We start from the raw sequence: 106814 nt of genomic DNA, 5'->3' as shown, positions 1-106814 counted from the left end.
GAGATAAGTAAAACACATTCTGGACCACAAATCACTCCACATTCTCTATTGTTCCCTGATTGGACCGTATTTGAATTACTGTGCAGAGGTTTGGAACAATACTTACAAATGTTCGCTATCATCAATCTTTATATTAAAAAAAAAAGGGCCATAAGGATAATCCATAAAACTGGTTACAGAGATCATACAAATCCACTATTCTTAAAATCAAAAATTCTAACATTCACAGATCTGGTTCATTTTCTCACTGCACAAATTATATATAAAGCAATAAATAACCTGCTTCCTGACAATATTCTAAAAATGTTTTCTAAAAGGGAACGGGGATACAATTTCAGGGGGGAATTAAATTTAAAACATCCTCGTATCCGTACAACATTAAAAAGTTTTGCATCTCTGTGTGTGGAGTGAAGCTGTGGAACAGACTAAGTAAAGATATGAAGCAATGTCAGAGCATGGCGCAGTTTAAAAAGCGGTTTAAGGATATGGTTTTTACAGGGTACAGGGAAAAGGTAGAGATTTGATAGGGTGTTCTTGTCTAATATTTTCATGTGTGTGCGGGTGCACGGGTATGTTGGTATGGGTGGGTGTGTGTGTTTGTTTGTTTGTTTGTTTGTTTGTTTGTTTGTTTGTTTGTTTGTTTGTTTGTTTGTTTGTGTGTGTGTGTGTGTATATATATATGTTGTGTATCCTTGAGGTGTTAGAAAATGTGTATATGTGTATACGTATGTATGTATGTATGTATGTATGTATGTATGTATATATATATATATATATATATATATATATATATATATATATATATATATATACATATATATATATATATATATATATATAAAAAACATTACACATAACATATAATGTAATTGCAAGGAGGTATTTCTCTAGTCTATTGATACTAGATAGTGGAAAAGGGGTGGGATTAAACAAGCTTATGCTTCTTCCTGCTCCTTTTTGAACATGAACGTTATTTGGAGTTGTGGTTGCTCGTTTTCCTTTTGTTTTGCTTTGTTCATTTGTCTCTTTTAATTGTATTTTGTTGTACTTTTTCAACATGTTCAAAATAAATATTCAATCAATCAATCAATCAAACGTTGCCTAGCAACCGGGCTGCCTAGCAACCGGGCTGCCTAGCAACCGGGCTAGACAGTTGGAAACGTTTCATACAGCTTTGTTTGACAGAAATGAAGGACAAAATCTTTTGTTCATTTGTTTGTTTGTTTCTACATGAGCTTTAATTTGATAAGTATCTGAGGCTGACTGTGAAATCATGATTATTGGGCTTCACTTCTGAATGTTAACTAGAAAAGAGTAATAATTAAGCAGAACCCCTTCAAACTCACTTAAAAGTATGTGAAGAGAAGATTCCCCCTGGTGGAAAAAAAAACAAACAAACAAAAAAAAACAACAACAATTAGGGAACAGTAAAATCCAATCTCTACAGCCTTAAACAACAAATAATAGTAATAAAATAATATCTAAACCACAGAGAAGAGTATACACTAGAGCAGGAGTGTCGAACTCCAGACCTTGAGGGCCGGTGTCCTGCAAGTTTTAAATATCACCCTGGGTCAACACACCTGAAACAAATGATTAGTTCATTACCACAGTGTAAAATCTAATTAGTTCCCAGAACTCAAAAGAATTGAGGAAACTCGTTGCCTCAAAAAACTAAGTAAAGCTTACTTAAGATGACTGTTAGGACAACTTATACAGTGCAAGTCTACAGTATTAAGAATAACTTGATATTTCTGTCTGTACAATACTAATTGTTTACCTACTGACAAACATTTCAAGTTCAACTAAATGAAAAAACAATTTGTGGTAACCTGAATATGATTAAAAATGATTAACAACACTTTTTGTAATGATGTTAAAATCAGCCCAACTTTTATTTTCAAACACAAAGTATAACAGCCAACATACTGGACACTGTTCTGCTGAACAACAAACAATTATATTGCCATCACTGTTATACTCTTACGATGAAACAAAGTCTAAGATGTAATTATTCTGAAAATAAGTTTAGGCCTACCACAACTTTGTTTTGTACTTACATTACTTATATAATCAAAATGAAATACTTGTTGTTCTGTCACAAGTGCAGTCTCTAATTTAAACAACACATTCTTTTTGCATTCCAACACATGAGCTGGAATGTTGTAATATTTTAAGGATGGCTTGTTTCCAGTCCAGGCATTACTGCCTGAATGACTATCATGGATCGAGGTGATCCAAATGTAGGTGCAGAAGAAAGTCTTTAACTTCCCTTAAGTACAGTGCCAGTGGATGTGGGTTGGAGATGCAATGAGCTTGAACCTGCAGGCGACCATCTTCACTCACCACACCATCTGTGACGAAGCACTCATCTCTCCTGGTGTCCTGCAAGCAAACAATCATATTTTTTTGGACATGAACTTAATTGCTTTCTTAAAACATTTTTTTCTGCATTTGGTATAAAACAGACTCCAATTTAGACAATCTCAGGCTCCCTCCCCACCGGAGAGGTGACATTCAATGTCCCAATTGTCAGTCTGGATAGCCGTGACCACCACCCAACATACAATAATGTCATGAAAGCATCATTTTAAAAAGGGCTATGCAAACATGGCCAATAACTTTCATTCTAATGATGTGCAAAATGATTTGGGCACAAAACAAATTTTGCTGTTAGAAAACTTGCAGACTTCACTATATACAGTGTAGACCCTCTAAACTAAGTTTGGGGGATGTGATCTTTCAAGAAATGCAGACCAAACTGTTGTTGTTTGTTTACTTACACAGCATGTCTTGTAGAATTAACTGGAGTCACCAGCAACAGCATAGTGCAGTCATATCTCAAGTCTAATAACAGAAGACAGGAAAAGATCAGTGAAGAAACAACTTCCCCAAACCAAAGCACAAATAAAACAGGCTGATCTAAAGTATGATTAAAGTTCAGCATGATTGATATAAATGTCACTGACAGTTGCTAATATATTGGAAAACCAAAATACTTACCACTGAGTTGATGTCTTTCTGTCCAACAACAGGAGTGCTGGTCCCGAGCCTCAAAGACAGTAAGAAGCAAGCAGAGGGAGAAAAAACAGAACTTTTTTTCAGAAACCAAATTGATCCTTAATGGCTGTGCAATAATTGTAACATAGAGTCTACTTATGTTGTTAAATAAAGGCTAGATTTGACATTAATAGATGTCACAGATGGTCAAAAGCTGCCACAAAGCATGAAAAAAATTTTCACACGTGAAGTCAAAACTTTCTGGGAAGTTGAGTATATTGGATGTTTAATGGTAGAAACAGACTTTTTAGACTTCTAGAGACTGACTGATGTTAGTTTAAATCAAATCTGAATCCGATGTGCTTATCTTTCTAGTTGTGGTCTGCACAGATGTCAGGTTTTTAAAACGCCAGACCCGACGACAGCGCCTAAGGTGGTGCTGGACCGAGGGAACCGCCAGCTCTCCCTCAGAGATGGAGAGGAGGGGGGGTTGATACCTGTTGTGATATTTTGATACCATGGTAGCATTTACAGGATATTGTTTTATAGTGATATTATACAGGAAAACTGTTACTCAATAAGGCCCATTTACTAGTTGTTTTTCTCTTTCTCTGTGACCCAAGAATTGATGTGTAAGACTCACAGGCTGGTACCCCAAGGTCGAAAATACCACAGAGACGAGACCACTCCCTTACTCCCATCCTCCCTTCCTTATCCTTTAGAAAAGAGCTTGTTAAAGGCCAGGTGGTTTGTTTCAGAATTCACTAATGAAAGAACTCTGTATTCTATGTCTAGGAGTGTATTTTGCTGGGATGATCATAAATTGTAGCTGAACTGATAAACTACACAAAGGATACTTCTTTGCTCAGAAGGCAGGAAGACGTTTCCTTATTTGGTCTGTACCGGTTTGAACTGAGAACCTGCTGACACACGAACCTTTTTTCCCTCTATATAAACTGTTGTATACTGAATAAACCTTTGAGTTGATTTTGGAAGAGCAACCTGAAGCAGTTTCTGTATCATTTTGTTCTCCTAACTGCTCCTGACATCGTAACTAACCCAGCTGAACGGCATACCTGAGCGTTACTTTGAATAATTAGGAATCTTATAAGGAAAGGACAAAACTCTGCTTATCGGTGCTCACGCCTTGGAGGAAACCCGATCCACGGAGAAACCCGGGACGGAGATTTCTTTCAATTTGGTGTCAGAAGTGGGATCGGCTGACGAAGGTAAATACACGTCTTTAATATTTATATGGGACTGTATTATACCTCTCTCAGTGATTGATCTATAATGAAACGGGATATGTTGACGAAGTTTCACTTAGTGATCCAGAGAGATACACTGACGACTTCCTTAGTCCCCGAATAAAGTAAATTAAAAGCAGAAAGACACAGGAGATTGCCTGTTGTATTGCAAGAAGTTGCTCGTTAAGTGAGAAATTGCTCACCCAAACAAAAATTGCTAGCAATAAATTTAAAGTAACCTCAGCTGTGCCGCAGCAAAATACTAACATAAATCCTTCAAGCGTGTAAACCCCTCTGGAAATCACTGAACATGGGTCAGAATAATTCAAAGACCACAGACAGGTCCGATAAAAAATCGAAATTACCTGTAAAACCAAAAAAAATAAAATATAAAGCAACAAATAACGGCTCAGTACGACTCCCACTTCCGGTTACGTGTAACCCACGTCCGCGAATCGGTGAAGACTTCCATGATTACGTATCCAGAACATGTGGAAGTGCTTATGTGACTGACTTTGTTTACAACTTAAGAACTGTAAGTTCAATGCATTTTAATTTATTTCCGGAGCCTTATCCCGAACGATTATCGCCAGAAAACAGGTCAGTAGAAATGTTGAATATCATTTGTGATAAGAAAAGTAGTCTGCTTAAACAGTCCTGTAGAAAATATATGATAGAATGCCGCGACGTGATACATCGAATGTTACCGCTATGGAAAAAGGGACCGGAACCAGGTGTAGATGCTTTAACATCAAATAAAACTAGTGCAGGCTCTAGCATAGAAAATAAATCTACCGCAGGAAAAGCTAGTCTTGCATGCTCAGCCGTTCAGCCTACAGCCCCACACCCTTACGATGAGACCGAATTAATAGTCGCTGTAGCAGCTGCACGTAAACAATGTCAGCATTCTGATCCAACCAGCTTAAAAGAAAGTGACAAAAAACCTGAATCACATGCAACGGATCTTAGCCACCTAATTGAACAAGATCAGGAAAAACAATATATACGCCGCGAGGAAGAATTAGCAGAACATAGAAAAAGAGAAAAACTTTTGAAAGAAGAATGTGAGGAACTTATGAAAAACAATTTAGACGACTATGAAGAAAAACTTTTGCATCAGGCAGTGTCCACGATAGACACCCACATGAAACGCCACGATATCGTAGCTAGAGGTTTAGAGGTAGCTAAAGAAATACCTGTTACCCGAACTTTAATAAAGACTTATCTAAAAGGAAAAAAGGAAAAACAAAGCCAGAATGACAAAGGTCCTTACGCCAACACTCGCAGTAATAAACAAACAGAACCAAAATCTAGTGACGTCAATGACACTTACCCCTTTATGATAATAGGAGATCAGTGTTGTATTCAGCCCCCTAAAATCTCAGAATTAGTGGTAACTATTAAAGAGCTTCCCGATCCTCTTAAAAATCCTACAGCCTTTGTCTCTGCATTACAGAGAAGTACCAGATATCACCATTTGGGTGGTCCAGATTACAGGTACATATTGTGTCAATGCATTCCTGGAGTAACCGAGTCACAACTCATAAGAGAGATAGGTGAATTAGACCCAAAGCATGATAAAGCATCCACAACTGCAGAGTTTTTGTGGGTAAATAATGACAAAATCACAGATTTCTTTAAGAATCTAAAGAAATTCCTGCTAACAATGTCCAGAGACAAAATTGACTTAAATGCAGTAACTATGTGTAAACAGAAGCCGGATGAATCTATCCTAGTATTCATAAAACGCTTTATGCACTGTTGGACTAACGAGGCATGCATGCCAGAGGATGGTAATGATCAGATTTTCATTACTACCTTTTTGAACAATATCCACCCTGAATGCTCTCAGTTGCTAAAAGTGACAGCTACTGATAATCTCTACGAACTGAGTAAAGATGCTTTCTTAAAGCTTGTACAACTGAAGGCCAGTGCAGACCTTTTTCCTACTACCACAAAAGCTAAAAGTGTTAAGATGATGTTGAATTTTGATGTTGAAGGCTCAGAAGAAAGTGAGAAACTAATGTATGCAGGATCACCCGCTCCAGCACAGCAAGGAAGTTTCAGAGGACAGAAATATAAGAGTGGAGATGTGTGTTTTTGCTGTGGAAAGATAGGACATTGGTCCAGGGAGTGTCGATTTGCAGCTTCCAACAGGGCACACGCGCCTCGACCACAGAACGCAGTACAAGTTCCTGCCACTAGGTGTCAGCGGAGCTCTTCCAGTCAAGGTAACTGGCAACCACAAGAAGCACGCAATAATGGCCCCACATTTAGGCAGCAGCCTTACAACCCGCATTATAACCCACAAGATAGACAAGCTAGAGGTGCAAATTTAGTTCAGTTTTCCAGTAGCCGCAGAAACCCAGAGCATGAATCAGAATGGGAAAGGGTGCGTTACAATTCTCACCATGATCTTTTCCCATCACCTGATAATCCCTGGCTGGACCGCCAATAGGGAGGCCCAGGTGAGGATGAGGGACAGCAGTGTGAAGCACTACACACGATGCTGCATTTGCAACTGTCCCCTAACACAGAGCACTTGCCCATGCTACAGGTAGAAATAGATGGTAAGAAATACCCATTTTTAGTGGATAGTGGAGCCACTAAAAGTTCACTGTCTGGAAAATTTTATAATGGGCCTGTTTCCTCTGTGTGCATCAACACTATGGGAATTAATGGAACTGTAGTGCAATGCCCCAAAACTCATTCTCTAAAGACACGTTGGGGCCCAAAACCAGATGAAATCACATATCATCCATTTGTAATTATTCCAAACTCGCCTGTGAATTTATTAGGCAGGGATTTAATGGCAAAAATGAATTTGTGTATTTCATTTAACACAAAGGGTGAAATGTTTGCTGATACTGATAACAGTTATGTGTTCTCTGCCCTATGCACCAACATTATGGAGAAGGAACAGCCTCTGTGTCAGCTGGACGCCTCAGCAGAGAATGAACTCAACACCTTTTTGTCTGGTATTCCACGTCACACACTGTGCCAAAAACGTGTACAAAAACCACTGCCAGGTAATCCCATATCTGGGAGCCACACTTTTGTTTCTCTCACACTGTTTAACAACATGATAACTGCTCACACCAGTGAAGGTCAAACAGTGGTTTTGTCACATAACTCAGACATAGGTTATGACATAACTACACCATGTCGACACATAGATCTAACCTACCCTATCCACTGTACTATTTCTGCAGTTACGTTGCCAGCTGAATACCAGAATATGACATTATGGTCTAAAGGTGAGAATGATGTAGGATTTATTGACTGCACACCTTATCACGCACAGCTAAAAAACAACAAGCCAGTATATGTCAAGCAATATCCCATTTCTGCCGAAAAAGCCTCAGCCCTAGATGTCATCATAGGAGATTTATTGACTACAGGAGTAATAAAGCCCACAGTATCTCCATATAATACTCCTGTCAATCCTGTGCCAAAGCCTAACAAACCTGGCGTATGGCGTTTTACACAAGACTTAAGACAAATTAATGCAGTCATTATGCCTCTGCCACCTCTGGTTCCAGACGTCCCCAGCATATTGACATCTATTCCATCCACAGCCACACATTTTACCGTGGTGGATTTGTGTTCCGCCTTTTTCTCAGTACCTGTGCATGAAGACACACAGCCGTTATTTGCATTCACACATAGAAATAAGCAGTACACTTGGACTCGTCTGCCTCAAGGCATGGTAGATAGCCCTGCTGCTTTCTCAATGGTGATCCGTGCTACCCTGGACAGCTTTACTCCTCCTGAGGGCTGTACTCTGATCCAGTATGTGGACGATCTCCTCCTCTGTGCTCCGAGTGAGGAATTATGTCAAACTGCTACACACATGCTTCTCCAGCACCTCCAAAAGACTGGCCACAAAGCATCAGCAAAGAAAATGCAGTACTGTCAGACTTCTGTTCAATATTTGGGATTCACACTGTCTCACGGAAAACGTTCCATGACTGCAGACAGGGTCAAAGCTGTGACCTCCGTCCCTCGGCCCACTACACAGAAGGAAATGTTGTCCTTCCTGGGCATGGTGAACTATTGCAGACAGTGGATACCAGACTGTTCTTTTCATGACCACATTCTGCGTGACTGTTGTAAAAAAGACAAGCCTCCTCGAATACTGTGGTCCACAGAAATGACTGCCTCTTTCAATGCATTAAAGGGAGCGCTGACCTCCGCCCCTTGTTTGGGTCTGCCTGACTACCACTTACCATTCCATCTGTATGTCACAGAGAACGGCACAACCTGCACAGGTGTACTGGCCCAAGAGCATGGCAGTGGCTACCGTCCAGTAGCCTTCTATTCAAAGGTGCTGCCTGTAGTTGTTCAGGGAATGCCGGCCTGCCTAAGGGCAGTAGCAGCTTGCTCTATCATGATAAGGGACTGCGGGAAGCTTACACTCTCACATGACACTATTCTACACACCAATCACCAGGTCACGACCATTCTAGCAAACATAACTACACAACATATGACTGCACAACGTCGCTCAGGTTATGAAGCTACACTGACCTCCACAGCAAATCTCACTATAAAGGCGAGCAGCACACCCAATTCGCCAGCACATTTATTGATCCGTATGCTGTGTTCTTCTGACCGACAGGATGGCTCAGACAGGCTTGACGATCATGACTGCATGACACGTATACAGGAATCCACAGCACCACGTCCAGATTTAGAGCAAACACCTATCCCAGACTCAGCCACGGTTTATGTGGACGGGTCCTGTTCAAGGCCGAATGACAACTCATTTCTTTGTGGCTATTCAGTGGTGACATTGCCTGACATCATACTAGAGGCTCACTCATTACCATTTCACTCAGCACAAAAAGCAGAGCTCATGGCTTTAATACGCGCCTGTGAGCTCCATTTGGATAAGCGTGTGACAATTTACACAGACAGCCGCTATGCGTTTGGTGTCGTACATGACTTTGGCACATTGTGGAGACAAAGAGGATTTAGATCTGCTGATGGAAAACCGATTGCTAATTCTGATCTTGTGCAGAGACTTTTGCAGGCTATACAGCTACCATCGGCCGTTGCAGTTGTAAAAACGAAAGGACACAGTACAGCTGACACAGACGAAGCAACAGGTAATGCCTTAGCAGACGTGACAGCCAAGGCTGCAGCTGCATCACAGCTCCCACCTCCACAGGAAGTATTATCTGTGCCCCTACAGCTGCCACTTGTTACACTCCCAGACTATTTAGACACAAATGTTGATTTAAAATTCATACAAGAGCAAGCCTCTGCATGTGATTACACCTATTGGGAGAATAATGTCACCCCAGCCATAAACTGTTCAGACTGCTTCCATCAGGAAGGAGGTTCTGCAGCATCCGGTCCCGTACCAGCAGACTGAGAGACAGCTTTTTCCATCAGGCCATCAGACTGCTGAACACGTCATAGACACCTCAGCTTCACTACTGGAACTTCAACATTATGCACTCCACACTGTATATAAATGCCACTTGTTTTGCACATATTCAACTCTGTATATTTTATATATTTTATTATTATTATTATTATTTTATTTTATTTTTTTACTATTTAATTTGTAAAAATGTGTACACACACACACACACACACACACACACACGTAGGAAAATGTTTAGTATACACATCCAGAAATGCATACACTATTATATATTGTACATATATTTATTAGTTTCAGGTTGGCCATTCTTGTATTTTGCTCGTTTGTGTTGTTGTGTTTGCACATCTCTGTTGCTTGTGGGGCTCGCACACAAGAATTTCACTCGCATGTGCTGTGCCAGTGTGCCTGCACATGTGATGTGACAATAAAAAGTGATTTGATTTGATTTGATTAATGACTGTACCTTAGATGACAGGGATGGCCTATATAAAAATCTTGAGGGTTTGATTGCCCTCCCATCTTCCCTGCTGCCAGTCCTTGTCCGACATTTTCACGGTGTGAGTCATGTCGGACGAAGAGGGGTAATAGGGGCAATAAAATCAAGATTTGTAATTGAGAAAACATTGCATGCAGTAAAAGCATATTAGCAACCTGTCTAACATGTGCACGAACTAATGTAGGAAAACCAAAAGCAAAACATCAGCATTTACCACAACCAGATTTTCCATTTCATACATTACAAATTGATTTTACACATATGCCAGCACAAGGAAGCATCAAGTACTTACTGGTAATAGTGGATCAATTTAGTAAATGGGTAGAAGCTTATCCAACCTCAAAAGAAACTGCACAAGTAGTCTGTCAAAAGTTGTGCAATGAAATAATACCCAGATTTGGAATACCTCACCAGATTAACAGTGATAGAGGACCCTCATTTACATCAGAAGTAATTCAAAAGTGTGCCAAAACCCTAGGAATAGACTGGAAATATCATGTGCCATACCACCCTCAGAGTTCAGGAGTTGTAGAAAGAATGAATAGGACCATAAAAAAATCGCCTGACTAAAGCAATGATAGAAACAGGAATGACCTGGGTCAAATTACTTCCTCAAATCCTCTGCGAGATTAGAATGACTCCATCCGCAGCAACCAAATTATCTCCATTTGAAATAATCATGGGAAGACCATTTCCAACACCATGGTCAGCTTCCAGAGGGGCACCGCTATTGGAAGGGGATATAGATACTGCATTGTCCGACTATGTCCACAATCTGGTAGAAACACTGAATAATAACTATCAGAAAGTTTGTCTTTCTCAGCCTCTCCCCTCCACAGATCCAACCCACAAGTGGAGACCAGGGGATGCGGTGTTGGTGAAGTCGCTAAAACCAAGGACACTCGGGGAGGCCGCGTTTTCCAGCCCCCAGACTGTACTGGCAGTGACGAGAACCAGCATCCTTACGGACGGACAACCTCAGTGGATACACGCCAGCAGGGTTAAGACCAGCCCAATCAGACCACCTCAGGCGTCGGATCAAGCAGACGACTACTCAGGCGGGCCAGCGCCGAGAACCAGAACAAATAAATACACACGGGTAGATGACATCTCCGGCAAGCCAGCGCCCGGATCCAATCCACCTACACACACGCAATCACTGATTAACACACAACGTCTGAAAGTGCCACAGCAAGGTACTCAAACATCCTGCAGGAATAGAAAGCCAAAAGTACCACATGATGTCTAACCTGATAAAGCTAGACTCATTCCATCCTGATAATGGAGAAAATGAAATGCCCATTGTCATCACACGGCGCTTATTCAATGTCTCTCGAACCTGGGACCAGGCCAGAAGACGACTGGAGAACTGTTTTTCATATATATTTAGGTTATTTATCATATCTATCGCATTAACCTTAGGATTTTTCTTTGCTATTTTGTATTGTAAACTGCAACCATGTTCACATTTCTGCAGGTCATATTTTGCTGACGATACCTCATGCTCTATTTTGCAAGACACCTACTTAATACGCTCTTCACGTTCCCTAAAATCAGTAAATGGCAACATAGACGCCACTAATAAACCATTTTATGCACCCTCTAGAGCAGGAGTTAACTCCTGGTATGAAAATGCTAGAACAGCTGCTCGTGATTTAGGAAACAGTAATTGTTATGTCTGTTCAAAGGGTAATCCAGAACAGGTTATAGTGGGATACCCAATCTCAGGTTTTCCCCTGACAAAGATGCTATTCAATAATGATAAAAAGGGGCCCTTAACAGCAATCATGATGGAAGTGCGAGCAGAACTAAGTCCTTTAGATTGTTTACTCATATACGCAGGACAAGTCTCTGGTACAGATGTCAGAATGATTGACAACACTTCCTACCCTTGCATGAAGCGCCCCGAAGACCGGACTGAACCTCTTTCGCCCCCAAAACAGATACGCCATCACCCAAATATCTCGATGATATGCATACACCGACCAAAGCTTAAAAACATAACTTATGACGCACAAAACTATACATTTTTTTCTGACTTTCCAGGAGCACGCTGTACCGAAACATGGTTATCAGCGAGTATTGACAGGACAGAAGATAGAGATATGTTTTCTTATATACAGGCATATGTTAGTAAGTATTCAGTAAAAATCTTGTATGCCCCCAACGCACTGAACGACTCATATTGGGGAGGCATATTAAAAGGCTATACAGCTTCGCGCCTGACCAGACCAATCCCACATGCTTATTGGATGTGCAATAATACCCTTAGAGTGGCTTTACCTGTTAATTGGACCGGTACCTGTGGTCTAGTAACTTTAGCTCAAGAACTACTAATACAACAAACCTCGGATTTGCCTGTATCCAGCAGACGTACAAAACGCTCCACTTACTCACATAACATTTACATAGATGCTATAGGAGTTCCACGCGGGATACCAAAGGAATTAAAGGCACAAGGAGAAATATCAGCAGGGTTTGCCTCAATACTACCTTGGATACAGGTAAACAAAAATGTAGCCTGGATCAATTATGTTTATTATCATCAGCAAAGACATACTAATTTGACCAATACGGCCCTTAAGGCCCTAGGAGAACAGATGTCTGCTACCTCTTTAATGACCATGCAAAATAGGATGGCCTTAGACATGCTGTTAGCTGAGAAAGGAGGTGTTTGCGCGATGTTTGGAGATGTTTGCTGTACTTTCATTCCCAATAATACCGCCCCTAACGGTTCATTCACACAAGCTATGAATAAACTTGAAGCATTACAGATAGAACTAAGAGCCAATGCAGGTCACGGTCAGTGGCTAGACAAGTGGCTGCAGGACACGTTTGGAAAATGGAAGGAACTAATTGTAGCTTTTGTAACCATTGTAGCATGTATTATTTTGTTTTTGATGATTATTGTCTGTTGTGTGATACCCTGTGTACGTTCAATGATAACCCGTATAGCTACTAGTACAGCTACTACTGATCGTGGCTCAAGAGTTGGGAGTTCGCCTTGTAATCGGAAGGTTGCCGGTTCGAGCCCCGGCTTGGACAGTCTCGGTCGTTGTGTCCTCGGGCAAGACACTTCACCCGTTGCCTACTGGTGGTGGTCAGAGGGCCCGGTGGCGCCAGTGTCCGGCAGCCTCGCCTCTGTCAGTGCGCCCCAGGGTGGCTGTGGCTACAATGTAGCTTGCCATCACCAGTGTGTGAATGTGTGTGTGAATGGGTGGATGACTGGATATGTAAAGCGCTTTGGGGTCCTTAGGGACTAGTAAAGCGCTATATAAATACAGGCCATTTACCATTTACTTCAATGTATTTGCAATTGGCACAAATTGACCCGGATTATGTGTCAGATGTCATCAATGATGATCCTGATGTATGTATTGAGCATTAGATTGGGAATTACTCGATTGTCCAAGAAGAGAATGAAGTTTTCTTCCTTTTCTTTTTTCTTTTTTTTTTAAATTTTGATATTAAGCTTGCTCGAAGGACCAGTTACATTTATGATTTGTTTCACATTTATGATTTGTCTTTATATTATGTTATTACATTCTGTCTTTATACTATGTTATCATTTCATGATAAAAGGGGGGAACTGTTGTGATATTTTGATACCATTTACAGGATATTGTTTTATAGTGATATTATACAGGAAAACTGTTACTCAATAAGGCCCATTTACTAGTTGTTTTTCTCTTTCTCTGTGACCCAAGAATTGATGTGTAAGACTCACAGGCTGGTACCCCAAGGTCGAAAATACCACAGAGACGAGACCACTTCCTTACTCCCATCCTCCCTTCCTTATCCTTTAGAAAAGAGCTTGTTAAAGGCCAGGTGGTTTGTTTCAGAATTCACTAATGAAAGAACTCTGTATTCTATGTCTAGGAGTGTATTTTGCTGGGATGATCATAAATTGTAACTGAAGAGATAAACTACACAAAGGATACTTCTTTGCTCAGAAGGCAGGAAGACGTTTCCTTATTTGGTCTGTACCGGTTTGAACTGAGAACCTGCTGACACACGAACCTTTTTTCCCTCTATATAAACTGTTGTATACTGAATAAACCTTTGAGTTGATTTTGGAAGAGCAACCTGAAGCAGTTTCTGTATCATTTTGTTCTCCTAACTGCTCCCGACATCGTAACTAACCCAGCTGAACGGCATACCTGAGCGTTACTTTGAATAATTAGGAATCTTATAAGGAAAGGACAAAACTCTGCTTATCGGTGCTCACGCCTTGGAGGAAACCCGATCCACGGAGAAACCCGGGACGGAGATTTCTTTCAATACCCCAGCAATGCCTCGAAGGGCGAGAGTCCAGTTGCTGATGACGTGCTTGCGTTGTGGGCATACTCCACCCAGGCCAACTGCTCGCTCCAGGTCGCTTGGTTCGATGATGCGACGCAACGCAACATGGCCTCCAGCTCTTGATTGGCCCTTTCGGTCTGACCATTAGTTTGGGGGTGGAACCCGGAGGACAAACTGACCTGAGCTCCCAATTCTGCACAGAACTCCTTCCAAACCCGTGAGGTGAACTGAGGGCGACGGTCGGAAACGATGTCCTGGGGTATGCCGTGGAGCCGAAACACATGCTGCGTCAGTAACTGGGCCGTCTCCAAGGCAGAAGGGAGCTTGGGCAGAGCAATGAAGTGGGCGGCCTTGGAAAAACGGTCAATAATGGTTAGAATGGAGGTGTTACTTGAAGAGGGAGGCAAGCCGGTGACGAAGTCCAGGGCGATGTGCGACCATGGGCGTTTTGGAGTGGGTAACGGTCGCAGGAGGCCAGAAGCAGGTGAGTTGGAGGTTTTGTTCCGTGCACACACCAGGCATGCCGCAACATAGTTCTGGACATCGAGAACAAGAGAGGGCCACCAAAACAAACGTCGTAGAAAGGAGACAGTGCGATTTTTACCTGGGTGGCACGAAAACTTGGCAGTATGTGCCCAGTGAATGACCTGACTATGCGCTGTGGCCGGAACATAAAGTTTCCCTTTCGGGCCCGTGCCAGGGTCGGGCTCCTGTCGCTGGGCGTCCCTGACCACCTTTTCAATCTCCCATGTCAGTGCACCCACGATGCAGGTGGGGGGCAGGATGGGTTTTTCCTTCTCGTCCTCATTGGTCACGGGTGCGAACTGGCGCGACAACGCGTCTGGCTGGTGTGTTCACACCGAACGCGATGGACGCGAATAAAACGCCCCAAACGCCCCTAATTTGATGCGTGTACATTCGCGTCTCAACGCGTGTCCAAGAAAAATCCATCGCGCGTCAACCGGAAATGTGGGAGGAATGTGGGAGGGAGTTGTGCCAGACCGGTATCTTTGCAAGATGGCAGCTATCGAGCTAGCGCTTGAAGAGAGAGTCTCCCTTCTCTATGTACTGTGGAGAGCAGAGCAGCAGCGTAAAAGACGTCCTCGCCGTACCTGGGTCCATCAGGTCCTCCAGAGGCATGAGCAGTTTGGTGAGTTTCACCACTTGCTCCAGGAGCTAGGAAACACTACAACAAGTACAACATATTCTTCAGTTTTAATATGTGACCATACTGTGCAGACTGCTGATGAGTTACACGGTTACATTTCATTAATCATTGTTAAACTAAAGTGGTAAGCAGTTACTTTATCCTTTCACTTAAAATTTCCAGGAAAAACACTACCTTGGCTACTTTTGTGCTTACATTTGATCTATGCTGGGTCACTACTTTTGCACTATAATGCTGCTGCTGACACCTTGGTTCACACTGACAACTAGAAAAAAGCTGATAGGAAAAGAAGGATGGAAAATGCCTGGAATTTAGTTACACTTGCAAATACTGCTTCCTCCAAACTGCAAGCATCAATAAAATGTTACAGTATTGTTTTCTAGATCTGTGCATATATCCTTATTGGTAGTTTTCTCGAAATAGAAGATCTTCATTTAAAAAAAACCAAACTCTGATAACATTGCTGAAGCTAGCGCCCACCCCTACTGCACGTACTGCAAATATAAAACTGATATATACTTACATCATGAAGCAGTTGATGTCTGGTTTCCGACAAATACAGTAAAGAGGTGCGTTCTCCCCCTCCTTACCAGTGTTCTCAGGCACTGGTACATGGTCAGTGTCAGACACTTCACTGTCCTACAACATACCACATAGGACCACATTAGAAATGACATGAATGTAGACATGCTAATTATACCTGGCTAAATGGATGCAGTAACAAAATGTTACTTAACTACTCTAGTTATTAGTTTCCAGATGTGTGCAGTTGCTCCAGTCTTACTGACAGTATACTGTTTCAAACACCAGTGCCAACATTTTATTTTTTAAATCTTAGTATGATTCTGCACCAAGACTTGTGGCCTGTTGCTCGGTAACTTATTGTCTGACTACATTAACTACAGTTCATAAACATCATTCATTTTCTCCTACTTATTTTATTCAGGTTGTATTCCAGCTGTCATAGGGCAAAAGTACACCCTGGACAGGTCGCCAGTCTGTTGGAGGGTTATTAGAGAGACTCAGACAACCACTCACACCAACAGCAACTAACCTAACCCCGCGCATGTCTTTGGAGTTCAACACCAGTCTGGCCGAATCACAGATAAGCAGGGTGTCTGTGCTGCAGAGCACAGCTGTGTCAGAGACTCTCGACATCAATGTAGCGTTAAGGATGCGGAGCGATGGGTGCACTAACACAATGTAAATATTAAAGTTCTCGCCATTGTCAATATGCTGTTGCGCCCTTGTTCGTATTATTGCAACCATATCTCTAGTCTAGCTTACCCTAAAAGCTTGGAGAGAATTGGTCTGTTAATAAACGCGATCGATTGTTTGGGACTGCTCTAGCCATCACGTCGCATAAACAACTCTACTTCCGGTGGGAAAACTAATTAAGGGTAAAGTCGCACTAATAACACCTACCACTCACGTTCATAAACATACACTATGATCACTTCCGCGCAGTAACGTTGTAATAAATATAATCCCCGGTAAAGTCAATTAGCGAACACTACTGGCATGTAATGCCAATGGCGACCATTTCACAAACTGTAGAAAATGCTCAAAATGTTGTCGGCACCAAAAGTGAAGGGCTGACAGTTGTGTTTATATACGAACCGTAAGCGCTAATGTTGGTTAGCATCAGCTAAAGCGAGGAAGTTTGACACTTGCAGAGACAGTGAACGCAGAGAGAGCTTAAAAACGCATTGTGGGGTTTTTTTGTTTAGTCTTTGCTTCGTTGCGTTGATTTGGGATTTGATTTTTTTTTTTTTTGCATTAAGACGTTGCACACAAAATTACAGATATAACGGTGACTTAGCTGCTCGTTGGATAAACCCATGGACCTTAGAAAAGATCAACACTACTCGGATGTAAGCACCCGTGTATAACACAATAGGCAAAATTACGCTTGCTAACCTTTCCACATCACAGGCTTCACATTAAATAAACATTTTTTCAAATACTCACCATGATCTGAGACCGTTTAAATATTTTGTTACTCTGAAAATATGGCAGTATGAAGCTAAACCTTTAGCTTGACGGCTAAAGCAATGCTAAGATTTACACGGAAACGATCAGCGGACATCGTCAAAGTACTATTGGTCTACATTCTTCTTCTATGGTAGCAGCCTGGGCAGAGTAACAGCCAACTTTAAACTGCGCCATCTGTTGGCACATATTACAGTAGAAAACATTATTGCGACAACACGTTTTTTGGGGAAAATAACAGAGATTGAAACTTTATTGATAATTTGTCCAAGTTGAAAAATGCCCTCCTCCAAAAATATCACGTGACAACCTCATTGCCTTACAGAATTATGACGTCACACACGTAGAATCTTACCACCATTCTTTCCTTTGATCCGTTGACCCTTAAAACCTATAAATAGGGGTGAAGAGCAACGACTTTTAGTCCGTTTCTCGCAGCCTTGATGTGTGCAGCATTGAACCGTTCGCCAGAAAAGCCTTTTGAAATATTTGGATCCTTTGCAGTTGTAACTGTATCCAGACCCAACATGTCTCAAACAAATCCAAAGGGACAAGAAGTTGACCCATACGCTCTTCCCTGGGATGAGCCACTAGACTCTTCCCTTTCCTCTCTTCCTTGGTGTGACCAAGTGGAACTAGAGGAAAAGCGTTTGGAAGAAATGGAGGATGAAGCGCTCAGAAACACAGAGAAGATTAAGTTCTTGATGGAGGAAAATGAGCGAAAGAGCGCTGAACTAAAAAAGTTGTCATACCAGCTTCAAGAAAAGGAAGCTATAATTGAGGAGAAACAACAAGATCTCCATGACATGGACAAAAAGAACCAGGAGCTCCAAGGAAAGCTTGATGAAGCCCTGCAACAAAATAAAAAACTTGTCCAAGAGAAGAAACAAGATGGCATGAAGAAGAGAGGGCTGCACAGCAATCTCCAAGAAATGGAGCTAATGTACAGTGTAGACAAAAAAAGGCTTGATCGCACACTGCAAGAAAATGAAAAGCTTCTCAAAGAGAAAAGGCAAAAGGAGTTAAAAGAGAAAGAAATGCATTCCAAGCTTCAGAGCATCAAGCAACACATTGAAAGCTTGCAAGGAAAGCTTGATCAAGCTCTGCGACAAAATAGAAAACTCCTCCAAGAGAAGATGCAAGACAGCACGAAGAAGAGAGGCCTGCACTCCAAGCTCCGAGACATGGAGCTAATGTACAGTGTAGACAAAAAAAGGCTTGATCGCACAGAGCAAGCAAATGAGAAGCTTCTCCAAGAGAAAAGGGAACAAGAAATCAAACAAAAAGAAATGGATTCCAATCTTCAGAGCATCAAGCAACAAAATGAAAGCTTGCAAGGAAAGCTTGATGAAGCTCTGCGACAGAATAAAGAAATCCTTCAAGAGAAAGAGCAGCTGGACAGAAAGCAGGGAGACATGGAGTGCCAACTCCAGCTCATGGAGGTAAACGACAGGATGCTGCAGGTAAAGTTCGAAGAGACACTGCACAAATATCAAGACCTGCTTCAAGAGAGAGAACAGCTGGTCAGTAAGCAGAGAGAAGAAAAACTTCTTCTCCAGGAGTTTGAGAAACAGGAGGCAACATCTAAAGTGCTGAAAGAAAGGTTGGAAGAAAAACAAGCTGAAATAGAAGAAGTGGAGAAAAAATGCAACAAGCTGCAGAAGCAAAACACCGAAACAATCGAGGAGCTGAAAATCCTCATCCTCGAGAAAAAGGTGCTCGTGGAAGAGCAGCTGAAGAAAAAGAAAAAACGCTTCTGCTTCTTCTGGAGGAAGAACACTCCTTCTTTCACTACTGCCAATGTCACCTCTTCTTCCCCCACCTCTGCTCCAGCTTAATTCCCCCCCCCCCCCCTCCCCTTAACTACTAACACCTCCCCCATCTCCCTCCCCTCTTTTCACAATCACCCCCCAACCAGTCCCGACAGTTGACTGCCCCCTCTAGAGCCTGGTTCTGTCATAGGTTTCTTCCTTTAAAGGGAGTTTTTCCTATCCACTGTCGCCTAGTGCTTGCTCAGAGGGGATTGTTGGGGTTTTCTCTCCTCTCTCCCTTTACTTTCCATCCCACCCACCCCCACCTTTTCTTTTTTCTTAATAATTGAACAATAAAAACAATTGGCCGCTAATTAAATGTGTCAAATCAATGTCTTTATTCAAGAATACAAGAAATGGGTAATAGCTGCATGTGTGTTTGTGTGTGTGCATAATATGCATACTTTACGTGTTGGATCCAAATCCCACAAGGAATTAAATAAAACAAGAAGACAAACAAAAACAAATAGTTCTCTCCCTTCCCAGGTCAGGAATCAGGATGAGGAAGAAATGAGGTCAGATCAGTGCAGGTTTTTGCACTACTGACATAAAGTTTCTGCTGATTAAAAAAAGTATGTCGATATTTCTGAAATACATTTGCAAACAAATAACTTTGACAACTTGTGTTTTTTCATAAAAGAAAAAAGAAAAATCAGAGAGCAGAGCTGGTAAAACAGCTTAGCTCCGCAGGTTACAGGAGATCAGATGCCAAATACTTTTCATGACAGTCTTCGTTACTGCATAAATCTCCCCTTTTATCATTGATCAGTAAATCACTGCATATACATTCATCTAACCGTTATAATTTCATGAGTAAAGACTCTCAGATGACTGAATGGCGGTTTTAGTAAATGTTGAACTTTATTGTGATTTCTATTTTTAGAATCAATAGCACACATTTTGATTTCGTTTTGCAAGCTGCTGATTTCACACAGATCCACTGCCCAAACGTGCCTTTGAGTTTTTCATCATTTAACAAGAATAGGCTCAGGCAATCATTGTGGAATTAGGCTTTGGGAAGGTCTGGGGACAGGTATGATGGTGGTGGTTTTAAAGCACTGTGGCACAACAGCTTGACTCAGGGAGATGTTAAAGATGCCCGCTAGGACATCAGTCAGCTGGTCAGCACGGGCTCCGAGCACGCGTCCAGGTATATTGTCTGGTCCAGCAGCTTTGTGTGGGTTGACTTTAGTGAGAGTCCTTCTCACACTGGCCGTGGACAGGGACAGCACTTGGTTGTCTGGCAAGGGGGTGGCCCTCTATAGTCCGTCTTGCGTCCCATTTAAGCAAGTGCGTGTTCACACTGCCCCTGGATGTCCTGGCCTCTGAGGTTAAGGTGTACGGCTCCTGGTTGTCAACTGACCAATTTATCATGGCAAAGCCTGTGGTGGACAAAAGATAAGAGGCTGATTATAAAAATGATCCATGCACGCCTTATGACCTACAGCATGTACAGTTAACACAGCTAAATGGCTGTGAAATTGTAAAATTACTTTTGAAATAAAGCTATTCAAAGTCAATTAACTGTGACTATAATAATAGCAATGTTAGCCAGCAAACAAAACGTTAGCACTAATTAAAATAAGCTGCTAGGTGATGTTACTGTTTCAAGTTCTCTCATTGTTTGACATGTAGGGCAGATATTTTGGTGACACTGAGATCAGCCAGACACTAAACAGCAGTGTAATATCAACGCTAGATTAGATGTTTTCTAATCCGATAAAATGACATTATTCCTGTTTATAGAAGATGTTTGTCGTCTGTTTGTTTGACTGACAGGAACAGGAAATAGTGGTTGGAAATTACTGTTGGTGTTACATGAGGGCAAAGAAGGGCTTTAAGCACCTGGGTAAAAACTGGACCCATGATGAAACACTACAACAAGTACAACATATTCTTCAGTTTTAATATGTGACCATACTGTGCAGACTGCTGATGAGTTACACGGTTACATTTCATTAATCATTGTTAAACTAAAGTGGTAAGCAGTTACTTTATCCTTTCACTTAAAATTTCCAGGAAAAACACTACCTTGGCTACTTTTGTGCTTACATTTGATCTATGCTGGGTCACTACTTTTGCACTATAATGCTGCTGCTGACACCTTGGTTCACACTGACAACTAGAAAAAAGCTGATAGGAAAAGAAGGATGGAAAATGCCTGGAATTTAGTTACACTTGCAAATACTGCTTCCTCCAAACTGCAAGCATCAATAAAATGTTACAGTATTGTTTTCTAGATCTGTGCATATATCCTTATTGGTAGTTTTCTCGAAATAGAAGATCTTCATTTAAAAAAAACCAAACTCTGATAACATTGCTGAAGCTAGCGCCCACCCCTACTGCACGTACTGCAAATATAAAACTGATATATACTTACATCATGAAGCAGTTGATGTCTGGTTTCCGACAAATACAGTAAAGAGGTGCGTTCTCCCCCTCCTTACCAGTGTTCTCAGGCACTGGTACATGGTCAGTGTCAGACACTTCACTGTCCTACAACATACCACATAGGACCACATTAGAAATGACATGAATGTAGACATGCTAATTATACCTGGCTAAATGGATGCAGTAACAAAATGTTACTTAACTACTCTAGTTATTAGTTTCCAGATGTGTGCAGTTGCTCCAGTCTTACTGACAGTATACTGTTTCAAACACCAGTGCCAACATTTTATTTTTTAAATCTTAGTATGATTCTGCACCAAGACTTGTGGCCTGTTGCTCGGTAACTTATTGTCTGACTACATTAACTACAGTTCATAAACATCATTCATTTTCTCCTACTTATTTTATTCAGGTTGTATTCCAGCTGTCATAGGGCAAAAGTACACCCTGGACAGGTCGCCAGTCTGTTGGAGGGTTATTAGAGAGACTCAGACAACCACTCACACCAACAGCAACTAACCTAACCCCGCGCATGTCTTTGGAGTTCAACACCAGTCTGGCCGAATCACAGATAAGCAGGGTGTCTGTGCTGCAGAGCACAGCTGTGTCAGAGACTCTCGACATCAATGTAGCGTTAAGGATGCGGAGCGATGGGTGCACTAACACAATGTAAATATTAAAGTTCTCGCCATTGTCAATATGCTGTTGCGCCCTTGTTCGTATTATTGCAACCATATCTCTAGTCTAGCTTACCCTAAAAGCTTGGAGAGAATTGGTCTGTTAATAAACGCGATCGATTGTTTGGGACTGCTCTAGCCATCACGTCGCATAAACAACTCTACTTCCGGTGGGAAAACTAATTAAGGGTAAAGTCGCACTAATAACACCTACCACTCACGTTCATAAACATACACTATGATCACTTCCGCGCAGTAACGTTGTAATAAATATAATCCCCGGTAAAGTCAATTAGCGAACACTACTGGCATGTAATGCCAATGGCGACCATTTCACAAACTGTAGAAAATGCTCAAAATGTTGTCGGCACCAAAAGTGAAGGGCTGACAGTTGTGTTTATATACGAACCGTAAGCGCTAATGTTGGTTAGCATCAGCTAAAGCGAGGAAGTTTGACACTTGCAGAGACAGTGAACGCAGAGAGAGCTTAAAAACGCATTGTGGGGTTTTTTTGTTTAGTCTTTGCTTCGTTGCGTTGATTTGGGATTTGATTTTTTTTTTTTTTGCATTAAGACGTTGCACACAAAATTACAGATATAACGGTGACTTAGCTGCTCGTTGGATAAACCCATGGACCTTAGAAAAGATCAACACTACTCGGATGTAAGCACCCGTGTATAACACAATAGGCAAAATTACGCTTGCTAACCTTTCCACATCACAGGCTTCACATTAAATAAACATTTTTTCAAATACTCACCATGATCTGAGACCGTTTAAATATTTTGTTACTCTGAAAATATGGCAGTATGAAGCTAAACCTTTAGCTTGACGGCTAAAGCAATGCTAAGATTTACACGGAAACGATCAGCGGACATCGTCAAAGTACTATTGGTCTACATTCTTCTTCTATGGTAGCAGCCTGGGCAGAGTAACAGCCAACTTTAAACTGCGCCATCTGTTGGCACATATTACAGTAGAAAACATTATTGCGACAACACGTTTTTTGGGGAAAATAACAGAGATTGAAACTTTATTGATAATTTGTCCAAGTTGAAAAATGCCCTCCTCCAAAAATATCACGTGACAACCTCATTGCCTTACAGAATTATGACGTCACACACGTAGAATCTTACCACCATTCTTTCCTTTGATCCGTTGACCCTTAAAACCTATAAATAGGGGTGAAGAGCAACGACTTTTAGTCCGTTTCTCGCAGCCTTGATGTGTGCAGCATTGAACCGTTCGCCAGAAAAGCCTTTTGAAATATTTGGATCCTTTGCAGTTGTAACTGTATCCAGACCCAACATGTCTCAAACAAATCCAAAGGGACAAGAAGTTGACCCATACGCTCTTCCCTGGGATGAGCCACTAGACTCTTCCCTTTCCTCTCTTCCTTGGTGTGACCAAGTGGAACTAGAGGAAAAGCGTTTGGAAGAAATGGAGGATGAAGCGCTCAGAAACACAGAGAAGATTAAGTTCTTGATGGAGGAAAATGAGCGAAAGAGCGCTGAACTAAAAAAGTTGTCATACCAGCTTCAAGAAAAGGAAGCTATAATTGAGGAGAAACAACAAGATCTCCATGACATGGACAAAAAGAACCAGGAGCTCCAAGGAAAGCTTGATGAAGCCCTGCAACAAAATAAAAAACTTGTCCAAGAGAAGAAACAAGATGGCATGAAGAAGAGAGGGCTGCACAGCAATCTCCAAGAAATGGAGCTAATGTACAGTGTAGACAAAAAAAGGCTTGATCGCACACTGCAAGAAAATGAAAAGCTTCTCAAAGAGAAAAGGCAAAAGGAGTTAAAAGAGAAAGAAATGCATTCCAAGCTTCAGAGCATCAAGCAACACATTGAAAGCTTGCAAGGAAAGCTTGATCAAGCTCTGCGACAAAATAGAAAACTCCTCCAAGAGAAGATGCAAGACAGCACGAAGAAGAGAGGCCTGCACTCCAAGCTCCGAGACATGGAGCTAATGTACAGTGTAGACAAAAAAAGGCTTGATCGCACAGAGCAAGCAAATGAGAAGCTTCTCCAAGAGAAAAGGGAACAAGAAATCAAACAAAAAGAAATGGATTCCAATCTTCAGAGCATCAAGCAACAAAATGAAAGCTTGCAAGGAAAGCTTGATGAAGCTCTGCGACAGAATAAAGAAATCCTTCAAGAGAAAGAGCAGCTGGACAGAAAGCAGGGAGACATGGAGTGCCAACTCCAGCTCATGGAGGTAAACGACAGGATGCTGCAGGTAAAGTTCGAAGAGACACTGCACAAATATCAAGACCTGCTTCAAGAGAGAGAACAGCTGGTCAGTAAGCAGAGAGAAGAAAAACTTCTTCTCCAGGAGTTTGAGAAACAGGAGGCAACATCTAAAGTGCTGAAAGAAAGGTTGGAAGAAAAACAAGCTGAAATAGAAGAAGTGGAGAAAAAATGCAACAAGCTGCAGAAGCAAAACACCGAAACAATCGAGGAGCTGAAAATCCTCATCCTCGAGAAAAAGGTGCTCGTGGAAGAGCAGCTGAAGAAAAAGAAAAAACGCTTCTGCTTCTTCTGGAGGAAGAACACTCCTTCTTTCACTACTGCCAATGTCACCTCTTCTTCCCCCACCTCTGCTCCAGCTTAATTCCCCCCCCCCCCCTCCCCTTAACTACTAACACCTCCCCCATCTCCCTCCCCTCTTTTCACAATCACCCCCCAACCAGTCCCGACAGTTGACTGCCCCCTCTAGAGCCTGGTTCTGTCATAGGTTTCTTCCTTTAAAGGGAGTTTTTCCTATCCACTGTCGCCTAGTGCTTGCTCAGAGGGGATTGTTGGGGTTTTCTCTCCTCTCTCCCTTTACTTTCCATCCCACCCACCCCCACCTTTTCTTTTTTCTTAATAATTGAACAATAAAAACAATTGGCCGCTAATTAAATGTGTCAAATCAATGTCTTTATTCAAGAATACAAGAAATGGGTAATAGCTGCATGTGTGTTTGTGTGTGTGCATAATATGCATACTTTACGTGTTGGATCCAAATCCCACAAGGAATTAAATAAAACAAGAAGACAAACAAAAACAAATAGTTCTCTCCCTTCCCAGGTCAGGAATCAGGATGAGGAAGAAATGAGGTCAGATCAGTGCAGGTTTTTGCACTACTGACATAAAGTTTCTGCTGATTAAAAAAAGTATGTCGATATTTCTGAAATACATTTGCAAACAAATAACTTTGACAACTTGTGTTTTTTCATAAAAGAAAAAAGAAAAATCAGAGAGCAGAGCTGGTAAAACAGCTTAGCTCCGCAGGTTACAGGAGATCAGATGCCAAATACTTTTCATGACAGTCTTCGTTACTGCATAAATCTCCCCTTTTATCATTGATTAGTAAATCACTGCATATACATTCATCTAACCGTTATAATTTCATGAGTAAAGACTCTCAGATGACTGAATGGCGGTTTTAGTAAATGTTGAACTTTATTGTGATTTCTATTTTTAGAATCAATAGCACACATTTTGATTTCGTTTTGCAAGCTGCTGATTTCACACAGATCCACTGCCCAAACGTGCCTTTGAGTTTTTCATCATTTAACAAGAATAGGCTCAGGCAATCATTGTGGAATTAGGCTTTGGGAAGGTCTGGGGACAGGTATGATGGTGGTGGTTTTAAAGCACTGTGGCACAACAGCTTGACTCAGGGAGATGTTAAAGATGCCCGCTAGGACATCAGTCAGCTGGTCAGCACGGGCTCCGAGCACGCGTCCAGGTATATTGTCTGGTCCAGCAGCTTTGTGTGGGTTGACTTTAGTGAGAGTCCTTCTCACACTGGCCGTGGACAGGGACAGCACTTGGTTGTCTGGCAAGGGGGTGGCCCTCTATAGTCCGTCTTGCGTCCCATTTAAGCAAGTGCGTGTTCACACTGCCCCTGGATGTCCTGGCCTCTGAGGTTAAGGTGTACGGCTCCTGGTTGTCAACTGACCAATTTATCATGGCAAAGCCTGTGGTGGACAAAAGATAAGAGGCTGATTATAAAAATGATCCATGCACGCCTTATGACCTACAGCATGTACAGTTAACACAGCTAAATGGCTGTGAAATTGTAAAATTACTTTTGAAATAAAGCTATTCAAAGTCAATTAACTGTGACTATAATAATAGCAATGTTAGCCAGCAAACAAAACGTTAGCACTAATTAAAATAAGCTGCTAGGTGATGTTACTGTTTCAAGTTCTCTCATTGTTTGACATGTAGGGCAGATATTTTGGTGACACTGAGATCAGCCAGACACTAAACAGCAGTGTAATATCAACGCTAGATTAGATGTTTTCTAATCCGATAAAATGACATTATTCCTGTTTATAGAAGATGTTTGTCGTCTGTTTGTTTGACTGACAGGAACAGGAAATAGTGGTTGGAAATTACTGTTGGTGTTACATGAGGGTAAAGAAGGGCTTTAAGCACCTGGGTAAAAACTGGACCCATGATGAAACACTACAACAAGTACAACATATTCTTCAGTTTTAATATGTGACCATACTGTGCAGACTGCTGATGAGTTACACGGTTACATTTCATTAATCATTGTTAAACTAAAGTGGTAAGCAGTTACTTTATCCTTTCACTTAAAATTTCCAGGAAAAACACTACCTTGGCTACTTTTGTGCTTACATTTGATCTATGCTGGGTCACTACTTTTGCACTATAATGCTGCTGCTGACACCTTGGTTCACACTGACAACTAGAAAAAAGCTGATAGGAAAAGAAGGATGGAAAATGCCTGGAATTTAGTTACACTTGCAAATACTGCTTCCTCCAAACTGCAAGCATCAATAAAATGTTACAGTATTGTTTTCTAGATCTGTGCATATATCCTTATTGGTAGTTTTCTCGAAATAGAAGATCTTCATTTAAAAAAAACCAAACTCTGATAACATTGCTGAAGCTAGCGCCCACCCCTACTGCACGTACTGCAAATATAAAACTGATATATACTTACATCATGAAGCAGTTGATGTCTGGTTTCCGACAAATACAGTAAAGAGGTGCGTTCTCCCCCTCCTTACCAGTGTTCTCAGGCACTGGTACATGGTCAGTGTCAGACACTTCACTGTCCTACAACATACCACATAGGACCACATTAGAAATGACATGAATGTAGACATGCTAATTATACCTGGCTAAATGGATGCAGTAACAAAATGTTACTTAACTACTCTAGTTATTAGTTTCCAGATGTGTGCAGTTGCTCCAGTCTTACTGACAGTATACTGTTTCAAACACCAGTGCCAACATTTTATTTTTTAAATCTTAGTATGATTCTGCACCAAGACTTGTGGCCTGTTGCTCGGTAACTTATTGTCTGACTACATTAACTACAGTTCATAAACATCATTCATTTTCTCCTACTTATTTTATTCAGGTTGTATTCCAGCTGTCATAGGGCAAAAGTACACCCTGGACAGGTCGCCAGTCTGTTGGAGGGTTATTAGAGAGACTCAGACAACCACTCACACCAACAGCAACTAACCTAACCCCGCGCATGTCTTTGGAGTTCAACACCAGTCTGGCCGAATCACAGATAAGCAGGGTGTCTGTGCTGCAGAGCACAGCTGTGTCAGAGACTCTCGACATCAATGTAGCGTTAAGGATGCGGAGCGATGGGTGCACTAACACAATGTAAATATTAAAGTTCTCGCCATTGTCAATATGCTGTTGCGCCCTTGTTCGTATTATTGCAACCATATCTCTAGTCTAGCTTACCCTAAAAGCTTGGAGAGAATTGGTCTGTTAATAAACGCGATCGATTGTTTGGGACTGCTCTAGCCATCACGTCGCATAAACAACTCTACTTCCGGTGGGAAAACTAATTAAGGGTAAAGTCGCACTAATAACACCTACCACTCACGTTCATAAACATACACTATGATCACTTCCGCGCAGTAACGTTGTAATAAATATAATCCCCGGTAAAGTCAATTAGCGAACACTACTGGCATGTAATGCCAATGGCGACCATTTCACAAACTGTAGAAAATGCTCAAAATGTTGTCGGCACCAAAAGTGAAGGGCTGACAGTTGTGTTTATATACGAACCGTAAGCGCTAATGTTGGTTAGCATCAGCTAAAGCGAGGAAGTTTGACACTTGCAGAGACAGTGAACGCAGAGAGAGCTTAAAAACGCATTGTGGGGTTTTTTTGTTTAGTCTTTGCTTCGTTGCGTTGATTTGGGATTTGATTTTTTTTTTTTTGCATTAAGACGTTGCACACAAAATTACAGATATAACGGTGACTTAGCTGCTCGTTGGATAAACCCATGGACCTTAGAAAAGATCAACACTACTCGGATGTAAGCACCCGTGTATAACACAATAGGCAAAATTACGCTTGCTAACCTTTCCACATCACAGGCTTCACATTAAATAAACATTTTTTCAAATACTCACCATGATCTGAGACCGTTTAAATATTTTGTTACTCTGCAAATATGGCAGTATGAAGCTAAACCTTTAGCTTGACGGCTAAAGCAATGCTAAGATTTACACGGAAACGATCAGCGGACATCGTCAAAGTACTATTGGTCTACATTCTTCTTCTATGGTAGCAGCCTGGGCAGAGTAACAGCCAACTTTAAACTGCGCCATCTGTTGGCACATATTACAGTAGAAAACATTATTGCGACAACACGTTTTTTGGGGAAAATAACAGAGATTGAAACTTTATTGATAATTTGTCCAAGTTGAAAAATGCCCTCCTCCAAAAATATCACGTGACAACCTCATTGCCTTACAGAATTATGACGTCACACACGTAGAATCTTACCACCATTCTTTCCTTTGATCCGTTGACCCTTAAAACCTATAAATAGGGGTGAAGAGCAACGACTTTTAGTCCGTTTCTCGCAGCCTTGATGTGTGCAGCATTGAACCGTTCGCCAGAAAAGCCTTTTGAAATATTTGGATCCTTTGCAGTTGTAACTGTATCCAGACCCAACATGTCTCAAACAAATCCAAAGGGACAAGAAGTTGACCCATACGCTCTTCCCTGGGATGAGCCACTAGACTCTTCCCTTTCCTCTCTTCCTTGGTGTGACCAAGTGGAACTAGAGGAAAAGCGTTTGGAAGAAATGGAGGATGAAGCGCTCAGAAACACAGAGAAGATTAAGTTCTTGATGGAGGAAAATGAGCGAAAGAGCGCTGAACTAAAAAAGTTGTCATACCAGCTTCAAGAAAAGGAAGCTATAATTGAGGAGAAACAACAAGATCTCCATGACATGGACAAAAAGAACCAGGAGCTCCAAGGAAAGCTTGATGAAGCCCTGCAACAAAATAAAAAACTTGTCCAAGAGAAGAAACAAGATGGCATGAAGAAGAGAGGGCTGCACAGCAATCTCCAAGAAATGGAGCTAATGTACAGTGTAGACAAAAAAAGGCTTGATCGCACACTGCAAGAAAATGAAAAGCTTCTCAAAGAGAAAAGGCAAAAGGAGTTAAAAGAGAAAGAAATGCATTCCAAGCTTCAGAGCATCAAGCAACACATTGAAAGCTTGCAAGGAAAGCTTGATCAAGCTCTGCGACAAAATAGAAAACTCCTCCAAGAGAAGATGCAAGACAGCACGAAGAAGAGAGGCCTGCACTCCAAGCTCCAAGACATGGAGCTAATGTACAGTGTAGACAAAAAAAGGCTTGATCGCACAGAGCAAGCAAATGAGAAGCTTCTCCAAGAGAAAAGGGAACAAGAAATCAAACAAAAAGAAATGGATTCCAATCTTCAGAGCATCAAGCAACAAAATGAAAGCTTGCAAGGAAAGCTTGATGAAGCTCTGCGACAGAATAAAGAAATCCTTCAAGAGAAAGAGCAGCTGGACAGAAAGCAGGGAGACATGGAGTGCCAACTCCAGCTCATGGAGGTAAACGACAGGATGCTGCAGGTAAAGTTCGAAGAGACACTGCACAAATATCAAGACCTGCTTCAAGAGAGAGAACAGCTGGTCAGTAAGCAGAGAGAAGAAAAACTTCTTCTCCAGGAGTTTGAGAAACAGGAGGCAACATCTAAAGTGCTGAAAGAAAGGTTGGAAGAAAAACAAGCTGAAATAGAAGAAGTGGAGAAAAAATGCAACAAGCTGCAGAAGCAAAACACCGAAACAATCGAGGAGCTGAAAATCCTCATCCTCGAGAAAAAGGTGCTCGTGGAAGAGCAGCTGAAGAAAAAGAAAAAACGCTTCTGCTTCTTCTGGAGGAAGAACACTCCTTCTTTCACTACTGCCAATGTCACCTCTTCTTCCCCCACCTCTGCTCCAGCTTAATTCCCCCCCCCCCCCCCTCCCCTTAACTACTAACACCTCCCCCATCTCCCTCCCCTCTTTTCACAATCACCCCCCAACCAGTCCCGACAGTTGACTGCCCCCTCTAGAGCCTGGTTCTGTCATAGGTTTCTTCCTTTAAAGGGAGTTTTTCCTATCCACTGTCGCCTAGTGCTTGCTCAGAGGGGATTGTTGGGGTTTTCTCTCCTCTCTCCCTTTACTTTCCATCCCACCCACCCCCACCTTTTCTTTTTTCTTAATAATTGAACAATAAAAACAATTGGCCGCTAATTAAATGTGTCAAATCAATGTCTTTATTCAAGAATACAAGAAATGGGTAATAGCTGCATGTGTGTTTGTGTGTGTGCATAATATGCATACTTTACGTGTTGGATCCAAATCCCACAAGGAATTAAATAAAACAAGAAGACAAACAAAAAAAATATTTCTCTCCCTTCCCAGGTCAGGAATCAGGATGAGGAAGAAATGAGGTCAGATCAGTGCAGGTTTTTGCACTACTGACATAAAGTTTCTGCTGATTAAAAAAAGTATGTCGATATTTCTGAAATACATTTGCAAACAAATAACTTTGACAACTTGTGTTTTTTCATAAAAGAAAAAAGAAAAATCAGAGAGCAGAGCTGGTAAAACAGCTTAGCTCCGCAGGTTACAGGAGATCAGATGCCAAATACTTTTCATGACAGTCTTCGTTATTGCATAAATCTCCCCTTTTATCATTGATCAGTAAATCACTGCATATACATTCATCTAACCGTTATAATTTCATGAGTAAAGACTCTCAGATGACTGAATGGCGGTTTTAGTAAATGTTGAACTTTATTGTGATTTCTATTTTTAGAATCAATAGCACACATTTTGATTTCGTTTTGCAAGCTGCTGATTTCACACAGATCCACTGCCCAAACGTGCCTTTGAGTTTTTCATCATTTAACAAGAATAGGCTCAGGCAATCATTGTGGAATTAGGCTTTGGGAAGGTCTGGGGACAGGTATGATGGTGGTGGTTTTAAAGCACTGTGGCACAACAGCTTGACTCAGGGAGATGTTAAAGATGCCCGCTAGGACATCAGTCAGCTGGTCAGCACGGGCTCCGAGCACGCGTCCAGGTATATTGTCTGGTCCAGCAGCTTTGTGTGGGTTGACTTTAGTGAGAGTCCTTCTCACACTGGCCGTGGACAGGGACAGCACTTGGTTGTCTGGCAAGGGGGTGGCCCTCTATAGTCCGTCTTGCGTCCCATTTAAGCAAGTGCGTGTTCACACTGCCCCTGGATGTCCTGGCCTCTGAGGTTAAGGTGTACGGCTCCTGGTTGTCAACTGACCAATTTATCATGGCAAAGCCTGTGGTGGACAAAAGATAAGAGGCTGATTATAAAAATGATCCATGCACGCCTTATGACCTACAGCATGTACAGTTAACACAGCTAAATGGCTGTGAAATTGTAAAATTACTTTTGAAATAAAGCTATTCAAAGTCAATTAACTGTGACTATAATAATAGCAATGTTAGCCAGCAAACAAAACGTTAGCACTAATTAAAATAAGCTGCTAGGTGATGTTACTGTTTCAAGTTCTCTCATTGTTTGACATGTAGGGCAGATATTTTGGTGACACTGAGATCAGCCAGACACTAAACAGCAGTGTAATATCAACGCTAGATTAGATGTTTTCTAATCCGATAAAATGACATTATTCCTGTTTATAGAAGATGTTTGTCGTCTGTTTGTTTGACTGACAGGAACAGGAAATAGTGGTTGGAAATTACTGTTGGTGTTACATGAGGGTAAAGAAGGGCTTTAAGCACCTGGGTAAAAACTGGACCCATGATGAAACACTACAACAAGTACAACATATTCTTCAGTTTTAATATGTGACCATACTGTGCAGACTGCTGATGAGTTACACGGTTACATTTCATTAATCATTGTTAAACTAAAGTGGTAAGCAGTTACTTTATCCTTTCACTTAAAATTTCCAGGAAAAACACTACCTTGGCTACTTTTGTGCTTACATTTGATCTATGCTGGGTCACTACTTTTGCACTATAATGCTGCTGCTGACACCTTGGTTCACACTGACAACTAGAAAAAAGCTGATAGGAAAAGAAGGATGGAAAATGCCTGGAATTTAGTTACACTTGCAAATACTGCTTCCTCCAAACTGCAAGCATCAATAAAATGTTACAGTATTGTTTTCTAGATCTGTGCATATATCCTTATTGGTAGTTTTCTCGAAATAGAAGATCTTCATTTAAAAAAAAACAAACTCTGATAACATTGCTGAAGCTAGCGCCCACCCCTACTGCACGTACTGCAAATATAAAACTGATATATACTTACATCATGAAGCAGTTGATGTCTGGTTTCCGACAAATACAGTAAAGAGGTGCGTTCTCCCCCTCCTTACCAGTGTTCTCAGGCACTGGTACATGGTCAGTGTCAGACACTTCACTGTCCTACAACATACCACATAGGACCACATTAGAAATGACATGAATGTAGACATGCTAATTATACCTGGCTAAATGGATGCAGTAACAAAATGTTACTTAACTACTCTAGTTATTAGTTTCCAGATGTGTGCAGTTGCTCCAGTCTTACTGACAGTATACTGTTTCAAACACCAGTGCCAACATTTTATTTTTTAAATCTTAGTATGATTCTGCACCAAGACTTGTGGCCTGTTGCTCGGTAACTTATTGTCTGACTACATTAACTACAGTTCATAAACATCATTCATTTTCTCCTACTTATTTTATTCAGGTTGTATTCCAGCTGTCATAGGGCAAAAGTACACCCTGGACAGGTCGCCAGTCTGTTGGAGGGTTATTAGAGAGACTCAGACAACCACTCACACCAACAGCAACTAACCTAACCCCGCGCATGTCTTTGGAGTTCAACACCAGTCTGGCCGAATCACAGATAAGCAGGGTGTCTGTGCTGCAGAGCACAGCTGTGTCAGAGACTCTCGACATCAATGTAGCGTTAAGGATGCGGAGCGATGGGTGCACTAACACAATGTAAATATTAAAGTTCTCGCCATTGTCAATATGCTGTTGCGCCCTTGTTCGTATTATTGCAACCATATCTCTAGTCTAGCTTACCCTAAAAGCTTGGAGAGAATTGGTCTGTTAATAAACGCGATCGATTGTTTGGGACTGCTCTAGCCATCACGTCGCATAAACAACTCTACTTCCGGTGGGAAAACTAATTAAGGGTAAAGTCGCACTAATAACACCTACCACTCACGTTCATAAACATACACTATGATCACTTCCGCGCAGTAACGTTGTAATAAATATAATCCCCGGTAAAGTCAATTAGCGAACACTACTGGCATGTAATGCCAATGGCGACCATTTCACAAACTGTAGAAAATGCTCAAAATGTTGTCGGCACCAAAAGTGAAGGGCTGACAGTTGTGTTTATATACGAACCGTAAGCGCTAATGTTGGTTAGCATCAGCTAAAGCGAGGAAGTTTGACACTTGCAGAGACAGTGAACGCAGAGAGAGCTTAAAAACGCATTGTGGGGTTTTTTTGTTTAGTCTTTGCTTCGTTGCGTTGATTTGGGATTTGATTTTTTTTTTTTTTTGCATTAAGACGTTGCACACAAAATTACAGATATAACGGTGACTTAGCTGCTCGTTGGATAAACCCATGGACCTTAGAAAAGATCAACACTACTCGGATGTAAGCACCCGTGTATAACACAATAGGCAAAATTACGCTTGCTAACCTTTCCACATCACAGGCTTCACATTAAATAAACATTTTTTCAAATACTCACCATGATCTGAGACCGTTTAAATATTTTGTTACTCTGAAAATATGGCAGTATGAAGCTAAACCTTTAGCTTGACGGCTAAAGCAATGCTAAGATTTACACGGAAACGATCAGCGGACATCGTCAAAGTACTATTGGTCTACATTCTTCTTCTATGGTAGCAGCCTGGGCAGAGTAACAGCCAACTTTAAACTGCGCCATCTGTTGGCACATATTACAGTAGAAAACATTATTGCGACAACACGTTTTTTGGGGAAAATAACAGAGATTGAAACTTTATTGATAATTTGTCCAAGTTGAAAAATGCCCTCCTCCAAAAATATCACGTGACAACCTCATTGCCTTACAGAATTATGACGTCACACACGTAGAATCTTACCACCATTCTTTCCTTTGATCCGTTGACCCTTAAAACCTATAAATAGGGGTGAAGAGCAACGACTTTTAGTCCGTTTCTCGCAGCCTTGATGTGTGCAGCATTGAACCGTTCGCCAGAAAAGCCTTTTGAAATATTTGGATCCTTTGCAGTTGTAACTGTATCCAGACCCAACATGTCTCAAACAAATCCAAAGGGACAAGAAGTTGACCCATACGCTCTTCCCTGGGATGAGCCACTAGACTCTTCCCTTTCCTCTCTTCCTTGGTGTGACCAAGTGGAACTAGAGGAAAAGCGTTTGGAAGAAATGGAGGATGAAGCGCTCAGAAACACAGAGAAGATTAAGTTCTTGATGGAGGAAAATGAGCGAAAGAGCGCTGAACTAAAAAAGTTGTCATACCAGCTTCAAGAAAAGGAAGCTATAATTGAGGAGAAACAACAAGATCTCCATGACATGGACAAAAAGAACCAGGAGCTCCAAGGAAAGCTTGATGAAGCCCTGCAACAAAATAAAAAACTTGTCCAAGAGAAGAAACAAGATGGCATGAAGAAGAGAGGGCTGCACAGCAATCTCCAAGAAATGGAGCTAATGTACAGTGTAGACAAAAAAAGGCTTGATCGCACACTGCAAGAAAATGAAAAGCTTCTCAAAGAGAAAAGGCAAAAGGAGTTAAAAGAGAAAGAAATGCATTCCAAGCTTCAGAGCATCAAGCAACACATTGAAAGCTTGCAAGGAAAGCTTGATCAAGCTCTGCGACAAAATAGAAAACTCCTCCAAGAGAAGATGCAAGACAGCACGAAGAAGAGAGGCCTGCACTCCAAGCTCCGAGACATGGAGCTAATGTACAGTGTAGACAAAAAAAGGCTTGATCGCACAGAGCAAGCAAATGAGAAGCTTCTCCAAGAGAAAAGGGAACAAGAAATCAAACAAAAAGAAATGGATTCCAATCTTCAGAGCATCAAGCAACAAAATGAAAGCTTGCAAGGAAAGCTTGATGAAGCTCTGCGACAGAATAAAGAAATCCTTCAAGAGAAAGAGCAGCTGGACAGAAAGCAGGGAGACATGGAGTGCCAACTCCAGCTCATGGAGGTAAACGACAGGATGCTGCAGGTAAAGTTCGAAGAGACACTGCACAAATATCAAGACCTGCTTCAAGAGAGAGAACAGCTGGTCAGTAAGCAGAGAGAAGAAAAACTTCTTCTCCAGGAGTTTGAGAAACAGGAGGCAACATCTAAAGTGCTGAAAGAAAGGTTGGAAGAAAAACAAGCTGAAATAGAAGAAGTGGAGAAAAAATGCAACAAGCTGCAGAAGCAAAACACCGAAACAATCGAGGAGCTGAAAATCCTCATCCTCGAGAAAAAGGTGCTCGTGGAAGAGCAGCTGAAGAAAAAGAAAAAACGCTTCTGCTTCTTCTGGAGGAAGAACACTCCTTCTTTCACTACTGCCAATGTCACCTCTTCTTCCCCCACCTCTGCTCCAGCTTAATTCCCCCCCCCCCCCTCCCCTTAACTACTAACACCTCCCCCATCTCCCTCCCCTCTTTTCACAATCACCCCCCAACCAGTCCCGACAGTTGACTGCCCCCTCTAGAGCCTGGTTCTGTCATAGGTTTCTTCCTTTAAAGGGAGTTTTTCCTATCCACTGTCGCCTAGTGCTTGCTCAGAGGGGATTGTTGGGGTTTTCTCTCCTCTCTCCCTTTACTTTCCATCCCACCCACCCCCACCTTTTCTTTTTTCTTAATAATTGAACAATAAAAACAATTGGCCGCTAATTAAATGTGTCAAATCAATGTCTTTATTCAAGAATACAAGAAATGGGTAATAGCTGCATGTGTGTTTGTGTGTGTGCATAATATGCATACTTTACGTGTTGGATCCAAATCCCACAAGGAATTAAATAAAACAAGAAGACAAACAAAAACAAATAGTTCTCTCCCTTCCCAGGTCAGGAATCAGGATGAGGAAGAAATGAGGTCAGATCAGTGCAGGTTTTTGCACTACTGACATAAAGTTTCTGCTGATTAAAAAAAGTATGTCGATATTTCTGAAATACATTTGCAAACAAATAACTTTGACAACTTGTGTTTTTTCATAAAAGAAAAAAGAAAAATCAGAGAGCAGAGCTGGTAAAACAGCTTAGCTCCGCAGGTTACAGGAGATCAGATGCCAAATACTTTTCATGACAGTCTTCGTTATTGCATAAATCTCCCCTTTTATCATTGATCAGTAAATCACTGCATATACATTCATCTAACCGTTATAATTTCATGAGTAAAGACTCTCAGATGACTGAATGGCGGTTTTAGTAAATGTTGAACTTTATTGTGATTTCTATTTTTAGAATCAATAGCACACATTTTGATTTCGTTTTGCAAGCTGCTGATTTCACACAGATCCACTGCCCAAACGTGCCTTTGAGTTTTTCATCATTTAACAAGAATAGGCTCAGGCAATCATTGTGGAATTAGGCTTTGGGAAGGTCTGGGGACAGGTATGATGGTGGTGGTTTTAAAGCACTGTGGCACAACAGCTTGACTCAGGGAGATGTTAAAGATGCCCGCTAGGACATCAGTCAGCTGGTCAGCACGGGCTCCGAGCACGCGTCCAGGTATATTGTCTGGTCCAGCAGCTTTGTGTGGGTTGACTTTAGTGAGAGTCCTTCTCACACTGGCCGTGGACAGGGACAGCACTTGGTTGTCTGGCAAGGGGGTGGCCCTCTATAGTCCGTCTTGCGTCCCATTTAAGCAAGTGCGTGTTCACACTGCCCCTGGATGTCCTGGCCTCTGAGGTTAAGGTGTACGGCTCCTGGTTGTCAACTGACCAATTTATCATGGCAAAGCCTGTGGTGGACAAAAGATAAGAGGCTGATTATAAAAATGATCCATGCACGCCTTATGACCTACAGCATGTACAGTTAACACAGCTAAATGGCTGTGAAATTGTAAAATTACTTTTGAAATAAAGCTATTCAAAGTCAATTAACTGTGACTATAATAATAGCAATGTTAGCCAGCAAACAAAACGTTAGCACTAATTAAAATAAGCTGCTAGGTGATGTTACTGTTTCAAGTTCTCTCATTGTTTGACATGTAGGGCAGATATTTTGGTGACACTGAGATCAGCCAGACACTAAACAGCAGTGTAATATCAACGCTAGATTAGATGTTTTCTAATCCGATAAAATGACATTATTCCTGTTTATAGAAGATGTTTGTCGTCTGTTTGTTTGACTGACAGGAACAGGAAATAGTGGTTGGAAATTACTGTTGGTGTTACATGAGGGTAAAGAAGGGCTTTAAGCACCTGGGTAAAAACTGGACCCTAGACACCAACTACAGGCGCTCAATCCCACCTGCAGAGCGCCTGTCCGTCTGCCTGAGGTTAGTAAAACTATTTAATATGGTAGTCCTTTATTGATATTGTTATGATATTTTGATACCACGGTTAGCATTTACAGGAAAACTTACTCAATAAGGCCCATCTACTAGTTGTTTTTCTCTTTCTCTGTGACCCAAGAATTAATGTGTAGGACTCACAAGCTGGTACCCGAAGGTCGAAAACACCACAGAGATGAGACCACTTCCTTACTCCCATCCTCCCTTTTTCTTTATCTCCTGGAAAAGGCTCGTTAAAGGCTAGGTGGTTTGTTTCAGAATTCACTGATGAAAGAACTCTGTATTCTATGTCTAGGAGTGTATTTTGCTGTGATGATCATAAATTATAGCTGAACTGATAAACTACACAAGGGATACTTTGCTCAGAAGGCAGGAAGACGTTTCCTTATTTAGTCTGTACCGGTTTGAACTGGGAAAGCTGACACACGAACCTTTTTTTCTCTATATAAACTGCTGTGTATCAAATAAACCTTTGAGTTGATTTGGGAAGGCAACCTGAAGCAGTCTGTGTTTCCTTGTTCTCCCAAGCTGCTCCCGGCGCTGTAACTAACCCAGCTGAATGGCATACCTGAGTGTTACTTTAAATAATTAGGAATCTTAGAAGGAAAGGACAGAACTCTGCTTATCGCTCACGCCACGGAGGAAACCCGGGACGGCAATTTCCTTCAGATATCTGTGCTAATATGCTAATCCATCCAGTTATACACTGCTAACATGGATGTGCTATGCTAACAGTGAATGCTGTCGGTGTTTACTGAAAGCAAACTGTGGTACAGAGACGACTCTTTATAATATTTCTAGTGATACTCAGAAGGTCTCATCAAGTCCCGATTTAATTCGATTTATGCTGTTCTCAGTGTTTGCATGATAGCATGGCTGTGGTGTCACATCAATGTATGCGCTCGGTGTTTGCTGATATCAAACTGTAGCATTAGGGCCACTGAGTTAACCTTTGTAGTGATACTCACTCCTTTTTATTTAGACCTGGTTTAATTCTGGGATAGTTGAATATTTGTATATAATCCCTGCAGCTGTCAGACTCTATAGCAGGGGTCACCAGCCTTTATTAAAACAGAGTTAGATAAAACTGTGAACAGTTTGGTTCATCTTTAGTTACATGGTTCTATCTTGATAAGCTGTCTTATCACAGATTAATTTTTCAAAAATATTAATGATTTAAGCAAGGAAAGGGCTACATGTCAACATACATGTCAACATTTCTATTAATGTCTCACTTCATTCCTACCTGATTGACATGTTTAGGAATTATGAGTGATTGGCTCACTGTAGTTGTGAAAGTTGCTACCAATCAAATTATGATATGTTAAAGTTAAAACAAAACACAACTGTTTTAGATATTATCTAATATACATTTTCTAATTATCCTTATAATTACAAAAGGTTTTATGTAAGATTCATGTTTTGTGATTTAAATCTGACATCACAAAAGTGTTTTGGAATTTGAATAATGTATTTTGTAACTGCAGTACACATAATACTGATTTTGAACAATTTTGTCCAGGTTCCTTGTCACCGGGGACTCCTTCACGACCAAGCGTTCAGTTTCATAGTCGGTGTGTCCACGGTGAGCCAGATCACCCCCCAGGCAGCGACGTCCATCTGGGACTGTCTAGTGGACGACTTCATGGCTGTGCCTTCACCTGGAGACTGGCGCTCCATCACAGAGGGATTCCAGGAGCGCTGGAACTTTCCTCTGTGCTGTGCAGCTGGATGGGAAGCACGTCCAGACAAAGGCACCCCATATATCATATAGGAGACACACACATTGATATACACTAAATATTTATTTCATTTCTTTTTTGTGGTGCCCAAATTGATGCACCTGCTTGATTTTGTTTAAACAATTATTGCACACTTTCTGTAAATCCAGTAAACTTCTTTTCACTTCTCAAATATCACTGTGTGTGTCTCCTGTATGATATTTAACTGACATTTTTTATTGTAACAACCAACGATTTATACAGGAAAATAATGTCTATTAACAAGGTTGCCCAAACTTCTGCATCCCACTGTATCAGTATATTTTGTCATTAGTATAATATGAAATAAATTCTACATGTGTCAAGTCGTGTGCCAACATTTGCTGTGTAGTAGAACTGAGACATTAGTCATTATAAACATTTATTTGAAATAATATTAAAAGTCTCAAACAGAAAAACATTAAACATAAATATATAAAATATAAGAATTTACAGAGAGACAGGAATAAAAAGGACCAGCTGCTCTCCAGAGCAGGAACAAGGCTGAGGAGGAAATGCTCCATTGGAGACTGGTGTGGCCTCTTCAGGGACTCCACGATGGCCAGCTCCACCGCCGATGGACCGTCCTGGGACCCGTCCCTCATCTGCCTCGGAGCCGTCCTCCTCTGTGGGCCTGTAAAACAGCACAAAACACAAAGAAATGAGAAGGCTGCTACTAGATTTTAGTTTCAACATTGAAAAAAACAAAACAAACAATAACAGGATATAATCAGATTGGTTGTAGATATTTAGTAAAGGTGATCACAAGGGAATCCCACCGACTAAAAAGGTATCAGTGCTTGCTGTACATACCTGTGGGTGCAGCAGCAGGAGCTCAGGGACTGGGGATGCTCTGCTGCAGAATCAGTTGGTTCTATCAATACAGTATTAAATGTTAACAGGTTGGATATAATAATCGTAGAGTAGACAGTGGTCCCTCATTTATTGCAGGGGTTCTCAGAATAACTAGCCCCTGGTCACAGTTCTCACAATTGATTCTCAAAGTGCAAACCTTTGTAGATTGCAAAACGTAAAAGTATTATTATGCCGCGGTTTGTCTTCATCTGCCCGCCACTTTCGTGCGCCTTTTTCCCCTCACGGTGCAGGTGTCTATTTCCGAATGAGGGTCGTAGTTATGGGTGTTTTTGTGCTGTTTTTTCTATTGGACGCGATGGTTATCAAAACCAAACGTGATAAATTTGGCAAGCGCAGGAGACACGGCACGGAGCAGATTTGTCAATCAGGCTGCAGAATGCAATGCTGTACTGTGCAATAAAAAATCAGCGAAAAAGCAAAGCAGTGACGGATGAACAGCGGGACCACTGTATGCTGTTTATTAATAAACAATAAAATATATTCCTAAATGACAACATGCATAAAAGCAGAACGGTATTTGTACGTCAGTGGGAAAATAGCGGTGGCTTGCTAGCTTTTGTGCGGCTTCCCCGGGTCAGTGAAAACTTTCAAAAGAGAAATGAATGAACTTACCAGGTTGCCCGATCTCTTCACATATCTTCCTCCAAGCTCGGTCCTTTTTATTCCTGTCTCGGTACTGAAAGCAGCTGGTGTTGTATGGCTCCGGGTTGTTTGCTACCGCATTGATTAGCCTTCCCCTCCATTGAAGTATGAAAGGCTTTGGCTGGATCTGCCCCTTTGACCTAGGTAACAGCCACGTCACCAGGCTCCTGATTGGTTGTCACGGCGCGATTTGACGCTGGAGTTCAGATTTTTCCAACTCGAGCGGTAGACGCGAAACGCGCGTATGCACAAAATGCAACACAAAAACTCACGCGCGTGGTTTTATTCGCAAGTCAAACGCGCCAGACGCGCTACACTGCCGCGCGTTTCACGCGTTTTGGCGTTTTCGCGACGCAAATCTGCTTCCGAATTTTCGCGGGACCCGCAATCGCGCGTCATCGCACCTTTCCATTGACTTTACATGTAAACCTGACACTCTATTCGCGTCCATCGCGTTCAGTGTGAACACACCGTTAGTGTTCCTAGAACCGGGCCTGTAAGTAATGGAGAAGTGAAAACGAGTAAAACAGTAAACAGTAAAAGTAAAACACAAAACAGCAAACAGCATAACAGTAAAAGAAGAACTGACTGCGTTACAGTTAGTGCGGGAGCAGCAGCTTTGCTCATGCGCGGTTCATTTGCAGTTTGGACGCATAGGTGTGAACATCTCCTGCAGCTGGGGGAGGACTATCCTCCGCCCGTGAGCGCTTTAGCAGGGGTGAGGTGCCCACAGCCGCACCGCTGCTTGTTGAGAGTAAGAGCAACACGCCCTTTCACGTCAAAAAGTCGTCATAAATAAGTCTCCAATAACACCAGAAAAAGTCGCCAGATTTGTCGCTAGTCACTTTTTAGAAAAAAAAGTCGCTAAGGGGTCTGAAAACTCGCTAAATATAGCGACAAAGTCGCTAAGTTGGCAACACTGCGCACGCCAAGGGGCTGCGAGACATTTTTACAGCCGTATTTAGCACATGACTATGAAAGGCGGAAGAGGAAGTAGTTCCTTTGAATGTAGACAATCCGAATGTTATAGTTTCTTTCCACTGTGTTCCTGTTAATGATAAACTACAAATTTACTCTAAATTACTAAAATATTGATATTTTAATGTGAGAATCGATTCTAGAACATAAATGATCGATCCGCACATCACTACAAAATAACCAGCTTCACTCATTCCATTTCAAACAGGACAGTGGCAACAACAGTAGGCTATGGCCAATGTTAAGTTTTAGATTTTAAATAGGCTGTATACATTTCAGTGGGAGCAATAGGACAGTCAAATGTCGCTGATTTTACTACAGAGTGGGACGGATTGTAGGGTAGCTAACATTGTCGCAAAACACGTTTTCGACACTGCAGGTTACCTGGGTGTAATGTTTTTCAGCTAAAAAGAAACATGGTCTGACTCCTACCTAACTATATAAAGAGTAACTGAAGGTTAAATGCAGTTAACATGTCCTGTTTTAAGCCAGGCACTCACACCTCCGCTCCGCTGTGTCTCAGCCACCATTGCTCCGGCAGCAACGGCACTAGAGCCAGAGCAGGGGAGAGGCGAGCTGGAACAAACCATTTTGGGAGAGAGGGCGGGGGGTGGTATCTATACTTTTGTTGTTAAAATGTTACGTCTCAACCAAGTACTGTATGCTTTTTATATTTTTAGTAGTGTGTCACACAAACAGCAAATATTATCAAAAAAAGTAAGAAATCTTTGGGGGTGCTTTGATTCATTTTGGCACCCCCAAAAATGGGCTAAAATCGCCCCTGCTACCAACTATACTTATGTGTTTCCTCAGTGGCTTTAGATGGTCAGATTCTGTGTTTTTACATACATAGGCTGTGTCCCAATTGCACGCTTGAAGTACGCGCACTACACGTACTACGTACGGTGCGTACTATAAGTACGAGAAGTGCGGAAGTGAGAGGCTTGTGATATGGGACGGTATACGCTTCGTCGCGCTGTTCAGGTTGCCTAGCAACCATGATACTAACCGCGAGACACATTACATACAGCTTTGTTTGACAGAAATGAAGGAGAAAAATGTTTTGTTGGTCATTCATTTTTGTCATGACATCACTTTAGTTGAGTATCTGAGGCTGAGACCACGGGACTGTAAAACATGACTGTTGGGCTTCATTTCTGTGCTGAACAGTCATATAAGATTAGTTAGTAAATAACAATTAGTTAATGTTGTTCATGAGACTACATTGCCACAGTGAGTTGACTTTAAATATAATATGGCCAATATTATAGTATTGTCAGATTATTAGAGAGAGAGAGAGAGAACTTTGGAATTTGTATGTGCTTCGCAGTTATTTATTCACTTCACATAAAATGTAATAAATAAACTAAAATACAAAAACCAACTATTTACATTTCAACTTTTAACTATTTAAATTTTCAGCTTTCTCCTTTTAAACAAATTTAAAGTGAAACAACACAAAACACTGCAATGCAGAGTGAAGCGGGGGAAAAAAAGTGTGTGTGTGTGAGTGAGTAAAAGAAAAAAAAAAAAAAAAAAAGCACCGCTCCCAATAAGGAGTCGGCTCGTGTTGTGCACTTCAAAGAGCCAGCTGATGGGTCTGTCTAGCACAGCCCCTCAGACCATTCTATTACAACAGCAAAAGCAAGACACAAGTCACCAGAGCTCTTTGTGTTACTCGTGCACGAGGGAGAAAACAGTGACAGCGCCGTTCCTTCGCTTGACCCGAGTTGCTCTCGTCTGCTCCCTCATAATACTGGTCTTTATTGAGTTTACATGAATATGCATAAGTTCATTAACATATGACGTCTTACATAGATATACATGTAACCAAAGAGTACCGTCTGTGTGTGTGTGTGTGTGTGTGTGTGTGTGTGTGTGTGTGTGTGTGTGTGTGTGTGTGTGTGTGTGTTTCAAGATGTGACCCCATAAACGACTTCCCTAAACCTGCTGGCCTGGAAGTCCAGCAGTTGATCTAAACAAAAGGCACTTATACTAAAACAGACAGATGTGTTTATCAAACCATAAAACAATAAAATAAGGTACGACCTCTCTCATGACCCCAGGATCTGTGTGTGCATGCCAGTACACTCTGGAAGGCACACAGTCTTTACAGACTGCTAAGGATCAAACCTCTATCATTATGCGATTATAAAACTAAGCATATGAGTAAATATTTCTAAGCATAAATGACAATCATTAATATAAACCTGACACCGGCTCTAAGAGCCATTTCGTTCATGACCGACACATCACTAAGGGAAATGAACAAGAAGCTCAAAAACTAATGGCATGAAAATAATTTACCAGAACAGCTGTAAATAATCCCCCAAACTAAAAATTCTAATAATAAACAAAGGCTCAGAAGCCTGGAACCATGACAGCAAAACTTAATAAAGGATTGTTTAACTTGGCTTGGTTACACAGATATGTGATTACCTGAAGAATAGTTTAAAAAGAACACACGCAAACACACACATATGGAATAAGTGCAATAGTTGACTCACCAACCCACAGAAGGAGAAGGAGGAACAGATGAGCCATTGCTGTCATTCAGCTTGCAGTGAATGCTGTGCTGGGACCTTTTTAAACCTCTTCTCACTGTGCTGGTGGCCATGGAGCCACCAATCACAGAGAATAATTTTATCAACAAACCCCCATTGGCTGGAACGGTCTTCATGCAAATATACAATCTTTTTTTTTTTTTTATTAAGAAAAATGTTTTGCTTCTCATTAATTTCTTTTTCTTCCATGTACTGACAAAGGGAAAGACCCTACAGTATAAGCAGAAGTTATTTTTTTAATACAATTTGACCACAGCTGGACTGGCCATCAGGTGTACAGGGTGCACTGAAAAAGAGAACGTGTTGGATTTACTTAATTCAGTACTGTACATTGGTTGCACACAATTTTTTTGCTTTGGGTGAAACGTAAACAACTGTGTTATATCGAAACAACTTATTCATATTCATAAACCTGTGCATTTTGGGTTTATAAAACGTGATTGAAACATGTTTAGATGAAGCAAGTTAAGCTCTTGGAATATTTCAATCATTCACAATTTTGTCATTTTATTCCAACACTAATTCAGTAACTTTTACCCAATTCTACTTGGTCACTTAAACACTGCATGTTGTCTTCATATTACATAATATTCAGCAAAGTCTAGATTTTGGTTAACATACAAAATTCAATGGATTTACAGGTTGCAGGAGGGCTGGGGCATAACGCAGAAGTTATAGGGTACACCCTGGTTAGGGTGCCAGTCTATCACATAAGCTGTGTCCCAAAACGTCGGCTGCATCCTCCGGAGGCCGCATTTGAAGGCCGATTGCGTCACAGCCAGTAGTGATGGGTCGGTCGCGAACGAAATGGCTCTTAGAGCCAGGTCTTTGACGTGAACCTACCTCTCTCTCTTGCACTTTTTTTCCGCTTCACTCCGCACGCGAGCCTTGTGCTTTACGCCAGGGCTCTAGAGTGCGACCAAATTTTTCAGTGGTGCGCCTAAAAAAAATATATTTTTTCGGGTAACAAAAAAAAAAAAAAAAAACAATCTCTGCAACTCTCCGTGTGGTCAACAACAGACACACATTATGCCCCTATCGTGGACTAAACCAATCAGAGATAGTCAGGGGCGGGACCTCTCTGATTGGCCATGGTCCAGTTGAAAGTGCAGGTGGAAGAGAGAGAGGTGAGTAGCTTGAATAAAGCGATATCAATTCATTAACGGATTCCACACAAAGACGTAAACACAGAGCGGACCCGACGCATCAGAATCAGCTTAGTCTTTCTCGGCTTTCTCACCCCACGGCCTGAACACGGACATGCTGTCGGAGCTTAGCGATTCTGATGCTTCGGGTCCACTCTGTGTTTACATCTTGTTTGCGCTAGAATAAAATACAAACAAACACTGAAACTAATGAAAAATTACACATGATATATGAACTGTGGAAACTAACTGAACAATAAAACTCAGAATAAACAAATGAAAACATTATATGAAAGGTATAAACTGATTTGCATCTTATTGATTTGCAGGCTCACTTTGCTCCAGGACTTGACGACTGGCCCAACCCGTACAGTCTTTGTCTCTTAATACCGAATGTTGAAAACTGATACTCATGGACACCTTATTTCAGTCTCTTTACTTTGCATAACAGACCCAAAGCATTACATTAACATGATGTTGTCTAGTGGACCAGCACGTCCATTACATGTTTTGCCGTTATTGCTGTTTGCCGACTTATTCATCTTAGAGCAGTTTGTGTGTGTTTAATAACTCCACAACATTAATAGATGATTCCTTTGCTCTAAACTGAAGATTTGTTTATTTTGGGTTTTGCACATTTTGTTTCTGAATAATTGTTTGATTTGTAAATTCTTATTTCTGTGTTATGTAGAGAAATGACACTCTACATATTTGAAAACACAGACTTTGACCATCTGCATCCACTGAGGAAACACAGCACTACGATCGGGGCGATCGTAGCTCAAGAGTTAGGAGTTCGCCTTGTAATCGAAAGGTTGCCGGTTCGAGCCCCGGCTTGGACAGTCTCGGTCGTTGTGTCCTTGGGCAAGACACTTCACCCGTTGCCTACTGGTGGTGGTCAGAGGGCCCGGTGGCGCCAGTGTCCGGCAGCCTCGCCTCTGTCAGTGCACCCCAGGGTGGCTGTGGCTACAATGTAGCTGCCATCACCAGTGTGTGAATGGGTGGATGACTGGATATGTAAAGCGCTTTGGGGTCCTTAGGGACTAGAAAAGCACTATACAAATACAGGCCATTTACCATTTCACTACAAGCACAAAAGTAGATTTGGTGGAAATTTCAAACAGGACTGCCTCATAGTGTGTGACTGTGTTGACTATAGCTAAGGACATTAGTGCTAAGTCATGATTTTCTCAGGATGTTGCTGCTCGCTGACTTCAGCTTACAACAAATTCCACTTCTGCTCACCCAGCATTTGTTTCATGTAAAGTACATTTATGCTTTTGATCTGTATTTAATGTTTTTAATTGAATGTCCTCCTCTTCTGTATGTGTGGATGTGGATCAGTGGACCACATCCACACATGGCAAATCTGTGAGGAACAGAGACGGTCAGCCACCAGTCAGTCAGAAGTTTTTCTCTTTGACGAAAAAGAAAATCAGTTGATTTCAACATGCCACAGAAGACACTCCATCACACTAATGCAGGGACCCATAATAAGACATCAGTCCTCTGAGATCTGAGAGGAGACTGTTTGTATGAAGTAAACCATGAGAAACAAAGTTTATCTGGACATACTGACATACAAAAAGCTTAACAAACACCACAAACTGACAACTGACCACAGAGCATATAATTAAAGTCTTTTTGTTGGCTCTGTTGGGCATTTATAAAGAGACCATGCCTGGTAAGATAACGCAACATTTATGCAGCACTGTTAGCGAAGCCATGCTGAAACCAAACCCAAATTTCATTGCAAAGTGTTTATGACAAAGGATTTAGCTGATGCTGCGGGCAATAGGCTGTTTACCCTTAACTTGAACTTTTACAGCCCTATGCCCCTAGTAGGTCTCTGAGGTCGAGTAGTCAGGGCCTACTTGTCATTCAGTATACGAGACTGAAAACTAGGGGCGATAGAGCTTTTGCTACTGTGGCCGCAGGCTGTGGAATTCCCTTCCTCAGGACTTACGATCCGCTGATTCATTGATTACTTTTAAAAAATAGCTAAAAACACATCTTTTTAAAATTGCTTTTTGCCAACTTTTTTTTTTTTTTTTTTTTTATAATCTGTTATATCTTGTAAAGCACTTTGTGATTTCTATCTAGAAATGTGCTATATAAATAAAATTTTACTTACTTACTAACCAAAGTGAGAGGAGGTTTAGCTCTTTATCTCACACCTCATCGTCCTTATGACTGCTCCATTGACTCGCTTACTGGTCCTCCTTCACCTTCCAGTAATCAGTATAATTTTTAAACCCAAATGGGTTGTTTCGGTTATTTGAAAATAGCATTTTCAGCAAACGCACCAGAAGTCTTTCAGGCCCTGGTCAATGACATCCTTTGTGACTTCATCATCCACATTTTCTTTATTTCAACAATATTCTTAACTTCTCCCAGTTGTCTTATACCTGTCAAGTCCTTCTCAAATGTCTCGTAGAAAAAAACATCTCAATTTAAAAGGTGAGAAATGTGAATTTCATGTTGATTCAGTGTCATTCCTGGGCTTTATAGTTGAAAAAGGTCATTTAAAAGCACACTCAGTCAAAGTGGTTGAATGGCCAGTTCCCTCAAACAGGAAGCAGCTTCAACAATTGCTGTTTTGCTGACTTTTACTACCTTTTATGATTTCAGGAAAATAGCTCTATTGTTATCAAATTCAAATTTTATTTGTCACACACACACACACACACACACACACACACACACACACACACACACACACACACTATGACATGAGGTGAAATGCTTGTAGCTGTGCAATGCCCGACCATTAAATGACAGTGGTTTTACAGTATTTACAATTTACAGGTTATTACAAGATTTACAGATTTAACTTAGAAATGTGCAAATAGCAGAAAGATTATAAATTATAGGAAGTGTGCATGAAGAAAAACCAGAGTGCGTGTGGTGATGTGATGTGTGTGAGAGTCCAGTCTTATAGTGACGTGTGTGGGAGATTCCAGTCCTACACCTGGTTCAGGGCCCGAATAGCCTGGGGGAAGAAGCTCCTCCTCATTCTCTCTGTTTTGGCCTTAAGGGAGCGGAAGCGCTTCCCAGACCTCAACAGTGAGAAGAGTCCATTGTTGGGATGGGAGAGGTCCATCATAATCTTCCTAGCTTTGGACTTGCACCGCTTGGTGTAGATGGACAGCAGGTCAGGGAGCTCTGATTGAATGATGCGTTCGGCCAAGCGCACCACCCTTTGCAGATCTCGTCTGTCCTGCTTGGTGCTGTTCCCAAACCAGGTGCAGATGTTTCCCGTCAGGACGCTCTCGATGGTGCAGGAGTAAAAGTTCTTGAGCACGTTCAGTGGCAGATGGAAGTCTCTAAGTCTTCTGAGGAAGAAGAGAAGCTGACGGGCTTTCTTAACCAGGGTGTTGATGTGACAGGACCATGACAGGTTCTGAGTGATGTGGACATCCAGGTATCGGAAACTGTCCACTCTCTCCACTGGCGTGCCACTGATGAGGGGCTTGTAATTCCTCGCCTTATATTTCCTCCTGTAGTGTCAGTACACTGATTAGGGCTTATACAGAGTCAGACTGATACACACGGTAGCTTGTATCAGTGTGTACACAAAGCTTAAGAGTGTTCAGTCTATAACGGAATTGTTTGTTGGGCAGAAACCAGAGCGTGACGAGTGGGGCAGTGGGCTGGAGGCCATGCAGTGTGCTCTGCAACTGGAGAAGAAAGTCAACCAGGCTCTGCTGGACCTGCACAAGCTGGCTTCTCAGCATTATGACCCTCATGTAAGCGGGAGTAGGAGGGAAGAGTTTGGGGTTAAAGACTGAACTAGTTCATGCAGTATATGTTTGACAAATCATCAAATGTTAACTATAATTTGTGTGCGTTTTCCCAGCTGTGTGACTTCCTGGAGAGCCACTACCTGGATGAGCAGGTGAAGTCCATCAAGAAGCTGGGTGACCACATCACTAACCTCACCCGCATGGATGCCCACACAAACAAGATGGCAGAGTACCTGTTTGACAAGCAAGTCTGGGTGACAAGAGCTAAATACTGAGACCTAGAAGTGAGCCTGGAGTCAAAATTATAACAACACAGGCTTTGAAGTAAACTCACTTCTGCTCCACCTGTTTCACTGAGAATGATTTCTTTCCTGACTTAAAGGTGGCGTCAGTTCTTGTATGTTGTGGTGTTTTTGTGTGAAATGTCACATGGAGGGATGGATGTTATAAGGTCATGGCTCTGCTTGTAAGCTGTCTGACTTTTGGAAATGTTTCTGATCTGCTAATCTGAATAAACAATTTAAGCTAGATCTTTGGTCTGTCTGCATCTGTTACTCATTTTACTGATTAGTTCAAGCAGTCGGTCTAAAGACTAAATAAATCACTGCTTCATTACCTTGTTGAATTTGTGAGATTATGGTGTTGACATGTTCTCTCAAAAGGTGTATGAGTTAATCTTTGTACACATTGGTACCAAATACAAACAAGGTATTAGATTATTCTGTTATTATATGTTACCTTATACGCAAGAGCGAAACACGTCCGTAGGTTTGGTTTATGATACGGCGTGTTCCGGTGGTGCGGCCGTGAAGTGCAGTAGTGGTTGGTGCTAGTTTTAGTACATTTGATAGAGGTTTTGACGGTGGTTTGTGGCGTCAGTCGAGTATAAAGGGCTGCGGTCATAATACAAAGTAAAAATTTAGTACATAGCAACACTTGGTTTATGATGTCAGGTATAACTTCGGGGATGCAAGCATCACTTTTATGATGCGACTTTGCCCCGTGGTGGCGGTCATAAGCGCAGAGAAAGGGGTATTTTGGTCTATGGTGCAGTGTGCTTTAAGAAGATCTAATAGTTGAGCTCAGAGGTTTCTGTGTAAAATTCCCGCTGAGGAAAAGTGTTGTGGGTGAGTGTGAAAGCGCGCTCTGGGTGAGAGAGTGTGTGTGAAGCTACGAAGCGCGCTCTGGGTGCTGTCTTGTGTGTAAAGCGCGCACTGAGTGAGAGTGTGAGTGAGGCGCGCTCTGAGTGTGTTTTTTGTGTGAAGTGTGAAGCGTGAACACAGTGACAGTGACGGTTGATGTGTTTGATTAGGAGGACATTAGAGCAAATACACATTTTAGGATCAAAGGTTGATGCCTAGTGTACCTGTGGAACATTTTGCCTATGGAGTGGCGACCCTCCTGTCCGTGGACGCGCGGCCAGGACCGGCGGCGTCCGGGTGCCGAGGTGGTGACTTGGGGAGGTGAGGGCCCCCGCATAACTACGGAAATAACACTGGAACGGCCGTGTAATCACGGGTTCACATTTATTCCGGACTAGAACAAGACACATTTTGCGAACAAACGTTGAGTCTAGATTAGTTAAGAAATAAAAAGGTTGAATTCCTCGTTTCAGTGGTTGAAATTGTTGTGTGCCTGTCCCCTGACGAGTGTGAAATTAAAATAAAGAGGGAATTTGGAGCCACATAGAGATAGACGGGCATAATTGGGTGTATTACTCTGTGGTGTAATAAAAATAAAAAGGAGAGATAGTAAGAGGTGTGTAGTGGAGAATTATGACGCTGTCAAGGTAGGCGTGTTGCCTGCTTATCTGTTTAACAGTGATGAAAATGAAATTAAATAAATCTCTTAGTGTGTTAATACAGGAAGCTGCGGACCTGGACCAACTGCCCCCACAAGCACAGCGGCCGAAGCAAAATTATAGGTAATGGGAACCACACCCAGCACGAATCAGCAGCTGTGAAAAAGACAGCAGCGAGGAGAGAATTAGAGGAGAAATTAAGAGAAGTTTTAACACATAAAATTGGGGCCAACGGACTTGTGGAGGTTGGGAAGGCGTCCGGAGCATCACAACAAAAAGGTGAAACAAAAACACACACAAGCAGAGAAATCTGAGAGAAAGGCTCCTTTTAAGGTAACGCCTAGTTTGAGAAAAGATAAAATTAACCTGCTTTTATACAAATGCACATACACGCAATGAAGAAACAGCTTACACTCATGAACACGTGAAGATTTTCCAGCAAGGTTAAAGAAAAATTAACATACTTAAATGATGAAGTCTATACATTACTGACAAAGAAACCCTCTGGGTTGCAGGACAACAATTTAACTAAAAAAAAAAAAAAAAGGAACACTGGTCTAACCAACCAGGCAAGACACAACAAATTTAGTGGTTAAAAGATTCAAATTGTGACATGTTTTCTGTTGATTGATTAATAAAAGTGATTACTGAATGAAAGAAAGTTCCTTTTTGGGCTTTTAAACATGATCTTAAGAATTTTAACATATACCGGTGTTGTCCTGTCAACTTGGTGGGTTAGGAGTTGATCATATCAGGAGACAAAAACCAAAAAAAAGGGGGAGAGAAGGCTGACACAGGGCCTGGCCCCATTGTCTCCCCTCTGAATAACACAGCCAACACAACAACATTTTCCTGTTCGTTTGTTTTTGTTTTTTGTTTGTTTTTGTTTTGTTTTGTTTTTGTTTTTTTCTATACATATTTAATTACAGGCTGCTTTGCCGGCCCTGAAAGCCGAGGCTGACTGGACTCCTGCTCTCCCCTATACGTGACACTGACCAAATGCTGCAACAGCTGGACCCACAACAACGACCTGAGAATGTCAACAGACCTGCAGGAATGTGATCTCATGCAGCCGAGACGGAGAGCACTAAACCTAAGGCCCGTTTCACTACACGGGGGAAAATTCCCAGACTGCGTCAGCTGACAGAGCTGTGACGAGACGCCCGCCAAGCCCAAATGAAAAGTAAGGCCGAGCGAAAGAATGCTGACCTTGATAACTTTGCATTCACACTGTGCAGGACAGTGATGGACCAACACGGATGATCGGGTGGCGAAAAAGGGCGTGACCGAGACAAGAGGAGTAACTGAGGACAGAAGGCACCTCAGAATGGACAAAAACACAGAAGAAGATGCAGGTTTCACCTGCGGTGAACATCGACACTGGAGAAAGGACTGCCCCAATTGGGGTCAGAACCAGGACGGACTGAATTTTGAGCAGCAGCAGCAGCAATGGTCGCAAACAAACTGAAAAGGAGGGGGGGCAGGACCCCAGGGCACGCTTCAGGCCGTGGTTTACCCAGAACACCAGAACAGGAAAGTGATGAACACAAACACACACACACACACACACACACACACACACACACACGTCTCCAAACACACAGATTCAGAATGAAGTGAAATACACACATGAACACGTGCACTCGTTGAGTGAGTGAGAAATGACACACACACACATATACACACACACATACACACTCACACACACACACACACACACACACACACGGGAATGCTGATTCACTGAGAAGTGATGCACACACATACACATGCACACGCTTGTGCAATGAAGAGTGATCCACACGCACACACACATACACGCTGATGCAATGAAGAATGCTTTGCTTATGCTGATATGCAAAATGCTGCACACAAACATCCCAATGCATAATTTTTTATGAGGAGCCATTGATTACTTAGAATGTGTTATATGTCACCTAGAAGGCATTTATGTAGATTTTAGGAATAAGCTCTAAAACGGTTTGGTTATGAAAACAATGTCTGTGCGTGATGTCTGTTTATGGCTCAAGGCCTTGACTGAATTCTTTGCTGTGCTTCACACAGCCCTGATGAGGAACAGTGGCACAGAGTGAAATTGATGACTTAATAGTGTAAGTTTTAGGTCGGAGTACGGCATTTTCTGTGATTGAGTTGTAATTCAAGGAGGAACAAAAGGTGTTACGGCACCTGAGGTTCTCATTCCCACACAATATTGTCCCGGCAGGAAGCAAAATGTTCCTGTGAATTTCTGGTTGATTGTTTGGTTTTGTTTAGCGCTAGCTTGATTTTATCAGTGAGCTTTGGCTTGTGTTCTTTCTCGTAAGCGAGAGAGGATAGTTTTATGCTTGGACATGTCTGCAACGGGCCCTAGTTTATGTTATTGTTATTAGTGTTTTGTTGGTTACGTCTGTTTTCGTTTTTGTTACAGTGCACTGGAGAAAAAAAACATCTGAGAGGTGTGATCCACCGGTGGTGATATGTTGATATTTTGTGAGTTCATGATTTAACAATCAGCTCTTTAAACCAGGCCTGAAAGATTGAAATTTAAAGCGCTATAAAATATTATTACTGTAAACAGTTGCAAAGTGTGCTTCTCCATGATTGTAATTGGCTTGGGAGAAATTCACTTATAGGGAACACTGATCTAAAAGGATTGCACTGAGTCAATCCGGCCCAAAAAACAACAAGGAATTGTTTTCCTTTTAAAATGATGACGTCATCTTGCTGGTGATGGAGGCTCGAATAGGTTGCGCGTGAGACTCCATTATCAGCAACCTCTGGTATGAATGTGTATGGAGGTATGCATGTGAATGGACTGTGATGGACTGACGACTAAAAGCTTTGACTGACTTGATACTGAGACAATGACTGCACCCACTTTAGGATTAGTAAATACCAATAAACAATTCATAAACAATTCACCCAGCCGACAAGAGAAGGGTGGATGCTTCGCTTTGTTTTGTTTTGTTTTTTCAGGAGCAGGAGGATAAGAGAGACTGGAGGAGGAGACTCTAGCTTCACATAAGTATGAACTGCAGACTTAACACTGTGGTTGCTGATTTTGAGTTACTGATGTTTGCATCAAGAAAACTGTGCTATATTAGCTGTGTTTTGATTAAGGTATCATGTTATATTATTGGGAATGCCAAATGCTACAGTGGAGATAACTATTGATACCACTCATGACTGGAATATGTTACTATTAACCATAGCAGGCCACTGTAAAAAAGTCAATTAAATTTTATAGAGGAAAATCGCCAAAATTGAACAATACCTATGAATGACTGGCCACATTCAGAATAGAGATATGCAATAATAAACATTGGTCCACGTGATTTAGGTTCTCACTTGAAATAGTAAGTTATTAAATGTAGAATATAATCGACAGGGACATTTGATAGAATGTGGTACTGCAAAAGAACAAGAGCAAAGTAAATAAAGAAAATATTGTGTTTAGTTTGGATAAATTCAAATTAAAATGTACCATTACACTCAGAGGATCAATATGAAATAAAACATATGCAAAATTTGTAGGAAGTACATGACTGATAACTGTTCTGTCCTGAGCGTTTGTTTCTAGAGCACCCACTTGACCACACCAACAGTTTCTCGCCACCGAGGAGGGGTACTTGCAAAAAGAATAAAATAAAAATCTGAGTTTAACAAAACATTTTAAATGTAAATATCAAGCTTACCTTTCTTTTTCCATGAAATGTGCTTGTGGGCACGCCAGCCATTTTGAAAAGGTGGGCAAAGCAATTGGCAAGGCCACACCCCCACACATGTGATATAATTTTAAAGGTACTGTTGCCCTCTCTAAGAAACATCAGGAATTAGAGGAGTGGCAAGTAGAGTATGCGAGCTACAAGCAAAAACTAAAATGTGTACTACAGTGTGCAAAAATGAAATACTGGGTCATCAGGGGGTCATGAGGGACATTTATAAAACTAAAAGTCCCACTAACCTTAAAGTGCACTTGAAAAGCCCACACAAGAAGGTTAACCTAGCTTACCTAGAAGACCTCATCAGGGGGAGCACACTCCCCCTCCTTGAAGAGCTCACCCACTCAACCCGCATCCCCAGAAAACAGCTAACCCCAGATAAGGCAGCGTGATGTATCCCGAGACAACAGGACTGGGACATCTAAATAAAGGTGTGAAACAATCGCCTTCAAAAGGTTATCAATTCACTTGAACCAAAATTAGGACCACTCAGTGCGGCAAGAGTTAATAGTTATTAGTCTCAACACCCAAGGATAACCAGAAGAGACTGATATGATGGAACTGGGATTTTGTTACACTTAATTTTTTGCAAAACACAAATAAAACTAAATTGAAACTAAGGATTTTCAGAAAATAAAAACTAAACTAAACTAGCAAACAATTGGTAAAAACTGATTAAAACTGATGAAAATTGCAAAACTATTACAACCCTGGTCCAGACTAAAATGGTGTTGGACATCTTCAGGGCAGAAAAGGGTTGGTGTGACCAAGGTGTGGTTTGGCTTGTTGTATGTACATTTCAAAATGTTACAGCTCTGGATGGACCAGTTACCAGGGCATGGAAGGATGACAGACTTTATTACATGAGGAGAAGGGACATTTTCGGGATCGAAGATCCTCAGGGATGACAAGGCTGGAGCAACGGTACTCGAGAGAAGAATTTCTGATACTTTCTGAGATATGATGTCACTAACCTTCTCTTTTAATTGTCTAGCTCCAATGAATTGACACATGGGAGTGTGTCAAAAAGGGGGAGTTGAGTTTGAACATCAAACAATGGTGATATGAAAATTTCTATGAGTTTATTTTTGTGTTTAATAAATTAGCTATGGTAAAACTTAAGCTTATAATGTGTTAGACTTAGAAAGGGTTCACTAATTTTTGATTTCTTTTACACACACATAGATTATGATTAGAATAAGTCCTGAACATAATATTTTAAACCAAATTTGAATCATTAGAAGAACAATGGATAACAATATTAGATTATCAAGGCTAGGGAGAGAGGTGTTTTGGTTTTCTGTCTCTTGCAGAGAAAGGAACAGACACCAGACGGGGACCCGGAGATGTGAGGACCCTTCACAGCAGGGACAGATGTAGGGACTGTCGAGACAGCAACTGGGGTCAAGTGTCATGACGTTTGGGCTCCTGGAGAAGATGGATCCCACAAACACAGCAATAACCATGAAGGGGTTGGCGAAAACCAGGAACACAAGACCAACAAGGTTCGAGAGGCTCTTGGCAAAAAGGGGGACACGTCGGTGACCCCAAAATACACAGATCTTTGAAATCGGGGCAGAATAATCCCCAGAACTGTGCAATGACTAAAGGGTGGTCTAACCCCGGAGGTCGAAGAAAGAAGCTGAGAATCACCCAACTGGAAGATACTGGTAGCTGCAGCAATAAAAATAAAGGTTAAAAGCTCCTTAGACAGAGGTTCTAGTCTAAGTACATTTGAAAGGTATAAGGGGGCATTAAAATGGGAGTGGAAAACTGGAGCACCAAAATAAAGCTGTGGGAGAATTGGGGAGTGATGGGAGAGTCATCTGTAACTGCTGTTATGGTTGTAAATCTAACTTTGCTTGCATCTGAACTGCGTGAACACAGAGGTCATCCCACATATGGTCCACCCGTTAAAGGGGGACAGAGGGCCTCAGGATCAAGAAAACTTGGACCTTGCGACCCTGGAGTGCATGTTGTAAGTGATCTCTTTCAGAGATCAAAAGGGGGAATTATTAGATTATTCTGTTATTATATGTTACCTTATATATGTAATCAAAGTAGTTGAATTAGAATACTGCTGTAGATCACATTATACCCTTTAAAATAGAGTGTGTGAGCTGTATGTAGTTTAGTTCTCATTATACTTTTGAGTTAACAGAACATATTCACATATTAGTTCATTAGATAAATGTGCACCACTCTGTATCCTTGATCTGCTGGGAATGTGTTACACTGTTTTCTTGACATGCTTAATTGTTGAATCATGAAGAGAAGGTTGTAAGCAGGAGACTCTGTGTCTAAAGACAGGGGAGATAGATAGACCACATTCCACACCCCCACCTTACAGAAAGCAGAGAAACAACTGCCGAGGTCATAACTTAGGCGCTGTAACAGAGAAAAAATGTGATGTTTTGGCTTTTACGACTAGCTGGGGGCCACTAGAGACTATAAAAAGCTGAGCAACCCGTCACCATTTTGAGACATGTGCCTGACCCTCTGGTAGCATCTCTCCCGTCCGGACGTTGTAATGCTCTTATTGTTGAATTGTATGGAAATAAATGATTGTTGATTGAGCATTTATACACCGAGTATTGTCCTTCCTTCAGCCCAAAGATTCAAAGAATTGGGAGATTTCAACAAAGGCCATATCAGATGTAAATGTTACTGGATATCTTTTGGAGTTCTCCCCAGTGAAGTATCAACTTGACCTACACTTCTGATGCTGTGATTCATACATCATATCATACATCAATCATATCATGCTACACTACATTTGTATTTTGTCATTTTTTTCAGGAATTAAATAAACTCAAAGATTTGTGTTGGAGATTATGTATTGGAATTTCAGGAGCAAGACCACACCTCCAAACACACTCCTTCCGGCTGTCATCTATATAGGTTCCCCTAGTTCTGCAAGCTGATCATTCTCGTTTACGTGCCCAACCCTCCCTCCCTCCTTTTCCATTCTTCAACTTCTTCACTTCTATTTAGTACATTGGGATCTGCCAGGCCCAGGAGCCATCGCCAGTCCCCTTCGAGGCCTTCCCCAAACCGCAGCTCAATTCATGTCAAAGCATTCACTTTTACCTATACTAAACTGCTTAAAAAACTTAAAATGAGGACATGGGCCCAGCTAGTGAAGTCATTTTATTCACTAGTATTAATGTTATTTACAAATAAAATTACATCACAAAGAAATCATCTCTCACTCTTCTCTTGAAAATCCAGGTGTTTGCTCAGTTTTATATCCATGTTTTGGAAAGAATCCATGATTAAAATTTTCACCAAAATGTCTCAACAGCCACATCTGCAGGCTGGAGGTCTCAATTCAATTCAATTTAACCAATTGCCACGACTGGTTGGAGGTGACGGGAGGAAATCGGGACACGACACACTGTGGAAGCGAGCCAGATATTATACATAACTAACAATTAAATATCGAGAGATGTATAAACACTAGTGACTAAAAAGGCTGACTGGAAGAAGAAACACTCAGTGCATCATGAGAATACCCCAGCTGCCTAAACCTATTGCAACGTAACTGAGTATTCTGTCCCTCGGATTGTTTCTGAGGTATGTTATAGGTCGTAGTCATTATTGCTGTAAGTAACTGAATAGATGTGTCAACAAATATGTTTATTCCTGGCCTGCTCATGGCAAAAGCCTGCCATCTAGTGGGTCAACAGCAGAAACTCCTAGTAAGGGGAGAGAAGGAGAGTTTTGCTCCGAGCACTTAGCAAGGAAGGTCCGGTGCTTTTTTTTTTTTTTTTTTTTTTTAATAAAAGAAGGAGTCAGAGTTTCTTTTTATTATTATTGTCAAACATTTATCACATTTTTGTGGAGCTGAATGTGTTTGAAAACCCTTTCACTTATTTACTGCCTCATATATCAACTACTACGCCTGCTGCACCCTCTCATCTTTGATGTTTGTTTTAAGGACAGAAACCATTGAAATGAACATAAACTTAAAATGCAACAGAAGTATCATGTCAGTGGCTGCCTTATCTGTATGTTTAGGATCATTATCCTCCTGCATTGACTAAACCTGAAGGACTGTTTGTTTACTTCAGTGAGAACTCTGACATTTCTAAAGTGAAGTTTATTTATATAGAATAAAGGGTTAAGAAGCTTAAAAGTTGATGTAAGAACTACATTTACAAAAGGGTTCAACACAGTATCGCTCACAAACCAGTCCTCCTCCTGGAATGAAACTTGACAGGCTCCATTCACTGCAGAAACACATGATGTTGAGATCAGAGCTCAGACTAGTTTCAGTTATAAGGAAGAGAAACTCACACAGTCACTGAAATGGCAGAGAAAGGAGTTCAGCTCGACCTAGAAACCTTCTCTTGTTCCATCTGTTTGGATGTGCTGAAGGTGCTTTGTTTCTCTGACAATTCATGCTTCTGTTGCTCTTGAGATGGCATAATCTTTTTACAAGAATGAAAGTATGCTCTCTCTTTCTCCCGCTGTCAAAGCTGTTTCCTGTTAAAAGGGAGTTTTTCCTTCTCACTGTTGCCAAGTACTTGCTCTTAGGCTATATTAACTATTATAGTCACTCAGTCAGAGTCCTGGAAGGGACAGAAGTTGAGGGTTGTTACATTTTGAGCTTGTCCACTCTTTTACAATTCAGTTAAGTTGCATTTGGATTTTAAAGGTTCTGTTCAGATTTCCTGGGGGAATTTTAATCTAGCTCCATGATATAACTAAAGATTTGCAACCTCTCATTTCAAGCAGCTGCCTTTCTGCTGGGACCTTTTTACATAATCCTACTCCAATTAGGAAGTATTATTAGAAGACACAGGATGCATTTCCAATGCAATGCAGCTGATACCCAGTTATAAGATAAGATAAGATAAGATAACCTTTATTAGTCCCACACGTGGGAAATTTGTTTTGTCACAGCAGGAAGTGGACAGTGCAAAAGTTATGAGGCAAAAATTAGAATACAATAAGAATAAATACAGTACACAACTGTACAGAATAGAATAAAATAAAATACTATATACAGTAGAATAAAATAAAATAAATATACAATAAGATAAAAATAGAATACAAATACAAATACTATATACAACTGAGTAAAAATACAACGATGACAAAGGATTATTGCACTTAGTATTATTGCATATGTATGGATGTGTGTGCTTGATCAGTTAAAGTCTTTATTATGGAGTCTGACAGCAGTGGGGAGGAAAGACCTGCGAAATCTCTCCGTCCCACACCGTGGGTGCCGCAGTCTCCCACTGAAGGAGCTGCTCAGTGCTGTCACAGTCTGCTGCATGGGGTGGGAGATGTTGTCCATCAGGGATGACAGCTTAGCCGCCGTTCTCCTGTCACTCACCACCTCCACTGGGTCCAGAGGGCATCCTAGAACAGAGCTGGCCCTTCGGATCACCCTGTTCAGTCTCTTCCTGTCCCCAGCAGAGATGCTGCCGCCCCAGCAGACCACGCCATAAAAGATAGCAGAAGCCACAACAGAGTCATAGAATTTCTTCAGGAGTGGGCCCTCCACTCCAAATGGTTATGGTTATTTATGAAGTCAGATGACACAAATACGACATGTCTTATAGGCATAAAGGCCTGGACAAACTCTAATTTTCTGCTTCGAATTCAGACAAAACTAACCCTAAAATTCTTAAAAACATGGCATCTAACCAGATACTTACCATGGACGGCATTACCTTGGCCTGTAGTGACACTATGAAGATTTTTGATCAGCCAAAATGATGGACACCACACAAGGACTGTCACGGCGAGTGCGATGAGCCGTGTGGGAAATAAAGGAGGATCCAAAAGCAGGCACTTGTAAAGGGGTGAGGGTGGTTTATTAAATACAAAATAAATATAGACAAACAGCAAATAGAGCACGAACTAAACTAGACTGGAAACAACTAAACTACCGAGCACAAACCTGGACAAGAATGAGAACAAGCAGAGGAGAATGACGATGGACAGCAGGGAGAACACACGGGTGAGACATGGTGGATACACAGAGAAACACAGGGGAATTACACACAGGTGGTGGACACAGCTGGGAATAATCAACAAGACGAGACAGAGGTAAAACTGAACACACTCACATGAGACGCAGACCTTCACAATAAAACAGGAACAAGAAACCATCACACTAAGACGCAGACTCGACATAGAGAGAATGACACATGGAACTAAACTAAACCTGCAAAAACATGACAACTCAAAATACTGGGTCAAACTGACCCAGAACCGTGACAAGGACACCACAAAAGATGGACATCACACATTAGTTGCACAAAAAGCTAATTTATAAAAAAAAAATAAAAATAAAACAACAACAAAAAAAGCCCAACAAAAGTCAAATATGTTGTCAGTTCAGTGGTAATGCGTAGTGTGTGTTCCTGTGCTGTGTAAAGCAAACAACATTCAAATAAGCCCGAATGGCCTAAAGGCTGAGAGAGGCCAACTAATACTCCCCTAATCCAAGTAGCCAATGGTGGTCCTAGCCTGTTTGGTGCCCTGGGCGAACACCCCCTCTGGCTGAGCACCTGATGGCTTTGACCTTTTCTTGTCCACCTTCCATTGGTTTTAATTTTGCACTGTAGAACACCCATGCCCCAACACGAGGATCACCACAACATAACCTAACAGACCTACACCTTAGTTCACAGATTCGCTTTGTCTAGGGTTTATTTCTGGTATTTCGCACAGCCCAGGATTCAAATCATGAATACATAATGGGCTTGGATTTACAACATTATGAATGAAATGTGCTCTATTTGGAAGCAGCCGCCCCCTTCCCCTTTCAACAAGTTGAGTGAGACTTTAAATCATCAAACAGTAAATTATAAATGTTAAATTGTTATTGATCCCTTTACCCCGAGTCCTAAATTGTATATTTATTTTCTTACTCTTCTTATATATAATGTTTGTTTACTTGCACTGCTGTAACTGGAGCCTCGTCGTCTCGTCTCTCTATATACTGGACTGTATGTAGCGGAGATGACAATAAAGTTTATTTTGACTTCAGCAGCGAGCAGGCGCACCGAGGGCTCTCGCGCTCACTTTTCACGTATAGAATTTCGAAAAAACATCGGTGCAAATTATAAGTCTGTATCATGTCTGGTGTTTTCGTGTTTGTTGGTTTGTTTATATTTTGTTTTATTTTGTGAGTTGGTTATTAGATGCTGCTCCAGCCAGCCAGAGAATCCCCCGCCGCCCCGCCCTCTCCTCCGCACCTCGCAAACGGAGGGCGCCCTTACTCCCCGCAAACGGGCGATGGAAAACCGATCGGTGCCCATAGTCATCGCCAAAATGCGCTGGCTGACGTCGGGGCAGCATGAGTACGAGCAACTTTTTTTTGTTGCCCGTGATGCCGCCCCCACCACGATGCGGCCCTGGGCAACCGCCCAGTATGTTCCTCTGACAGTGCTCCACTTTTACAGTTTCAAATCCGAAAATTTCAGATTTGAAAATGAGCAGAGTAAATTTTCCTGACACACATACAACACAGATGAATGCCACATTAAGAACTGGACTTACTGTGCTGACGTGCACTGAAATTAGTGGAAAAGGATCCAGCTAACAACTGTGATCAGTGTCGAGTATCAGACAGACTTTGCATAATAATTCCAGTGTGATGTGTAAATATTGTGTGGTATTTAAAAAAAAAAGTACTGCTAAATGTAACACATAATACTTGTGCAGCTGTGCTGGAGTATCCCACAGAATTACAAAGTAAAAGCCGTGTGCGCTCAGTGTTGGCCTGGACTGCAGATGTAGTCGACGGAGCACTTCCCCAGCCGCACAGGAGAGGGCGACAATACAGAAAACCTTCAACAAATGCCCCAAAACGTAGAAGAAGCAGCGCAATTTGACGCAGTGTGGAAGTCCTGAAGAGTACGACGTCCGAGTTTCAAGGTTGATTTATCTGAGCGCATGTGCGGGCATGTCAGGCAGCAGGTTGATGAGAGCCATTAGAGTGAGTGAGTTCGGAGCTCCGTCAGTCCTCAGACTGCGCTCTGACGTGACTGTCCCTCAGCCCGGGCGCACACAGGTGAGACCCACGCAGCTGGACTACTCCGTGCAAACGGCACACAGCAGCAGCTGCACGTCACAGTAAAATCACGCGTGATGTTTGAAACACACTCACTGCTAATGCTTATGATCTGCGTATAGAGTTTCATGAAATCATAAACCTGCATTACGGTGTGTTTGATTTTGGTGCTTGGCCTTCTGCATTACTTCTTTATTGTCTGATCATTTCCTGATAACATTTAAATTTACAGCAATTGATTACAGAGCAGTGGGGAGTAGATTTCATCACAGTGGACGTCTTTCTGAATGTGCTGCAACTAAGTTTAAGAATATAATCCACCCACTGACCGTCTTCAATGCCCTGTACCAACACACAGCAGAGCCGCTACCTGAACGCTACTCCAACAGAGGTTGATTATCTTGTTAATAATTTAACCTCACTATGAGTGACTCTGGATACTGTAGCTCCTGTAGGCCTCAAATCAGAAGTACTTGACTCCCTGGTATAATTCTCAAACACGTAGCCTAAAGCAAATAACTCATAAGTTGGAGAGGAAGTGGTGTATCACACATTTAGAAGATCATCATTTAGCCTGGAGAAATAGTTTGCTGCTTTGTAAGAAAGCCCTGCTACTGCTAAGCAGAAGACACCAAACTTGTGTTTTATCTGGCTTCACAAATTTATCTGTTCATGAAGCCAGATAACACACACCAATTAGTTAAACTGCAGGAATGTCTTAAAGGCATAAAGACCTGGATGACCTCTAACTTTCTGCTTCTTAATTCAGATAAAACTGAGGTTATTGTACTCGGCCCTGAAAATCTTAGAAATATGGTATCTAACCAGATTCTTACTCTGGATGGCATTACCTTGGCCTCCAGTAACACTGCGCAATAGCTCTAAAAGTAGTAGTAGTCATTCATTATTATCAGGAAGTCCTAAAAACTCCCTGAAAAGCCTTCATTTAATCCAAAATGCTGCAGCAAGAGTCCTGACAGGGACTAGAAAGAGAGAGCATATTTCTCCTGTGTTGGCTTCCTTTCATTGGCTCCCTGTTAAATCCAGAATTGAATTTAACAATCCTGCTCCTCACATACAAGGTCTTAAATAATCAGGCCCCATCTTATCTTAATGACTTCCAGCTTCCAGTTTGGATTCAGGAGACAGACACTATCTCTACTTTTAAGATTAGGCTTCAAATTTTCCTTTTTGCTAAAGCATATAGTTAGGGCTGGACCAGGTGACCCTGGATCCTCCCTTAGTTATGCTGCAATAGGTGTAGGCTGCTGGGGGATTCCCATGATGCACTGAGTATTTCTTCTTCAGTCACCTTTCTCACTCACTATGGCTGTATCCCAATTCAGGGTCTGCAGCCTTAAAGTACGCAGCCTTAACGATCCACAAGGGCCGCGTACTCAAAGACCGCTAAGGCCAGAAGTGCGAGGCTCGTAAAATGGGACGGTCTAGCCTCCGTCGCGCTGCCCAGGTTGCCTAGCAACCATAATACTAACAGCTGGAAACGTTTCATACAGCTTTGTTTGACAGAAATGAAGGAGAAAATCTTTTGTTTGTTTCTTTCTACATGAGCTTTGATCATTCTCTGTAAGATTAAGGTCAGCTATTGAACGGTGTATATTTTAAAGTAAAGGATTTAAAACCAAGTTAGTACAAACGTCACTAATGTCACATAACTTCGCCGACATGTTGCCAACAGTAATGTTTTAATGTTCTTCATTATTAAACATTCGCACATAAATAAGTGACATAATATTCAGTACTTACTTAAAGTTTACTCTTCGGGCGCCCCTCATCCGCCGTTTTTTTCCGGCAAAATTATCCACACCCACCACTGCGCTATGCATTCTGGGATATGTTGGGCCACGAAGTCTACACCGCCACATCCTTAAAATTCAGGAAAATGAAGGACGCATTTGAGGGCTGCATTTCGAGCAGCCTTTGAATTGGGACAGCCTTCGTCGCGTCGCTGTGACGCAATCGGCCTTAAAATGCGGCCTTTAAGGCTTCAGACCCTGAATTGGGATACAGCCATTGTGTTCATAGACCTCTTTGCACTGAATCATACTTGTTATTAATCTTTGGCTGTTCCACAGCATGTCTTCATCCTGTCTTCCTTCTCTCACCCCAACCGATCACAGCAGATGGCCCCGCCCCTCCTTGAGCCTGGTTCTGTTGGAGGTTTTTTTCCTGTTAAAAGGGAGTTTTTCCTTCCCACTGTCACCTTGCTCATAGGGGGTCATATGATTGTTGGGTTTTTCTCTGTATGTATGTAGGGTCTACCTTACAATATAAAGCACCTTGAGACGACTGTTGTTGTGATTTGGTGCTGCACAAATAAAATTGAATTGAACTGAATATTTGTGGAAGTCAGATATTAAGAATACTACACTAACATTGAGATGTAAAGCTGCCTCTTTAATCATAGCCAAGTAACCACATGTGAACAATATCCGTGCTACAACTGGAAATGGTGGATCGAGCCAGATATCCATAGTATTGATACCAACGCTGGTATTGGTATCTGATTGATACATTGTCGTATGTAGCCCACTGAATTGTGTTAAATATTAATGAAAAATATGCCTCCTAACTTGAAAGACATGAAAATGTTTGAACCTTTTTGTGTTGACTGTAGGGCTGCCACGATTTGTCGACTAGTCACGATTACGTCGACTATCAAAATCGTCGACGACTGATTTAATAGTCGACGTGTCGTTTGAAGCTTTGTAAGATCGCAAAAGACGCAGGAATAAGTAGTAGGATTTAAGAGTGTAATAACGGACTGAAACAGAAGATGGCAGCACAGCATGTACAAGGATGCCAGCTGCCGTTAAACCCCGAAGAAGAAGAAGCAGCTGTGTCCCAGAATTCATAGCGCGGCCCAGCTTAGTTTCCAACAATGGCGGTAGCTAGTTAGTTTTAATATTACTCTTATTATTCTTTCTGGGTCACAAAATAAACGTTTAACATATTTTCAGGCGAGAATGTAGCTGTGTAAACCTCAAATATCTGCTCAGTTTATCAGGACACCACATATTTTCAAAAGCGCTCCGACGTTTTCGGAGACGTCTGTTACCCACTAGCTCGATAGCTAGCCGGGGGCTAGGCTCACTAGCGCCGTGAGAACACCGGACTCCCGGCAAATTGTTTTCAAACCCACCGCCGTCTTTCGCGACTCAGGTTAAATATATATGAGTCACTTAGATAAATTAAAAATGTTGTTGTTTGGCTTTTTTTTTTTTTTTGTATTTTATTTGTTCCTGAGTAAATCGGTTTGGCTGAGATTAAAGTTATAGTTTTTACACAGCTGAATAAACGTCAAGCAGACAGCTGATTATCAGAAGTGTGAGATGCTGGAGAATATACTCCGGTGTCCTGTTATATTTTAGATAGCAAGGAGTTTATTAAACTTTACCGAAACAATCTGCAAATTTCATTAAAATTGAATAAACTATCATCTTGTCTTTATTTTTAGTTAGCACCTTAAAAGCTTAAAGCTGTAAGCTAATGATAGTTATATAAGAGCAGATGCTGCTGGTGCAATAAGCTGTAGTTTTACGTCCAGTGGATGATGATCTGATTAGTCGACTAATCGCATAAATAATCGGTGACTAGTCGACTATCAAAATAATCGTTTGTGGCAGCCCTAGTTGACTGTCACGTGTATTTTATTTATACTAGGGATGCACCGATACCGAGTACGAGTACTTGCATTTCAGTACTCACCGATACAGAGTACTTAATAAAAACATGATTTAAATTTGCAGGTAACAGCTTTAGTCCTATAATTTAACAAAAAATAAACAAGGGACTAGTTTGGAATTAACATTTATTTAAAATGAAAAGCATGTTGTATGTAACATATTAAAGAATAAATAATTATAAAAAAACAAAATTTAATTTTACATTTGTTCGTCTGTTTCTCTGTTTAGAAGTTTCACTAGCACAGTCACAGCTGGGATGACATCAGAGGCTAGTGCGTCGTAGCTGCTCACTTTTTTAGTTAAACTCTTTGTACTCGTTGTTGTGTTGGGATTTTAGGTGCTTGATTAAATTGCTTGTGTTAAATGCGCTACCTTTAGAGCCTCCTCTGGACAATTTCGCTGAGCACAATTTGCAGTCCACCTTTGTTTTCGCATCTTCGTTCACTTTGAAATAGCTCCACTCAGCTGATATGTCTCGCCTCGCTTTCTCCCCGCTCTGAGCTGCAGCCGGGGTGGGCACTCGGGGCCTGGGGGCGGGCACTCGGCGCCTGTGATTAACCCCTTACATGCCGCTCAAACATAGACAGGTCTCAGACCGTGGTATCGGTCCTCAGTATCGGGGGACTTTTAACGAGTACGAGTACTTTAGAAAATGTGGTATCGAGGCCGATACTGGTATCGGTATCGGTGCATCCCTAATTTATATCCTACAGCACATTTAAATAACAGGTTCACCCAAGTGTTTTAGACACCATTACATTTACATTCCAGGTCTTCAAAAACAAAGTTTCAAAACACATGAAAAACTAAAACTGAGACACTTTGTCTCAAAACTCATGATACCCTGCTCTCCACTACATCCTTTTTTCAGTAAAAAGTATAAGTATTTGTAAAGTGGCACTGATACTTGGCATCAGATTAATACCAGATTCTGCAGTGTCGCAGAGCACTAGCTGCAAGCATAATAGAACAGAAAGGTATGACCATTAGGGAAGGGTGGAAAAGGAACGTGTACCAACAATGACCTGACAGCACTGCTACAAAACAAGTGCAAATTCATCTCCTGCTTCCTTTCAGTTAATAAAGCCCATAAAGTCATTTTTTAAATTGACTGTTGACAAAACAAATATACTTGCCTTTTTCTGAATGATGTTAATGAATTCTACATGTGAATGTAGAAGTCAAATCTAATTTAATTATTAGCAAACAGTAGTACAAGTAACACTTGTTCTGATGACAGATCCTGGATAGACTTCTGCACTGGTTATCCAGTTCTCAAAGAAATGTACTGAATCAGAGGTGGGACCAAGTCATTGTTTTGCAAGTCTCAAGTAAGTCTCAAGTCTTTATCCTCAAGTCTCAAGTCAAGTCTCAAGTAATGTCAGGCAAGTCAGAGTCGAGTCTCAAGTCACTGGTGTAAAAGTCCGAGTCAAGTCTCAAGTCTGAAACTTTGAATTTCAAGTCCTTTCGAGTCTTTTAAAAAAAAAAAAAAAAAGCATGTTGCAGTTATGCTAAATGTAAATATTAGACCATGTAATTTTAAAATCTGTGTTTTTCTCAACACATGACAAAATAGTGAACTTAGAAAATATACACAAATTGTAAAATTGCACCTCTTTAAAATGCAGCTCAATTAAACCTAGCTCCAAGAATAATTTTCACCGACGGTTCTGAGATAAGCTGCATGTTATTCTTGGATGCGGTTGTAGGACCGGCTTTAAAATCGCATGACAAAAATATCATACATATTAAAAAAAACTGCATCACCAACGTAGCCTGGACAACATTTGCTAGTTAGATGAAGTCAGCTATCTCATCGTAGCATATTTATATGCATATTTATAATCATACGGTTCTTGGAGTGAGCGCATACACTCATGAAGTTTAGTAACTTCAGGTCACTGCAACAAGCCCAGGTACAGTTTACCGACGGATGGGTGCAGGACCTTGAAATGCACCGTGTAGAACGAAAGACCATCGTACCTATCATAAGTTTACCAGTCTCACAAATTGTCGTCATAAATACACATTCCTTAACCGTTTATTAATAGGACCTTTGAGCTCAACGGTAATTAATTAGTAGTGGAAATAATTTCTGGTAGCATCACAGAAATGTAGCAGTGACAATAATATTGTATGCTGTAATCGTACTGGGCAATTAGTGATACAAAAAACCTGTTTTATCCTGTGAATAAAAGTATATGTTTTTGTTAATGTACCATAATAACAGAAGCGAAACGCAATATTGTGTCAGGACAATTCACTATTTATGCACAATAAATAAAGGAGCATAGCGCGACAATTTCTGTTCAGCGCCAGACTTGCTTGTAACCTATATCGCCAATTATGTTAAGAAAAATGACGTATTAACTACAACAGCAGACTGACCTTTGTGTAAATGCTTGGAGCAGACTAACCTGTGAGCTGGAGTGTTCCGGGACGTTATATTTGATCTTTGAATGGCTGCAATCCAGTCGCGTCTTTGTTACTTCGGAAACATGGCTCGAACAATTTCTCTTTAACGACGTAATCCGATAACAACCGATCTCTTTACCCGTCGGCTTCCCGTGGCTGTCATGCGACCGGCTATTGCAGTTAATAATACAACAGCTTCTTGACATTTTTGTGTTTCTTTTTATCGCTGTGTGACTGATTTCAATTGAAAGCCTAGTACCGCTTGCCACGAGTTCCCAGAATCCTTTGCGGTTCTCCCCGTGAATGACGTCACATTTTCAATCTCTATATAATATGCATGTTAAATTTTATATTTGGGGTAAAATATCAAGTCTTTTCAAGTAAACCGGTTCAAGTCCAATTCAAGTCCCAAGTCATTGGTGTAAAAGTCCAAGTCAAGTCACAAGTTTTAGAACATTTTTTCAAGTCAAGTCTAAAGTCATAAAATTAATGACTCGAGTCTGACTCGAGTCCAAGTCATGTGACTCGAGTCCACACCTCTGTACTGAATCACACAGGAATAAATTGGCACTGAATGAGTGTTAAATTGTCAGTGCGCCCCAGGGCAGCTGTGGCTACAATGTAGCTTGCTATCGCCAGTGTGTGAATGTGTGTGTGAATGGGTGGATGACTGAATGTAGTGTAAAGCGCTTTGGGGTCCTATGGACTAGAAAAGTGCTATACAAATGCAGGCCATTTACCATTTAAATGTCTGTACAGTACTATCAAAGTGGCAAAAGGGTAAACCCCCACTTGCGTCAGAACATGCATCAAGTGTCATTGCAATTACATTTTTTTACTTGAAATAAAAAAGCTGTGAACATGTTTTAAAGTCAGAAATCTGATTTTGTTATAGTCAATAGCAAATAAATCAAGGGTAAAATCTGAGAAATGTATCCAGTAGTTGAAGTTTTGTAGTCAAGCAGCTGTTTCTTAAGCTTGAAATGACGGTCAAATTGAAACATTTAGAAATTTTAAAGATTGAAGTAGCTAAGATTAGAATTAATGGCCCGAGGTGGACAAACTTTTGTTGTTTAAATGGAAAGGTTCTTATATAGCGCTTTTCTGAGCACTCTACACAACTTGTGCATTCACCCAAGCACATTTTTTTGTGCTTGTATGAATGCTTTCTAACTAACATTCACACATACACTCATACGGATGCAATTTGGGGTTAGTATCTTGCCCAAGGATATTTGGCATGCAGACTAGGGAAACCAGGAATTGAACCATCAACCTTCCGATCAGTAGATGACCTGCTCTACCGCTTGAGCTACAGCCACCCCGAAACAGCCAGTGTTTTTAACCTGTGATTATTATTCAAGTTCAAGTGATTTAAATGAAATATTTGAGTAATAGTGTTTAAAATCTCCTAATCTCTCAGCCCACATGGCATAGTCCATCTGAAGTCTCTCTCTCTCTCATATAGGTGTTGATCCGTGTCCATGCCTGTGGAGTGAACCCTGTGGAAACTTACATCCGAGCTGGGACGTATGCAAGGAAACCCACCCTGCCTTACACACCTGGCTCTGATGTAGCAGGAGTGGTGGAATCAGTTGGAGAAGGAGTGACTGCAGTGAAGGTTAGAGTACAGACGACTGTATGGATGTGATAGCAGCTACATGTCAGTTCAGTTATATAATCATGTGGGATCAGTCCTCCATCTTCTGCTTAGCATCACTTAAAACTTGTGTAAATCCAAGTTCAAGTTCATCCTGTAGAAAATACACAGAGACAATGTGAGAAGGAACTCTTAAATAAGGAGATACAGGAGGTGTGCACAGTGTGTGAACATGTGTGTGTGTTTTCCAGGCAGGGGATCGTGTGTTCACCACAGCTACAGAGACTGGAGGCTATGCAGAGTACACTGTAGCAGCTGGCGACTCTGTTTACAAGCTGCCTGATGCTTTAGACTTCACACAGGGAGCAGCCATCGGGATCCCGTACTTCACCGCCTACAGAGCTCTGATCCACAAGTAAGACACACCTGTTCTAATCAGGGTGAGCTGTAGCAGGATTCCACCATCTGCAGATCTTAAAGAGCAAAGCAATGAAATTCAATATAATATTCAATTTAATATTTCTAATTCAAATTACAAGGTCCAGTAAAAATCTTTTAGTGGGCTTATATAACAATAGAAAGTGCTGAAAAAATAATGTCAGCTAAAATATATTATAACAACAAGAAATACATGTATCTCTTCCTGCATATGACCAAGTCTACACAGCTGCGTGGTACTTATACTGCCCTCTGGTGGTCAAAACCTTGATCTTCTTCCTTCCACACTGACAAGTCCAGATATATGCATATCCCAACTCTGAACATACATCATGTTACAAAGGAAAGATCAATGTTTTTAATAGAGGGGGTGGTTAATTAGTAATGCAGCACCATACTGTTAACTTTCACCTTCTCTGTGGGTTTTTTGTGTTGTGCAGAGCGCACGCCAAGGCTGGAGAGACCGTTCTTATCCATGGAGCCAGTGGAGGGGTGAGACTCTTCTTCAGCTCTAGGAGATATAGCTCCAATTTCTAACAAGTCATCATTAGGCTGCCCTAGATCCCTAAAATATCCTGCAAGGATGCCAAAGTATAGTGACACCAATCCGATACATCTAAACATATTTTAGGAGCAGCTGTTGTATTAATCTGTTTTTAAAGCCCGAAAAAGATTTTGAACACTTGCAGTGCTTTCCTGATCTGTAGGTCACGCTAAAACTTGTTTTGCCTTTCTTTCCCTTCAAAAGTTGAAGTGTTATGTGTGTGAGTGGGTTAAGGGAGAGTATGATGGAGAATACAGTGGAACCCCGACTTACGAAATTCATTTGTTCCCGAGGGTCTTTCGTAAGTCGAAGATTTTCGTAAGTCGAAGCACCCATCGCGCCTTTTGAGTGAGGCGATGCTGAACGATAGACTATAGACTAATTGCTAACTAGAACAACAATACGTCGTTCAAGTGGAACAGCGAAGCGCAATTACGAAAGCCAAGGGGTTGTCACATGATTCGGAAGGCATTCTGGGCATTCTGGGCTCGGCCAATCAGAGCCAGCGGATTTCGTAAAATGGGCATTTTGCCGTAACACGGGCAGAAATATTGGCGTTCAGTGCCTTCGTAACTTGAATTTTTCGTTTAACAGGGTATTCGTAAGTCGGGGTTCCACTGTATTACAAAGTTTGTCCTCGAGTCTAAATACTTCATTATGCATTATGAAAAATATTACAATATTGCACACAAAATACTAAAGGAATGAGCAAAATGTGTAGAAGGAAGAAAAGTAGTCCTGATACTGATCCCTGTGGGACCCCATATTTGATAGTTATACTTTGAGATTTTTACCATTTACACACACATATTGCTCCCTTTTCTTTAATTTAATTTGATTACAAATATCATTCACACCTAATGTAAGGGAGCTTGACTTCTGTTTTTATCTCTTGGTGTAAAAAGAAAGAGTTTTAAAAAATGGCTTTTGTTTATAAGTGACACACTGAAGAGGGCTAATAGTTATGGATAGATTTTCTTTTCTTGAGATAAAATATTTAATAAAACTGTTGGTAATATTTTCATGATGTGGAACATTTCTGGCATTTTACTCGACCCTGGTGTCATTGAGCATATTTGTAAGATGTGTGCTATACCTTCAAATCATACTGCCTGAAGGAAGCATGTACAGTAGGATGCAAAAGTTTGGGCAACCTTGTTAATAGTCATTATTCTCCTGTATAAATCGTTGGTTGTTACGATAAAAAAATTTCAGTTAAATATATCATATAGGAGACACACTCAGTGATATTTCAGAAGTGAAACGAAGTTTATTGGATTTACAGAAAGTGTGCAATAATTGTTTAAACAAAATCAGGCAGGTGCATTAATTTGGGGTCCACAAAAAAAGAAATGAAATCAATATTTAGTAGATCTGCCTTTTGCAGAAATTACAGCCTCGAAATGCTTCCTGTAGGTTCCAATGAGAGTCTGGATTGTGGTTGAAGGTATTTTGGACCATTCCTCTTTACAAAACATCTCTAGTTCATTCAGGTTTGATGGCTTCCGAGCATGGACAGCTCTTTAACTCACACCACAGATTTTCAATAATATTCAGGTCTGGGCTGAGATGGCCATTCCACAACGTTGTACTTGTTCCTCTGCATGAATGCCTTAGTGGATTTTGAGCAGTGTTTCGGGTCGTTGTCTTGTTGAAAGATCCAGCCCCGGCACAGTTTCAGCTTTGTCACTGATTCCTGGACATTGGTCTCCAGAATCTGCTGATACTGAGTGGAATCCATGTGTCCCTCAACTTTGACAAGATTCCCAGTCCCTGCACTGGCCACACAGCCCCACGGCATGATGAAACCACCACCATATTTCACTGTAGGTAGCAGGTGTTTTTCTTGGAATGCTGTGTTCTTTTTCCTCCATGCATAACGCCTCTTGTTATGCCCAAATAACTCAACTTTAGTTTCATCAGTCCACAGCACCTTATTCCGAATGAAGCTGGCTTGTCCAAATGTGCTTTAGCAAACCTCAAGCGTCTCTGTTTGTGCTGTGGGCGGAGAAAAGGCTTCCTCTGCATCACTCTCGCATACAGCATCTCCTTGTGTAAAGTGCACCGAATGGTTGAACGATGCACAGTGACTCCATCTGCTGCAAGATGATGTTGTAGGTCTTTGGTGCTGGTCTGTGGGTTGACTCTGACTGTTCTCACCATTCGTCGCTTCTGTCCATCCGAGATTTTTCTTGGTCTGCCACTTTGAGCCTTAACTTGAACTGAGCCTGTGGTCTTTCATTTTCTCAATATGTTCCTACCTGTGGAAACAGATGGCTTAAATTTCTGAGACAGCTTTCTGTATCCTTCCCCTAAACCATGATGGTGAACAATCTTTGTCTTCGGGTCATTTGAGAGTTGTTTTGAGACCCCCATGTTGCTACTCTTCAGAGAAAATTAAAAGAGGAGGGAAACTTACAAGTGACCCCTTTAAATACTCTTACTCATTATTGGATTCACTTGTGTATGTAGGTCAGGGGTCACTGAGCTTACCAGGCCAATTTGAGTTCCAATAATTTGTTCTAAAGGTTTTGGAATCAATAAAATGACAACAGTGACCCAAATTATGCGCCTGCCTGATTGTGTTTAAACAATTATTGCACACTTTCTGTAAATCCAATAAACTTAGTTTCACTTCTCGAGTATCATTGTGTGTGTCTCCTATATGATATATTTAACTCACATTTATATAGCAAAATAATGACTATTAACAAGGTTGCTCAAACTTTTGCATCCCACTGTATAATCTAAACAGAACTGGTCCTATCACAGAACCTTGTGGAACTCCATAATTAACTTTATTGTGGGAAAAGGATTCTCCATTTATATAAACAAATCGGAGTCTATTATATAGATATGATTCAAACCACTGCAGTATCTGATGTGTAAAAGATTTAAGACCATATTAGTAAACCTCCTGTCTAATAATCTTGACATCTAAAACCTAAGGATAAGGTAAAATACATAAATGCAGTACCTTATATATAGTATCTTGATTTAATGTACTTACTCTTATGGTAAAATTATGTTGTTTGACCTTTTCTGGCCTGATTGTGTATGTCACTGCTGTATAACTAACATGAAAACAACTAACCAGGGTAACTTTTTCCCCAGTTTTTTACACTTGTTTTTAATACAAGATTGTGTTAGTTTATGAACTAAAGAGATGCAGTTTTCTAGAACAAATTGTCTTTAATCAAATAATATAAACAGAAATTGAGTAAATAAATACTGTAAATGTGGGGCTTTTTGACTTTTTTACTGTTACATAAATACAGTGGCTTGCAAAAGTATTCGGCCCCTTGAACTTTTCCACATTTTGTCACATTACAGCCACAAACATGAATCAATTTTATTGGAATTCCACGTGAAAGACCAACACAACACGTGAGAAGTGGAACGAAAATCATACATGATTCCAAACATTTTTTACAAATAAATAACTGAAAAGTGGGGTGTGCGTAATTATTCAGCCCCCTGAGTCAATGCTTTGTAGAACCACCTTTTGCTGCAATTCCAGCTGCCAGTCTTTTAGGGTCTGTCTCTACCAGCTTTGCACATCTACAGACTGAAATCCTTGCTCAGTCTTCTTTGCAAAACAGCTCCAGCTCAGTCAGATTAGATGGACAGCGTTTGTGAACAGCAGTTTCAGATCTTGCCACAGATTCTCGATTGGATTTAGACACCAGACAGGTCAGAGATAAAGTTATTGAGAAATTTAAAGCAGGCTTAGGCTACAAAAAGATTTCACAAGCCTTGAACATCCCACGGAGCACTGTTCAAGCGATCATTCAGAAATGGAAGGAGTATGGCACAACTGTAAACCTACCAAGACAAGGCTGTCCACCTAAACTCACAGGCCGAACAAGGAGAGCACTGAGAGGCCCATGGGGACTCTGGACGAGCTGCAGAGATCTACAGCTCAGGTGGGGGAATCTGTCCACAGGACAACTATTAGTCGTGCACTGCACAAAGTTGGCCTTTATGGAAGAGTGGCAAGAAGAAAGCCATTGTTAACAGAAAACCATAACAAGTCCCGTTTGCAGTTTGCCACAAGCCATGTGGGGGACACAGCAAACATGTGAAAGAAGGTGCTCTGGTCAGATGAGACCAAAATGGAACTTTTTGGCCAAAATGCAAAACGCTATGTGTGGCAGAAAACTAACACTGCACATCACTCTGAACACACCATCCCCACTGTCAAATATGGTGGTGGCAGCATCATGCTCTGGGGGTGCTTCTCTTCAGCAGGGACAGGGAAGCTGGTCAGAGTTGATGGGAAGATGGATGGAGCCAAATACAGGGCAACCTTGGAAGAAAACCTCTTGGAGTCTGCAAAAGACTTGAGACTGGGGCGGAGGTTCACCTTCCAGCAGGACAACGACCCTAAACATAAAGCCAGGGCAACAATGGAACGGTTTAAAACAAAACATATCCATGTGTTAGAACGGCCCAGTCAAAGTCCAGATCTAAATCCAATCCAGAATCTGTGGCAAGATCTGAAACTGCTGTTCACAAACGCTGTCCATCTAATCTGACTGAGCTGGAGCTGTTTAGCAAAGAAGAATGAGCAAAGATTTCAGTCTCTAGATGTGCAAAGCTGGTAGAGACAGACCCTAAAAGACTGGCAGCTGGAATCGCAGCAAAAGGTGGTTCTACAAAGTATTGACTCAGGGGGCTGAATAATTACCCACACCCCACTTTGCAGTTATTTATTTGTAAAAAATGTTTGGAATCATGTATGATTTTCGTTCCACTTCTCACGTGTGCACCACTTTGTGTTGGTCTTTCACGTGGAATTCCAATAAAATTGATTCATGTTTGTGGCTGTAATGTGACAAAATGTGGAAAAGTTCAAGGGGCCGAATACTTTTGCAAGCCACTGTATATTCTTGCATTACTTGTACTACCGTGGCTCATCAGCTTTAAATAAAAGTGACTAGAAATGTGTGCTAAAATGAAATTTAGCTACAATCAAATACTTTCTTCATCCTATAGGTGGGCATTGCAGCCTGTCAGTTGTCCCGTGCTCTGGGTCTTCAGGTTTTTGGGACAGCAGGGACACCAGAGGGGATGAAGTTGGTCCTTAACAATGGAGCTCACCTGGCCTTTAATCACAGACAAGAAGAATACACAGACAAAATCACGGTATTCACTCACATAGAAGTCAAGTGGCAGGAAAAACTCGTTCTGACCTTCTGAAAAATGCTCTGTGTGTTTATGTATTCCAGGAAGCCACAAAGGGCCGAGGTGTAGATGTGATAGTGGAGATGCTGTCAAATGTCAACCTCAGTAAGGACCTCCAGATGCTGGCCTATGGAGGGCGAGTGATGGTAGGACTACAGTTTTTCTTTTTTTTTTTATAGTATAGTCGTGGGATCTTTTACTGGTTTATCAGTTTACTACTCCTCAGAAATGTGTTGTTAACAATCCAGCTGTGGTGGACTAATAATAATTATAGTACAATATTAAAAACAGGACAGCTATAAGGAAACACTCACTTCACTCCACACAGGGAGTAGTCAGCTGTTGTTGACATATCAGGGTGTGATAAATACATCAGAGGGTTCCCCAGGCTAAAATGTCCTCTAGCAACAATCAACTACAAAGCAAGAGGTGAGAAGCAAATAACAGACAAAGCAAAATCTGTCCTATTTTTGACCTGAGTTGCTCACGTTCTGTTTCACTTAAGGAAGCCTCCCTCTGTACAGCCCGTGCTGCTTGTAACTGAACCGGTTGTAGGTTGTCAATGTAAAGTTGTTGATGCACCTCTATTACATCATTAACTGTACAAATGTCCATACCAACATAAGAAAAGCTGTCATGTTCTTCACGGCCCACAAGGAAGGTAGATTTCAGTACAGGAATGATATGAGTTGCAAAGTGACTTGAACCAGCCCAAAGGAAATCATCAACGTGACATGCAAGCACTCCTGTAACCTCAGATTGTTCATTCTGCCAATAGAACACTGCAGGATCAACCTGTGATATTTTACCACCAGTTTTGAGCATAATGTCTTTGACCTTATTGTACCAATAAAGTGAAGCATCTGCAAGTCCATAAACACACTTTTTCAGTTTCCATAGAACATTGTCCTTGCCAGCTTCAGGTGGGGGACGAAGATAGATGTCTCTTGACAGTTCCATTCCCTGCAAGAAGGCAGATTTAATGTCCATTGAATTTACTCTCCACTTGTTTTGACATATCACAGCTAGCACCAGTCTGAGGGACTCAGACGCACATGTTGGAGAGTCTTTCTGTAGTTCTTTAGTATTTGCCTCTTCAAACCCCCGTGCCACAAGTCGAGCCTTTGGGACAACACCATTAGTAGTTTCTTTGAGTGTACAGACCCATCTAGTAGACAAACATTTTTGACCCAGGTCTTTCACTTCATCAAACACACCATTACTTTGCCAGCTCTCAATCTCCTGCTGCTTAGCAGAATCAAAGGAAATATCTTTTGTTATGAGTACATCTGCATCTCTGTTTTCAGCTTCAGTGCAAAGACCATCAACAAGTGACATGTCTACAGCTTTCTTTTCACCTTCACTACCATCATGCTCAAGATATTGCACATTGTACCAGTTTTTGTATTGCCCTTTTGCTTTTCCCGCTCTGCCTAGCACTCTGGCTGTGTGTTGAACACCGTTGTCTCTGTTGGTAAAAGCAATCAGCTGTCCTGATCTTAACTTTACATTTGCAGAGACGTGATCAGTGGGTGTAGAGGGCTCATTTGCAGTTTGTGTGACAGACATGTTTTCTGTAGTGTTGGTTTCTCTGTCAATAGTATTTAGTATTTATTTATTTATTGTCATTGTCAAGAACAATGAAATTGCGTTTGGGGCTTCCATACAACCCAAAAAAAAGAAGAAAATAATAAATACCCCTTAAAACCCAAGTGTACATATTTAACCCAGTGTGACTCCAATGCAATAAGACAATCCTTAGCAATAATGTTCGTAGAAATTCAGACAAAGACCTGAGAAACATGACAAAATACAACAATGCAACCCATTCAATATTATTGTACTGTGAGATATGATATCAGATATGATAGTTATCTATTTAAGAAAGAGGGGGGGGGGGGGCAGGAGGGGGAAGAGAATAAAGATATGATGCACCAATGCAGACCAGTTCATTGCTATTAAGAAGTTGGATATGGTTATTGTCCGTGAGAGGGGGGCAGAGAGTTCAGGAGCCTCACAGCCTGTGGATACAGGCTGTTGGCCAGTCTGGATGTTCTGGCCTGTATAGACCTGTACCTTCTCCCTGAGGGCAGCAAATGGAAAAGGTGGCGCGCAGGGTGATGTTGGTCCCGCAGGATACTGTGCACCCTCCTCAGACAGCGAGTGGGGAAGATATTACTGATCTCTGGCAGACTTGTTCCAATAATTCTGCCAGCTTCTTTCACCACCCGCTGGAGTGCTTGCTGATCGGCCTTGGTGCAGCTGGGGAACCACACTAGAAATCCATACGTCAGAACGCTGCTGATGGCACAGTTGTAGAAGTTCAACATCAGAGATCTGGGAATGTGTGCGCTCCGCAGTCTCCTCAGGTAGTAGAGGCGCTGTTGGGCCTTCCGTGCAACTGAGGTGATATGGTTGCCCCAGGACAGGTCCTCGGTCACAGTTACCCCCAAGAATTTAAAACTGCTCACCCTCTCCACCGCCTCACTGCCAATGAAGAGAGGCAGATGGTTGTTATGACCCCTCTTCCGGAAATCTACAATGATCTCCTTGGTCTTTTTGGTGTTTAAGACCAAGTTATTGTCGTGGCACCATGACTCTAGTTGTTGCACCTCTGTCCTATAGTTTGTCTCATCATTGTTGGATATAAGTCCGAGCACTGTGGTGTCATCTGCAAACTTAACAATGAGATTGGACGCGCAGGAGGAAATACAGTCATGGGTGAAGAGAGTGTATAGCAGAGGGCTCAGAACACACCCCTGAGGGGCACCGGTGTTGACCACAAGGGTGGAAGAGGTGTTCTTACCCACTCTGACACTCTGTCTACGGTTAGTGAGGAAGTCCACAATCCAGTTGCACAGAGAGGAGTTAAGTCCCAGTTGGTGGAGTTTGGGACGGAGTTTGTATGGCCGGATGGTATTAAAAGCCGAGCTGTAGTCTACAAAGAGGAGCCGTGCATAGGTGTTCCTGTGTTCCAAGTGCTTCAGTAATGTGTGCAGCACTGTGGCGATCGCATCCTCGGTTGACCGGTTCTCCCTGTATGCAAACTGGTGCGAGTCCAGGGATGGTGGAAAAGCAGCTCTGATGTGTTTAATGACCAGTCTCTCCAGGCATTTGGCGGGAATGGGGGTGAGTGCCACAGGTCTGAAATCGTTCAGACATGTGACATTTGACTGTTTTGGGATGGGAACGATGGTTGCTGCTTTGAAACAGGATGGTACCAGTGAACAGGACAGCGAGGTGTTATATATAGAGGTGAAGACGTCCGCCAGGTCCGCAGCACAGTCTTTTAGCACCCGGCCCAGCACTCCATCTGGCCCGGCCGCCTTCCTGGTGTTAATGCTCCGGAACACACGCCTCAGCTCATGAGTGCTCAGGACCGGAGCAGGGTCGGTTGAGGGGAGAGGGGACAGGACAGGGTCGGTGTTCTCCCTATCAAAACGGGCATAAAAGAGATTTAGATCCTCAGCCAGAGTAGAACTGTCGGCTGAGGGTGATGGTGTTCTTCTTTTGTAGTCCGTGATAGCCCTGATGCCCTCCCAGACCTGCCTTGGGTTTGTGTTGTTCTCAAACCTGGCCTCGATACGCCTCCTGTGCTGCTGCTTGGCAGTCTTGATGCCTCTTCTCAGGTTGGCCCTGGCAGCACTGTATGCCTCCTGGTCCCCGGATTTGAAAGCGTTGTTCCTTGTTCGAATAAGTTGTTGAACTCCGTGTGTCATCCAGGGTGGATTATTAGGGAACACACGGAATCGTTTCCAAGTTGTTACATTGTCCACACAGAAACAGATGTAGTCCAAGACAGTGGAGGTGTAACTGTCCAATGCGACACGATTGTCAGTGTCCTGCACCTTGAATACATCCCAGTCTGTGCAGTGGAAACAGTCCTGAAGCATCAGAATAGCATCCTGCGGCCATGTTCTCACGGTTTTGGTTGTAATCCCAGTGCTCTTGATCTTTTGTGTGTATATTGGGTGTAGCAGAAGGGAGAGATGGTCTGACAGACCCAGGTGGGGATAAGCCTGGGCTCTGTACGCATTCGCCATGTTGGTGTACACCTGGTCCAACGTTCTATCTCCTCTGGTAGCACACTTCACATTACGGTGGAAATTGTGAAGTACAGATTTCAGGTCTGCGTGGTTAAAATCCCCAGCCGCAATAAAGACACTGTCCGGGTGTGCTACCAGGCTGTTATTGATGCTGCTGCTCAATTGTGCTAACGCTAGCTTAGCATTAGCATCTGGTGGAATGTAAACAGCGCAGATGTAAACGGCAGAAAATTCCCGAGGGAGATAGAATGGACGGCACTTTAACACCAACAGTTCTACCTCTGTACTGCACAGTCTTTCCGTTACCGTGACGTTCGTGCACCAAAGGTTGTTAATATAGATGCACAGCCCCCCGCCAGTCTTCTTACCCGAGTCCGCAGACCTGTCGGCTCGATAGGCGGTGCGGCCTGCTAGATCGATAGCCGCATCGGGAATGGCGCTGTCCAGCCAGGTTTCAGTGAAAATCATGCACGAACAGTTATTAAAAGTCCGTCGAGTGGCGATCTGCAGTCGTATTTCATCCAGTTTGTAACGGATTGAACGGGCGTTGGAGAGGAATATGATCGGGAGTGGTGGTTTAAACGGACTAGTCTTTAGCCGTGCCCACAGGCCTCCCCGCTTGCCTCTCTTCTGCCTCTGATCACAACGTCTCCTCCTGCGGCTTGCTGTTGCGGGTAGCCCAGCAAGCCGCAGGAGGAGACGTTACGATCGGAGGCAGAAGAGAGTCAGTGTCATCATTTTCAACTGCGTCTTTGTTGTCATCATCAGTAGTACTGTGTGGTATTTGTTTATGTCCAGTCTGTGAATCCACTTTAGTCAATCTTGACTGGTGTACTCTTACAAGAGTCCCCCCATGTCTTACAAATACAACAGTTCCATCCTGCCCAATAACTACACCTGGACCCTTCCACTCTGTACAGTCGACTCATTTGTAGTATACTTTATCTCCTGCCTCATATTTGTCATCTGTAGGCCTAAGTTGTTTGCGTAGTGCTCTCCTGATCCTTTCTGAACACTCTGCCTCAGTAAATGCTTTCCTGGAAGCATGTAATCCTGAGATATGTTCAGCTACTCTTGCACTTACAGTTGTGCCCTCTAAGGCAGGTGGCTTATCCATCAACACAGAAGGAAGGTTGGGGTTTTGGCCAAACACAAGTTGATGTGGACTATAACCATGTACATTAAGCATACTGTTTTTGGCCATAAGGGCCCAGTCTAGCGCAGTGTGCCAGTCACATCCTCGTTCCTTTTTTACCTTCAGGAGGATTTCTGTAAGTGTCATGTTATGTCTCTCCAGTAGTCCGTTGCTCCAGGGACTATACCCCGCCGTTGTTTTTACCTCAATGTTGAAGTTTTCAGCCATGTCCCGATTGTCTGTGTTGTTGAACTCTCCGCCGTTGTCTGTGTAGAGCCGTCTGGGGGCACCGTGAATGCTTATCCAGGTGTGAATGAAGGAGTTGACGATCTCTGCAGCTTTCTTTGTCTTTACTGTACTATGTAACTATCTAGCCACTTCTGACCACAAACTGTACGTGTACATGCAGTATCAATAATGGCTGACCCCAGTGCCTCAGTCAGGAAGATTTCAGAGTCTGTCATTGAGGCTTTAGTGTACAAAGTAATGTTACACTCCTCCACTTTCCCATCTTCAGTTAGCTTTACTTGGTCACCATTACGATGAGGACAGTCTTTCGCCCAGTGGTAAGTGCTCTGACAAATAGCACATCTTGTTCGCTTGCCAAACTTGTCAACTGGGTTGGTACCTTGTAGTGGTTGTCGCTGTCCACTCCATGACGAAGTACCGTTGTTTCGTTTGTATTTGGGACCTTTTTGTTCCGTAAGGAAAACTGCATCTTGGTTCAGTTGAATTCCGCTGAAAACTCCAGTTACTTTCCCTCCGAAAATCCGTTTCAGTGCAGACTTCATAGACGCAAACGTTAAGTCCGTGCACGCTGTCAGTGCAAGCTGTCGACTTTTCTCATCAAGACAAGCTGTATCTAGAAGCTTAAATGCTAGCACAGCGTCAGGCAGCGTCATGTTGTACTTTTTCATCCGGTTATAACGCTGTTCAAAGTCTTTAATGTAGTCTGCCATGGACACGCTGTGGTTCTTTGCAATGGAGTCAAAACACGAGTAGGCTTCATAAGCGCGGTCTTTCTCTTCTCTCTGAAACACCGCGTCAAGTTTTGCAAGTAGTATTTCCATACCGTCATCTTTGTCCAAATCTTCCGCGGGTATCTCCATGGCCGTTTCTCTGGCTCTTCCCTCGAGCCCCAGCGCCACCGCGAGTGCCTGTTTCTTTTTATCCAGCTCCGTAACTCGTCTCCAGATATTGACTTCATTCTTCCAGCATTCGTATGGCCTGGCTTCATCAAACTTTGGTGGTACTTTGTAATTGGAAACCATCCTCTGCTACCAATGTTAACTCAAAAGACACGACGTCGTACTCTCATTCACAGCGCTTTATTCGTTCCGCCATTTTTCATACGGACCACAACAACAACACTTCGCGGGCAACAGTACTCTCGCGATAAAACAGAAAATAACAAGTTAACATTTCTTACCTTGGCCATGTCTCTGAGTATTACACACCTTGTGCTTTTGGGCACTCCAGTGATGTTGCAGCTCTGAAATATGGCCAAACTGGTGGCAAGTGGCATCTTGGGGGCTGCACGCTTGACTTTTCTCAGTTCATGGGCAGTTATTTTGCGCCTTGGTTTTTCCACACGCTTCTTGCGACCCTGTTGACTATTTTGAATGAAACGCTTGATTGTTCGATGATCACGCTTCAGAAGCTTTGCAATTTTGAGACTGCTGCAACCCTCTGCAAGATATCTCACTATTTTTGACTTTTCTGAGCCTGTCAAGTCCTTCTTTTGACCCATTTTGCCAAAGGAAAGGACGTTGCCTAATAATTATGCACACCTGATATAGGGTGTTGATGTCATTAGACCACACCCCTTCTCATTACAGAGATGCACATCACCTAATATGCTTAATTGGTAGCAGGCTTTCAAGCCTATACAGCTTGGAGTAAGACAACATGCATGAAGAGGATGATGTGGACAAAATACTCATTTGCCTAATAATTCTGCACTCCCTGTATCTACCAGAAATGTTCTGATATACAGTTATATACAGTAGTTTACAAACACTCATTAATCATACCTCTACTTTGCTCTTTTTCTTTAGGTTGTTGGCTCCAGAGGATCTATAGAGATCAATCCCAGAGACACCATGATTAAAGAGAGCAGCATAGTGGGAGTGGCCCTTTTCTTTGCAACACCGGTACAAAATAACAGCATCACAAAATTTGTCAGTAATCTAATTTTTTTTAAATTTCATTTTAAAATTTTGTTTTTAATTCAGTTAAGCCTATTTTCCAGAGTAGGTTTGATTGTTATTATTTGAAAATGTTTAGTTTGTTAAGGTAGTGTTCCGTGCTATTATTGTTATTATTTTTTATTTTATTTAGTTTTCCAAGTAAGCAAAATCATGCACATTGGTAATGCTACTGCCAAAACCTTTGGCTATGACTCCATACATGATACATGATAAATATGTACAGAATTCTTATTCCGTGCCCCACTTGGTGATTTGGACATCTTTCTTCTCCCCCTGCTCCTCTCAGGAGGAGTTGAAGGAGTGTGGAGCTCTACTGTATGCAGGGATGGAAGCTGGTTGGTTGCGTCCGGTCATCGGTTCCCAGTATCCGCTTGAAAAAGCTGCCCAGGCCCACCATGATATCATTGAGTCTCCCGGGGCTGCTGGGAAGATGGTCCTGACTATGTGACGACCATGTAATGGGTCACAGGTCACCTTTACAGTTTTTACAGTTCAGGCTGTTTTTAAATGGGTGATACTTTAATAAAAATTTTCAGGAACAGTTAATGTTGTTGTTTGTTGCTTCTATGGCAAAAATCAGTTTGCTAGATCACAGAAAATAATGCAGAAAATCCTTAGGCTGGATTTGTTTTTACTGTACCATCATGGTGCGATTTACCAATTGGATGAAACCTTACTGTAGTGAAGTTATTTCTTTAGTTCGTGTTAATATACTTTTGTATTTCTAAAGCTGAATTTAATAGTTTTTTTTTTCCAGAATGATCAGAGTGTTTTTGCAGATCTCTTCATAAGGTCTGTTGTCACTGATTTTAGGTTTAGTTCTTGTGTAATTTGGCATATCTCACTCTTTTCTTCTTGTTACCCTTCCTTATGAAGGGCATCTTGACAGCCAGCCTTCGCCTGAGAGCATTTGTGATGAGGCTTCATTAAACAGTAGATGAATAAACTGAAGGACTCCATGCATATATCATGTCCTGTGTCACGTCTATTCTGGTGTCTTTCACCCTTTTACTTAAGGACATGACTGCTCATCTGCTGTAGATAGTTTTTTTTTTTTAAGCCTCCCACTTTTCTTTTGTCCTTCACTTGTTCAGTTTCCTCACATTGTTTTAAGAACACACTACACACTGTGTCAAAATATGGGTTCAAGGTTCTTTATTATTTGTCACATGCATAGTTATACAAGTATAACACACAGTGAAATGTAGCCTGACACGCTCCTCGACATGTGCAAAAATTGGGGGGGGGGGTGTAGAGGAAGAACATTATATATATATACATACACACATAGTATATACACTGGGTGAATGTGCAGTAGTAGCAGCAAGCAGGTGAATTCTGTACATTTATATGAATAGATATCTGACTATTTTACAGGATAGACAATATCAACATATTTAAAATTAAAGGAATTGAAATGTACATTGTGCCTTGGTTTAGTGTCTGGAAGAGTCCTGTCTCAGTCAATTATAGATGATGTGAGAGGGCGGGTGTGTGTGTTTAGGGCACGGATGGCTTGGGGATAGAAGCTCCTCTTGAGTCTCTCTGTCCTTGCCCGGAAGATGCGGAACCTTCTACCAGATTGCAGGTTTTGTCATCTACGGTTCATAACATCATCATAAGATAGACAGAAAATCTGGAGAAATCTCTGTGTGCAAGGGATAAGGCCAAAAATAAGTATTGTATATCTGTAATGTTTGGGCCCCTTGGTAAAATTACATGAAAAGCATGCATGATTCTGTCCTACCCTCAGGAACACTTCCTGAAATCATTGTCTGTGAACACAGTTCACCGTGCCTTCCACAAATGCAGATTAAAGCTCTGTTGTGCAAAAAGAAGCCATCCACCAAAAAAGCCACTGCCTTCTCTGGATTTAAGATAGCCTGTGACAAAGTGGAAAACACTTCTTTTTTAAGCCCTCAGTTCAAAAGCCTGAATCTCTAATGCCTACAGAACCGACAGCTTGCTCATCTGGAAAGGCACTATCAGTGCTGGAAGGTATAAGCATGTTGATGGGTTTGTCTAGCATAAACCTATTTGCTGGAACGTTCAAGACAATTCTACTACACAGCAAAGCAAGACACAAGTTGCCAAAGTTCTTTGTGTTACTCGTGCATGAGGGAGAGAACTGGACGAGCGCCATTCCTTCACTTGACCCCAGTTGCTCTCGTCTGCTCCCTCGTAACACTGCACTTTATTGAGGTTACATGAATATGCGTAGGTTCATTACCATATGACATCTTACATCTTACATTTGTTTACATACATGTAAACAAAGAGTACCAGTCTGTGCATAGTGTAGGTGTGTTTGCCTGGAAGTCCAGCAGTTCATCTACACAAAAGGGACTTATACTAAAACAGATATAGAGTAGGTTTCCTATAGTATAAATCAGTAAGAGAAGGTATGACCTCTCTCATGACCTTAAGATGTGTGTGCATGCCAGAGTGCTGTGGAAGGCACACAGAGTCTTTGCAGACTGCTAAGGATCAGACATCCTGTAATTATGACCAACACCAACATATGCATGCAGATGACATCTTTTTAATGTTATTACACCCCAGCCTAGGCAACCGGGGTGCAACGTAGAAAAAACAGAAATAAGGAAAATAAAACCACGAAGGCTCTCCACCAAAATCCCGAAACGAAAATATCCCATAACGAAAGTATTGACAAACCCATTCACAACTATTTACAACAAACTATTTATTTACAACACGGGGGGAGATCGCGACCATGACATACTGAAACACAAGGCTTAAATACATAGAAGGAGCAATAAGGGAAAGGACCACAGGAGGGAAACACAGCTGGGGCAAATTAGACCTGACGAGACAAGGAAACGTAATCTGAACACACTAAGATAACACAGACTTTCAAAGTAAAGCAGGAAATACATGACAGTCACGCAAAAACAAAACACTGACAACACCGAAACGTAACAATGTAAATAAACGAGATCAGCTGCATCTATTCCAATAGCACGGCTTTGTAGTAGGAGGATCCGGTGCTGAACTAGTCTGCCTACAGTTTGGATCTTTCACCAGTTCAAAACATTCTATTTCTCATGAATGTAAAATATGGCAAATATTATATGGCAGACTCAGCACTTGAATCCAATATCAAACAAGAATGGGACAACAGTCCTCTCCCAGCAGCTGGTGTCTTCAGCTCCCAGATGTTTACATACTCTTCCTGTCCAAACTGTTTTAAAACATGTCATTGCCATCAAATTCAAAATCACCTTATTTTCTTTCTTAAAATAGCATGTTTTCTCAATTTAATTAGCCGATTGCTCATTTTGAAAAATGCACCATTTTTACCTCCTGGTAACTACTTTGTTTGCTGCTTAGCGACATTTAAAGAAAAAAAATCTGTATTTTTACTGGCATCACTTCCTGACATCAGTGAATGTCCTCCAGCTTTAAGTTGGTCTTTAGTTCCTAAATGGAAATTAGAGCATCTTTAAATGCAGTATAATGTAGCATATACATAGCAGAGAGAACCAGAATCTCAAGACTGGCTTTGATTCAGATGTAGCAGTTACAATGTGCTGAGTCCTGCGTTGTGAAAGTGTGCTGATCATGGAGCACTTATGCTTGCCATGGTCAAATTTGTGACATTCATTTGGGCAACCAACAGAAATGCAGAATGACAGGAAGAAGGTGCATATAGTACAAATAAAGACCATAAGTGGCCACACACAAAAAATGGTTAAACATCAATAGAAAATCCTCACTTTGAAAGCAAATAGTAATTATTATGTAAAACAATGCATCTTTTCAGTTGCAGTCACTCTAGACATCAGTGATACTTATACTTAGAATTAAGATAAACAAAACAAACAACGAAAAAACTAAGACAAAGTTTAAGGCTCTATTTCCAAGTCAGACATGACATCTGTTCCTCTCAGGTAACAGCCAGCTCTACTGAGCATGCTTCAGAGACGGCCAGGTAACCTGAGCTAGACCCACTCATATACACGGTACGTGTTGCAGCACTACAGCAACCAGTAAATGATGGCTCTACAGCAGACAAGCACTACAGGTCATTCTGATGGATCATGTGAGTGGAGTGCACCATATCAGGAGCAGGGTTAAAACACTTGGTTAGGAACAGGTAAGGAACCTGCTAATGTTTTTAATGGATTTCTATGATGACGATCTGACAATGATCTTTTTTAAAATTAATATTTAGATGTTCAGATTAAGAAACCAAGCTGTAGTAGATGACACTGGAATAAAGGTATACAATTTGGTATTTGGTAAATACCAAATTGTAATTGGGTCACTAATAAGCTCTGTTAAAAGCATATTTTCCAAATGTTGTAACTGTCTAGTGAGTTGCCGTGACGATGGTGGGTCAAACTTATCCAAGGAGTCAGTCAACTAATAAGATGGGAAAAGTTTGAACTGGACTGAAACCTAATATCCCATGGTTAACATGTGTGTACCCTGACCATCACACTATCATAAGGCCTGGCGTGCTTCAGTGAAAGTCTCACTAATGTAGTTTCCAGGCAAGTTCGTAGTTTCTTCCCAGCACTTCATTAACCAGTGCAGTTCATCAGGAAATCTAGGCTATATTACCAGCTGGTAATGCCATTTTCAACTTAAACCAGCATGAGGTTGGCTTTACCTCAGGAGGTAGAGCAAGTTAGGTACTAATTGTGACTTCCTAATAATGTACTAACTAATCCAAAGGTCAGTGGTTTGATCCCTGATTGTTTCAGTCTGCATGGTCAAATATCCTGGATAAGATACTAAACCCCAAATTGTGTTTGTTGAAGTGTGACTGTTGGATAGAAAGATGGTAAACAGTGCTTGTATGAATGGGTGAATGAGACATAGACTAGAAAAGTGCCACATAAGAACGAATCCATTCAGTATTACCACTGAAGCTATGTTTGGCTGCTCCCTTTAATCATAAGGAGCCACCACAGCAGGTAGCTGTTTTGACTTGGCTGATTTTTGTTCCTCACACAAACCCAAAGAGATCTGTGTGCCTCCTCGGGATTGAACTGAGGGACCTTCAGACTGTTTTGTGAATGTATGAACCACTACGCTGTGACGTTGCTCAGTGATGTTTTACTAACAGCAGGCAGAAAATCTCTAAAGCAGATATACTAGAAGCTGAACATCCTTAAAACAAAATAACACATCGACTTCAGGAGGCACAGACAGGCGCACTGCCCTCTCATTATAAATGGAGAATGAGTGGAATCTGTCTCCACCTTCAGGTTTCAGGGCGATCACATCTCCGCTGATCAAGTGCAGCAGCAGCTACACTTCCTCCTGAGGAAGAATAACATGGACCAGAAGCTGCTGCTGCTACTGTTCCTCAGTGTAGAGCAAGCTCTCCTACTGTGTGTTCTGATGTCTTATTATTTATATTTTGTTCCTGCACAGTAGATGTGGAGCATCCACAATTTCATTTTTTATGTACAAGGACAATAAAGGGCAGTTCTATTCTGTTCCACTACAAATGTATATTTGTCCTGGTCCTAGGTTCTTGCGTTTACTTATTATTACTGTTATTCTGTGCCTGAAGATTTAGATTACTATCTGATGATTGACTTTCTATCATACTGTTAATTCTGAGTGTCAGTTCTTGTTGTATTGTGTGAAGTCTGTTGGCTGTTTAGTTTCTATGAAATTTTGGCTACAAGTCTAGATTGCTTTACTGTTATGGTGTTCGGTCTGAGTTCTTTGTTTTCTGTCTCATCCACATGTGTCTTGTCAAGAGACAACAAAGAGACACAAAACAGCTTTAAAGAAATACAGTACACAAAAAAGAGATGCACCACAAAACAACTTTTTTTTTGGCTGCTCCCTTGTCACAGCCGATCATCTGCCTCCATCTAACCCTATCCTCTATCAACAATTTCTGTTCCCCTTCACTACATCCATAAACTTTTTCAGAGGTCTTCCTCGTTTCCTCCTGCCTGGCATTTCCATCTTCAACATCCTTTGTCTAATATATCCACTTCCAACTCGAGTTTCTAACTCTGTCCCCAAACTGCTCACCCTGAGCTGTCCCTCTGATGATGTCCATCCTGGTCACTCTGTCACTTGCACGTCAGCCTCTTGTCTTTTTCTTAGAGCTACTGCCTCCAAACCCTGCATCATAGTAGGTCTCACTACTGTCTTGTAAACCTTCCCTTTCTTGCTGCTATCCTTTTGACACAAATCCCCCTGACACCATCTCCACCTACTCCACTCTGCCTACACTCTCTTCTTCACCTCTTGTGTACTGTCTGTTGCTGTGGATAGTTGACCCCAGATATTTAAAGTTGTCTACCCTCACTCCTCTATTCCTAGGAGCTTCACTGTTACACCTGTCTCCCAGGTGTCTACTGTCTCTTCAGTAGTATTAAGACGAACTATAATGTCAGTTAAAACAGTTCCCTACAAAAGAAAGCTATGCAAAAGAACAACAGTGTCGAGACTCACAAAAATGGGGCAACATGACAGAGACAAAAGAGATTAACGTGACACACAAAGATGCATGAAATGACAACAAAGAGACTTGATGTGATGAAAAACAGACACAAAACAACTACCAAGAAATTCAAAATCACTATGTAAAAATGCACGAGATCAGAGTGCAGCTGTACATTTACAACAGTGAAAAAAGAGCTTAGTGAAGATGGAAGCTCCACATTGAGTTCAGTGTTAATAAAACATAATGCTTAAATAGCTCTTAAATCAGGTTTAAGTGGTGCTTAGACGTTATTGTTTCAACCAGCAGTGCTGTCTGCGCTAGGAATAAACTGCAAAATGCGTTTCTTGTATAGGAGATAAAAGTCTGCCGGGTTGAAATATAATTGCACTCTGTAATGAATGTGTTGTCTTGCTGGTCAATCTGATGAGCCATTCTGCTTTATGGTTATTGTGGAGTAGCTTACATTTGTTTATCACCAGAGAAAAGTCCATTAGTAAAAGAGCTTCAGCAGAAACATGATAGGCCTCATTTGGCTACAATGTCGAGCTGTTATCCATCAGTCAGCCTCCTCTGGGGACAAACTCTATCTCCCCAGTGCTGCCTAACACACAAGTACACATGGTGATGCATTACCATTTAGCTTTATTTGTTTGCTTAGCAACAGAGAGCAAACGTGTACTTGGTGATTATTTTCAGTCTGTGAAAACACCTATGAAGACGTCTGTATGTGTTTTATTCATGATGTCACTCATTCGTCTGCAGTACTTGTGTGTTGTTCTTTTCAGGAAGCTGCAGGCTAAGGTCCACACTCAGCCATGCAGGTCTGACTACACAAGATGGGTGATTATGGTGTTTTTACAGTGATACAATTACGTCTTTTTGTAGGACAAACGGATGATAATGGCGATACGGATAAAGCTGTATCAGGTTACGACCCTGTGGAAGAGAGGCCTCATCATCACTGCACTGTAACACAACATGTACAGTGAGTAGTACACATGGTTTTCTTGCATCGCAGAGGCCCACTGCAGGCAGTTAAGATTATGCAAATTTCTTTTCAGATATTTTGCTGATGTTGTTGCTGCTAGTCATCAGCGCCCAGCGCATGTCCCAAGTCCCGTTGTGTCCTGCTTCCTGTATGGTTTGTTCTGAGGATGCTGTCATCTGCCAAAGACTGACTAAAATTATAGGTAAAAAAAATATGCCCTCTATAACTGAAAGCTGAGCCTAAATAAGTGCATAGTCCTACTGTACGGTAGTCATATGAAAAACGTTATTTGTCAGTATTCAGAGCTGAAGACAGCAAAACACGAGAGAAAAGGAACTAACAAAATAAAGGAGAAAGTAACTAAACAGGTAAACACTGAACACAGACATGAAGGATTAACAATCGAATAAGAGGGTACTGGGATATGGAGGACTGGGAGAGTTACGTTACACTGAAATAAAGCATTTCATGCTTTAATAATCAATTGTAAATTAATAAAATAATTTGATTACTTTTTGATTATGTTTGTTTTTTTTAAAAAATATCCATTATATGGTAATTTAATGGACAAAAACACAAGGAAGTTTGATTAGTTTCCAAGTTTATTTGTGAAAGCAGACATTAGCTTACTAAAAACGGTAGAATTAAACCCGATTCTTTGATCCCCTTGATAGAACAGAGAAAACCCGACTCAGAGTGGTCAAAACATTTATAATTCTTTATTCAATCATCTTCCGGAAGAGAGAGCCCTGCACAGCCCATAGCCAGCTGCAGAATCTCTAACATTAGAAGCTCAGCCTGTGTCTCATATAGTGTTATTTTGGTACTTCACACGTCACACAGTTTCAATACAAACAACTCCTTATATGTCAGTAGCTTCCTCTTTTTCTGTCTAACTTCCTCTATTTATTAATATGCGTGTACAGCTGCACACGGACTTCCTGTTTTTCAGTCTGGCTGAGCACTTAGTTTGTGAGTCAAAAGTGCCCTTGGTTTACAAGCCTTCATTACTAAAATACATAAAACCATATAATCAGCAAATAAGCATTAAGAATATATATATATATATATATATTTATTTCTTAACAGTAGCTAGCTAGTACCCCCATATCACAAACTAACACAAGCCTACAAGGGTAGGGCTACCTGGAGTGATGCTAATGTTACGTGGTACTTTCGTGTTACCTTCCGCAATTCGTAATTCATAATACTAATTTGCAAATGGATTGACTAATACATATTTTATTGCACAATGCATTATAAAATGACAAAATGTAATAATAATAAAATCAATCCTTAAAGCTCAAAGAAACACAAAAGCCAGTATTGCAAAATATAAACTAAAGAAAACCAACAGAATTTGACATTACTAAAAACTGTCATATATTACACTTTTTTATAAGCTTATGATGTAGCATAATGCAAAATGTACCACTTTAATGTGGTACATTTACTTCTTATGTATGTAACCGAAAGGCACTAATATGCTGATGATGTTGTGTGTTTTTGTATGCCTTGACCAGTTGCTCCGAATACCACACAGGCTCTGCTGCTAACAGAAGGCTCAATTTCTACAGTTCCGCCTGCCTCACTGTCTGAGCTGAGCAACATTACAGTCATTGGTGAGTAAACTGGTGAGTTCTGAGAATTGCAAAACAGCAACAATAGTGGTAAGACAAGTTGATTCTGTTCACGGGGGGCATGTTCTGATATGTTCTGATTTAGGACCTGGGTGGCTTGGGGATAGAAGCTCCTCTTGAGTCTCTCTGTTCTTGCCCGTATGGTATGGAACCTTCTGCCTGATTGCAGAAGTTTGAACAGTTTATTGAAGGATGGGACGGGTCCTTCAAAGTAAAGCAAAGTTAGTTTAACCCTGGAGAACCCATGGGGTCAGATCCGACACCACTGGTTTACTAGGGAACCCATGGGGTCAAATTTGACCCCATGGGTTCTCCAGGGTTAAATAGTGAATCAAAAAGCAGCCACAATGGTCAAGAGGGGTATTTGAAGGTAGCAAGCAAAAGCTTCTAATGCAGCTTTTCATATTCATTCTATGATAAATTTTGCCTCTCAAATTTACAAAAAATAAAGACTCGAGACTAACTACACACAAGCAAGGCAATTAGTCTTGCTTGTGTTACATGTTCCCTCTTAGTACAGCCTTTAACTTTTGATCCATAGAGGTCAGTGTGCCAAACCCTTTTGCTAGATGAAATAGAGTTACTTTTAAAACTTTGACCCACTAAACTTCAGAAGAAAGTCCTCTGCACCATAAAAATACTGCAAAGCAATGGCAGATGACAGACAGAAAAAGAACAAAAGAAGGGAAATTGTCCTTTTCTTTTTTTAGAAACAATAGCATAGCCAGGCAACAGGACATCTTTCACTTTTTAGATGCATTAAAACATTTAGACTCCCGGTTTTATAGTGTTCAAATGTATTTCTCCCTGCTGATCATCCAGGTTTGAGTCATAACAACATCTCAGAACTTGGTAAAGAGTCCTTCAGAAATCTGCCCTTCCTCCGCACATTACTGCTGGACCACAACCTCCTGAACAGTGAGTCTCTACAGGGTGGAGCTCTGATGAATCTAACCCAGCTACAGGTCCTTACCTTGGGCCATAATATCATTAGCACGGTAGGTACCTTTGCTGGGGAAAATGCTACTATTTGCAACAGTAGCATTTTCAGTTGAGAGATTTTACAGTTAAGTGATTACTTCATTAATCAGGGATAGTAAGTCATGGAAAAGATGGATGTAGCCGTTGTCACTTTACCAGCTGAAGGCTCGAGCTGAACATCTTAGTTTTTTGAAGACCTGATGTGACTAACTCATCATATATGGTGAAGCATATCCTCCTTTTCTCCTTCTGGACACCTATGGGGACAGTAATGAGCAAAATGAGCATCATATTGTATTCAGCAAAAATTGAAACCAGAGATAGAAGTCACAAATGATGAGTAAAGTGTTTACTGAGGTAATAGAGCAAGGCTGCCCAGGGTAATCTTCCTATGGAAGCTGAACCTTTTTCTACCTGTTGGCATTTAGAAAGAAGATAACCTTTATATAAAACATAGACAGTAAAACCAAATACTATGTGCAGATGGTAGTAGATGTTTATCGTCTTCCACAACGTTTCTTGTGCATTTAAAGAACATACAGCATTTTAAGTTTTGGGACTAAATACATGAAGTAAGAATCAACTCTGTGTTGCTGTGTAGATCCAGGGTGGCTGGTTTAAAGGTGCCAAGGCTCTGCAGAGTCTTACACTGGAGGGAAACCTGCTCACCAGCTTAGATTCTCGTTCCTTCCCTCTAAATGACCTCAGAGAACTCAGGAATCTGGATCTGTCAGATAATCTGATTGAGCATGTGGAGAGAAACAGGTAATAAGTTAATATTACAATGTTTATTTATTTCCTTCCTTTAAAAGAAATAAAGGACCTTCACCAAACCTAATGTAATATATATATAACCCTCTGTGTCTTAGTTTCCGTGGCTTGGTGAGCCTGACGACTCTGGATCTTTCCAGAAACCGCCTGAGTTCTGCTCCTGTGGATGCTTTTTCTTACCTCACCTGGCTGACAAATCTCAACCTGGACCTCAACTCATGGAACTGCTCCTGTCAGCTGCTGGAGCTCGCCGACTTCCTGTCCACCTTCATCCAACAACCTGACAAGGTACAGGAACTCCCCCCACTAAACCTACGTCCACTCACCAGTACAACCTGAACTGACTTAAATCTTTTCTCTTTCTATTTGTGCTGATCTCAGATCCTCTACAATGGCCGTAGGATGGTTTGTGCGAGCGCTGACAACCCAGCTGTAACCACAGTGCTGGAGCTGACCGATGCCAATTGTGTCCCGTCCAATCAGAACATCACAGTGCATATAGAGCCAAGAGCCAGCGTAACGCCTCAGTTGTATGCTCGAGATCTAGCCATCACTGCAGTCATCTGCTTTATTGGTGAGAATGATAAACAACACAGGATAAAAGAACAATGATTTAACTCTTAGACGTTAATGAAAGAATAAGAAAAGAGGAGTATTAGATGGAGAATCATAAGCACAGAACACCCAGCTGAAGCAACACAGTTCTAAATGATCAACATTCGAAAATAAAAACAGGAGAAAAATACACTGCAGAACCTTTAATACCCAATCATACTCATTCTCCTGTGCTTCAGGTGGCGTTGGCTTGACTCTGCTGATAGTTCTGATTTACTATCAAGTGTCTCGAAAGAAAAAAATGAAAGAAAGTAAAAGACTGAAAGAGCAAGAAGGAGGAAGCAGCAGCACAGCTAACCACCGTGTTAATCACCTCGATGTTAGAGAGAGGAGGAGGGATGTTTTCTTGCAAGAAAACAGCAGGCAGCAGTGGAACAAGGACGCCGTGACTTTGGACACATGGGCAAATGAACCCAGAGACCAGTTTAGATTTAGAACTGATGAGAACGGTGGCTGTTTCAGCTGTGCTGACTGCAGCAGTGATGCACCACAGCTGAACCCAATGAGAAGAGAAAACAGGATGAATGGAGGGATTGAGGCAGAGGTGGACAGAGAAAGGAGAAAAATAAGAAGGATACCCGACGAGGAGGGGAAAAGGACAGAAGTTCAGCATAGAATCTTGAACAGGGACACCCCTAACAAGTTTGTTTTTCAAGAAAATACAAATTCATCTTCTTATCCACAGAGTGAAGCCTTTAATCAGAGAGCAGAGATCCTGCCAGCCCGGAAGAACGGCAGAAATGTGAACAATCACAGGACACACGCAGAAGTAAAGATTAAAGGATATGAGAGTTTACGCTGTGAAAGTTGTCACAGGACATACAGAGCAGAGCAGGACATGAGACAACGGAAGATTGGGACCAATCCAGGAGACTTTGCTCTCCCTAATGGCTTCTCTTCTCAGTACAGGCTGAATGAAAGCGGAAGGAATGCTCATAACCACTCTGACATGATGAAGAACACAGAGTTGAGAAAAGTAATCAGAAATGTGTCGTTTGATCTGCAGAGTTCAAGAACCCTGGAGGAAGGAAACAGTCAAATTGAGGACAAGAGAGAGGAGGACGTAATAAGAGACAAAAGAAAGAGAAGAGAAAAGAGGCAGAAAGTTCAGTCCAGCCGGTTGGTGAAGGTCAAACTAAACTTGAATCCACTAAGAAAAAGCAAAGTCCATCCAAGGAAGAAAAATGAGCAGGGTCCTTTGGAGAAAAGCAGCTCCAAGAAAAGCAAAGAAAAAAGAAAGGATGGAAAAGAACGTGAGGAGAAGGAAGAAAAAGGAAAGTCTAGCAAGAAAAAAATTGGAAAATCCTCCAAGATTGAGACATCGGCTGAGGTTGGAATCAAGGAAGAAGAGGTCGGAGGAGAGGAAGGACAGAAAAGCCAAACACCCTCTGAAAAAACAATTTCCAAAAGTGATAACAATGACCAGAAAAGTACAGAAGACAGTAGATACCCAGAGAACAACCAGTCTGTGCAAAGCAGCAGTGCTGCTGACCAATCAGGGTCCACTATTGTTAGTGGACATGGGCAAAGTCTGCTGGGTAATAAGTATCAAGGAACTGGCCTGACTCTGGGTAGTGCTCAGCATTCGTCTACCAACCTCTCACTGCTTGGCTCAGCTGGCTCACAGCTAAGCGGCAGCAGCCTCTCTCTTCCAGGGGGGAACTTTCTGCTCAGCACCTTGGCCTCAGGATCAAATTTGCTGTTCCCCAGAGGTCCAGCTCCTAGTATAGCATTCAGTGGGCCTAACGTGGCTCCAAGCAGTGCTCCAGACATGCTTATTAGAGAAGCTGCAGGGGGAGTTCTGTCTGCTGCTAACCCTTTACATGCAAGTGCAACACCTCAGACCGGAGGAGCTCCCTTGAACTTAGCAGCAAACCCAGGTGTTAATCCTGCAGTTGTCCAGTCCCCCTCTCAGAGCCAAATGCTTCCTGACAGTGCTCCTCTTGTAGCCATGCCAAAACCTGAACTAGTGCAGGGACAAGTCATTCAGAATGCAGGACTGCATGAGCTATCTGTTGAACCTCAAACATCCATGACCAAAGAGAACCTCCCTGCCTCGCAGGATTGTATGTCTGAAGTTGCCCCCAAAAGACTCGAACCAGCGAGCACAGTGGAGAATATATCAATTAGTAACAGTCAGGCAGAGACTGGGAATGTATCTGTTGGTACAATAGCTGGTATATCAGTAGGGGGTGTGGCTCAAACTGAGGTGCCTGCAGTGGAAAGGTCTGGAGCCAGCATGCAGGAGGCAGGCGTATCAGGTGTGCCCGGTATATCCACAGAGAGTGAATCCTCCACAGCAGCTGCTCTGCTGCAGCAAGAGTACCTGCCTGAGGAAGGAGGCTCCCCCTCCCTCAGGAGGAAGCTGAGACTGGTGCTTCCTGAGAAGACATCCAGCCGTCCTCTCACTGCTCTGGAGAGGAAAATACGTTAGAAGCTAACTCAGTATTTAAACTACTTTTTATCTGAGTAAAAGGAGCTAATGTTACTACTGAATCATTTTGAGATTTAGAGGATTTCATAGTGTTTATTTTTTATCAATTAGTATTTTTGCATTTTAAAATCATTCATGGCCTTTGAAGCAGCATTTGAATAAAATTACATCACATGAAAACCATTTAGTGGCTTTGCTGCAGCTTTCTGTCGTTCCTCACAATCTTCATCTACAGATGGTATTTCCTTGTGTGTTGTGACAGTATAGTTAAAAATGACGACATTTATTCGTGGACATGAAGCACAGTTTCATGTAAGGCGGAGCTGTTGCTTAGTTCAGCTGCTAACTTACAACAGCCATTCACACATTTGAGGTTATAATTGCTCGAGTAGTACAGTAAGTTCTACGGTAAATACAGTAGTGAAATAAAGACAACATCTTTCAGTGATCTGAGGACTAAAACACTGTAACTTTGACCTTTATGCAGATTGCAGCAGGTTTCTGGGGTTTTGGTGTGCATGCAGGATTGGGTTTCAGTTTTGGCCCTAGGGTGGCTGTTTGCAGAGGATTAGGTTTCCTGGTCACACTGCAGAGCTCTACATGCTACCTACACAGGGGTCCATTTACTGTCTGAGCTTTCCTCCTCCCGTGAGTCACTGTGATACATTATACTGTCGAACGTCACTATCTTGTTAATGTTGTTCATGGATATGATCACAGAGAAGGTGTCTGTGGTCCTGATTCTTAGACGGCATTGCATTTCTAAGAACAATAACTTTATTTGTATATCTGTTTTTAAAACACACAGTTTAAAAAAAAGTGCTTCACAGATTGGATAGAAGCACGTGTTAATAATAAGTGTACATTTAAACACACAAATACTTACATTAACTGCTGCATGCACACTTCAACACACATATAAGAAGAATGAGAGCCAAAAATTAAAGATGAGGGTAAAGGTAACTTATAAAAACACTTTTTTAATACAAACCAAACATTGAGCTGACCTGATAAGGCAGAGGAGGGCTGTTCCGAAGTTTTGGAGCTCCAACCTAAAAATTGTGGTCACAAAAAATTCATTTCACTTCAGTTTTATTTATATAGTACCAAAGAGAAAAAATGGCAACAATCAAACAACCCCATCTGAGCAAGCACTTGGTGATAGCGGGGAGAAAAAAAACTCCTTTTTAAAAAGAAGAAATCAGACTCAGGGAGGGGCAGCTTTGGGTGAGGAAAAGAAGACAGGGCAAAAGACATACTGTGGAATAATATCTAACGATTAAATGCAGAGTGGTGAATAAACACACAATGAATTAAAACAAAGTGAGTGAAGAAAGCCTAGACCTAGTGCAGTTTAAGTAAGGGAAGATTCAGGGTTACCTAATACAGTATAAGCTTTATCAAAAAGGAAAGTTTGATCTTAGAAGTAGATCCAAACTAGGAGCTGGTTCCACACAGCGCTGCTTCCCATTATACTTAAAAACCCAGAGCGGGAACCACAAGTAAGCCTGTAGTCTGTTAGCAAAGTGGGGTGATATGGTACTATGAGGTCTTTAAGATAAGATGGGGCCTGATTATTAGATTAACACGGAGCCAATGAAGAGAAGTTATCATGGGACAACTATCTTTCTAGTCCGTGTCAGTACACTTGTTGTAGCACTTTGGATCAATTGAAAGCTTTTCTGGGAGTTTATAGGACACCCTGATAATAATGAACTAGAGTAGTCCAGCTTAGAAGTAATAAATACAATTAGTAGCATTTTAGCATCTGTTGTTTGTAATGTGTTTGTAATTTTAGAGATACTGCAAAATGCAAGAAAGCAGTCCTACATATTTGCTTAATTCAAAGGTATTGAAAGACAAAAACCTCAAAGATTTCTCACAGTGTTTCTGGAGGCCAAGTAATGCCACCCAGAGTAAGTATTTGGTTTCTAAGATTTCTAGGGCTGAGTACAAATACCTCAGTTTGATCTGAATTTAGGAGCAGCTTGTTAATTTGTAACACACCTAGATGGAGAAAGATTTTTACAAAGGTAAGGACTTTTCAGCAAGCAAACTTTATAAACAGGCTATAAAAAGCCTATTTTAATGTCCTAATTCTTTGTAGAGCTTTCAAAACAGATATTGGATTGATATATGATGTGTTGCTGAATTATATATATTGCATAAAAACATACTACTACTACAAAGTTTGGTATGGTTTTGTACAGGCTAAACTGGTTAGCTGGCAGTAGCAGTGTAGTTTGCAGTGATGCACTATGGTGGGCTGATGCATAGCATGCTGTGGTGTTTAATGTAATCATTACATCAAGAGTAAAACATGTATATTTGAGGTCATGATGCTGATTAGATTCACTCACAGACTCCCTTTCATACTAGCTTCCTTAGTGTCCAGGGGATGGAAATCAGCCATAGAGCTTGTGAAACATCTGCTTATATGTTGTTGAATTCAGTGGGGTTGATCCTCAAAACACAGTGAATATCAGAGTAGCAGCACAGGCCAGCTGATTGCAGCCTTACACAAAGGAAAATTGACTGAAAGTCACAAAACAACTCATGAAACATTTTTCTATGCATGTCTTCTCTCCCAGCTGCACCACAACACCTGACTTTAGGGCTCCCCCTTAGGGATACACCCTGGACAGGTTGCCAGGATGTTGCAGCATATAACTATATAATGTATAAGTAACATGAAGCTATGCACCAATAGATTTTTTTTTTCTTCAAAAAATCATCTCTTTTCTTACATTGGTCTGTTTCCCATTACATCCCATGTAACTCTTTTACTTTCCAAAAGTAGAGTAACACACTGCAGCCCCCCCCTCCCCCCCAACCATTCAACATATTTCTAGTTGTATGCACACTATTTTATTCACTCCACTACTTCACAGCTAAATCTGGTGCTTTTCCAACAAAATCAGCTTAGATGACGTGACGATGATGGATTTAGGGATAGTGTAATAACACCGGGAAATGTATGACATATAAGAAGTGGTTGCAGTCCTTGCCTGTGGTTGTTAGGGGGCAGTGTGTACCTGCACACACAAACGGAGGCACCCTTTCAGCAGCTGCACTTTTGATTTATGACTCACTTTGGAGACATAATTATAACAGAGGGGAAAATACCTAATTTGCTAGAGTTAGGGGCCTGAGTGTTGAATTTGAACTCATTTTACCAAAAAGACAAAGGCTGACAGGAGAGAATGAAACCATTTAACATTTGATATGATCTTCTAAAATATCAAAATGTCAAATGTACACAGGTTTATATTCTGTGGAGGGGGAGGTTTCCCTCAGTATAAAGGTTTAACACTTATGATAGACCAAAGATGGTGTTGTGGGCAAAAATTATTCTTTTTCAAGGTACCAAAACAGATCTGGACTGGACTCCAGATACCCCCCAAACAGGTAACCTGTTTGGTTTTCTCTTCACCACTTTCTCTCTTTAGAAACCATGATGGCTTCGCCATAGAGTACAGAATAAGTCCAGAACAAATCAAAAACCCAGAACACTACCACAGTAAAACGCTATACAAATACAGGCCATTTACCATTTACAGTAAGTGCAATGATCTAGCAACAACTGAGGACCTAGTAGCAGGAGAGTAATCAAATTGCACTCAGGTAGATCATTACTTAACTGTTTCCAGGTGCATCAACAAGGAAGGTAGGAGAGCCAGCAAGACCTTGCCGCTGAAACAAACAAGCAGAGTTACAACAAACACACATGCACACCACAGAAGAGAGAAGCGTTCGAGCATAAGGTGGAGAAACGGTAGAAAACGATGGTAAACACAGGAGGACAAGGAGACCATGACGTACCCCCTACCCCACCCCTCAACAATAAGAGGCTCCAGATGACCTAACCTGGCTTGTTGGAATGCCTACGTTGAAAATCTCTAACCAAGGAGGCATCCTTGACTGTGGAACCAAAGTCCTCTCCTCTGGCAGATATCCTTTCCAATCAACTATCCGGTCTTTAAGTGATGACATGACAAATCCTGCTTCCGGGCCCAAACTACCCTGTGTTTAATAAGGCCTTTGTGTTTTTAATATGTTTTAATGCTTTGTATCTTGTTCTATTTAATCTCAACAGTGATCACAGTCAGTGATCACTGTCGGCCTCTCTCGGTTTTTATTACCTCTATTCATTTTAAAGCTCAGTTTTTAAAATCTTATGATGTAACTACAGCCCATGCAGCAGTATATTAATGACTAACCTCGTATTGTGGATGGATTATCTCAGTTGTTCTCGTGACTCAAGTTCGGTCCGTTTACAGCATCCTGTCATGCGATTGCATTTGTTTGTAACCATCCGGAACCCTCGCGTTAACTTTTATCGGGTGGGAAAAAGTTAGCGTTCATCCTCCAGCTTCACTGTTTTAATTATGCTAACATAGCTGTGTCACTAGCGATCATGTACTAGCTAGCCTAACTTCAGTAACTCTACAAATGTCACTGCTGTTTACTTTACTGTCTTCATTTATGTTGAAAGTGATAGCAGAGCTACAGTATACGTCTTAATTTGTTTCGAAAATCCCTCAGTCAGAACATGGTATATTATATTTAGATGGAAACTAGCGAGCTAACTATATTTTGTTGTTCAGTTGCTGTGAGAGGGCAACTCTTGGCCCAATCAAAACTGAAGTTGGGGAAACCGTCCTTTGAGAGTGTTAAATGCTTTTGATGGGCTGCAGCATTCCATGACTCGTGAGAGGTAGGGCAAGTCTACCGAAATCTCTGAACTTCCAGTAAGTTAGGAAACCCTATGAAGTGTTGCAACTGTTTGACTTGTGGGGTCTGGCCACTCCATCACTGCTTGAACCTTGGCTGAGTACACCTTGACCTTCAACATGAAACTTCAATTTCTTACCCTTAACATAGTGTCTGCTCTCAAGTAATCTTTGGAGTACCTGATAAACATGGCGTTAATGGTCCAAAATAGTGTGAGACAAGATGGGAATATTATCCAGACAGATTAGTATGGAGCGGTTGAGGAACTCTCAAGGCACATCATTCACCAACACCTGGATAACAGCTGGAGCATTGGTAAATCCGATGGTCCTTGAAGTGACCCAAATGAGTTAAATGTTGTCTTCCAGTATTTTCCTTCCTTGACGTGGACCAGGTGGTAGGAAGTCTAACCTTGGAAAGACAGTGGCTCCTTGCAATATTTTAAAACAGTTGGAAAAGATAAAATAGATTTTTCTTTTAACAGTGATCTGGTTCAGACCTTGGAAATTAATGCCGAAGAAGAGTCTTGTCAAGTTGATACAGAGTTTTGTCTTGAAGGCCGGATGATACATACCAGCAGCAAGGGAGTAATGGATATATTTTCCCATTACATCATGTCCTGGTGTGATGAGGCTGTGGCGATAATTCGTGGGGAGCAGTTTACCAAATCTTTAAGGAAAACTTTCTCCAAATCATGATATTCTGCAGGATTGATTGAAAGATATGTAGAATCTGTGCTGGAGGATGCAGCACACTCAAACCTGGAGGGGAAGCAGACTGTAGACAAAATTCATGGCAATGAAGGCTCTACCCAATAATCTTATTTGAATCCCAGTTAATTTTGGGGGGTCACAACCTTTCAGCCAAGTGTGACTCAGAACAAGCAGCCTACCAGGAGCATTAAAAATCTATAAACTGATATACCTTTGGCAAATACTTTTGGCAATATAATTATTGCCAAAAGTATTTGCTCATCTGCCTTCACATGAGCATATGAACTTCAGTGACATCCCATTTTAATCCATAGGGTTTGATATGATGTTGGCCAACCTTTTGCAGCTTCAACACTTCTGGGAAGGCTTTTCACAAGGTTTAGGAAGTAATTTTTATGGGTTTATGGGAATTTTTGACCATTCTTCCAGAAGCACATTTGTGAGGTCAGACACTGATGTTGGACAAGAAGAACTGAGGTGGATTGAGGTCAGGACTGAGGCCAGTGAGGTGCTTCTACACCGAACTCACTCATCCATGTGTTTATGGACTTTGCTTCATGCACTCGTTCAGAGTCATGTTGGCACAGGAAGGGGCCATCCCTAAAGTGTTCCCACAAATTTCACAGCATGAAATTATCCAAAATAATATGGTATGCTGAAACATTAAGAGTCCCTTCATTGGAAATATGAAACTCCTACAACAACTCCTGAAAAACAGTCCCACACACCTCACCCCTCCAACAAACTTTACAGTTGGCACAATGCAGTCAGAGTAGTGCTGTTCCCCTGGCAAAAACCAAACCATCGGATTGCCAGATGAAGAAGTGTGATTTTTCACACCAGAGAACACATCTGCACTGCTCTAGACCACTGGCAGCGTGCTTTACACCACTTTATCTATGCTTTGCATTGCGCATGGTGATATAAGGCTGCTGCTTGGTGATGCAGCTGCTCTGCCATGGAAACTCATTCCATAAAACTCTCTATGCACGCATCTTGAGCTAACCTGAAGGCCACATGAAGTTTGGAGGACCTACCACTTTGTTGGTAGGCCACAAACAGTTGACTGTGGAATATATGGTAGTGAGGAAGTTTCAGGGCTGGTCTTGTTTTGTTGTTGGCATCCTGTCACGATACCACAGTGGAATTCACTGAGCTCCTGAGAGCGACTCATTCTTTCACAAAGGTTTGTAGAGACAATTTGCATGCTAGGTGCTTGATTTTTATACACCTGTGGTCATGAAATGATTGGAACACCTGAAATCAATGATTTAGTTGAGTGAGTGATGTTTGGCAATACCCATCTGAGTACAATGGATCCATCTAGACACAAGACAGCTTTAGGTGACAATGTATCGATATTTGTCCACTGGGGAAGACTTCAGGTGACAGAAGAGATATTTTTGTTGAGACAACCTACAACAAAGCCTGGTGACGGTGCTGCAGACATACAGACGGTGCTGTGCTTTTTTGGAAACCGAATTTCCCAGAGGAACCCACCCGAGGGATTAATAAAGTTTTATCTTATCTTATCTTATCTCTTATATGGACAGGCACTTGGGGGAGGTAGGCAGAGCAGGGAAACTGGATGCAAGCGATAATAGTAAAAAAAAGACAATGAGACAGGCGAAGAAATAAAACTAAACTTAAGACATTAAAGACAAGACTATATCAAAATAAAACAGGAAGTGACTAAACTTAACTAAAAAGGGAAATGCAGACACATATATGCAAACTCTAGAAGTGTGACTAAATTATAACAGGACCTAAGGACTCCAAATATTCAGTAACATGGATATAATAAAATTATGAACACTAAAAAAAGAATACAGCCTAAAAGGCTCAAAACCACAGTCAGATCCAGGTCATGACAAAAAGTCCACAGCAAAAACAGCTCTAATCAGGAACCAAGGAACCTGAACATCAGTCCAACAATTTAGCAACAACGAGGGATTTTTTTCAGCCTTAAGTAGCAGGTAATTATTGATTAGATTGCACATAGGTGGGTACCTACCAAACTGTTTGCAGATGCGCCAACAAGGAAGGAAGGCGAGCTAGCAAGACCTCACCTCTGAAACACACAGAGTAACACCAAACTCCTCCGCACCCACACCAACAGAGGAGAAAGAAAGAAAGCAGAAGGTGGAGAAATAGGTAGAAAAGGTATGCCAATGCAGAAGGACAAGAAAACCGTAATATTCTTATTACATATGAGCAATCCAAAAACAGTAAGATAAGACTATTGTGCAGTAACTTCACCCTGTGCTGCCACCTTGTACACCTTGGTACAAATGTAACTGTGTCTGCAAGCATCTACATGAAATGCAAATGTTGAATGCAAGAGAAGTAATGTCTAGTGGGCTCCGTTGTGGCTCTGACTCTTCCCACACCCATGGTAGATGTTCCCACGCACATGTATAGAAATAGTTTAACAAAAATAGCACGAAATAAATAAAATATGAAGCATATGGAAAGTTCAGTAAGAAAGATCTGCAATCACTCATCTTCCTGCTTTTCTGTTCTTTACATGACTACTGCTTTACCACACTGTTCATCTCAATGCTGATATCATAACTCTAGTCCAATCATTTTCTCACCTGCCTTTTTTTAAGCCAATCA

General features: G+C 41.5%; 4 protein-coding genes and 6 long non-coding RNA genes across 11 annotated transcripts; 5 read left to right on the top strand and 5 right to left on the bottom strand.

Annotated features, from left to right (window-relative positions):
- Window positions 1-1862: 1862 nt before the first annotated feature.
- Window positions 1863-17846, bottom strand: LOC113011092 (uncharacterized). Its single transcript, XR_013903302.1, has 5 exons — window positions 17580-17846; window positions 16132-16247; window positions 3004-3052; window positions 2784-2847; window positions 1863-2385 (listed from the first exon to the last, which is right to left on the bottom strand). It is a non-coding gene; the product is annotated as an uncharacterized LOC113011092 (long non-coding RNA).
- Window positions 17847-19725: 1879 nt separating this feature from the next.
- Window positions 19726-23563, bottom strand: LOC145421926 (uncharacterized). The gene is made up of 3 exons (XR_013903303.1): window positions 23240-23563; window positions 21792-21907; window positions 19726-20793 (listed from the first exon to the last, which is right to left on the bottom strand). It is a non-coding gene; the product is annotated as an uncharacterized LOC145421926 (long non-coding RNA).
- A 5082-nt stretch (window positions 23564-28645) lies between these two features.
- LOC145421925 (uncharacterized) lies at window positions 28646-30865 on the top strand. The gene has a single exon (XM_080292921.1). It carries the CDS (start codon window positions 29362-29364, stop codon window positions 30754-30756), a length of 1395 nt encoding a protein of 464 aa, XP_080149047.1. The 5' UTR covers window positions 28646-29361; the 3' UTR covers window positions 30757-30865.
- A 700-nt stretch (window positions 30866-31565) lies between these two features.
- Window positions 31566-34882, bottom strand: LOC145421927 (uncharacterized). Its single transcript, XR_013903304.1, has 3 exons — window positions 34559-34882; window positions 33110-33225; window positions 31566-32111 (listed from the first exon to the last, which is right to left on the bottom strand). It is a non-coding gene; the product is annotated as an uncharacterized LOC145421927 (long non-coding RNA).
- Window positions 34883-37225: 2343 nt separating this feature from the next.
- On the bottom strand, window positions 37226-45161 carry LOC145421929 (uncharacterized). The gene is made up of 2 exons (XR_013903306.1): window positions 45090-45161; window positions 37226-37771 (listed from the first exon to the last, which is right to left on the bottom strand). It is a non-coding gene; the product is annotated as an uncharacterized LOC145421929 (long non-coding RNA).
- LOC145421930 (uncharacterized) lies at window positions 38169-40412 on the top strand. Its single transcript, XR_013903307.1, has 2 exons — window positions 38169-38311; window positions 39849-40412. It is a non-coding gene; the product is annotated as an uncharacterized LOC145421930 (long non-coding RNA).
- Window positions 40456-41710, bottom strand: LOC145421928 (uncharacterized). The gene is made up of 3 exons (XR_013903305.1): window positions 41575-41710; window positions 40900-40960; window positions 40456-40720 (listed from the first exon to the last, which is right to left on the bottom strand). It is a non-coding gene; the product is annotated as an uncharacterized LOC145421928 (long non-coding RNA).
- A 4723-nt stretch (window positions 45162-49884) lies between the features above and the next one.
- LOC113009884 (ferritin, middle subunit-like) lies at window positions 49885-50567 on the top strand. The gene is made up of 2 exons (XM_026148455.2): window positions 49885-50040; window positions 50151-50567. Exons 1-2 carry the CDS (start codon window positions 49954-49956, stop codon window positions 50310-50312), a joined length of 249 nt encoding a protein of 82 aa, XP_026004240.2. The 5' UTR covers window positions 49885-49953; the 3' UTR covers window positions 50313-50567.
- Window positions 50568-63356: 12789 nt separating this feature from the next.
- Window positions 63357-85423, top strand: cryz (crystallin, zeta (quinone reductase)). 2 transcript variants are annotated; one of them, XM_026150490.2, is made up of 8 exons: window positions 63357-63598; window positions 71186-71338; window positions 71569-71732; window positions 72196-72247; window positions 77298-77447; window positions 77531-77632; window positions 84725-84847; window positions 85164-85423. In XM_026150490.2, exons 1-8 carry the CDS (start codon window positions 63491-63493, stop codon window positions 85323-85325), a joined length of 1014 nt encoding a protein of 337 aa, XP_026006275.2. In that variant the 5' UTR covers window positions 63357-63490; the 3' UTR covers window positions 85326-85423. The 2 variants fall into 2 exon arrangements, with proteins under 2 accessions (XP_026006275.2, XP_026006276.2); XM_026150491.2 differs by having other exon boundaries at window positions 63385-63598; window positions 84725-84820.
- A 9335-nt stretch (window positions 85424-94758) lies between these two features.
- lrrc53 (leucine rich repeat containing 53) lies at window positions 94759-98931 on the top strand. Its single transcript, XM_026148483.2, has 5 exons — window positions 94759-94945; window positions 95530-95693; window positions 95798-95987; window positions 96081-96273; window positions 96494-98931. Exons 1-5 carry the CDS (start codon window positions 94892-94894, stop codon window positions 98746-98748), a joined length of 2856 nt encoding a protein of 951 aa, XP_026004268.2. The 5' UTR covers window positions 94759-94891; the 3' UTR covers window positions 98749-98931.
- The last annotated feature ends 7883 nt before the right edge of the window (window positions 98932-106814 follow it).

Source organism: Astatotilapia calliptera, chromosome 18 (assembly GCF_964374335.1).
Source record: "Astatotilapia calliptera chromosome 18, fAstCal68.1, whole genome shotgun sequence".
In the NCBI taxonomy this organism is placed as follows: Eukaryota; Metazoa; Chordata; class Actinopteri; order Cichliformes; family Cichlidae; genus Astatotilapia; species Astatotilapia calliptera.
Note: the sequence above shows the minus strand (reverse complement) of the source record. Positions and strands in the feature narration are given on the sequence as shown.

Coding starts and splice junctions, on each gene's coding strand:
- cryz (XM_026150490.2), top strand. CDS start 63,491: ATGTCAGGCAGCAGGTTGATGAGAGCCATTAGAGTGAGTGAGTTCGGA. Junction 77,448..77,530: donor AATACACAGACAAAATCACG/GTATTCACTCAC, acceptor TATGTATTCCAG/GAAGCCACAAAGGGCCGAGG. Junction 84,848..85,163: donor ATAACAGCATCACAAAATTT/GTCAGTAATCTA, acceptor TGCTCCTCTCAG/GAGGAGTTGAAGGAGTGTGG.
- LOC113009884 (XM_026148455.2), top strand. CDS start 49,954: ATGCAGTGTGCTCTGCAACTGGAGAAGAAAGTCAACCAGGCTCTGCTG. Junction 50,041..50,150: donor CTCAGCATTATGACCCTCAT/GTAAGCGGGAGT, acceptor GCGTTTTCCCAG/CTGTGTGACTTCCTGGAGAG.
- lrrc53 (XM_026148483.2), top strand. CDS start 94,892: ATGAATCTAACCCAGCTACAGGTCCTTACCTTGGGCCATAATATCATT. Junction 95,694..95,797: donor GAGCATGTGGAGAGAAACAG/GTAATAAGTTAA, acceptor TCTGTGTCTTAG/TTTCCGTGGCTTGGTGAGCC. Junction 95,988..96,080: donor TCATCCAACAACCTGACAAG/GTACAGGAACTC, acceptor TGCTGATCTCAG/ATCCTCTACAATGGCCGTAG.
- LOC145421925 (XM_080292921.1), top strand. CDS start 29,362: ATGTGTGCAGCATTGAACCGTTCGCCAGAAAAGCCTTTTGAAATATTT.